This window comes from Dendrobium catenatum, unplaced genomic scaffold, assembly GCF_001605985.2.
Source record: "Dendrobium catenatum unplaced genomic scaffold, ASM160598v2 fragScaff_scaffold_989, whole genome shotgun sequence".
Taxonomy (NCBI): Eukaryota; Viridiplantae; Streptophyta; class Magnoliopsida; order Asparagales; family Orchidaceae; genus Dendrobium; species Dendrobium catenatum.
This window is the reverse complement of record NW_021319451.1, coordinates 2,656,175-2,800,353: the sequence shown is the minus strand read 5'-3', so window position 1 is coordinate 2,800,353 and position 144,179 is coordinate 2,656,175. Positions and strand designations below refer to the sequence as shown.

The window sequence follows — 144,179 nt, the reverse complement described above, 5'->3', positions numbered from 1 at the left end:
ATCGTAATCTCTACATGTAATCTATTGCCATTGCTAAATATTTCAACGTTAAATTCTTAACCAAATCTTGATCAAGCAAAGGGTTACTTATTAGCAAGATAAATTTCATCACTTTCATTAATTTAGCCAAGGCAATTCTTGTTCTTTGCATGTTCTATCACATCATATTTGGTATCAGAGCATGGCTAGCATGCTTTGTTTTTGCTAGATGCATCATAGGAGTCTAGTTTACCTTGTCATTAGTCGTTTGCATGCATATCACCATTTAGATAGCTAATTTGGTGGTTTTACTTTGCTGTCCCTTAATTTTCTGCATGCTATTTTCATTGTAATCAAGCATATTTAGTTACCTAAGTGTTGCCCTTGTCACTTGCCACCCACCCACTCACCTAAGTCACTTGCCACCTTATAAAACTTTGCTGTCCAGGACTTTTCCTGCTCTGTTTAGTGCTTTTAGGTGCCCGTAACCCTTCGTTAATTTGCTTTCCACACTCTACAACCCACCCTAAACACTTAGACAACTTTTGCCATTGTGTTAGGTTGCTGTCCCTAGTATTCCAGCAGCATATAGGAGCCTTAGGAGCTTCCTACCTTAGATGCAAGTGCTGTCCTCACCCTAGATGTTAACCTCCCACAGCTGTAATTTGCTGTCCACTCATTAACTACATCGTTTAGAGGCGTTAGAAGCTTGTTTTCTTCGAGTTTAGGTGCTGTCCTTAACTTTACCACCTTCCTAACTGCCTAGATTTATTAAACCACCTTTGTAGCTTGCTGCCCATTATTTTCCTGCACTTTATAGCAAGTCATAGTTATGTTTCCTCCTCGTAGAGTGTTGTCCCTTACACCTAATCATCCTTGAGTGTCACTTGACACTTCCCAATGGACCCGATAAGACTCCAAAAGAGTTTAGAAGACATCGTTAACCTAGTGGGCACTATGACTACAATTATAACGGAGAAACCTGTTGACTATCCCCACTCGAATTATGTGTCCCACTCTGCTTTTCAACCTAGACCCGAGTTTAAGCCACAAAGAACTCACTTTGAGCCCCATTACCATCTACCCACCTTTGATGGTTCCTCGGACCCTTACTACTTTAGGGAATGGGTTAGACAATTAGAGGACTATTTTGAATCGCATGAAATCCCTAATTCTCGCCAGTTTAGCATTGCTAGGTCACACCTGAGCGGTAGTGTTCTCCAATTTTGGATGAGGTTAGAAGATCATAAAGAGTCTCGTGGCGAATACCCCACATCCGATTGGAAAAACATGAGACGAGAACTTGGATTAAAATACCTTTCCCCTACTTACGGTCACCCATCTGTTAGTAACATCAGGGTTGCTGCCCCACCCTATAGGTGACTTCACCTAACCATGGTGGCCGACCCTCTACTGGGCCTTCTGTTAGACCAATCTCTTATGAATCCCCACTTGGACCTACTTCTAGCCGTCCCAGTCAACCTCTAGCCTCTCCATTCCTTGACCCTACAAGTGCGATTTTAATAAAGGAAAACAAAAGAAGAGGTTACTTGAACCTGAGACTGAGTGCATCCATTTCGTGGATGCTAGTGATGTCACTAATGAAGAAGACTTCTTTGAAGATGGAAAAGACATTTGACGGGATACAATGTCTCCGGATAAGAAGGTACCGTTAGCAGTTTTCTGTTGGATGGCGAGGCAGAGAGCTGGTGGATGGGCCAGCAGGAGGAGAAATTCCAAGGTAAACTGAACTCTCTGATTACTTAGGAAGAATTTTCTGAGGTATTTCGATCTTGTTTTGTATCCCCTTCTACAAGGCAACAAATGCAGGAGACTTTTCTGAGGTTGGTTCAGGAGAGCAGGACAGTTATGCAGTACGAGGCAGAGTTTACTGCTTTAGCCAGATATGCTCCACAGTTGGTTAGTACTTCTGCTGAGAAGTGCTATAGATTTCTGAAGGGACTACGAGATAGTTTGAGGCAACCCCTAGTACAATTTCATATTTCTGATTTCTCTAAGCTTGTTGAGAGAGCTCGTCTGATAGAGAATGATCTGGTGGCTACTCAGCAGCGGTGGACTGCTAGTAGGAAGAGATTCAGTGGGGATACATCTGGCAGTGATTTTTCTGGAAAGAAGAGATTTGTATATAGAGACTCCAAGAGGAGTGGACAGTCAGGATCCACTACAGTTTCTGGTAGTGGTAGTGTGACCAGTTCTAGGTCAGTTAGTGCGACACCTGTGTGCCAAACTTATAGACGACGACATTTTGGCCAGTGTTACAGGATGACTGGTCAGTGTTTCAGATGTGGTCAGCCAGGACATTGGTTAGCAGAGTGTCCACAAGCTGGATTTGATTGACGATCTGAGTCCAGATCTGAGAGTTTTGTTAGACCGGCAGGAAGGCCAAGGACAGTTCCTTCCCGTATTATTTCTGAAGGATCGTCTGGTAGAGTTGGTGGTTCAGGTTCTGTGGCAAGGAGACCACCTGGTGGTAATCAGAGGGAGCCTAGTAGTTCTGTAGCTTCAGCTCTAGTTCAGCCACGTGTGTACAGTTTGAATCAGCAAGAGGCTCGAGATGCTCCGAATGTGGTGACATGTATGATTTACATTTCTGAACACCCCTATCGTATTTTGTTTGATTCTGGAGCCAGTCATTCGTTTATTTTCAAGCGTCGTTTTGATGCTTTGCAAATGGATTCTGTTACGTTACCTGTTTTGCTTTCCGTTCTTTTGCCGGCTGGAAATAATTTGATAGCCCGAAAAGTTTGTTTCTGTGAGATTGATATTTCTGGCAAGAAGTTGAAGTCGTGTTTGATTTTGTTGCCGATTTCTTTGTATGACGTGATTTTGTGTATGAATTGGCTGAGTCTGTATGAGGCTCAGATTGATTGTTTGAAGAAACAAGTTAGCTTGTTCATGGATGATGAAAGGTGTATATTCCAAGGGTTAAGAGGTGTTTTATCATGTTTGATTTCTGTGTTAGAAGTCAGAAGAATTTGGAAGAAGGGTTGTACGGTGTTTTTGGCTTCAGTACGGGATATAAATATAGATGCGGGTTCTATTTCTGATATCCCGGGGTTATACGAAATTTTTCAGATATTTTTCCTGAGTTGATTGGTTTACCTCCGGATAGAGATGTTAAGTTATGTATTGATGTAGTTTCGGGTACAGCTCCAATATCTAAGGCTACTTATAGGATGGCACCGAAGGAACTTGCAGAGTTGAAAGTTCAACTCCAGGAGTTGGTGGATAGAGGATTTGTTCGTCCTAATGTTTCTCCTTGGAGAACACCTGTTCTGTTTGTAATGAAAAAGGACGGGACAATGCGTATGTGTGTTGATTACAGAGATTTGAATAAAGTTACAATCAAGAATAAGTATTCGTTACCACGGATAGATGATTTGTTTGATCAACTTGCTGGATCTTCTGTGTTCTCAAAAATTGATTTGAGATCAGGATACTATCAGGTGAAGGTGAAGAAAGTTGATGTGATGAAGACAGCTTTTAGTACTCGGTATGGGCACTAGGAGTTTTTGGTTATGCCATTTGGGGTAACCAATGCACATGCTGTTTTTATGGATCTGATGAACAGTCTTCAAGGAGTATCTGGATCAGTTTATGATTGTCTTTATAGATAATATTCTGGTATATTCTACTTTTGAGAAGGATCATGCCAGACATTTGAGAAGGGTGTTAGAGACTTTGAGGCAACACCAATTGTATGCAAAATTCTTCAAGTGCGAATTCTGGATAAAGAGCATTTCTTTTCTGGGGCATGTGGTGAGCGGTGAAGGTATTTCTGTTGATCCCCAAAAAATTCAGGCAGTTGCTAATTGGCCGAGGGCTACTACGGTGTTTGAGATACGTAGTTTCTTGGGTATGGCCGGATATTATAGAAAGTTTGTAAACGAATTTTCTCAGATTTCTGCACCTCTGACGAGACTGACTCAGAAGTCAGTAGCTTTTGTCTGGACACCGAAGTGTGAAGCTAGTTTTCAGAGATTGAAGGATTGTTTGACTTCTGCTCCTAGCACTTCCATCTGGTATGGAAGGATTTCAGGTATTCAGTGATGCTTCACTGAAAGGTTTGAGTTGTGTTCTGATGCAGCATGGTCAGGTAATAGCTTATGCCTCAAGACAGTTGAAACCACATGAAAAGAATTACCCAACACATGATTTGGAATTGGCTGCTGTTGTATTTGGTTTGAAGATTTGGCGTCATTACTTGTATGGCATTAGGTGTGAGATATTCACGGATCATAAGAGTTTGAAGTACATATTCACTCAGAAGGATCTGAATTTGAGGCAAAGAAGATGGCTTGAGTTGATGAAGGACTATGATCTGACGATTCAGTATCAGCCTGGTAAGGCTAATGTGGTAGCAGACGCTCTGAGCAGGAAATTCACTGTACTATTATGTGTTAAGCTCACTTCTGATAAGTATCTGATACGAGACATGGAAAGATTACAACTATAGGTGATTTTCTCTACTGGTTTAGATTCAGGTATGTTGACTTAGATGAACATTCAGTCTTCCTTGGAAGAGGAAGATTCATGAAGCTCAAAAGTCAGACTCTGAATATTTGAAGTTAATTGATCAGATCAAATCTTGTAAGAAACCTGAACTACGAATTTCTGATTATGGTATCATTTTCTGTAAGAATAGGCTGTGGGTTCCTATGTTTGGAGATCTCAGGAAAGAGATTATGCACGAATCTCATTATTCAGGCTATATCCTTCATCCAGGAAGTGGTAAGATGTACGGAGATATAAAAAGTTTGTTTTGGTGGCCTGGAATGAAAAATGACATAGTAGAATTTGTTTCGAAATGTAAAGCCTGTCAGTTAGTGAAGGCAGAGCATCAACGACCAGGAGGTCTTTTGTAGTCGTTGCCTATCCCTGAGTGGAAGTGGGAGGAGGTAACGATGGATTTTGCTATGGGTTTTTCTCGATCAAGGCAAGAGCATGATGCTATTTGGGTGATTGTTGATCGATTGACGAAGTCTGCACATTTTCTCCTGATCAGACGTACGGATCCAGTGGATAAGTTAGCTCAGCTATATGTTAAAGAAATTGTCAGATTTCATGGTGTGCGAAAAGTGATTGTATCTGATCGAGATGGACGGTTTACTTCCAGACTTTGAAAAGGTATTCAGCAAGAATTGGGTACGAAGTTGCATTTCAGTACGGCTTTTCATCCGCAGACTGATGGACAATCTGAGAGGACTATTCAGGTACTAGAAAATCTTCTAAGGTTATGTGTTTTGGATTTTGGAGGCAGTTGGGAAGATCATATATCATTGATAGAATTTGCATACAATAACAGTTATCAGTCCAGTATTGGTATGGCACCTTACGAAGCTCTGTATGGTCGAAAGTGTAGAACACCTTTGACTCTGACTGAGGTGGGAGATAGGCAAGAAATGGGTTCAACTTTTATGGATGAAACTGTTATAAAAATCAATTTGATTAAGGAAAGATTGAAAGATGCACAAGACAGGCAACAGAGCAAGTTGGGAAGTCCTAGCTTTTTAAGTAGGTCAAAGTCTCGTTGTGTGAGTCTTGTGAGTTGTGTGAGTCTTGTGAGTTGTGTAAGTCTTGTGAGTCTAAGTTTTTTAGGTTGAGTTTTTATTTGGGTCAAGTTTATCGTTGAGTCTTAAATCTGCAATTTCAGCAAGCCAACTGTATTAGCAGGTAAGTAAATAAAAATCACTCAACTCAGTTTCTCACATGCAATAGTTCAGTGCATTTATAGAAAACCATCCCACCTTCGTTGATAAAAAACTGTCGATCATAGGGACATTAATACCTTCTATTTGGACACTTTCATGAATGGAAAACAAACGAAGCACTTGAAGTGTAGTTGTAGGGAAATCTTGCTAGATGAAGGATAATCAACTATCTCAAGAACAACACAGACACAGGTGTTCAGTTTATTTAGCGCCAGTTGATTCAGACTAGTGATCTTCTTCCTAAGGTCACCCTTGGGTCAAGGATTTGCTGAGCCACGAGCTTCAAAATCATTCTATAACTAGTTCAAGAATCCACTTGGTCACACATGAAATTGAAGATTCTTTTTCAATGAATAGATGGATTCCATCAGAGTCGACAAATCCTATGTTGTATGAACTGTACAAACTTCAATCATGGATGCACTTGTGTACATAAAGGTACATGAAGAAGAAGCAGCATTTACAAGATCAATTTCTGAAAGAACGAGAAGAGATCCTGAAGAAATATGAAGAGAAGATCAAAGAGTTAGATGCTCAATCTTCACCTCCTCAGAAGAAAACAAAAGCTAACTCATCGGGAGATGAGTTCTCAAGAAGGGCAATCTGATGTAGACAGGGGGGGTCAAATCAAACCCAAAAATATTTGGTTTTGACTTCCCTTGAGCTTACTAACTCAATAAATTTTGAGCGGAAATTTAGCTCATTCTGAGCTGGTTTTTAGTTCATTTATTGAACTAAAGATCATGATTTAAAATTGCGCAATATGAGGCTCGCCTTGAGGCCCGCCTTTGCGCAATTCCAGTAAAAAACGCCTCGATGCTTACGCCTTTAATTTTTTTTTATGAGGCTTGCGCCTCAACTTGGTTGAGGCCCGCCTTGAGGCCTGCCTCGCCTCACGCTATATATATATTAAAACTTACATAAATCTTGAAGTAAATACCCGACATTGGACTCTATAGGAGAGGAGGAAGGGGAGAGAGCAGTTCATTATAATGATGATTCAAATAAAGAACCCCTTAGTGATGATAGTGTTGATGACTGATGAGTTCTTATGTGATATATTATTGCTATTTATTTTTGGAAATTTGAATTATATGTTAATAAAAAGAATACTGGGATTTGGGAAAGATAGAATTTTGAGTTGAACTATATTTCATGTTATCTTATTATTGGGATATTTTGAGTTCACTTCATATCTCATGCTTTTTTCCCGTGACGTTGGGGGGGCTTTTCCGTGGTTTGTGTTGCTTGGATTCCTGTGGGAATTCAATTATGTGGCTGTTTGGTTTCTCCTCTCATACCTATATATATGAGATGTTTTGTAATGTTTTAAAGAGAGTGATATATGAATGATTTTTGGAGATGTGAACCTGCGGGTTTCTTCTTGGAAAAGCTTGCGAGCTTTGTTCACTTCTTCTCCTTCTATCTCTTGGGGAGACTTGCGAGTTCTTTTCACCCTTCTTCTCGGCTTCTAACCTCTTTCGTCTCTCCGCAAGTACCACCTCTCGTGTATCCTTTCAAGAAGAATACAGATGAACTTATGAGCTATGTTTTTAGTTCACTTATTAATTTATTAGTAACTCATTAATTTTTGTCTCGTCCACAATAAGACTCGCAAGCTTTTCCAAAAACCCTTCTCCTCCCCTTTGCTTTAAAATTTATCCTTGTCTCATGGGATTCCGTGGCTATTTTTTGGGCTTCCTGTGCTGGTTGTTTTTCGTGCCTTGGCTCCTTGGTTTCCCTGTTGGCTGCTATTTTTCGTGCTGGGTGGCCTTTCTGTGTCTTCTGGCTCCTCGGTTCTGTGCGGGACTCTTTGGTTCCGTGGCTGCCTCTTCGGTCCCTGACTGGGCTGTTTCCCGTGAAATGATGGGGGGATTTCCATGGTTTGTGCTGATTGGATTCCTGTGGGAATTCAATAAAATGGTTGTTTGGTTTCTCCTCTCTTGCCTATAAATAAAAGATGTTTTGAGAAGGAATGGAGTTGATTATTGAAAGCAAATTTGCTATAAACATGCGGGTTCTTGGAAAAGCTTGCGAGCTTGTTCCATTCTTCTTCTCATCTCCTCTAGGAAAGACTTGCGAGTACTTTCCTCCCTTCGTCTCGGTTTCCAACCTCTTTCGTCTCTCCGCAAGTTCCACTCCATCTGTATCATTCTTCTTAAGCTTTGGTGATGTTTGTTGGTTGATTGGGAGCATTTGCTGGACGAGACAATTGGACTATCTTGCAGTGGTAGACCATCAGTTTGCTAGCCCTAAAGCACTCATTTTACTTAACCTACATTTCGATGCATGTGAGGAACCCGTTCTGACGGTTGTCTGAGGATAGCGTTGTTTTTATTTTCTTTATTTCTCTGAATTCTCTTCTAGTTTTCTTTGTCAGATTTTGGATGTTATAGATGATTGCTACTATTTGAATCGAGTTTGGTTTAGTTCTGCCCATTGTTTTCTTTGTTTCTGGCTTTTCTAACTAGTGTGCTTATATAAAATTGGTATCAGAGCAAGTTCGCTTATTTTTGGGTTGGTAGGAGTCTTTCTCTTTAGTGTTTAACAAATGGCTAATGATCATGGGGATTGGCAACAAATGATGCAACATTTGAATAATTTGCAACAACAAATCAACACAGTAGCTGAAGCAATTGCTAATCTGAATGTTAATCAAGCTGATGTTAATCCTAATATTCAAACTTCTGAAAGTGAGGAAGAACCTAGAAATCAAAATAGGAGACAAAGAAATTGAGATTACGGAATTAAAATCGATGTCCACAATTTTGAAGGAAAATTACAACCTGGACAATTCATTGAATGGGTAGAAAAAATGGGTCAATTTTTCGAATGGAAAGAAATTTCGGATAATCGTAAAGTCAAATTCGCAAGTTTAAAATTGACAGGACATGCATTAACTTGGTGGAAAAACTTACAAAACAATAGATTAAGGCGAGGCAAAGAAAAAATTCAAACTTGGGATAGGATGAAAGGAAAATTTCTGCCTTCTGATCATTCAAGAACTATCTTTCAGGAATTTAATAATTTGCGTCAAGGAAATCAAACTGTGGAAGAATACACTGAAAATTTTTATAAATTGCAAGCTAGAAATGATTTGGATGAGTCTAAGGAGAAAACCATAACAAGATATCTTAATGGGTTAAAATGGACAATTCAGAATCAACTTAACTTGCATCACGTCATTAAATTAGATAAAGCTTATCACATGGCCTTGAGAGTTGAAAAACAACATTTGCAGGGAAGCAACAAAATAACGGAAACATATAAGCGACGACAAACTAGTGGGACTAAGGCTTCGTTTGGGATGGCTGCAGTTGTCGGTAAAGCAGGTTGTGAAGTTGTTGTCCATAAAGCTATTTTATAAAGTTGTTGTACAAAAATCAATAAATTTTATTTAGGTAGTAGATCTGTCGAGTTGCTATGCTGCTGCTATATAACAATAAATTACCTTGATACCCTTCTAGATATTAGCATGAAATTTTTTTTATTAAATATAAATGTTTTTAAATTTAAATGATAACAAACAAATAATTCTAAATTCAGATCAAATATTTATTTTAATTTTTTTTAAGTTTATATATCAAAATATTATAAATTTTTAACTTAAATTTTTCTATCATACTTCAAATTAGTTTGTTCAAATTTTAGATTCTCAATTATTACTTTATAATAAACCATTTTTTTCATATATTTTTTAAAAAATTATATCAAGAAAATACTTGAATAGAATTTTTGTGCATCAAATTTTTTTTTATGAAATCTGTATAGCAGATAAAATTTATGAAATCTACTTTAAATTAAAAAATCATAAAATATTTAATGATATAAGGCTTATTTTTATTACAAATTATATACTTCGTATTTAATATTTAAAACAAAAACAAATATGTTGATTATATAATTATTTTCAACAAATCAAATGTATTGTTAAAAACTTAAATAAATATAGAGTCGTAATTAATGTCTCCAATGACTTATGAGATATATATTTGGACAAGCGAGCAGCAAAGTATATGTCTAAAAATGTTGTTTACTAAATTGATATTTCCTCTAATATCTTTTTTTTTTCAATTTCTGATATTTTAAAATACATTTTACTTGCTTATGAGAACTGAATAATAAAACCAAAACAATCAAAATCATCAAAATTTTGTAGGATATACAAGCAGGTTTTTGCAATTCAAAGAATAACCTGTTAATCAGAAAAAATAAAATAAAAAAAATTTACTGAAATTAAATACAATATAACCACAAAAAACAAATTCAACTACTATTGATATCGTTTACAGAGCTTGATTTATGTTTGGAAGCCTTGATAAAAATGAAGGAAATGAAATAAATTTCACCCAATTTTTAGTTTGATTCTTTACCTGCAGGCTACAGTAACCCCAAAAAACATCCAGTTCATCGCCTGAAAAGAACCCCTCTTTCTTGGCTTTGGCGTAAGATGTAGAGCCAAAGGCGCCTTAACATCTAAAGCTGTGAGAATGGGAAAAGATTATAGATTTTTCAATGACGTTTCACATGGTGAGGCTATCGAAAGCACGTACCAATTGGGAATGCCCTCCGACCATCACAAGAGCCGCCGATCCCCCGTCCCGAAGGCAAAACTACTGTAGGCCACAACGGTGAGGAGAGGCCGAAGGCCAAAGCATTTGGAGGGGAGGACGGGGCCACTGCATCTCAAGGTATATACCCACCATGAGGGCAACCGAGGGGAGAGAGAGAGAGAGAGAGAGAGAAACATCATGTGGAAGAAAGGTGCTAGATCCAAACCGTGTCGCAAGGATTGTCCCGTCGCAGCCACCGCCACCCATGGGACATCAGCTGCCGCGGCTTGGTCACGAGATGACAATGCTGAGAACGAGGGAGAAGCAGTCTCGCACAAATGGGGGTATTACGACATTTGTTCTCCTTCAAAACCACGGGAAGCAGAGGAAGAAGCGGACCGCGGGAGGCAGCGAAAGGTCGCGGGAAGCAGCGGCAGGCCGTAAAATGTTTTCTAACTTTGTTCTGCCGCAATGGCCCAAACGAGCATTTAATAACTTTTTATAAAGCAACGTAGCCGTGAAGCCGTTCCAAACCAAGCCTAAACCTCAATCTCAAACTTCTGCGGGAATTTCAGGTGTGAAAATTAAAGCTATTGAAAGAAACATCTTTAGGACCACCTGCACTGTTGAAGGAAAAATTTGTACCTTAATGATTGATAGTGGAAGTTCAGAAAATTTTGTGTCACAACACATGGTAAAGAAGCTTAAATTGAAAACAAAACCTCTTGTTAAGTCATATAAAATATCTTAGTTTAAAGAGATGGGTGAGGTTCCTATAACTAAACAATGCACTGTGAACTTAACAATTGGAGGAACTTACAAGGATCAAATTATCTGTGATGTTGTACCTCTTGATGTCTATCATATCCTTTTAGGTCGTCCATGCCAGTATGATCATAAAACCATTCATGATGAAGAAAAGAACACCTATACATTAATTAAAGATAATAAGGAGTTCACTCTTTTCCCACAAAAAAATATTTTTGACCCAACAACAAAAAATAAAAAGTCTGCGAAATCTTTCACTCCTGAATTGCTTTTAAACACAAATGAATTAACACAGTCTGATGTGATATATTTGGTGCTTGGAAAAGAAACTGATTTAACTCTTGAGATTTCTAAAGAAATACAATTGTTGCTTGATGAATTCTCTGATTTGATACTTGAAGAGTTACCAACTAGTTTACCCCCAATGAGAAACATTCAACATCATATTGACTTAATTCTTGGAGCTACATTGCCTAACCGTTCACATTACAGGATGAGTCCAAATAAACATCAAGAACTTTCTAAGCAAGTATCTGAACTGTTGGAAAAATGTTTAATCCAGGAAAGTCTATCTGGAGAATGTATGTGGATAACCGAGCTATAAATAAGATAACCATCAAATACAGGTTTACAATTCCTAGGTTGGATGACATGCTAGATAAGCTAAGTGGTGCCAAAGTTTTTTCTAAAATTGTTTTGAAAAGTGGGTATCATCAGATAAGAATTAGACCTGGGGATGAATGGAAAACTGCTTTTAAAACAAAAGAAGGCTTGTATGAATGGCTTGTTATGCCTTTTGGTTTGTCAAATGCTCCAAGTACTTTTATGCGAACAATGAATCATGTTTTGCGACCTTTTATTGGAAAGTATGTGATAGTATATTTTGATGATATTCTGATTTACAGCATTCGTCCATCTGAACATCTTTTTCATGTCAAACAAATTTTGCAAACTTTGAGGGAACAAAAATTGTATATCAATTTGAAGAAGTGTTCTTTTATGACTTCAAGTTTGTCATTCTTGGGTTACATTGTGTCTGCTAAGGGAATCAAAGTATATCCTATGAAAATTGAGACAATAAAGAGCTGGTCTGTTCCTAAAAATATCAGTGAGGTAAGAGGTTTTCATGGGTTAGCATCTTTTTATCGTCGATTCATTAAAAACTTTAGCTCTGTGATCGCTCTTATCACTGATTGTTTAAAAAAGTGAATCTTTAAATAGACCCCTAAGGCTGAAAAAACTTTTCAACTTATTAAAATCAAAATGAGTCAAGCTCCAATTCTTAGTCTGCCAAATTTTGAAAAAGTTTTTGAAGTTGATTGTGATGCTTCGCATGTTGGTATTGATGCTGTTTTGAGTCAGGAAGGAAAACCTATTGCATATTTTAGTGAAAAATTAAATGATGTTCGATCTCGATATTCTACTTATGACTTGGAATTTTATGCTATTGTTCAAGCTTTAAAATTCTGGAGATGCTATTTGATTCATCGGGAATTTATTTTGAATACTGACCACTAGGCTTTACGATTTTTGGGTTCACAAAAAATCTGAGCAAAAGACATGCCAAATGGGTTTCTTTCTTGCAAGAGTATTCTTTTCATATCAAGCATAAGACTGGGGTTTTGAATAAGGTTGATGATGCTTTAAGTCGAAGATCTCACTTTTTGATAACTGTTTTTCCGACTGTTACTTCTTTTGATTTTCTAAAAGATACTTATGCGAGTGATTCTGATTTTAAAAATATTTGGACTTCTTGTCTTGCTTCTGGAACTGATACTTCTGCTCAGTTTGTTATACATTAAGGTTTTTTGTTAAAGGGAACTAAACTTTGCATATCTATGAATTCTTTAAGAGAATAACTTTTGAGAGAATTACATAGTGGAAGTTTGGGAGGACATTTTGGGTAAGGGAAAAAAACTGCTTTGGTTGAAGAAAAATATTTTTAACCTTATATGAGAAAAGACATTGCTAAGCTAGTTAAACAATGTAAAATATGTCAATCTTTTAAAAGAAATGCACAAAATTCTGGTTTGTATACTCCCCTGCCTATTCCAAACAGACCTTGGGAGAATATTTCTATGGATTTCATTTTGGGTTTGCTGGTTACTTCTAAAAATATGACTCTATTTTTGTAGTTATGGATCGATTTAGCAAAATGGCGCATTTTATTCCTTGTAGGAAAACTTCATATGCTTCTTACACTGTTGAATCGTTTTTTAAAAAAATTGTTCGTCTTCATGGTATTCCTCATACTTTTACTTCTGATAGAGACACTAGATTTTTGAGTCATTTCTGGAGAACTCTTTGGGCAAAACTTGAAACTACTCTTCAATTTACTAGTGGTTATCATCCTCAAACTGATGGGCAAACTAAAGTTGTCAATAGAAGTTTAGGAAATCTGTTAAGATGCATTGCTGGAGAAAAATCATCTCAATGGGATTTAGTGTTAACTCAGGCTGAGTTTGCTTATAATAATTCTGTTAATCGTTTAACTAGCAAAACTTCTTTTGAAATAATTTATGGGCAACCTTGATGGGGACATCAGCAGTGATTTCGACACATGTACCTTCAGGAGATGCCGGAGATCGACGGCCACGATCATTATCTGTATTTTCATTATTTTATGTAGTAGTTTATTTTTATTTTATGTTTTTCCGTTTTTTCCCTCAGGGGTATTTGGTAGTTATTGTAGCACAAGGGGCATTTTAGTCTTTTGCTTTCTTTGTCATTTTGAGGCCTATTTATATGACCCTTTTCTTATGTAATGGTTAGTTTTTGATGAATGAAAATTTGTCACTTATGTTATCTTTGTGAGTTCACCCTCCTCGATCTCTTAGTGAGTTCGTAGGAGAAACTAGATCTCTTTGTGAGTTCTAGGTTTTCTTGTCTTTCATTTTTTTTCTTTCTTTAGTTCTTTTGATCATTTCGTGTTGTGTGGATTTGGATTGAAGCTTTTCGTGAGAAATTGGATTTTCACTCGCCGAATCCCTAGAAATTTTCCCTCTTCCTTCCCCTTGCATTTGCCGCCGCCTAGCCTTGAGCTGCTCAAGCCGCCGGCCACCTTAGCTGCCTCCTCCCGCCGGCCAGCCCACTCTCCAGGCTTTTGGCCTCCGGCCCAGGCTCCTCCCGTGTAGCCACTCCCCCTCCACTGTTCCCCAAGTCCACAACAGGCAGCCCAAACCGTGAGCCCAGCCCACTGAATGTTCCAGCAGCCCTTGCCGCCGGCTCTCCCTGTTTGCCCAACGCGTGAATTTCAAATTCCTAATGTTTGATTAATTGCCTAATTAATAATCCATATTAAGGCAGGCAGTTAATACCATTTAATTATATTTGAAATTCAAACTCCTATTTCCCTCTCATTTCAAATCAATTTTGGGAGGTTACTTAAACCTAAATTAAATATTGTTGAAATCCAGCCGTTCTTAGTACAAAGGATCCGACGGACACAAAGATCAATCCGTGGGATACTCTCATGGATCACGCCATAATGAGGTAACGAATTTAGGAAAGATTTTATTTTCTTATTTGTGTATTAAATCTGCAATTTATTATTTCCGCATTAGGATATCTTGTATAGATCTATAAATAGGGAAGATTGTAATGAATAAGAACAAGCTTTTCCCTCTCAAACTCCCGTTTTTAACAAATATGAAATTAAAATTTCAAATTTGATTAAGAGGATTTACTCTACCTTGGGTCCCACCTATTTAATTCCAAGCCTCTCTCTCTCTCCCATATGGCCGGCCACCTTCCTCTATTGTTTCTCTCTCTACTTGCCACCTCATCACCACTTAAACACCTCTTTAATACCCCTCTCTCTCAGGTTTAATTTCAGTTTTCCTTGATTTTAATTTCAGATTTTCAAATCTGAAATTTGAAATCAATTCCTCCCTCTTTCCCCTTAAAAAAATATGAAACTAAATTTTAGGTTTCTTCTCTCCACCAAATAACTTCACCCTCTCTACTTCAACCCGCCGCCTTCCCCTTCCCCTCTCCTTCTCGGACGCCACCTTACCTTCCAGGCGAGGATGCATGGCAGAACCCGAGTGAAACTTTGGGTTTGTGCATGACGACCAAGATCAAGTTGACATCCTACAATCACCGTTATTTGACGTGGGCTTCGATTTCGACGACACTATTAAAGATTACATCGACCTTATCCAGTACACATTAGTTGATGTGATCCACGAGCAAAGAGCAAAGGGACGTTGGATCATCATCGGACGACCATCATCGTCCACCGCTCCGGCCACCTATCCAAGAACGACGATCTTAAGTTCCTTCTTCCTCGGAGTGACCTCGATTCTAATGTGGAGACTCTTCTTCCGCTAAAGCCTAGACTAGTTGAGCGTATTGGCTCCAAAGGTGAAAGTTCTCTTTATTAAATCGTGGATTCTTGTTTATCGTCGTAGCATACACTTACTCTTTGTGTTTTCTTGAATTGTTTGGTTAATCAGTTTTGCTCTTCTTTACCTAAGCAAGTTAAAAACTAAGAACTCCAAGGATCAATCTATTGCTATAAGTGACAATATTATTTTGGATTATTTTGTTAAATGTACTCTCTTTAATTTCTTAAAGCAACTCCTACTTTGTTTCACATCAAACCTATTCCTCACATTTTAGATAGAAACTACTTGCCCTTACCTAAAAAAACTAGTGCTGAAGCTTTTGAAACATTTGACCACATAAAAACAAATGCTGTTGATAAACATCGAAAAGAAGTGAATTTCAATGTGGGTGATTTGGTTATGGCTTACTTTGGACGCCAACGATTTCTTGTTGGTACTTTTAGAAAGTTAAGCAGAAAGAAATTTGGCCCTTTTCGTATGCTTTGAAAATTATGCACTAATGCCTACTTGCTGGATCTACCAATTACAGTTGGCACTTCTCCTATTTTTAATGTTTCTGACCTGTCTTTGTATGAAGGAAATTCTCATGATTCTGTAGATATTGCAACTTTGCCACTCTCTACTCCTTTGGCAAATTCGGAAGATCAAATTGAAGATGTTGTTGATATGAAAGTCACTAAAACAAGACATGGAAAACACAAGAGGTTCTTGGTCAAATCGAGCAATCGACCATTAACTGATTGCACCTGGATTGATGCTGTTGATCTAAAAAATCGAAATTTGGAGCTTTATGAAAGAGTTGCTGAAACGTTCTCATCAGGAGATGAGAATTTTCCACCAGGGGGGAATTGATGCTATCAAAATATTATGTATTTTTATTGAACATTAGTATGTTTTTTTATGTTTTTTTCTTTTTTTAGCTATCCAACGATGGGAAAGCATCCAATGATCATGGTAGGTTGTGCTTGGGGCTTGGTAGACCTTTGGTTTGCTGGCTCGATTGGTCCTTGGCTGCTGTTGGTTCACAGGTTGGCTTATGGTCCACGGTTTTGGAGCCTATGGTGATGTGTGGAAGAGGATGGTTCATTGGAGTTGAGCTTAATTTCTAAAGTTGCTAGCTCATTAATGATGAGCTGAAGTTTAGTAGCTCATTAATGTTCTAAGGTAAACTCATAAGTTGGATTCATTTTTGGAGTAGTCTTGTCCCTTCTCCTCCCCTTTTCTTCTTTAAAAATTATCATTGTCTCATGGGATTCCGTGGCTATTTTTTGGGCTTCCTGTGTTGGTTGTTTTCCGTGTCTTAGCTCCTTGGTTTCCCCGTTGGCTGCTGTTTTTCGTGCTGGGGCAAAGGGGGGGTCAAATCAAACAAAAAAAAAAATTGGTTTTGACTTCCCATGAGCTTGCTAGCTCATTAATTTTTGAGCTAAGATTTAGCTAATTATGAGCTGATTTTTAGTTCATTTATTGAACTAAGAGTTAGCTCATTATGAGCTATATTTTTAGTTCACTTATTAATTTATTAGTTTTTGTCTCTTCTCCTTCCCCTTGTCTATTCGTTTCTCGTGGATGGCTCTTGGTTTTTCGTGCTTGGCTCATTGGCTTCCTCGGTTGGCTGTGTTACGCCTGGACCGGTCCCAGCTGGACCGGTCCGGTTCTACACCCGACGGCCCAAGGTCGGGCGGAACCAGGCGGAACGCGCGCAGGAGCGGGGCCCAAACAGCGGCTTAAACGCACGGGGGGAGGGAAATTTTTGAATGAGAGGCTGTTTTAGGAAGTCCATTACTGTCCTTTATGATGAATTTATATAATTAGGAGTTTTGGGGGGATTGGCGAGGTATCTTGAATTTGAATTGTTTTGAGATCTAGGTTTTGGTGTCTTGGGCTCTTGGCTTCGCCGGAGATCTTTTGGAGAGTTTTTCCTTCCTCTCGAATTGAAGGAAAGCTGTATCTTGCAAGTGCTTTTCGTCCGTCATCGAAATAAAAGTGTTTGCAGTGTTTTTCCTACGTTTTCTCTCAGGTTTTTGTGCAGTTGGCTGTTTTACTGCTGTGGACAGCAGTTTTTCCTTTGGATCCTCTTGGTTTTGGTGTGAAACACTTGGAAATCCAAGTGTTTCCTATCAGGCTGCTGGGTGGCCTTTCTCGTGCTTTGGTGCCTCAGTTTTGTGCGGGCCTCTTAGGTTTCCACAGCTGCCTCTTCGAGTCCCTGGCTGGGCGGTTTCCCGTGGCTGATAGGGGGCTTTTCCGTGGCTTTGGAGCTTTGTTCTTAGCATAGAATTATGTGGCTTTTATTTGCTTAGAATGTGAAAGGTTTTTGGGGCTGTTTGTATTCCCCTCTAATGCCTATATATATAGATGTTTTGGAATGTTTTTAAGTTTATGATGTGATTTTTGGAAAGAAACCTGAGGGTTTTTGAAAAAAGCTTGTGAGCTTTGTCCACTTCTTCTTCTTCTATTTCTTGGGGAGACTTGTGAGTTCTTTCCACCCTTCTTCTCGGCTTCTAACCTCTTTTGTCTCTCCGCAAGTTTACACCCCACCTGTAACCTTCTTCTTTTGGAAAGCAAGTTTAGGGTGTCTTGTTTGAGTCAAGTTTGTAAGAGTCTTTGTTTGTAAAACATTTTATTATATAAAGTTGTGGTTTATAGAATTTGTGTCTTTTTGAGTATTTTTATGTCTTTATTTTGTTCATAGAAAGAGTTATCTTTTGTGATCAAAAATTTGGGGCCCTCTCTCAATTTTTTGATTGCATCATTTATTATTACTTATAAAATAACCAAAATGATCTAAGTCAAGATAGTAATTCCCTTTATCTAGAGAGTAATCTATTATTGATTAAGAGAAAAGGAGACCAAAAGTCATAAATAATTGCCTGGTTATAGACCTGAAGTTAGAAGTATTAAGATATTAATGTATGATGGAATATTAAAATGTGTCTAGATGTTAAGAAAGTCAATTCTATTTTGCATATATTATACTTGAAAATTTTTATTGGTTTATAGGGATTGATGCTCGACAAGATGAAGACATGTTTGATGAGTAGTGCTTACACATAGATGGATGATTACATTTTTAAACTAGATTAATATTTTCTTTCCTTTAGGCCTGTTACATTGTATTGATATAGTTAAGACTATGTTTATTTAAATACATAGATGATTTGTTATTTTTATCAAATCATAACCGCAAATAATTTACCATCCCTTAGGTGAATTACATTTCATTTTACTTTGAATGGATGGAAGGAGTGTTATTTATAATAGCCACAACACAACTATGCGAGGTACTTGAATAATTTTGTTTCATCCTTATAGAAGCTTTAAATAGTTTCCTTTTATATCAGTAGTTATATATCAAGATGTATGTGAATATATTCATGATGAATAATGTTTTTTTTTTTGGTTTAGTAGCTTTTCTGTGAAATTAAAGTTTTTATAAAAATGATTTTTTTGGTTAAATTATATAGATGATATGTTGAGTTTAGAACCAATCATCTATTATGGAATAGGTCATGCTAATAGTGTTATCAGAGCAAAAAGGTTAAATTAAGAGATAACTTATTGTGACAAGAGAGATATTAGGATGATCAATGAAAGTTCTATATGAGGCTTAGTAGGTTTGGATGGGTAGTGTGTTAATATTTTTAAATGGCTTAGTAAATTTGATGTAGGACTAGAATGTTTCAATTACATGCGTTAAGAATTTGCACGGTCTTTTGAATAAAACAATTAGGATAAAAACCTTTAGCAATCAAATCGAAAGTAAAATAATAAAGGGGTGCCTATGTTTAGGCCAAGCTACTTGTCAAAAGCATGAATTATCAAAACAAGTTAGAAATTCAACAACATGCAAAGTAAATAGTTTTCAACAAAATCACTAATCTAACAATAAGATTAGAAGCATAGAAAACATGCTTAATCCTACATTTACTAAGCTTAGCAGGGATAGGCGAACAAGACCTTCATGAAGAAAATCAAACCACAAGAGTGAGGGAAACTAGGAAAATACGAGAGTAGGAAGATTGGAAATCTTCGTCACGGTTTGGATGTGATCCTCCACTGAACGGTATCAAGTTGCTCCTCTACGGCTTTGACAAGGGTATCTAGGATGCGCTCCACGTACTCCTCGACGGTGTTGTCAATATTAGGATTGACGTCGAAGAAGGTGGAATGAAGGATGTTAACAAACCCTTGTTCATCGTAGGCGATGCCATAATCAAGATCTGGATCAGCCATGCATCACATCGAAGGATGGATGTGTTATAGACGACGTCCCCTTTTCTTTTGTCTTCCTCAAGAATTTCTTCTTGAAAGAGAAAGTTCTTTCAAGCCTTCAAATGATGGAGAAAAGGTGAAGGAAATCCCTTGATAAAATTCTTTGTGGAGAATCGTGCTTAGGATGCAAAGGGGAAAGGATTTAATGTGGGGGAGAGAAATTTGAAAGAAAGAGGGGCGGTTAGGAAAGAGGGCCAGCGATATGAGGGGTGGTGGAGGCTTTAATGTATTTCCAAAAGGAGAGCTTCTCCTTTGGAAATAAATCAAATAAGCGGGGCTAGGGATTTTCGGCCAAGGAGGTGGAGAAGTTTGAATTGTTTCTAAGAAGGAGGTGGACTTTAGGAAACAAATCCAAATTTACTTCAAAGGGGGGGGGGGGAGGCTTTTAATGCTTCCTTAAGTTATGGAATTAAATTTAGGATGAAATATTTCATCCTAATTTAATTTTAATTAAATAGGCAAGGATTTGAAAAGTTTTCTAAAATATGAATGATATTTTAGGTAACTTTTTAAATTCAAATGAATTTGAATTTAACAAGTTATTGAGTTACCTAAATAACCAAACCAAATAGGAAAGGAATCAATGAAAGAAAGGATGCAGGAGAAGAGGAGGAAGGAGAAGAGGAGGAAATAGGGCCGGCGGCATGGTGGGTCTTAGTGGGAAGTTTCAGCGGAGTGAAGCGAGGAGGCTATGATGGCTAACGACTTTGGGTGGGGAAGTGGGTTAGGTGGCCGGTGGCTAAGTGATTAAGGGAAAAGGGGAAACTAGATACGAAGAAGAACCGCGAACCCGGCTGTCTCCAATGTTGGTGGGCGATCCAAATTCCCTCTCCATGGGACCTCGCACCAATCTCTCATGAGAACTCAAACAAGGGGAAGAAAATTTTCATCATTCATTCATTAACTTTAGAAGAGAACATAAGGACTATAAATAGCCTTGTACAAAAGGACTACGGCTGTCAATTTCGGGTCACGGGTCAGGTTTGAGTCGAACCCGAAATTTACACGGCACTATTCGGGTTCGGGTCAACCCGACCCTTTTCACAAACGGGTCGATTTTCCGGACCCGACCCGCTTCGGGTTCGGGTCAACTCGACTCGACCCAATTCGATTTGATTTTTCGAGCTCCTGCGCGGTGCAGAGGTAGGCCAGCAGCGGCGGCAGTGCAGCGGGCCCGATGCGACTAGCGAGCGAACGGAGCGAACCGAGAGGTCACGCGTGGCCCACGCGGCGTGGGGCTCGATGCCTCGATGCGGGCTGTCGGGCAGCCGGGGAGCGGGGCAGCCGGGTAGAGTCGGATAGAGCGGGGCAGAGTGGGGCAGCCGGGCAGAGCCGATTCCGGGTCAACCCGAACCCGACCCGATTTTGCAAACGGGTCGATTTTCCGGACCCGAACCCGACCCGCTTTGGGTTCGGGTCAACCCAAACCCGAAATTTTTGGGTCGGGTTTTCGGGTCGGGTCCAATATTGACAGCCCTAAAAAGGACTCAAAGATAAAATATGACATTGCCCTTAGGGCTTATATACGACCTCCCTTAAGGGGAAAAGCAAATACAACATAAATAACAAATAACATAATAAAACAAATATATGAAATGACTCAAAAATACATCGACTCGATCGTGGCCACAGATCGACGGCCACACCTCTAATATACTTTCCATGCTCTGATGTCCCCATCAAAATTATAGTGTCTTTCCGATTCTAATAAAAAGCACGAGCTATGCCCCATTGTGCTGGCGAGATATATATCAGCTAGAGCTTAGTTCGCTTTATAGACAATGCTCCTAAGATGAATCTATTAGGTATAGACTCAAGTTATGACATAAATAGCTCAGTACATATTTAAGCACTTAATGCCAAATAGAGTAACATGACTCCACAAATGTATATAACCCTTACTACTGAGTAATGTTTATGGTCATAATTATTCTTGAAAAAATAATTTTATGATTTACCATTTAAATTTGATGATTAGCATATATATTGCTTCTTGTTTATTTGAGTTACTATGGTTTAAAACTGAGATATACCCACTGAGTATGTATCTCTCTTGTGGGGTAAATGGATGAAAGAACGGATTTTGTTTATAATAGGAGTGAAGTAGCTAATATTAGGTGCTCGCATAATTCTGTTTTATGTATATAGAAGTTTAGATGCTTTTCTTTTAAAGGTTTATTAAAATGTCAACTATACAATATCAAGATGTCAACTATACACTTTGATGATATTGGAAATCATTTATGAAAAAAATTATTTCAGTGGTTTTAAATTATATAAATGGCATGTTCATCTTAGACTCCATTCAGAAGCTTAGACCTTTCGCTCAACCATCTATCTCATTTAATAACTCCAAGCTCCCAGGCCAAGTTCAAAAAATGTTTTGTGTTTGCAGATTAGTACATGCAAAAACAAAATAGAATGACCGTTATCCTTTTATTAAAAGAAAAGTTCATCTCTACCTCTCCATCTCTATAAGAGAATGTCTATTGTTTTCAAAAGTACTTCATTAAGTTGCAACACACTCTAGCCATGCAAAGCGTGCATGTTCTAGCACTTCACTATAAAGCAGAGCATTCAATGCACACCTTAGCTATGACCTTGAATATGCTTTAAAAAATAATCGGGTACCCTAGTGATTCAACTATTTATCAATTAATTCAATTTTTGGTTCATCCGAAGTGAATAAATGTATTTTTCATTCATGTAAATGCAAATATCACGATCAACCTATGATGCATTTATATTTTGGCTTATTTTGTTTTGATGTAATTTGAACATTATTAGTTGTGTTTTATGTTTTTTTAAGCTATCCAATGATGGAGAACATCCAATGATCATGGTAGGATGTGCTTGGGCATGGCAAGGCTTGGGTTTGCTAGCATTTGGGTCCTTTTGTCCTTTGGACTGCTTGCTATCTTTCGGTTTGGGCCTTGGCTACTCTCGGGTTGAGCTTTGACTGCTTGATTTTGAACTAAAAAAAATTGGGTTCTACTTGGTGCTAGCTCATTAATGCTTGAGCTGATGTTTAGCTCATTATGTGGTGGATTAATTGCACTTCTTAGCTAATAAATGTGAAAAGGTATGTGGAGTGGAGCTTGTTTCTTTCCCTTCTTGTGTTTCTTCGGTTTCTTCTTTGTGTTGTTCGCATGGAATAATGTTGGGTGCTGGTTGCCTTTTCGGTTTTCCCCCTGGCTGCTTTCCCGTGGCTTCTCCAACCCGGTTTCTGTGTTGGCTTTTCGGGTCCCTCCCTGGCTGTGTTTCAGTGGCTTCTCCTACCCAGTTCCTGTGCAGATTTTTTAGAGTTGTTTTGTGAAAACTGCTGCCCTTCCTCTTCCTCTTACCTGATTGGTTTGGTTGGAGGTAGAAGTTGGCTGTTTGGCTTCCCTTTCTCTCCTATAAATATGAAGTATTTTTGTCTTGAGGAGATTGTTGATTGACTTGAGATAAGTTGCTAAAACCTGAGGGTTTCTTCTCTTCTCTTGGAAAAGCTTGAGAGCTTATTCCATTTCTCTCTTCTCTCCTCTATTTCGTCTTGGGCTTCTAATCTCTGCTTCTCTCCGCAAGATCCACTCCACTTGTATCCTTCTTCTTGAGCTATTGGGAGATATTTGTTGGCTGATTTAGGAGACATTTGCTGGAGGAGTTTGGTAGGATGTTGGACCCTTTTGCTGTGGTGGACCCTCGGTTTGCAAGCCTAAGCACTTTATTATATTTTCCTACTTTCGTTGCATGTGAGGAAACCGCTTGCCGGTTGTTCTGAGGATAATATTTTTATGTTATAATTTTTGTTTCGTTTGTTCGACTCTTCGTTTGTTTTAGCATTTGTTTGGATGTTTGCATACTAGATTGAATGGAGTTTGGTTTTCATTTGTCCTAGCGTTCTTCTATCTAACTTTTCTTTCTAGTTTGCCCGCATCAACCTAGCTCCCAACTCTAAATCTTTTGATTATGCCCTTCTCAAACTCCAATATTTCCACCATTTTCCCCCCTCTCAATCATTTCCATTAACTTAGCACGACTTTAGCCTCTCAATCTCTCCCTTTTCTTCCTCTCATCTTCACAACTCTAATGCAACAAGCCTTCAATCTCATATATATCCTTGATATTTATGTATTATTTCTTAGCTTTAGTCACTATATATTTGTTTCTTCCTCCTTTAGCTTTCGAATTAGGCATATACAACATATTTCTTTTTTATTTATATAAATTTTAAGTCATTAATTAAATTCACATGCTTTATTGTCTTTATTAAAAGTATCATTATTTTGTTAAAAATTATTATATATTGTGCTTTCAATATGCACAACATAATGTGATGCACAAATATGTCATGTTTGTCTTATAAAGTATTTCCATTTTTTTTGGTGAGGCGGTTTCCCTATTGAACATGCAAAAAGATTGCGATTTGCAGCATGACTATTTTTTTTCAAAGTTCTTCAAAAGAATGAGCTTGCTAACAGAATTATTAAAAAGGTAAATAAATGGTTAGAAAAAACTGAAGAATATGAACAGTAAAAGAATTTATTCCTCTTTTTACTAAAAAATAACATCCTTCAGCACCTTTAAGTTTCTAAGCATTTTAATGATAAAAAAACAAGTACGAAAAAAAAAATCAAGAAAATGGCATCCAAAACTTTGTTCTAATCATCCTCTGAATGTTAATTAGGCCTCTCACCAGACTAGATCTCCATCGACAAAGCCAACGTCAGCATGGTCCAAGAACCACAATAACTATGGGGATATCACACTGAAGAATGTGGCATCTGATGGAAATAAAACATTTCTTAAAATCAAAGATATTTTTTTTCAATCAACCAACCAAAATAATGGATTTCAATCTTTTAATTCCTTTTCTTTTATCCCTTTTGGTTCCTTCAACTTTTAGACAATGTAAAACAAAAATGTTCTTGAGGTGGTAATATTAAGCCAAGTAATACAAGCACAGTAACTGAGGAAAACTGCAAGTAACTTTTTAGATTTTGCTACTGCGACATAAACTTAATTAGTAGAAAATCATAAATTATGCATTAAAGAAACTCTGTTATCGCAAAGATCATGAGATAGCACCTGTATTATGTCAGCATTCGCCTTAGCTACTCCTGAAGCTACGGTGCCTATCCCGGCTTCTGCTACAAGCTTCACAGATACCTTGGCCTTTGGATTAACCTGCATGCACAAAAAGAATGAGAATAGTTTTCAAGATTGCGAACCATTAAAAACAAAATCAGTAGTATCAGATAACTTCAATCTCGCAGGTCAGAAAGAGAAAAAACGTGCAAACAATAATAAATGATTTTAGTAAGATACAAGTGCCTCGCATTAAAAAAGTTACGGAGATGCCTACAAAACATAGTTACTATGTGATGTCCTGGAGTATCTATTTCTAAATGATAGTTTTAAATGGAGATATTCATGTAGAGTAAGCAACAAGATAGACCAATGAAGGTACTTTTCAAAGATAATTGCATTTACAATTACTAGACACAACCAAATACATGTTATGCAGTTTTGGCAGACTTAAGACTGACGATCATCAATTGAAATTGTTGGAAAATCAAGTCATGCAATAAACTGACATGTTTTGGTATCTGGAATATATTATAGAAAAGACAAAATATAGATCATGACCTACTTTTAATGATAAAGTATGATGGTTTAAATAAAAACAAATACTTTAGAAATTCTAGCAAAAAGAGAATGTAATAGAAATAGCAAATTCATTATACTATCATTAGACGACCTAGAATACATTGAGTATTGGGCAACAAAAAACTTTTTCATAACGGTATTGCAAGTAAAAAAAAATTGTATTAAGATAAATGCATGAAAAAACTAAGAAACATGGACTTAGAAATGACTAGTTTAGAGAGATTATAGCAGTGTAAAAAAATTGGATAATTTAGGTATGTACAATAAAGATTAGAAAAAGCAATAGTACGATGAGAGCGTAAAAATAATGAGAATATATTATAAAGTACAAAAGGCATAGAAAAATTAATGTTGCTAATAGTGCATAAAGACATGCCAAACAAAGTCAACACATCATATAACACATAATAGTATAAATTGGAATCAAAAGACAAATGATGACCATGATAACTACAACAATCATACCTGATGAAGGTCAAAAATCAACTGTGCAAGATCCTCAATTGAATAAATATCATGATGTGGAGGAGGAGATATAAGAGGAACACCAGGCTTAGAATTCCTTAATCTTGCAATGTAAGCACTAACTTTTTTCCCTGGAAGTTGACCACCTTCTCCGGGTTTTGCACCTTGAGCAATTTTGATCTCCAACTGGTCAGCATTGGCTAAAAAAGTTGGAGTGACACCAAAACGCCCTGAAGCAACCTGCAATGATATTAGAAGCAACATAGAAGTTTTCAGGTATGCAAAAAATTTTCATCTAAGAAGTTACATTTAATTTAATCATCTCAATATGCAGGAGATGCATATTTGCACAAAATTGTATACCAGTAAATACCAATAAAATAAACAAAACATATTAAAATCACTAAGAAGTCTCCATTAGGATTTTGGAATAGTTAGCAAATGAAATTGAGAAATTTAGTCCAATCTAAAGGTTGTTAAACACTGAATTTGTGGAACAATATACTTCAAGAAATATAAATTAAATATGTTAAATACATTCTGATGGAAAAACAAAAGAATTGTAAATATTCCAAAAATATTATTTTCTTTTTTACTAAATCTCATATTCAAGAGGCGCATGTTATTGGGTTTTGTATAGTGTTGGATATATTCATGTCTACACTCACTAGAAAGATCAATAAAAAAAGTGATCTAACAAGTTTATTTTAATAACTCTAATTTATTTTATTTGAATTTTTATCTTTCAATTCCAGTTATTTGTGGACATGCCTACGAAGTACCTATTAGGCTCTTTTTTTTTATTCCCTAATGAAAGGTTGATTAATGTGGTTTGACAAAAGTTCAGTCTAGTTCAATTCACAACTGATCTTTGATTCAGGTGTTAAACACTATATACTTCACGGTTGATGGTTCAGGGTAGTAGAGGGTTTTGATTCTCATGAGATTTGCCTTTACTAGTCGTTTTGTGGCTCAACTTACTTTGTTCTACAATATAAATTGCCACTAGATAAGAGTTCGCGTGGCTTTACTCATGGTTTGGGTTCTCCACTATTTGCAGCTTTATAGATAAGCTTGTCACACCGAGGACTTCTAAATAATGAAATTTTGAAGATTATCTTCTTTTCACTGCTATTTATACTTTTAATTAGAACCGAGGCCAAAATTTTGGGTTTGTTCAAACTGAATTAGGCTAATTATATGCTGCTCATATCTACCAACCAAGAAATAAAAATTTATAACAAGACATATGAGGCATGTAATTTGGGCCACTTTTTTTTTCAATAAATTTTGCAATTTTTATTTTTAATCTTTTGTTTACATATATGATGTGAGATTTCTTTTGAGTACAGTGTACGTGTGATAGACAACATCAGGAAACATATTTTTTTGTACCGGCCTACGGCCTAAAATTTCTCTTTTTTTTCTTTCATTCTTCCAATTTCTTCTCCAGGATTTTTTTATGGATAGTTCAAGCACCCTGATTATGTTCAAATTTGAAACAGGTGTGCATTGATTAGTTCTCTTTGAAAATAGATCAAGTTTATGCACATGAACCTAAAAGGGATTCCAATTACCAGGGTGTGCATTGTTTGGATAAAATAAAAAACAGAATTGAACCGATCTAATTTTGTTGGTTAGGTTTGACTGTTAAATATCAATTCAATTATTAATTGTAATTTTGACATTCTTCTGTTTTTGGTTAATGGTTTGATATTTTCTTTTAAAAACCGGACCAAACTAACAATTGAATTATACTAATTCTCTTCAAATACTAAATTAAAAAAGCCCATGAACACTAAATAAATGAGTTGATGAAAGATCAACTTAATCATTATTTATTTCATATGCATCATAAATTTAAGCGAAGATTATTTTATATGTTTTTAAAACATAATATTTAGGCTAAAAATAATTAAGTTCATTATTAAAGTTAATTACATTTTAGTTCAAACAAAACATAACCCAATTGACCAAATTAAAATTTGATTTGGTAGAATGATTTAAAAAATACTTTGGTCAGTTCAATTTTCTAAATTTTGCAACCAAAACTGATTAGTTCAGTTATTTCGTAAACCAAACTATCCAAACTGACAAAATGCATACCCTACCAATCATAACAATGAACCAATTCAAAAAATCCTTAAACTTATAGGAGAAGGATTGTAAAACCCGAAAATATCTCTTTAGATCTCGCACACTTTTCCAAGCGCCGCGACGAAATTTTTTAGTGAGATTTTCAATGTTAACGGAATTTAACGAAAATAATTTTAGAAAATCCTACGCGAAATTCTGATCATTTTGATATATATAACTCATACCTAATTTTGTCTATTTTAGGAATTAAAATTAATCAAAGTCTCTAAATGCCAACTTTGCCCCTAATCAAATGAACTATAAGAATTACTTAAGCAAGGGCATTTTGGACTCATTTCCTCTTAATAGAAACCGAACCTTCTCCCCCCATTCGCGTGAAACCGAGCGGACGAACAGGGAGAGGTGGACGGATGGGCGGCTCCGCGAGGGTGTCTTCGGCGACAATTTTCCGGCGAGAGTTTTAGGTCAAATAGAAGAGGACGACGAGAGAAATACTCCGGTATGATTATTTTCAAACGAATCCTATTAAATCTTTAGATTTTTGGAAAAGAATTTTCTATGGTTTTTCGAAAACCTAATTTTCTTTCAAAAATTTCTTTATGGAATTAATAAGGAATGATTAAGAGAACATTTTAACGGTAAAAAATGAAGAAATTGGAGGAATTTTTTGAGATTTATAAATTAGAGTTTTTAACGAAAATTTAATTCCTTCAAGATGCTTTTACAAAAATTATTCCTAAGGGTTTAGGAAATGTTTTTAATGAAAAATTTTAAGTTTTAAACTAAATTTTCATTTTCTTAATTTTTCCTAATTAATTTAATCCGAAAATTTATAACATAATTATAATTATATGTTTCGATTAAGTTTGGAGCGATAATTTGATGAAATTAGAGTTTTATGAATTTTCAAAATTTTAGTATTTATTTAATCCGAAAATTTAGGTTTATTTAATTAATTATCCTTTAAATGTCATAAGGAATGGTTAAGGGAAAATGCCGTTTAGCAATTAGACTTAGAAGATTTGATTTTTAATTATGTGACACATCTCTTTTGTAAACTGTTTAGGTTCTGACCATTAAAGTTTAAGGTGAAAGAATTTGGTCGAAGCGACGTGTCGTACTTGGTTTGAGGTAGGTGTTCAGATCCCAGTTAAGTTTATAAGTGCTTTAAAATTTTTATGCTTAATGAAATTTCATGTATTTATTTTTTATTGTTAATTAATGTTTTAAATTCATTGATTCTGCAAGTTTATGTCTTTATATTTTTTTGCATTAACTGTTGGAAAGCATATGGGCATGAAAATATATGAGGCTTATGAAAGGAAATTGAACGGAAATGAAAAGATTTAAACGGAATAAAATTTTCATGTTGCATGTTGATCCGGAAGTGTCAAAATGGTAATGGTAAAGGGGCTTATAAAAGCCAAATGGTAATGAGGCTTGTAAAAGCCAAATGATAAAGAAAATAGCCAAAATTTGACTGCATACCAGATCAGTACGAAAAAGGGTACTTTCGGGACGGGCGTATACATATGACATAAGCATTTTTGCATCTGTATTGCATATGAATAAGATGACAGAAAATAATTATGAAAGGAATAAAATGTTAATGAAATGATTAAAGAAAAATAAGATTGAAAGTTTTAAGAATTTTGACTTGTAAGATGTTATGAATTAGTTTCTAATTTTAAAATGTTTAATTTATGTATCTTATGAAATTAACTGAGCTATGAATTACCTGCTGAGTGTTGGCTCATTCCTCGTTTAAAAATCTTTTTTAGGATAGAAGTGATAACTGCTCGACGACCTTATATGTATCGTCGTAGGGGACCTCAAGATGAAAGGTTTCTTTTTGTGTTTTCAGTTTGAGTCTTTGTGTTTGTTTCATTGTAGTTCGTGAGTTTGAGTTTATGTTATGATGATGGGTTTGAAAGTTTTATTGGTTACGAGACAGTTGATCAGTTTGTAACATTTGAGTTTGAAGTTTATTAGTGGCTCTTTCATGTATTTTGGGATGATATTTATGTTCTGACCTTATGTTTTAAATGAAAATATGTTATATATTATGCTCTTCTGTACGACCGACTGTTCCCGCCCCGATATAATCGGGCTAGCCGGGCCGGGTCGTGACAAGAGTAGTATCAGAGCAAATGTTTAATAATGATCAATGAAAGAACCCATAGGATGATTGATTGAGTCTTAGAATGTGTAGGAAGTGTAATTTTATGATTATTTGTAACTTATGATTGATGTGTTTTATCTCAGGAGTATGGATCCTGAGCAGATTGTCACTGATGGCATTAATATGGAGAAAGGGAGGGAGCTACCAGAAGTAGCTGAACCTCAGAGGAATAATAGTATGGAGTCATTCACTCAGATGATGGAAGCGATGACTCAGATGATTAGAACTTCCCAAAATCAGGCCAGTGGCAGTGGAAGTGGAAGCAGTCCTATGGATAAGAGCCTGAAGCTGTTTCAGGATATGAAGCCTCCACTGTTCTCAAGTGGTGGACCTATAGAAGCTGAGAACTGACTAATGCGGATTGAGAAGATCCTTGAGGGCATATCTTGCCCAGAGGACAGGAGAGTTACACTGACTGCTTATGCTTTTGATGGCGAGGCTGAGAGGTGGTGGATGAGTCAGTTAGAAGAAACCTTTGGAGGAAGACAAAGCAGCCAAGTTTCCTGGGAGGAGTTTATAAAGGCATTCAGAGATTGGTATGTGCCTGCGACAGCCAGGAGACATATACAGGATAAGTTCAACAGATTAGATCAGGGAGACCGATCTGTTTCTCAGTATGAGGCAGAATTTACAATGTTATCCAGGTATGCCCCACACCTGATATCCAATGCTGAAGAGAAGTACAATCATTTTCTGAATGGGTTAAAGGATATGATAAGGCAGCCTCTTGTGCCTTTTGGAATTGAGGATTATCCCACTTTGGTGGAAAGAGCCAGAAGGATTGAGATGGACATGCTGACAACTCAGAAAAGGAGGGATTTTCATAAGAGAAAGATGGAGGGCAGGTCAAAGCCTTCCCAGATGGCACAGTCTTCTCAATCAGGGGTTTCTACTTGGAAGAAACCTAGATCCAGTGGTTCTGACAGTAGTGCTTCAACTGCTACCTTGTGCAGTAAGTGTGGGAGAACTCATAAGGGAGAGTGCCTCTCAGGCACTAATACTTGTTACTGGTGCCATCAGCCTGGGCACATTGCGAAGTCTTGTCCTCTTTTGGGTCAGCGATCTACTACAGAGGTGAGGTCAGGTAATATTACTCAGAAGATTACTGGTAGACCCAGAGCTGTAGAGTCTACTGCTTCTGCTCCTCAAGATCAGACTCGTCAGAATGTTCAGCCTCGAGTCTATGGATTGTCCTAGCAAGAAGCTAAGGGGTCTCCTGATGTGGTTACAGGTATGTAATTAAATTATTGCAATGAATACTCAGAGGACTGCTGGTAGACCCAGATCTGTGGAGTCTACTGCTTCTGCTCCTCAAGGTCAGACTCATCAGAATGTTCAGCCTCGAGTCTATGGACTGTCCCGGCAAGAAGCTACGGGATCTCCTGATGTGGTTACAAGTACGTAAAAATTTATTGCAATGAATATTTTTTTTATTATGAATATGAAATAAACAATGAATAAAAATGAAAGGAACAATTAATGAATGACATGTTTTGTAAATGAATTCTGTAACTTTTCATATTTACGAACAATCTTAATGTGCAATAGACCTGTTAGAATCCTGTTTGATACTGGAACTTGACACTCCTTTGTTTCAGAAGAATTTGTTAGATCTGCTAATTTGCTTCCTACCTTTATGTTGAAGTTTCTATCAGTTTTAATGCCTAATGGGAATCATATGGAAGCTAATCAGAAATGTCTAGTGAATTTGAAGATTTGTGATAAGAGTTTAGAAGCAGATCTGATTGTATTGCCTATATTTGAGTTTGATGCAATCTTAGGTATGGATTGGTTATCTTGCTATTTCGTGACTATAGATTGTAACAAGGAGGTAAAGTTCTGTATGCCAGGAGAGGAGAAATTCAAATTTCAAGGGGATAGAAGAGTAACTACAGTGATTGTGTCGTTCTTGGAGGCCTTTCAGATGTTAAAGAAAGGGTATGAAGGCTTCTTGGCCAATGTTAAGGAAGAGAAGGAGGAAAGAGAGCTGAAGGATATCCCAATTGTTCAGGAATTTCCAGAAGTGTTTGCAGATGATTTACCTGGTTTACCTCCAAGTAGAGAAATAGATTTCTCTAATGAGTTAGTGGCAGGAACTGAACCTGTTGTTAAGGCTCCTTACAGAATGGCAATTAAGGAGCTTAAAGAGTTGAAGGAGCAACTGCAAGAGTTGCTTGAGAAGGGTTTCATCAGGCCTAGTACCTCCCCTTGAGGTGCTCCTGTACTGTTTGTGAAGAAGAAGGATGGAAGCCTACGGCTTTGTATAGATTACAGAGAGCTAAACAAATTGATAGTGAAAAATAAGTACCCTCTCCCAAGAATAGATGACTTGTTTGATCAGTTGGAATGTGCTTCAGTGTTTTCCAAGATTGATTTGAGGTCAGGGTATCACCAGCTCAGGATTAGAGAGGAAGACATTTCAAAGACTGCTTTTAGTACTCGATACGGTCATTTTGAGTTTACAGTGATGCCTTTTGGCTTAACAAATGTACCTGCAGTGTTTATAGATCTCATGAATAGAATCTTTAAGCCTTCTTTAGATCTATTCGTGATTGTATTCATAGATGACATACTTGTTTACTCCCCGGATGAAAGGATGCATACAAATCATTTAAGGTCAGTATTGTATACCTTAAAAGATAATGATTTGAATGCTAAGTTCTCCAAGTGTGAATTTTGGCTGAAGAGTGTGAACTTTTTGGGGCATGTGATCACTGATAGGAAGATATCTGTGGATCAGCATAAGGTGCAAGCAATATCAGATTGGCCAAGACCTGTTACAGTGACTGAGGTTATGAGCATTTTGGGATTGGCAGGCTACTACAGGAGGTTTGTTAAGGGATTTTCACATATAGCTATGCCACTATCCAGATTGACTCAGAAAGCAGTGAACTTTGATTGGACAGCTCAGTGTGAAGAAGCTTTTCAGAGGTTGAAGCAGTGTTTGATAACTGCTCCAGTACTGACTATCTGGAGTTAGCAGCGGTAGTTTTTGCCTTGAAGATCAGGAGGCATTACTTTTATGAAGTTCGGTGTGAAGTTTTTACTGACCACCAGAGTTTAAAGTATATCTTCACCCAAAAGGAACTGAATCTAAGGCAGAGGATATGACTAGAACTCATTAGAGATTATGAGTTGGATATTTAGTATCACCCGAGCAAAGCAAATGTGGTTGCTGATGCTTTGAGCAGAAAGAATTCAGGTAGTGTAAACTGGATGATTACACAGCAGCAGGAGTTGATAAGGGATTTGGAGAAGTTGGAGATTTCAGTGGTTCAGCCTAGTGATGCAGAAATTTTAAGGTTGAATCAGACTACAATTGTATCAACCTTTCCAGAAAAGGTACGAGAAGCTTTACCACTTGATGCAGATTTTAAGAAGATACTGGATATGGTTATTGTGGGACATATTGAAGATTTTGAGCTTGATGGTGAAGGATTGCTTTGATATAAGGGCAGATTGTGCATTCCAGATGTGGATGATTTGAGGAAAGAACTCCTTCAAGAAGCTCACTACTCCAGTTACACCATTCATCCAGGCAGTAATAAGATGTATCAGGATTTGAAGGAGGTGTTTTGGTGGCCAGGGATGAAGAGAAGTGTGGCAGATACAATATCCAAATGTATTTCATGTCAGATGGTTAAGGCTGAACATCAGAAGCCAGGAGGATGTCAACAGCCCTTACCCATACCAGAGTGGAAATGGGAAGACATTGCTATGGATTTCGTGGTTGGTTTACCAAAATCCAGAAGAGGGTGTGATACTTTATGGGTGATTATTGATAGGTTGACTAAATCTGCACACTTTATACCTATCAAACAGTCTAATCTAGTAGAAAAATTGGCAAGCTTGTATGTTGATCAAATTGTTAGATTGTATGGGATACCTAAGAATATTGTATCAGATCGGGATGGAAGATTCACTTCCAGATTTTGGAAGAAAGTTCATGATGCTTTGGGTACCAGACTTACCTTTAGTACAGCTTTCCACCCAGAGATAGATGGGCAGTCAGAAAGAACAATCCAGACCTTAGAAGATTTGCTCAGATTATGTGTTCTGGATTTTGGTGGTAAGTGGGAGGCATATGTACCTTTGATTGAATTTGCCAACAACAACAGTTTCCAAGCAAGTATCAGTATGGCTTCTTATGAGGCCTTGTATGGGAGAAGGTGTAGGACACCTTTAAATTGGACTGAGATAGGAGAAAGGAAGATAATTGGTGTTGATCTGGTTGATGATGCTACAGAAAAAATCAGATTGATCAGAGATAGATTGAGGGTAGTGCAGGACAGACAGAAGAAATATTATGATGCCAAGCACCGATCAGTTGAGTTTGATGTTTGAGAGTTTATATTTCTCAAAGTCATTCCAAAAAAGAGAGTGAAGAGATTTGGCAAAGTAGGAAAGCTGAGTCCAAGATTTGTAGGTCCTTTTGAGATTTCAAAAAGGATTGGAAAGGTGGCCTACAGGTTGATTCTACCAACACACATGAGTGGAGTACATAATGTGTTTCATATTTCCTCCTTAAGGAAATATATTTCAGATGAGGCTGAGAGGATTAGTACATATGTGGTAGACATTCAACCTGACTTGACATTTGTTAATGAACCAGAGAAGATTCTTGACTTTGAGGTTAAGCAGTTGAGGAGTAGAGTGATTACTTTTATTAAGGTGCTTTGGAAGCACAATTCTGAGAAGGATGCCACCTTGGAGAAAGAGTCAGAAATGAGGGAGACCTACATACTTATGCTGACTTCGAATGGGCCTCCAATTCCATTGATCGTAGATTTATCACAGGCTATTGTTCCTTCTCAGAAAACACTTTTCTCTCTTGACATGTTAAGAAACAACCCACCATCGCAAAGTCTTCCACTAAAGCAGCATATCGTGCACTAGCTTATGCCTCCTCAAACATTATCTGGTTATGACATCTTCTCACTGACTTCGGCGCTATGATGCACCGACACTTCTCCTTAAAGAGGCGTGCAGTGTCCGACACGACACTCATCCGACACTCCTTCGACACGTGTCGGACACGCCGAAGACGTGTCTAATTAAAAAAATATTAAATACAACTTAGACACACGTGTCTGACACGCGTATCATAAATATTTTATAATTTTTTTAAATATAATTTCATGTAATTGACGGGATTTAAACAAAATTTCTTATTTCCTATCCATAACACCAAATCAATATCCGTAATTAATACCCATTCATCAAATATTCTCATTTTCATTTCTCTTTTGCAGTGAAGGTATTGTCATCTCTTCTCTTGGTGACTGATAAACGGCATTGAGGCCTGATTCTCGACATTCTGATACTAATGACAAATTCTAGTTAAATGACTTATTATTTCTAAATTATTTTTAAATTATACTTATTTAATTTTTTACACTATTTTTAAAATATAAAAACTATAATACCATGTCCAACCCGTGTCTGTGTCATATATTTTCAATAATTAACATGTCCGTGTCGTATCGTACCCGTGTCGCCATGTCCGTGTCTCTGCATCATAGCTTCAACGTCTCCTGAGCTCTCAGACAAAGCTATACTGTGATAGCATCTCCACTAGCTCACGCCAACAACTTCGTCTTTCACACCCAGAAAAAAATATTGAGATCGACTACCACTTCATCAGGGATCACATCCGCTCCAGCGAAGTCGTCGTTCATAAATTCTTTAGCACTATCACTATCTGTTATTGGAAGTGTTGGTTTAATAATGTCTGCTACAGTCATTCGCATAAACATTAGGCTTAATCTATTTGATCTTTCCCAAGTTTCATGAAAAGATCTTTGTTCAACACTGCTTGTATCAGTAAGAGCAGTAGGCTTATCATTAAATAGTGCAAAATCCAGATCCAAAACTCCTAATGAAACTGGATTTGTTCACTCCATTCAGAATAATTAAGCACATTGAACTTTATAATAGATGAAGCTTGCGAATGAAGAACTACATAATTAGATGTTGCAAAATAAAATACAAAATTCTCACATATCGATAATTTGAATATTAAATTCAAAAGCATAAAGCAGATTCAGATAACATTCAGTTAATCAGTCAAATAAATATTGAAGTTCTCCTTTGGGTGATACTACAAAATACAAAAATAATCATAATTAATGCTCAAATTAAATTATCATAATTGATAATTATACACACACCAATTAAATATATTTGTTACTGTGTTTTGGTTTTCAGTTTCTCCACTAGCTCCTGTCCCGTGGCCTTTTCCTCTCCTCGTGGCTGGATTTTAGTGTTTCCAGTGGCTGCCTTTCCCCCTTCCTCTGAGGCCCTTCAGTTTCCCCTCGGCTCCCTTTTCTCGTGTCTGGTTTCTTCCCCCTTGGTTTCCTGTTCTGATTCCCTTGGCTCCCCTGCGATGTATGTTCCTGTCCCCGTGGCTGCCTTTTCTAGTTCCATATGTGGCCCTTCGGCTCCTGCTCTTGGGCAGCCACTTGGCCTTCTATTTCCCCTGTTTTGATTAATTTAATTGGGGGTATTTTGGGCTGTTTGACTGCTCCATTTCTCCTATATATATATATATATATATATGTGTGTGTGTGTGTGTGTGTGTGTGTGTGTGTGATGTTTTTGTAAGCTTAAGAGGATGTTATGAAAACCTGAGGGTTTTTTTTTGGATAAGCTTGCGAGCTTGATCTATTTGTCTTCTCTTCTTCTAAAAAAGCTTGCTAGCTTGTCCTCTCTTTCGTCTCGGCTTCTTATCTCTTTCTTCTTTCTGCAAAAGTGGCCACCCCATTTGTATCTTTATTCTCAAAGTGACAAATGAAAGCTCCTTTAGATGTTGTTTTATGCTTGTTTTTATTTCATAAGTTTGTAAGGATCGTCTTTATCCTATAAAAGTTGTATTTTGTTTAAATGTCGTATTTTGTCTATTTTTGTGGTATTTTGTGTACTTTCTTATTTTTCTAGGAAGACTTTTGGTATGCTTGCAAAAATTAGAGTTTTTTTTAATTTTTGCTTACATCAATTTGGTATCAGAGCCTAGGTTGTTCGTTTTTTTGTGTTTAGAAAAATGGAAAAAAGATAAAAACATCAAGTTAGTGGTGGATGAAAATCAGCTAGAAGATCTTGAAGAAAATATCCCTACGAATAGATGATTTCCGTCGGAAGGAAGTTCAACCGACCCGATTCAGAACGAATTATATTTCTTATTTTAGACAGAATGCAAGTTAAGGTTACAAGTTTTGAACACATAAAAAAGGAATATGTTACTTGTAAGGATATTAGTGAGATACATCAAGACTTGCATAATATTTCATGCATGCTTATTAAAGATTTTTTAATTAAAGATGAACATTTAAAGGGAACTCATCTTTTTACTCCAGATTCATTTTTAAGGAACTTTCTGATATTAGACTTGCATGTTGGCGGTGCTTGTAAGCATTTTGAGAGAGACAAGACAATAATAATTACTAAAAGGTAGGTTTTTTTGGCATAGATTGAAAAAGAAGTGGCATATATTTTTTCACGTTATGAAAAATTTATGGAAGGAAGAAGCATAAGAAAGAGTTCAATACTGCTGCATGCAATTTTCATTTTTTTTGTTTTAGTTTTATTGTAATTTGAATGTTATAGTTATTTTTTATTTTTTTATGCTACCCTATGATGGAAGGAAACCAATGATCATGAGTAGGTTGTGCTTTGGGCTTGGCAAATTTTGGGTGTGCTAGCTATTTTGGTGCCTTGGCTCTTGGGTTGTTGATGGCTTCTCGGTTTGGGCTTGGTTGTTTGGTTTTTGCTGTGTTTTTGGGAGCTGCTATGCTCTAGCTCATAATTGCTGAGCTGCTTCTTCTTTTTTAGCTCATTACTATTGATAGTTCACCTCCTTTTCAGCTCATTATGTGGAGTGGAATTGGTTCTTTCCCCTCTCTGTGGTCCTTCGGTTCCTCCGCCTGGCTCCTGTCCCGTGGCTGGTTTCTATCCCAATGGCTGACTGTTCCGATTCCCTGTGGGCGCCCGTTCATGTCCCCCTTGTGGCTCTTCGGGTGCTGCTCCTGGACAGCCTGCTAGCCTTCCGTTTCCCTTGTCCTGATTGGTTTGGTTGGTGGTATTTTGGGCTGTTTGGCTGTCTCATTTCTCCTATATATATGTGATGTTTTGGAGCATAAAAAGGTTTTTGTTTGCTCAGCAAAGTTCTCTAAAACCTAAGGGTTCTTCTTGGGAAAGCTTGCGGGCTTGTTCCATTTCTCTCTTCCTCTCTTCGATTTCGTCTTGGGCCTCTTATCTGTTTCTTCTCTCCATTAGTTCCACTCCACTTGTATCTTTCTTCTCAAGCTATTGGAGGTGTTGGTTGGCCGGTTTGGTAGCATTTGTCGGAGGAGCTTTGGTGGACGTTGGCACAAGTAGCTGTGGTGGACCGTTGGTTTGCATGCCCTTAAGCACATCTTTTATATTGCCTACTATTTCGATTGCATGTGGGTGACCACTAGTCGGTTGTTCTGAGGGTAGTTGTTTTTATTTTTAATTTAGTTTTCGTTTGTTTAGCTTTTGTCTGTTTCGAGGTTAGTTTTATGTTGGCATTCTATGTTTTGAATCGAGAAAAGTTCAACTTGTACTAGTGTTCTCCCCTTCTGACTTTTTTCTATCTAGTTGTCTACATCAAATACAGATCTACCTATTCCATATAAACCTTGGGAGGATGTTGTTATAGAATTTTGTGCCAAGTAAACCACAAATAAATGATTCCATTACCTTCTAATATAATCAATTTTTACAATATCCTTCCTAATTTCACCACAGCTGCATCTTAACATTATATTTTTTTGTCAACTTTAACTTGACTAACAAGGATCTCTTTAATGCCCAACATTATCATTTGTATAACATAGCAAACTTTATTTTTGTGTCTTCGCTATTCTCTTATTTTATCATAATTTTGAGGCAGTTCTCCATTTTAGCCTTCAAGCTATGAGCTCTAGCAAATATGTCATCATCTACTCCCTTATTCTTTTGTTAATGACTGTAAAACTTTTTATCTTTTAATTCTTAATGAAATTATCTGATCAAATGATATCTTTGTGGCACTTCCTCAATTTAACAACACACTTTCTCATAACCACATGAGAATAGTTTTTCAACTTTAAAACCAAAATATAAAAACTTATAATTATAATTGTACACTAGTTATTACATTTATATAGATGCAATTTGGTTTTGGACCATATAATTTAATATGTAAAATATCATCATCCTTTGAAGATTTCTATATGGACGAAATCATGCGAAGCATGTGCATTTGTACAAGTATGTACCACTACAAACCTATGAACATATGCACCACATGCCCTAATTCATATTCCTAGAGTTCATGCATGCATAAGGAAATCAAGTGCCACTAGTACAAATGCATGTTTCCTTCAATTTATGTGCACTTGTTCAAATGGTCCATACATGCAAAAATTGCACATTAATAATCACCTAGAGATAATTATGGTTGCATTTCAACCGCATGCTCATCCAAATAACAATTGCAATATAAAACAAATAGAATATACCCCCATTAGTCTTAAGTTCAAAAGAGAAGCTGGAGAAATAAAGAACGTAACCTGTTTAATTGCACTTGTTGCAGTATCTCCATTCTGGAGACCTTTGAGGTGAGGAAGCGTTGAAGAATATCCATCAATAACATCTGCAAGTGGACTCCATCGGATAGGATCCTACAAGGAGTAACATACTCGCATTATGATTAATGCACATTCAAAGGCCAACAAATACATAAATTAAATGTTATCAAGAAACTTGTACATAAAAACGTGTACAATGAAAATTAGATCTACCTCACCACCCTCTCCAGAATTAGATTTTCCACCTAACCTATTCATTGCAATTGCAATAGCTTCATGTGTTTCCCTAGAAATAGCTCCCAGAGACATTCCACCAGTACAAAAACGTTGCACAATGGAAGATGCAGGTTCAACTTTGCCAACTGGAATAGGTGGACGTTTGCTCTTAAGTTCCAGAAGATCTCTAAGAACCTACAGCACATGGACACGTGTGCACAGTTAAATGTAACAAAAATCATAAAAAATTAACAAAAACTCACATTATTTATTAAGCATGCAAGGCACAATAAAGTTAAATTCAAAAGAATTTTGAAGTCATGGAGAAACAATACTAACATTTACTGGTCGGTTAGCAAGATGCTGCTGATAAATAACATAAGCACTCTCACTTTTCTCACGAACGGCTTTATGCAACAGTTTTGACATCTCAGGGTTGTTGCCATGATATTCACCTGTATAAAGCAAGAAATAATAATTAAATGCTGAAGCAAGATGTTTTTTTGAAGCTAATGGAAGGGAAATAATCTCAGGTACACTAAAAATGTTAAAAGCATGGCTTTCATCAACAAATGATGCGTTAAAACAAGGACATAAAAAAAACTTTAGTGGCTTACTCAACTAAAAAGAAATATTATTTCAAAATAATACAATATTAAGTTAAAATTTCACCAAAGACACGGCCTCACTAACCATTCTGACTTGCAATACACTTGTGCTTACCTCCTGGTCGGAATTGAATGAATCCAAAGTTTTCCAATCTCTTTGCGGTGTCCTCTGAGAAAGCCTTCACCCAAAATGATAATGTTTCCCTCGCAAGCTTTAAGAAGAAAAATGCATTAAAATTAGAAATACTGCATAGGACATGTGGATGTTCAACAAAGCAAGAAACTAATACGAAATCAGAAATAAGTGATTTTTATTCGTAAATTGTAATTAGTTATTAATAATTGATACTGACACGAAATCAGAAATAAGTGATTTTTATTTAATCAAATTAGTTAGAAAAAAAAGGCCAACCTGATAGAAACCTAAAACTCGATTACACCAGTTCAAGGAAGAGCCCTATCATGGCATTTGTTGAATAAAAACTTTTGAACTAATACATGGAAATCTATGATGCACCGACACTTCTCCTCAAAGAGGCGTGCAGTGTCCGACACGACACTCGTCCGACATGTGTCGGACACACCAAAGACGTGTCCGATTAAAAAATATTAAAACAAATTGGACACGCGTGTCCGACACGAGTATCTTAAATATTTTATAATTTTTTAAAAATATAATTTCCTATATTTGGCGAGATTTAAATTAAATTTCTTATTCCTATCCACAACACCAAATCAACGTCTGCATTTAATACCCATTCATTGAATATTCTCATTTTCATTTCTCTTTGGCAGTGAAGATATTTTCATCTCCTCTCTTTTTGCACAATTACAAATCTTTCTCTTGTTGAATCAGAGTTGAAAGCAGTGATATTCAATGATGATGATATTGAAGGCCAAAAACAAACCTCTAAAGCTAATCCTAGTAGTTGAAGCTTAAATGCTTGATGTTGTAATAAGTGATTATTTGCTTATATTTTTGTGGTTGTACTAGATATTTTGTACTAAATATTTTATATTATAAGCTAGACAAGTTATCGTGTCATTCATTTATTATTGTTTGTCATTTTTAATATGATATTACAGTAATATATATACACTATATAAAAAAAGTATTGTCGTGTCCACGCCGTACTCTTGTCCTATATTTTCAAAAAAAGACGTGTCCTGTGTCTGTGTCGTGCCGTGTCTGTGTCCGTGCATCATAGATGGAAATAGATGAAGGGGGAAATTTTTACTGAAAAAAGCTTCACAATGTTAATATGAATGGTTATATAGATACAGAAATTTATCTCCATTAACTTTCTCGCAGATGGATAGATGGATAAAGTTAATTCTGAATACAATTTTATTTTAGCTCATTTTTAATCCTGAAAACTGTCGTTGCCAGGTCCCAAGTCCTGGATGAGAAAAGTGGAGGGTTGTGTTAGGTAGTCGACAGCCAGCGTAAAACTTGTCGAACAATAAGGACATGAATCCTTTAAGAAATTGTGTTAATGCTAGGGCGTCCCCTGGAAGCGACGCGCTGTATGGCCTGAATACAGTGCCAAGTGTGCAAGGGCCGCTGCACCGGCGCCCGGGTGCAGTGTTAAATAGGCAAGGGTTCCCACATCAAGGACGGATGTGGGCAAAGAAGCTAGTCCATGAAACTAAAATTAGGATAGGAACTTGGAATATAGGTTCCCTTACAGAAAAATTAATGGAATTAATAGATATTATGATTCATAGGAAGTTAAATATATTGTGCATTCAGGAAACTAAATGGGTTGAAGATAAGGCTAAGGAAATTGATAGTTTAGGATTTAAACTTTGGTATTCTGGTAGGAGTCGTACTAGAAATGGTGTAGGTGTTATTATAGATAAGAGTTTAAAGGATAATGTTATAAAAATTAATAGGATTGGAGATAGAATTATAGCTTTAAAGATTGTTGTTGATGATAAGATTGTTAATATTATAAGTGCTTATGCTCCACAAGTAGGTTTGGATATGAGTTCTAAATTAAATTTTTGGAATGACTTAGAAGAATTAATACAAAATATACCTCTTGAAGAAAGAGTTTTTATTGGAGGAGATTTAAATGGACATGTTGGTAGAGAGGTAGATGATTTTAAAAGCATTCATGGTGGCCATGGATTCGGAACGACGAATGAAGGTGGCAAGACCATATTAGATTTTTGTTTAGCTTATGATTTTTCAATTGCTAATACCTTATTTAAGAAAAGGAATGAGCATCTCATCACTTATAAAAATGGATATAATACAACCCAGATTGACTATTTTCTTATTAGAAAATTAAATCGTTTAGATTGCAAAGATTGTAAAGTTATTCCGAGTGAAAATTTATGTACCCAACATCGATTATTAGTTTTGGACTTTAAGATAAAGGGGCATAAAATAAAAAATAAAGTAAAACAATTTTCTAGGATTAAATGGGGGCATTTAAAGAATATTAACCAAAATATTTTTGTGAGTAAGATTTTAGATCTTAAGATTTTGTCTGTGCATGAGGATGCTAATATTATGTGGGAAAAAGTGGCTAGTGATATTAAGAATATTGCAAAAGATGTGCTTGGAGTATCTAAGGGAAAAGCTCCTAATAGTAAAAATAGTTGGTGGTGGAATCCAATTGTGCAAGAAAAGATTAAAAATAAGAAGATTTGTTATAAAAATTGGTTTAATTTTAAAAATTCTGATAATTGGGAATTATATAAAGTGGCTCGTAAGGATTCTAAGAAAGCAATATGCGATGCAAAGACATTAGCTTTTAGCGATTTATATAATAGATTAAATACTAAGGAGGGAGAAAGATATATGTATAAGTTAGCCAAACAAAGAGATAGGAGTAGTAAGGATTTAGTTCAAGTGAAGTGTATTAAGGATGAAGATCAAAAAATACTTTTCTTAGAAGATGATATTTAGGTTGTGGTGTGATACTAATGTTTCTCAAAATCAATTTGGATTCATGTCGGGTAGGTCGACTATGGAAGCCATACATTTATTCAGAGGTTTGATGGAAAAATATAGAGGAAATAAGGAGGATCTACATATGATATTTATTGATTTAGAAAAAGCATATGATAAAGTTCCAAGAGAAGTGCTATGGAGAGTTCTTGAAACGAAAGGAGTTAATAATGCTTATATTCAAATCATTAAAGATATGTATGCAGGAGCTATTACTTGTGTTCAAACACAAGGTGGATTGTCCAAGTATTTCCCTATTTCGGTTGGGTTACATCAAGGATCAGCCTTAAGCCCATATCTTTTTGCTTTAGTCTTGGATGTTCTCACTAGACATTTGCAAGATGATGTACCTTGGTGTATGCTTTTTGCTGATGATATTCTTCTTGTTGATAAGACTAGAGAGGGAGTTGAAGGTAAACTTGAATTATGGAGGTCAACCTTAGAGTCTAAAGGTTTTCGCTTGAGTAGATCTAAAACGGAATATATGGAGTGTAATTTTAGCAGTAATAGTCCTAGTGAGGGGATTGTGACTTTGGGCGATCAAGTCATTAATAAGAGTACACGTTTTAGATATCTTGGATCTATTGTTCAGAGTGATGGTGAAATAGATGGGGATATTATCAGCAGAATTCAAGTTGGATGGTTGAAGTGGAGGAATGCATCGGGCTTGTTATGTGATAGAAATGTACCCCTCAAACTTAAGGGAAAATTCTATAAGATGGTAGTGAGGCCTGCAATGCTTTATGGTGCCGAATGTTGGCCTTTAAAAGAGAAGCATAATACTAAGTTAAGTGTGGCAAATATGAGGATGCTCAGGTGGATGAGTGGCTTTACCCTTAGAGATAGGATACGAAATGAGCATATACGAGAAAAGGTTGGAGTAGCTCCAGTAGAAGATAAGATTAGAGAAAGTCGCCTTAGATGGTTTGGTCACATAAAACGCCGGCCTTGTGATGACCCGGTTAGGAGAATAGAGGTATTAGATTTGACTTATGTTAAGAAAGGTAGGGGTAGACCTAAAAAAACTTGGTTAGAAAATATTAGGAATGCCCTTTCTTTATTAGATTTAAACGAGAATTTGACTTTTAATAGGACACAATGGAGAAAAAGGATTCATGTAGCCGACCCCACGTAGTGGGAAAAAGGCTTGATGTTGTTGTTGTTGTTTAATCCTGAAAACTACTTGGTGGTCAAATAAAGATTGATTGACTTGATCTAATCCCCAAAAAGTAATAGGACATCAAATTTCCAGAAATTTGAAGATAATTTAGTCATTCATTAAGCATGAAAATGCTTCAACCTAATGGAGAGTTTAGATTGTAAGATATTTCTTTTAGCATGTATAGTATCGCATTTATACATCTTCTATTGAAAATAGAGATGTTTTTTTCCTTCAATTCATCAGCTGAATACAAGAGGACCTGGAAGCTAAAATAGGACCAAATAATCACTGCCATATTCCCAGAGTTCTAGCTTGCCTACCTTATTTGATCTACCTAGAAAAGAACAGTGAATACAAGACAGAACCAGCCTCCAATTAATCAAAGCATCTCAAACATAAGAGATTGCAAAATTAAATTCTCTGGATTTTTATTTCAATCCCCGTCCATTCCATAGATGGATAGAACCAAAAATTCCACTCCCCTTACGCTGAGTTGTAAATGTCAATTATGCCCAACTTGGATACTAGATTTTTTAAACTGGTGCATAAGGGAAACTTAATAAGAATCTTATAAGTCAGAAGTCATATAGGGGTGTAAACAAGACTTGTGATTCCCTCCTCGATCTTTTCTCCGATGAAATGTCAATTCATCTCCCCGTCTTGTTCTTTCAGGGTGAAGTAGAATTTTACAAAACTTATAGCAACTTTAGTTTGACATAATAGCTTCATGGATTTTTATGTTTGAATCTTCTTTCCAAGAGTAATATACACCAATGAAACTTAACTCTGAACTCTGCTTCTGCATTGCTTCTAGGCACCACAAACTGTTTCTTGCTTCGCCAACTAAATCTTCCCACACAAAATGTGTAACATATGGTGATTAATCTTCTCTGTAACTAAGTCTGCACAATATGCATCAATAAATACTTCTGCCCCTTTTTTAAAGTTTTCTTGAAATATTTTCTTTTACGTGAATTCATGTTAGAGATAACCCATTCTTCTTACCAACTTCTGCAAAGTTGTCAAACCATGCAAGTGGAGACTGTTTGAAGTCATATAGGGATTTCCAAAGTTTGCAAACTTCTTTAAAGTTGTCCTAAATATCAAATCCAAGGGGAATATTCATGTACATGTCTACTTCAAAGTCACCATTGAAAAATATAATCTTGATATCAAGTTGATGAAGTGGCCAGTTGAGGATTGCAGCAAAAGATAGCAAGAATCAAATTTAATTAAATTTAGCAACTTGCACAAATAGTCAACCACAATTTTGATTGATCAAATCTTCTGAATTCATTTGGACTCTAACCTGTCTATTTTTCACTCAACATTGCATGACTAACACAATCATGCACATCCAATAATATTATTTGGGCAAGTCTATCAGTTCGCCAATTTTGTTTTTCTTTATAGCCTTGATTTCCTCCAAAACGGTTGCCTTCCACATGATTTGATTTAGAGCTTCTTGAATTGATGCAAAAAAAAAAAAAATACAAGTATTGCAAACTCAAAAAAAAGTCTTTCTTTTGTTAAACATAGACAAACAAAACCTTAAAATTTAAAATAAAAGGAACAACAACAACAAACAATTTAAACATGACGCAATGACACTACTCATAGATATCTTACAACTTTTCGAAGTTTGAGAAGAAATATACAGATGGAATGGCTATCATGGAGAGAAGAAAGAAGATAGAAACCCGAGACGAAGCTTAAGAAGATAGGGAGGTCGAAAAGGATAGCTCACAAGCTATTGAAAACTCAAAGGTTTCATTCCAAAAATCATCACAAAACTCTCCTTAAAACAGTAGCAAACAACCCCTTAAATAGGAAAAAGTGGAAACCAAACAACCACCCTTTCACGCAATCAAAACAAGAAAAAAAACAAAAGAACAAGGCACGGCCAGCCCAGGAACCAAGCAGCCCAATAGCTGAATAGCCAGCCCCAAGAACCGAACAGCCAGGAAACCCAACTGACACCAAAGAAAAGCACGACCAGCCCAGGAACCAAGCAATCAGCAGCCGAATAGCCATCAAGGAGAGGCACGGCCAACCAAAAACCAAGGTTGTGAACTCCCAACACAAAACAGCTAAAGATAAATGGGCCAAGCCCAATAGGAGGCAAAACAGGCCAAGGCAGCAACTTCTGTGAGGTTAATAGCAATAACCCAAAAATTATTTGATAACTTTTGGTAAAACACAAAAGTATGGGTGATGTAGCATGGATGAACTGTGTGTGTATGGGGGGGGATTTGAAAATTGAAATAAAATGAGGAAAATGGGGTAGTTAATTAAATCCTATAATTGTATATCCAATTAAAGAATTAAATAACTAAGGTGGGAGCGGCCAACATTAAGAGGGGCTTGGGAGTTTATGGAGAGGGATTTAAATGCTTGCCAAGTGGGGAACCTTAAATTATGAAGAAATATTTAAATCAAATCCTATTTGAATTTGAAATATGTTTGATTTGAATACTTTCCCAAAATAAGATAACTAAATTAGGAAAACGATTTGAAATTTAAATACATTTGAATTTAAATTCAATTGCTTTCCATATTAAAACACATCCACAACAGAAAAGAAGACTATCAAGCAAGATTGACTCCAATCAAGAGCAAAAGGGTAAGGGGCGACCGGTAGAGAGAGAAGGGGCCGATTATGGGAAAAAAGGAAAAGAAAATTAATCAAGTCTTCAATTAAGTGAGAAAGTATTTAATCAAATACAATTCCAAGTTGATTGTAATTTGATTTGAATAACTTTCAAAAATTAGATCTAGTAATTTAGGAAAGGTTTTGAATTTCAAACTAATTGGATTTGAATTCAAAATTCTTTTCAAATTACCTTCAACCTAATTTAGGAAAACGAAGGGGAATGAAGGAGGGAAGAGGCTAGGGGTGAGGTGTTCGGTCGGCTATGAAGTTGGAGGGGTTTATAGCTGGTGGTTGATATGGATAAAGTGGAGGAGGCTTGTGGCTTTGGAGGGGTTTGTGGGAGAATCCGCCGATGGCAAATGGGGGATTTTGGCCGGCGGTCAAGGGAGGAGGAGAAAAAGATTTAGGGAAAGAAAGATACAACCGTGAGCCTGGACATATCCTGCAGCTGACGGATAATACTTTGCCCTTCTACAATGGACTTCAAGCCACGAGCCCGGACCCATCCTGCGATTGGTGGAAGCTCTGATTCCCTCCCATAGAAATGTCACCCAAGTTATCTCCAATGAACACAAGTGCAAACCTTTTTTTTTATTAATAATCCATCATCCCATTACACTAGCAATGGTCTCTCTCTCTCTCTCTCTCTCTCTCTCTCTCTCTCTCTATATATATATATATATATGCCTCAGAAATAAAAGAAACTAAAATAAGACGATCATGCTCCTAGGGCTTACATAAGATTAGACCATTAAGCAAGGGTAAAAATGAAAAATGCACAATTAAAATAAAAATTACAAATAAAAATTTAAGATAACGTAGGACTATCACGGCCGTCGATCTTCAGCTCCTAGGAAAGGCATGGACGATTGGATGTCAGCATCAATGTGCATAGGGTGCTTACCATGTCATAGCACACCTTTCCTTAGAGCAATAGGAAGATGAAGATCATTTGAAGGTTCATATTTGATCTACCCAAAAAAGAAGTAACCAGACAGAATCAACCTCCAATTAACTTTCCTTCCATTTATTTTACACAAAGGAATAACCAAAAAGAGAAACAAATTGAATTAAAGTTGTTCAATTAGTTGAGAAAAATAATATAAGTTCACTGACCTATGACACAAAAGAAGTCGCACAAGCTCGACCTAATGTCAAACTCGCTCAGACCATGTGCCCTAAGATGGCTTGCATACAGGCAACGACGGTAAAGAAGATGAAGCTTGATAGAAGAATATGAAGGAAGAAGATGAAGCTCAGTAGAAGAAAATGAAGGAAGAAAACGAAGCTCTCGAACTCACTACCCCAATTCCGCTCACACAAGGATGTGCTATAATGATAGCAATTGCATGACGACGAAGGAGCTAGACTACTTGTGACAGCACGACGACGACAAGGGAAGAAGATAATAAAAGAAGATGAAGCTAGCTCTTTGCCTTTCTAACTCGATTCCACTCGAGCCTTAGTGCAATAGTTGGTCGCATAAGTGGGGTGACAATATAAAAGAATATATGTATTAATAGTAATATAAAACACCAAAAAAAGAAATATTATTCTGAATGAAGCACTCCTTCAAAACACCTCGAGGAATTTAAAAAAAAAAAAACACAAGCCTTACGGGAACCAATAAGGCTCCAATAAGGCTTAAGCATCGAGGAGCTCCTAATGCGCCTCAATTTGAGGTGCGCCTTAAGGCATGCACCTCGAATGCTTTTTTAATCCATGGGTGATACTCTTAAATTTGATAGCTATTATGTTGAAAAAAAATTAAGAGGAGAATGAACTTTTTCAAATGTTTGATGAATGATAGAAATATTAAATTTTATCAAATTCATATCATACATAATTTGCATGTCGTAAATCACAATCAATATTGCAATACCATAATATGCAATAAATGTAAAAAGGAGAACATTTATTTATCTCAAAGGAGGAGAAAAGTCCTCTTACATACACACAAAAGATTAAATTGCAAAATCGGATGTTAAGTTGTTTTATTTTTTTCACAAGTCAAGACATATATTTAAAAATAAAAGTACTAAATAAATTCAAAATAGGAAAAATAAAATACTTAGACTATTTTTAAGTCATGACATTATTAAAAGTCATACAAGCACTACTTCAATCAACATCATCGCTATCTTCTTTATCATCTTCCATCTCAATCATTTTCCACTTCCGTGACAATAAAATCTAAAACAACAACAACATCAAGCCTTTATCCCACTACGTGGGGTCGGCAACAATAAAATCTAAAAAGAATAATATTTAAAATAATGACTATATTGATTTTTTAGAATTTAAGCTACATAGTCAACTTTTTTTATTCATGCTCATTCCTCCATCAAAAAATTTCAGCATTAAGATATCTCTCATATAATTGTGATTATGAAACTCCATTTTCATTCTCCGCAAAGGTGGCACTTGATTTGATCACTATACAGTTTCAGCAATGACATTTGACATAACTTTTTTATGATCTAGGGTTTAATTTTGTTTTCTTATAATGCAATCTTACAACAAGATAATAATACAAGTACATAAAGTAGAATTGCCAAGAATCACTAAACTACAAACAAAAATACATAATGCATAAAAACAACTGATGAATCATCCAATAAAACAAGAAAAACAATAAAGGAGAGCAAAGGACTCATTTGGATCATCTTGCTTGGAGCCTTATAAAGATGAGAATGATGTAGGACTTAAAATATTTTATCGATCAAAACCATCTTCACTAATAATGCTCCAAACAAAACCATCATGATACAAAAGATCATGATCAACGTCATCTTCTATAACAAAAAGGTGAGAGAGAACTTCTAAGATCAATGAGAAAATTTCCAATGTCTCATTAAGCAAAAGGATATAGAGACCATTTCAATAGGCCTGGTATAGGCGAACACAACAATCTAATCATCTTGAGGAAAATCAATAGGTTTCAAATTCTTTGTGACGATCTACATTGATGGAGGACCAACAACTATTATAAGATTAAGAGGGGTCTAGACATTTAAATGTTCCTTTAGAACCCAAGTGATTATATTTTTAAGATCTAATGAGCCTTTTGAAACACTCAGAAAAATTATGCTCAAAAATTTTATAGAACAAACAATATAAAAGGATGCCTTTAAGACTACCATCTGTTAATAGCCACAAGAAAAGCTAATTCAAAGCTTATTTTTCAATGCAAAGTAAAATTCATTTAAAACCAAAACTCTAGCCACAAAATGCCTCAAAAGACAATAATAGCAACATCCAATTGCAAGGCTTTCCTAAAGACGGAACTCAAGACAAAAATAATGTAACTAAGGTGACGAAAACTACCCAAATGTGATGAATGGTTCCGCAAATACGTCAAAATGGGGAGTCCACTTACACATATACATGAAAAATCAACAAACATAATAGGTGCATCTTGAGAAGAGCGTGATGTAATTTGCATCGAAATAAAGTCTAATAATAATGTGATAATGATCAATAAGCCCAACTGAACAGTCATCAGCAAAGTGAAGATCTAAAAGAAATTTGCAAATGACATCAACATTTAACTACCTAATTAAATTTTCCGACAATAGGCAAAGAAGTGCACAATCGAGCTCAGAGATCTCTTTCTCAAAAAAAAAAAAAAAAAGGTGAAGATTTGCTTTGAAATGATAAAGGTTGTTCATGATTCGAACAGCAAAATCTTGTAAGTGAAGAGGAAAATAGAAAACAATATATGGATGCAAACCCATGCCCAAAGAACCACCCATAACTTTTTCATAAGAGCAATTGCAAGCGATGAAAAAAAAAATAAGGATAAAATGAAATGTGATTAACCGAAAAAGCCTTAGAGATAGGAGCTACCGGTACAGAAGGTGACGACTATAACTAGATCTATTACTATTAAAATTACATTCTATGTATTTAATTTTAGATCTACTCAAATGAAAATCTTCAGACTCTAAAGTTGACCTCCATAATTCAAGTTTTCCTTCAACTCCCTCTCTAGTCTTATCAAAAAGAAGAGTATCATCAACAAAAAGCATACCAAGGTACATCCTCTTGCAAATTTCTCGTAAGAATATGCATGACTAAAGTAAAAATATATGAGCTTAAAGCTAATCCTTAATATAATACAACAAAATTAGGAAAATACTTCGTCATCCACCTTGCACAAAAGTAAAAACTTCTCTATACATATCCTTAAGAAATTGAATATAAGTTTTATTTACTCCTTTTTTAAATATCTCCAGAGCACTTCTCATGAAACTTTATCATATGTTTTTTTTCTAAATCAATAAATATCATATGTAGATCCTCCTTACTCTCTCGATACTCCATCAAACCTCTCAACAAATGTATAGCTTTCATAGTAAACCTACCAGACATGAATCCAAACTAATTTTGAGAAACATTAGTATCACGTTATAACCTATGTTTAAAGATAATAAGCTTAAAAAAATTGTGCAAAATAGATCAAAGCTGAAAAAATTATGAAAAATGATTTACAGCAAACTATAATTAACACCATAGTGTGCACCAGCAATACTAAAAATCAACCAACAGCTAGCCTAGGCACTTAGGACAATAAGGAGAGAACATAACGCCACTCGCACCTTCCAGGTGAATGTCATCTCTAAGGCATTCCTACTGTCATATTTTTAAGGGATCATCATAAATTGAGTAAGACCAAGTTAGAGCTTTAATCATAATACCCATGACCAGAGTAAAACCAATCTGGTTGTCCTACAACATTACCAAGCTTAGTTGATAATTTAGCATTGTGGAGTGTTTTCAAATGTGCTAAACGTTGTCATGGCAATATAGTTCCCTAGTATCAATGACACTGGATTTCACCATTTGCACTAATTCGATCAAAACAGAGTGCTAAAATAGAAAAACTACATCACTTATAAAGTTATTTCAATTATAATGAATACTTTTAAGGATTATAACATCATAATCATCACACTAAATTATATTGAGCAAAATAATGAATTTCAATTATCATTGAGTTCAAAGTTAAGAAATCTTGATAAATATTCTATTTAAAATAAGTTCAACAACAACAAAATTTTGTAGCATGTATAGCTTAGGAATAGTGTAATCAATACAACTATCTACTGTATCCTCACTCTATTCTCTCTCACTAACTTTGTAGCCCTACATCTCTTCCTTTGTTTTTTTGGACACATCATCTTCATGTTCAAAATCTACTTTCCTTTAACTTGGCATCATACGCCCACTTTTAACCAGCTTGCATCCATGGGTGCATACTTATTTCTCTAACTTTTCATGCTCTTAATAACATCCCATAGAAACCAACTCATCTTTAACAATTGAAATATTAGCACCCAACTCTCAAATCAAGGCATGTTTGCCTCATTGCTTGATGCCTAAGACAAGGCCCTTATCTATGCATGCATTAGTTATAAAGCCCGCTTGAAAGATTCAGGAGGCGCTTCTGCTTCACATTGGTTTGCCTGAATTTCTAAGCAAGCACCTGGCTTTCTCTGAGCAGCATTGTCTCTACCATATTTACTTTTTTTTTTATTTGACATAATGTCTCAAAGGATAGCTCTTCCGTACAGCATTTTGTTTCTGATTTCTAAGTCATCCAGAGCATGCCATGATTCCTACTATAGCACATTAAATTGATGAAAGAAAGTGATGTAATCAAAAAATTTAGGGACCCTATATTTTTTTATCACAAAAAAGAGGCACGGACTTCTACCGACGGAAATGACTAAGGAAGAGAAAAAAGAAGAACAAACTCTTTCATTTCAATTTAAACTAAACAAAAGAAAACTTACAACAATACAAACGACTCTTGCAAACAAAATGATGACACCCTAAAGTTGTTGCACCTAGAGAAGAGGGATACAGGTGAAGTGGCACTTGCGGAGAGACGAAAGAGGTTAGAAGCCCGAGAAGAAAGGTTGGAAAGAGCCCGCAAGATTTCCGGAGGGGATGAGCAAGAAGGGTGGAAAGAGCCCGCAGGATTTCCAAGCAACCCGCAGGTTAACAGATTTTTTCCAAAAATCACATATCACATAACTATTTAAAACATTACAATACATCTCATATTTATAAGTATGAGAATATGAAAAGACACTTTACATTAACTTGACACAAGAACCTAAGCATCACAACATTAAAACACCTAAAAATAAATCCCAAACCCAAGAACCGAAGAGGTAGTCGCGGGAGCCAAGGAGGCCGAGCGGAAACCAAGGGGCCACGGCCTCGGGAAAGAGGCCAGGCACGGGAAACCAGCGGCCAGCCGGAATCCAAGGGGGAAAGGCACAAAAAGCCATGGTGGAATTCAAGGAGCCACCATGGAAAAAGCAAATTCTTGGAATTCCAAAAGCCGGTTTGGAATTTCAAGAGACCTACATAATTAAAAACATAGAAAGCATAAAAAGTACATTTAATATGAGATAAATATGAACTAAAATCATAGCTAATAATGAGCTAACCCTTAGTTCAATAAATGAACTAAAGACCAGCTCATAAATGAGCTAAAATTTCAGCTCAAATGGATTGAGCTAGTAGACTCAAGGGAAGCCAAAATTTGATTTATTTTGGATTAGTGTTGACCCCCCTTTGTCTACATCAGAAAGACGTTTCAATTTATTTTTTTCAAATTATGTAGGGCTGGGCAGTAGTGAGAAATTATGTTATGAAATGATTTAGTAGCTCGAAATCACCCCATAACCTCATGATGTCTTGTAACTTTATCAAATTATACATGTTCTAATAATCCAAAAGATTCAAATGAAAAACAAAATTAACATCCCGCGTTATAGCTAGCCTGCAACTACATTGTACCCCTTGTTCACATATTGTAAACATGAACATCTTTTATGTCTCAATGCAAGAGCGGCACTACAGCCCATTGACAAGTGTAATACCGGAAGAATCTGAACGCATGCATATCAGTTTTATATAAATTTAAATACAAATGTGCATGTTCCAGTATGTTCTTCTTGAGTTGTTTAAATCCATTAGCCCGGAAATAAAAAGCCTTTAAACCTTGTGCAAGAGTAATTCACCTAATTTAGGAGACAAACTTGTTATTGGACATAAGCGGAGGATGTTTCAAATTGGCCTCCTTACCTCATCAACAGTCAGTCCCCCAATCTTTGAAAAACTACCACAGAAAGCAATGTCAACAATGTCTTGCCCCAAGCCATATATCTCAAATATTTGCGCCCCACAGTAACTGATTTTGCAACAGGAAAAATCAGCCATAACATCACAAGTTTAGAAGAAAAGGAAACACAACTAACGAAACTTAGAATTTTCTACAATTAAAAAGCTACTTCAAAAATGAAACCACAAAAGCAGCTTGCATGTTATGCAAACCTGGACAGCAAAGAAATCCCCATCTTTGAAAGAATCTTAAGAAGACCGGATTTCACAGCCTGAATAAAAAATTTGAATAGATTACCTCGTTGAAAAAGAGAAGCAAATTGTTTAGAAAGAACATACAGTAAAAGTAAGAACTAGAAATTTATCAAAATTATAGTAAACGAACAAAATTATGTAAACAATGCGAAGGAAGCAGATGTAAAGCACCCAAACTGCATACAGGTGTGCTCAGCATTATGATAATTGTCATAATGTTTCCATGTTATTTTGACGGATCCAAGTAAAATGTACATATGAATACGCATGTTCTAATGCAGCGTTAGGAGGACATGCGTGAGAGTTACAAATACAAACCAAAATACCAACAAGATAAATATAGCACTAAACCCCTTTGTGGTTATGGGAGTGTGACTAACTATTATGCTGCCATTGCACTAAATTTGGTTTAGACAGACCAACGTTAATTGAGCAATAAGTCTATAGCTAACATTTCAGGAAAGTACATTGCTGATGTAAAGCTTTTTTTTTTTTTTTTACATTTCGACAGGTAATGGCAGAGGTGTTTATTAAGCTATAGCTTGCTTGAATTCCAATAAAAATTGTACAGCAAACAGTGATCTCTCTATCTACATTGGTAATGATCCATTGACTTACGGAATAAAACTATGGTTATAAAATATGTGGGTTTTAGAATGATTTGGACTATCAAAGAAGCACACATTGACTTCATGTCTAAATTTTCAAGAAAATTGTCTATAATCATATTATCAGATAGATCAATTTCATTGCTTTACAATTCATAATATGCAGGGACAAAATCCAAGTAAAACAGGAAGATACTAAAAATTAGCACCAAGTACAATAAGTAGAAATTTTAATAGTTTGTTAAACAACCATATAACATTATATTACAGAAACTATCCAGCCATTTTATGACCCTAAAAGCTAAATGGCAGAAGACCCATACAAAGTTTTTAATAACAATGACAAGATAACATACTCTCCAAATGGAAGGTAACAGTGGGAGTTGATTCAGGAGAAAGATCTACCAGAGAAACATTAACTGCATAGATTCAATAAAGTGCAAACCTTGCAAAAGTTCCTTTGGGCCTGCTCAATAGTCACTGTGGGCATCTTTCCATTCCTCATCATATTCACAGTTTTTGTACTCAACCTCCACTGGCGGCATGTTTCTAAAGCCAGATATGGGCATATAGCACTGCAAGGTAAGAAGAAACCAGACTGTTAGCCAGAGATTTCCTATGGGCAAGTTAAACTTAGAATACTAGAAAAAAAAAACAAAAGCTAGAAATGGAAAATTGAATTTCAAAAAGATATAAGAAAGCCAGGTTAACAGAAAAAAGAATGTGAAACGTAGACTTAAGCAAGTTTGTTAATGGCGAATGGTGCACCATAATGCAAAGTTTTTTGTGGAACTATAGCGCATAGCACACATGCATATAGTGCGGCATGAGATGTTTTAAACATGGCATACCACAAGACAATTTTAGATTAAAAATTTTTGAATATGTTATTTACAGTGGTATTAAATAGCAAAATAGAGTGAAATTTTTGTTAACTAGAAAATTTCGGGAAACAACATGAAAATAGCAAATCTACTTTGAACGCAAGAATGGATACAAGTACATTCGTTGAAGCCTTGTCAAGCCCGCCTCCTTTGTCATTTAATGAGAGCGAGAGCAGCTCATGACTACTTCAGCAAGACAGATGGAGACTAACAAAAGATGATTAAGGCAAAGATGGAGATGTTCAGCTTGTGGCATTGAGAATGCCTCTGAGTCCAAAAAGAATCAAATTGGGAAAGAGATGGAGAGATGTGTGAATCTCTCACATTTGATAACCTTAGAGTAGAAGCAACTGAGAGACGAAGGGATGTACAATTCAATGTCCTAGAATCAAACCCAAAGCAGCAAGAGGGATGGGCATTCAACACTACTCAAAGTGATAATAAACTCTAAAAAATTTTAATTGAGATAAAATAAAATTAATATTTACATGATAAAAATATCAATATTAATTTTAGATCCTAAATTATTTAAAATTAAAATAGTGTGCTATAGGGGGCTTTTAGTTATTCTCTATTGCTTGTGCATGAAGCAGATAAAGCATGCCATACCCCCCGTGCAGCACCACGACAATCAAAGGGTGCACCAAGCAAAACAAAATGGATATTTTGTTTTAACCCTTGGGCTGCTGTTGCTCTCGGGTGAGTCTTGGTTGCTTAGTACGGAGCTAAAAATGTTGGAATTCTACTTGGAGTTAGCTCATAAAGGCTTCAGCTGAAGTTTTAGCTCAACGATTGGAGATTTACTGCACTTCCTAGCTCATTAATTCAAAAAGGTATACTATTAACTCATGAATTCAATTTGGACTGGACTTGCCTCTTCTCCTCCCCTTTGTCTTCTTGTTTTCCTATGCTGAGTGATTTTCCCGTTCCTTGCCCCTTTGGTTCCGCGGCTGGCTGCTTGGTTCCTGCGGCTGGCTGCTTGGTTCATGCGGCTGTCTGCTTGGTTCCCGTGGCTTGTCTGCTTGGTTCCCATGGCTTTTCTTCTCTGTTTTGCTGTACCGTTTGGGGGATGATGTGTTATGATTGTTGGCCTTTCATTTCCCTAAATCTATTAGGTTTTAATTAATGTTTTAGGTGGTTGTTTGGCTGCCCTTTTCTTCTATAAATAGGAGATGTTTTGAGGCTTAAAAAAATATGCTATGTGTGCTAATTTTTGGATCTAAACCTGCGGGTTTCGTCGTGGAAAAGCTTGCAAGCTTGTTCCATCCCTTCTCCTTCTTCTAGGAAAGCTTGCGAGCTTCTCCTTCCTTTCGTCTTAGCTTCTAATCTATTCTTCTATCTGCAAGTTCCCCTTCCACTTGTATCCTTCTTCTCAAAGCAACGATTGGCAAACTCCTTTAGATGTCTTTAATTTGTGTTTGTGTCAAAGTTTGTAAGTGTCATGAGTTGTAAGAGTCTTTTATTATAAAAAGTCGTTTTGTGTCGTATTTTGCCTAGTTTTGAGTATTTCATGTAATCTTCTAGTTCCTAGGAAGAGTGATCTTTTGCTGTCAAAAATTAGGCTTTCTCCTAATTTTTGCTTGCATCAAATTTGGTATCAAAGCAAGTTGTGTGTGTCTTGGTGAGTCATAACAGTTGTTGTGTAAGTCTTGGTTTCTTTAGGTTGAGTCTTTCTTTCTTTGAGTCTAAGTTTCTTTTTGAGTTTTTATAAAAAATGGAAAATCACAAAAAGATTGATTCAGTCAAAGAAGAAAGCAAGCCAGAAGATCTTGAAGTCCCTCTTCCGATGGACAGATGGGTTCCAACAGAAGGTGATTCAACAGATCCGCTACAAATAGAGTTGTATAAAATTCAATATCTAATGTTCTTATGTGATAAGATATACGAGAAAAGGAAAAAAAATTTCTTTAAGAACAATTCGAGAAAGAGCAAGAAGAAATCCTGAAGAAATTCGAGGCAAAAATTCAAGAACTTGATGCGCCTTCTTCGCTTCCTCGGAAGAAAGCTAAAGACAACTCATCGGGAGATGAGTTTTTCAAGTAGGGGAGTATCTGATGCATGCAAACGGGGGGTCAAAACAAAATGGATATTTTGTTTTGACCCTTGGGCTGCTATTGTTCTCGGGTGAGTCTTGGTTGCTTGGTACGGAGTTATAAATGTTGGAATTCTACTTGGAGTTAGCTCATAAATGCTTGAGCTGAAGTTTTAGCTCAACGATTGGAGATTTATTGCACTTCCTAGCTCATTAATTCAAAAATGTATACTATTAACTCATGAATTCAATTTGGAGTGGACTTGCCTCTTCTCCTCCCCTTTGTCTTCTCGTTTTCGTGTGCTGAGTGATTTTCCCGTGCCTTGCCCCTTTGGTTCCTGTGACTGGCTGCTTGGTTCCTGTGGCTGGCTGCTTGGTTCTTGTGGCTGTCTGCTTGGTTCCCGTGGCTTGGCTGCTTGGTTCTCATGGCTTTTCTTCTCTGTTTTGCTATACCGTTTGGGGGCTGATGTGTTATGACTGTTGGCCTTTCATTTCCCTAAATCTAATAGGTTTTAATTAATATTTTAGGTGGCTATTTGGCGGCCCTTTTCTTCTATAAATAGGAGATGTTTTGAGGCTTAAAAGAAGATGCTATGTGTGCTAATTTTTTGATCTAAACCTGCGGGTTTCATGGTGGAAAAGCTTGCGAGCTTGTTCCATCCCTTCTCCTTCTTCTAGGAAAGCTTGCGAGCTTCTCCTTCCTTTCGTCTTGGCTTCTAATCTATTCTTCTATCAGCAAGTTCCCTTCCACTTGTATCATTCTTCTCAAAGCAACGATTGGCAAGCTCCTTTAGGTGTCTTTAATTTGTGTTTGTGTCAAACTTTGTAAGGGTCATGAGTTGTAAGAGTCTTTTATTATAAAAAGTCGTTTTGTTTCGTATTTTACCTAGTTTTGAGTATTTCATGTAATCTTTGTAATTTTTATTACCTAGGAAAGTCTAGTTTTTGCTTGCAAAAATTTGGGGCCCTTCCAAAATTTTTGCTTGCATCATTATGGCATGTGCTATTTTGTGTTATTGACATGTATCCATCAAAGAGAAAAAGTTGATGAAAAGAAAAATAGTTGGAACGTAACATGAAGCAAAATGATCTCAGTTGCTATAAAAAGAAAGATATTTCACTGGAATAAATGGTTTATTCGTAAAGATAATTTATATTTACTGATTGAATTCTAGTTCTTTCATAATTTGTCACACATTAGACAATGACAAGACATCCTCATAATGACCAAAACTTCTGGATGCATTGCTCAACATTTTCTCAAGTAAGGAGAGACATATTATCCAATAAGAAGATAAATTAGTCAGAGATATTGCACATGCATAATTCTTGAAGAAGCTAGACATCAAGGCAAAAGTATGTAATCACAAAGCAATGGAATAATCGATTATCTGATTTCTAATAGATATCGTAGATCATTTCAAAGTTATATGTAATTTTTATCAAAAAAAAAGTGTCATCAAGATGGTTTTTTAAGATTAGCATCAACTCATTTATGAACAGAGGGCTTATCATAATTATTTCATTAAATAATTAAGAGGCACACAATATGGTCATTTTTGGTTCAAAAGTACTAAACATGATAAGTAAGAACTCAGTAGCATGATATAATTATCAATTATCAACAAGTTATAATTTGAATTAAGGAAGCACACCTGAAACATATGAGGTTGAATGGTGCATTTCTTTCTGAATGATGTGCTTGTTTTCATTGTAGTTGGCTCAAGCTTAGTATTTCATTAGCTCATTAGCGGTCTTATAACCTTATTTAAAGGCTGGGCCTTACATACTTGGGAAGTCATAAAGTGGTTAAAGCTTCTATCCTTATTATAAGCTTGAATTAAGGTTAGGTATAACTTAAGAAGGCTCATAAGCTGGCCTTACAACCTTGGGAATACGGAAAGCCAAATAATGTGCCTTGCAGCCTTACCCTATAAGCTGATCAGATTGGTTAAATTGGTTTGCTTGGTCTTGTTAGGTTTGTGCAACCCCATTAGCTAGGATAGCATTTACTTATATTGGAAGGCTTAGGAATTATCTATTTTAGATGGGCTCATTTACTTTATGCTATCGCAAATTAATTGGGATGGCACTTGCATCTATTGGAAGACCCATAAATAGACATTCAACCACAAATATAAGAAAAGCACAACAATGGGTCTATGGCCTTACCCAGTGAGTCAAGTGATCTTATATATTAAATCGATTGAATTAGCCTTACATTAGTTTATTTCTTTTATTATTTAAGTTGCAGATTCTTCCTAGCTTTGAATGACTTTTTGTACTCTTCCTAGATGAGTTTATTTCTTTTAATTTCAAATTAACATGATCAAACATGAGAGATAGGATAATTACATAAATCAACCCTAATGGACTTCTTCAAAAAACTAAAATAGATTAGACAAATTGATGAGGTACAATCACATATAATCATTATTTATTAATGTAGATAAGAAGATGCTGTCAAAATGAGAAACCAAATCACCTGGCACCGTATCCAATCAGGCATGCAAACTGGTGGGTACTGAAACACTGAGCTGTATCAACAACAATTGAAGCTGACATCCGCAAGCCAATCTGAATCAGATGCTGGTGGACCGCACCAACAGCCAAAAGAATGGGAATGGCAGGACGAGTTGGTTCCTGGCCAAGCAAATTAGCAAAAAAATGACCCCACATTAAAATGCTCCAAAGAACATAACTAAAATAATTTATAACAAAATGAAGCATGGTTAACTTGAGGAAGTATGATAATGAAGCTTCTACAGGCTAATATTAGTAATTTAATCATTATAGCCAAATGGTAAAAAAATGATTAATTGGAAATATAAATGCATATCTAGCATAGAACCAAATACTACAAGCTTCAGCTGGCAACAAAGTCTGCACTAATTTGACTACTAACATGTTTAAAAGGAGAAAATAACCAAAATGGCCCCTTGATTTTTAATGAAAGATTAAAATAGTTTCCAACTATATTAAAGAACCATTTTGGTCCCTTAACTCCTTCAAAAGAAACAAAAATAGTCCTACAATGAAACTATTTTAATTCTTTTTTAAAGACTTGAGCGACCAAAATAGTCTTTTAATATAATTGGGGACCATTTTGGTCCTTTATAAAGTTAAAGGACCATTTTAGTCTTTTCCCCTGTTTAAAAGTTAAATCCAGAAGACAAAAATTTGATTCTTAAATGAATATAACAAGCAGACCAACTCAGAAAGAGAAAACTGCATACATATACAGATTTAAATATGGCGTGAATGTTTTCTTACAATTTTGGCACAAATATATCTCTGGCCAAATATGTACTCCTTAAACAATAGCACACAACTCCTTAACATAAACAAGCATTAAAAATATTAAAAGACGTATAAATATGCTTTAGAAACTTGCAATCACGTAGAATGATAAAGTTGATCAGCAAAAGTAAAACACACTTGCACATAACAGATAAAAAAAACCAAAACATAGTGCAGCCACTAGAACAGTAATCAGGACTGTATTTTTGACATTCACTGAATAAAGAAATGTTTGACAAATAGACTTCATCATTTAGAACTACAGAGAGTGTAAAGAGATTTCAAGAGGCAATCTGATCACATTAAAGAAAGTAGTAGTTACAGATGCATGCCTTGAAAGAATAAATAAATAAATAAATAAAAGAAATTAACCAAAGGTTCTCTTATTGGCCACTACTTACTTTTTAGACATTTGACTTGTATCAATCTTCAATCCTACTAAATTCTATTTTTAGATCAAATATTTATTTTTTTATACCAAATGTCCTTATCCCACCTCACATGAGCGCCTGAGCTTTACCTGCTATCCACCAACTGCCGTCCTCTCTCAATATGGTTATTTTGCATCCTTGCATATGATTATTATTATTGTATGTCTAGCAATAGCAAAATATTTTTATCAAAAAACATATGATATTAGAAATGTCTAATAATAACAAATTCTAATTTTTTAGTGACCATATGGTAACTAAAAATAACCAGATTAAACAAAAAAAAAAAGGAAACAATTATAGGACTAAGAAATAATTTTTTTTTCTTTAAAAACGACTAACTAATTGACATTATTTTTAAATATGGGACTAAATTATAAATGTTGTTAAACCATAGAGAAAATAAAAAGGATTAACCAACATATGATGTTAGAGCTTAAAAGAGAATATCTCTCAACATAAACCGTTCATAGGTAAATTGGAATTTAAAGAGAATGAAAAGTTACACAAGGCTATTTAGGCAAAAAATGAGCTTTTAAAGGGTGACAATAAAAATAATACACGAATATACAAAAATTTAAAGAATCTATAAGTTTTGCAAGGAGTATAGCCATTGTAATCAAAGTTATAGCACTTGAATGATTTCCCAAGATAATAAAGCATAAGTGAGATATACAATAGTCAAGACACGATAGATTAGGATTAAAGACTTTTATTAAGTTATGTGTTTTTAAAGCTAAGAAAATAAAAAGCCTAGTTAAAGATAGTTAAAAAACGAAAAGAAAACTGAGAAAACTCTTTCGAAAAATTACTAGATAATTATTTTAAGAAAGAAATTGCTTGACAAAGCATAATAAAGACAATTGAAATATACAATATAATTATCCCAAAATAATGTAACATTGTGTTAGCTTTAAAGATGATGCATATAGGTTAGGCTTGTGGTCCAGAAAAGATTTTTTAGATTTGCTGAACTAGAAGCCATTAAATTGGTTTGATAATCCAATCTTTCAACATAATTCCAAAGATTGATAGTCAAATGCCCAATGGTTAGGGAACTCGCATTTGTGTACTACATTTCGAAAGCAAAAAATATCTTAAAGATTGAGCCAAGCTTATATGAATCAATCTTACAAGCCATAAAATAAAAATGTGGAAGAAGAAAATTGAACATGTCTTTATTAAAAAAGTTGATAGAAGAACAACAAAATTTGATGAGAAAAAATATATTATAAGGTGTATTTTTGCACTAAGAGAACCAATATTAAAGTATCAATGGTAGAAACATGATATTCATATGGTTCTTATCAATTTTAAAAAGGCCCATGATCAAATGGCACAAAAATTCTTTTCAAGGGCTTAAAAAAAAAAAAAGATGCATGTCAAAAAATGTTGAAACTATTAAAGAATGCTAAAAGCTTACTAACAGCCGTGTGGAGCAACCAAAAAGTTGCTAATCATAATAAAATTAAATTAAGGATCAGCACTAACTCCATTTATTCACACGTGCACACAGTAGGGCTAATTTATTTCAAAGTGCTGGGAAGTAATTACAATTGAGTTCGAGTATTTGTTTCGATGAGAAAGAGAATGAAAGTGAATTATTCATTATTGGAACTCACCTATATAATGGAGAGAAACAAATTTTATTTATTAGGGCTAGGAAACCAGCCTCGCCTCTTTTTTGCATAAAATAATAATACAACAATATATCACTAAAAGATGAATAAGTTTGAATGCTACTTTTATTCTAAATGATAATAAAATAATATAAATTTAATTAGAAGGCAAGCAGCGTGTCGAGATCTCATGCAAGATCTATGGAGAGATGAAGTGCATAATCTTAACCCTACCGTTGTAAAGAGATTGTTTCTATGACTCAAACCTAAGACCTCTAGTTTTCATGAAGGGACATTTAATCACTGCTCCAAACATACCATTTATTACTAAATCAAGATATTGAATAAAAAGAAAGTTGTTGCAATCTAAAATAACACTAGAATTGAATTCATTATAAGTTCATTCATACAAAACAAACAAACACAAATGAAACTTACTTCAAATAAGATCATTTCTAAAACTCATTTCTAAAACTCAACTCCAACCACATCCAAACACTTAAACCAAAACAAATTGGCCCTTGGTGAAACTTGGACTTGTGGGAAGTACAAACTCATAGGCTATGCATGAATTTTATTAAATTCTTTCGAAGATGGCAACTAGTCATATTTCTCATTTTCCAAATTTCTAATTCATTTAATTTAATATCATGATTTTGAAATGTTAAGCAGATCAAATAAAATTGAACTTAAATTGAAAATCCAAAAGGGGTAAAATAATAATTGGCTATAATGATTGTTCCGTAGTGTTCATCACATTGAAACCACTCACAAAATTTCATGATTTTAGAAATTTATTTATAATTATTTTCAATTTTCAAAACTCATATTTATAGCTCCAAAACTATAATTTTCATATATAAAATACTTTGCATATCTCCTAGAGTTAGCATACAAATGGAGAAACTGTAATTATATTTTGCTAAAACTATAACTATGATGTGTTCATTATTAAGGACTAAGCTTTGTTAGCGATCACATTTATGGATAAAAAAATTTTAATTATGTTACTATTGGTTAAACATAATTATGATTCAACAAAAAACCCTTTTATGTTAAGCTTAAAAATTTTGTAATGCCTGGATTTTCACTTTAATGAATAGTTAACCTAATAAAGGAAAAATGAGGTCGTGGATAGTAGACAATGGTGCTTCAGATCACATGACAGGAGATATTGCCATTATCCAAAATTACAACGAAAGTAGTGATCACTTATCCATTCATATTGTTGAGGGTTCAAAATTCTAAAATCGTTGGAATAGGTTCCATTCAACTAACTAAGGAATTGTATCTCAAGTCTATCCCTCCATGTTCCAAATTTAGATTATAATCTTTTATTCATTAGCAAATTGGCTTGTGACCTTCAATGTATTACTAAATTATATTCAAACTTGTTTGTTTTTAAAGACTTGAAATCAAGGAAGATGATTGACAATGTTGAACTGTGCTCCGGGCTCTATCTCCGCCCATGTGACAGATCCTCAAACCAATTTTCTCAAACAAGTTGCATCCAATCTGAGAGCCTATTGGAATCTTTCAATTATATATTCAATTCCAATATCAATGAAGATAGTGAAATTATATTATTATACTATCGTCTTGATCATCCCAGCTTTATGTACTTGTAAAATTGTTTTCCAAATTATTTATCAATAAAAGTCCAACATCTTTTTCTTGTAATACTTGTCAGATTATAAAGCATACTCAAACAGTATATCCTCAAATGTCATACAAACCTTCAATTGCCTTTTCGATCTATAGTGATATGTGGGGTCCCTTAAGAATAAAAAATTTGTCTAGCACTAAATGTTTTCTAACATTTGTTGATGATCATACAAGGGTAATTAGAGCTTTCCTTATGATAGAAAAGTATGAGGTCGGGCAAATTTTTCAAACTTTCAATCTTATGAATCAAAATAAATTCAACTCTAAAATTCATATACTCACATCAGAGTTCAGACAATACTAAGGACTACTTCACACTATAGCCTCAATACCTACCTTTAGAACCATAAGATCATCAACATATGTTTGTGTGTTGACACATCAACAAAATGGGAAAACTAAATGCAAGAATAAACATTTTGAAGGTTACCCGTAATCTTATGCTTTCCTCTAATGTTTCAAATTATTTATTGGGGGAAGTTATTCTCATGGCTACATATTTAAAAAAAACGTATGTCATCCAGAGTACTTAATTTTCAATCTCCACATCAGATTTTTCTGGAAAATTTTCCTCACATACATGTAGCGCCATCCGATTTACCATTCAAGGTATTTAGTTGCATGCCATTTGTTCATGTGTAATCTCAACACCGTAGAAAATTTGATTATAAAGCCAATAAGTGTATTTTTCTAAGGAACTCTCCAACTCAAAAAGGTACAAATAGTATTCTCCAACCAATAAAAGATTTCATACCACCATGGATGCTTGTTTCTTTGAGCATGTGTCCTTATATCCTAAATCTCACGTTCAAAGGGAGAGCATGAATGAACATCAAGTTTGGGAGTTCTTTCTTGAGTCTGTGCCCCTTGCCCACTCAGAGTCACCAAGTTCTTCTCAATCTGTGCTTGTGCCCAAAGACAATACGCAAGACTTGTCCACAACCATGCATGTTCGTTCAGTCATTAGCCCAGCCCACAAATGCTTATTCTTTGATGCCTGCTCAATCTGTGGCTCCACAACTTGCTAATGAGAATTTTCAAGTTTACATCAGGAGGTAAAAAAGACAGGAGCTAGAGTACAAATCACAACCAGCATGTGACCAATATATTGAGTCAATTTCAACTCCACTTGAAGAAAACATATGTATGGATTAGGCTGGAGATGTGCCAATTCCCAACATCAATGACTCTACCATGCTGATTGCATTGAAGAAAGGTGTTAGGAAATGTACAGGTCATCGAATTGGGAATTATGTTACTTATGAAAGGCAATTGCCATCTTATAAAACATTTGCTACTTCTCTTGATGATATTCAAGTTCCTAGCACAACACAAGAGGCATTACAAAATTCAAAGTTGAAAAAGGCAGTACAAGATGAGATTGATGGACTTGAGAAGAGTGGAATATAAACTAATATTTCACAATACCTATATAAATAGCTGTAAGGTATTACTAAGCTAAGAAGGCAGTTAACCAGGTATGATTTTATCATTCTTCTTCCCCAATCGTAAACCCCTCAACTCCTACTTAGAGAGGAGATCATGAGCTGGTTTCATGCTAGAAGACATTAGATCTTCCCAGTCATTTCGGTAAATGAAATATAGGGAGGCACTTGATGGTATGGACTAATTTCCCGAACACAAGATGTTCAACCACCACTCTGGTCTTTCTTTTTTCTTTCTTTCTTTGTATGCTAATGAATAAAAAGGGATTCGTTGCTACCATAGGCCTCGTGTTGATTTGTTAGCTGGGAAAAGCCATGTAGGGTGCAACTGGATTTTCACTATAAAGTACAAAGCAGATGAATCAGTTGAGAGATTCAATGCTTGGTAGATAGCTAGAAGATTTATAATATTTTATGGGATAGGCTACTAAAAAATTCTTCTTTCATTAGTTGTCAACCAAGATTGATACTTGCAATAACCAGACATAAAATAAAGCCTTTCTAAATGGTGACCTAGAAGAGGAAGTCTACATGGAATTCTCACCTGATTTTGAAAAAAGTATGGCAAAGGATCAGGTTTGCATCTATGATCTCGACCTCCTCAATCACACTAACACTAACCCCACCTCTATTACCATCAACTCAGCCAAACTGACCTCTCCAACAACGTCGATATGTACCCGCCTACACTATCCCCACATAGACAACGCACACTTCCTTGATCACGTTGATGCCAACCCCAACCTCCCCAATCACATAATCATTGGTGCCAACTTCACCCAAAACAACCTAATTTTCCCCACCTATCCCATTAAAGATTAGACAGTATTTTATGCATTTGAAATATAGATTAACACCCAAAAACAATTTATTTCAATGTATTTTATTTGCATGGAATCAAACAGTTCCTTAAATTCAAAATATATTACATTTTCATTACTTTGCACTGCTATATACATTAATTTTAAATATATCCAATCAAATAGCCCTTAGGTTTAACTTTTAAACAACCCCCAAGTTGTCCCCTATACCTTCCTGGGATGTGTCATACCTTTTAATTGTATAATGGTAGTAGCGTTGCTGGACAGTAACAATCTCAAATCACATATGAAAACACTCAACATGAGCCATTCATAGGTTCAAGAACTCCAAAACGTGCTGATTAAGGATATGCTTGGTAATGTGTTTCAGTTAGGTTTCTTTTCAGAACTTACCAAATCACCAATTTGATTTGTATATAAAACTTCCAACCCCATACGTGCAACCCCATTAAGAACAGCATGTTATTCATTTTCTGTAAGAATAGCAATTATTTTAATTGCACCATATAGTGCAGCACGCCAAAACACAATATACGAAATAGCATCCGTGTACATGAATTTAGAAGGAATTGCACAGCTGGATAATTGATCCACAAGTTATGTTCCAAACAAAAACATTTATACTACTATAAAATCCTAACACACAAATCTCAAACATTTTTGGGCAATCAATTTCACTAGCAAATCACTAGCTCAACAACAGAACCTATTATTTTTGCTTCCCCTTTCATATTGGCAGCTTCAAATCAAATTTCATACATCATGCACGATAGTATAGAGACAAAAATGCAATCCTTACTGATGTAGAACGAAATGGGGGTGATAAAAAAAATTAAAGATATAAAATTCCATCTCAGATTTCCCTTAATTAATGGATTTGAATTTGAAATTCAAACAAGAAAAGAAGAGAGGGAAGAGAGGAATTAATTATCTCCTTAATTGGGGCATTTAACTAAGGAGGAAATAATTAGGATAGAGGAGAGAGAGGGTCCGGCCAATGAGGGAGAGAAGGGGGGTGTCCAGATTCGATGTATATGGACCCTTGCATTGAATGCGATTGGAAAAAATTAAATCTGAATTTAAAATTCAGAATCGGAGAGATTGAGGGGGGTTTTCCAAAATAGGTTAACTAATCCGAAAAGATTTTGAAATTCAAATTTATTTGAATTCAAAATAAAAGACTTTCCAAATTAATCATTTGCTAGATTAGGAAAATAATTATGAAGCAATTTGAATTTGGAAATCAATGAGTTGTGGAGGAGAAGTCAGCGGCATGATGGAGTGAACTAGGGCTTACGGAAAGTGATGTAGACAAAGGGGGGGTCAACAAATGTCAAAAATAATATGATTTTTGGCTTCCCTTGAGTCTACTAGCTCAAATAAATTTGAGCTGGAATTTTAGCTCATTTATGAGCTGGTCTTTAGTTCATTTATTGAACAAAGGGTTAGCTCATTATTAGCTAACATTTTAGTTCATTTATTATCTTACTTTTTATTAAATGTTATTTAGAGTTTTAAAGTCTTATTTTATGATGTCTCTTGGGGTTCCAAAAAGGGCTTTTGGAATCCCAAGAAAGGTGTTTTGTATTCCCATGCATGACTCCTTGGTTTCCTCCATGGTTTCATTGCATTTGCCCCCTTGGATTCCGGCCGGCTGCTGGTTTCCCGTGCCTGGGCTCTTTCCCGTGACCGTGCCCCCTTAGTTTCCATTCGGCCTCCTTGGCTCCCGTGGTTGCCACTTCGGTTGTTGGGTTGGGATGTGTTTTTTCGTGCAAAGTAATTATGTGTTAATGTTGTGGTGTTTAGAATTCCTATGGGAATTTAATGTTAGTGTCTTTTGGTCTTCCCCTTTCATACCTATATATATATATATATATATGGGGGGGGTATTGTAATAATTTAGATAGTTGAATGAAAATGTTATTTTTGGAAAAGTTATAACCTGCGGGTTTGCTTTGGAAATCCTGCGGGCTCTTTCCACCCTTCTTTTCTCATCCCCTCCGGAAATCCTGCGGGCTCTTTCCAACCTTTCTTCTCGGGCTTCTAACCTCTTTCGTCTCTCCGCAAGTGCCACTCCACCTGTATCCCTCTTCTCTAAGTGCAGCAACTTTAGGGTGTCTTTGAGCGTCGTTTGTAGTCTTTTAATTTCATCTTTTTATTTTATTTGAAATGTAAGAGTTTGTTCATCATTTTTTCTCGTCTTTAGTCATTTTCATCGGTGTCGTTTCGTTTCTTTTTTGTGATCAAAAAATATAGGCTCCCTATATTTTTTGATCGCATCATTTTGGTATCAGAGCAAGTTAATAAGTCCTAGATTTGTGGTTTGTCAAGTTGTAGTTTGTCAAATTTTATTTTGATTGTCAAATTTTGTTGTCAAGTCTGAGTTTGTCAAGTTTGTCGAGAGTTTTGTGAGTCTTGAGTCGTAAAAGAATTGTGAGTCTAAGTTTAGGTTGAGTATTTCTGTGAGTCTTGTAATTTTTGAGTCTTTTTTGAGTCTGTCAAAAATTGAAAAAAAAGACAAAAAAATTGAAGAAAGCAAGGCAGAAGACATTGAAGAATCTATGGATAGATGGATCCCGCAAAATCAAAAAATCCACTGGAGTATGAATTATACAAGCTTCAATCATGGATGCACATACGGACAGAAAGATACTTCAAGAAAAAGCAGCGCTTACAAGACAAATTCTTGAAAGAGAGAGATGAGATCATGCAGAAGTATGAAGATCTGATCAATGAATTAGATGCGCCGTCTTCAACTCCTCAAGAACAACCAGAAGCGAACTCATCGGGAGATGAGTTTCTCAAGAAGGGGAGTCTGATGTAGACAAAGGGGGGGGTCAACACATGTCAAAAATAATATGATTTTTGGCTTCTCTTGAGTCTACTAGCTCAAATAAATTTGAGCTGGAATTTTAGCTCATTTATGAGCTGGTCTTTAGTTCATATATTGAACTAAGGGTTAGCTCATTATTAGCAAATATTTTAGTTCATTTATTATCTTACTATTTATTAAATGTTATTTAGAGTTTTAAAGTCTTCTTTTATGATGTCTCTTGGGGTTCCAAAAAGGACTTTTAGAATCCCAAGAAAGGTGTTTTGTATTCCCATGCATGACTCCTTGGTTTCCTCCATGATTTCATTGCATTTGCCCCCTTGGATTCCGGCCGGCTGCTGGTTTCCCGTGCCTGGGCTCTTTCCCGTGACCCTTAGTTTCCGTGCGGCCTCCATGGCTCCCGCGGTTGCCACTTCGGTTGTTGGGTTGGGATGTGTTTTTTCATACAAAGTAATTATGTGTTAATGTTGTGGTGTTTAGAATTCCTATGGGAATTTAATGTTAGTGTCTTTTGGTCTTCCCCTTTCATACCTATATATATATGGGGGGGGTATTGTAATATTTTAGATAGTTGAATGAAAATGTTATTTTTGGAAAAGTTATAACCTGCGGGTTTGGTTTGGAAATCCTGCGGGCTCTTTCCACCCTTCTTTTCTCATCCCCTCCGGAAATCCTGCGGGCTCTTTCCAACCTTTCTTCTCGGGCTTCTAACCTCTTTCGTCTCTCCGTAAGTGCCACTCCACCTGTATCCCTCTTCTCTAAGTGCAGCAACTTTAGGGTGTCTTTGAGCGTCGTTTGTAGTCTTTTAATTTCGTCTTTTTATTTTATTTGAAATGTAAGAGTTTGTTCGTCCTTTTTTCTCGTCTTTAGTCATTTTCATCGGTGTCGTTTCATTTCTTTTTTGTGACAAAAAAATATAGGCTCCCTATATTTTTTAATCGCATCAGAAAGGGATTTAGAGATTGCCTTATTTAGGATCTTAATCTAGGAAGAAATAATTTAAATCAAATCCAATTATAAATTTAATTGGATATAATTTAAATAACTTTCCTAAAATGGAGAAAACCTAATTTATGAAACAAATTCAAATTCAAATTTAACTTTTGAATTCAAATATGGTACTAAAATTGGGGAGGCTAAAGTAGGAAGGTCATAAATGAAAGGGGGAATTGAGGATCCTATAGGGAAAGGTTGGATAGGCCGATGGTGTCGAGGTGATGAGGTGGAGGTGATGGGGCTAAAGTAGGAAGGTCATAATTATGGTGAAATGAAATTGGAATCAAGAGAACTTGAAGGTGGGCCGACAGTGGGGTGTAGGGGAAACAAGGCCGGCGATGGGGGGTTTTGAGGAGGGTGTAGCCGACGAATTGGGTGGGGGAAAATGCTTGGCCGGTGGGTTGTGGGGTAGCAGCCAACGGTTGGAGATGGGGGAAAGAAAGGTTGGTGGTTTTGGAAAATAAGGAAAAACAAAACAAAGAAAAAAGAGATAAAACCGCGAGCATTTGACTCTTCCAAAAACTGACGGGTATTGCGTTGCCCTTCATCAAGGGACTTCAAGCCACGAGCCCGAACCCATCCTGCGGCTGGTGGAAACTCTGATCTCGGTCGTCGATCTTCGTCTCTTCCTTTGATTAACGTCCAACGTCGGATGTCCGCATCAGTTCATACAACTTTGCCTTAATAGAAAACTCGCATTCTTTACTATTGAAATTGCTTTATCATTTGCATTTAGAGTTTAAAGAGGAATGGAAGTTCGGTAATTCATGTTCTATATATTTTTTTTTTCAAGGGAAAATTAAGGTTATCATACAAAAAATACACAAATTCTACTGTCATTAGATAGGAATTTTTTATGACCAGAAGTTTTCACAACCAGATATACTGTTGTTTCATCAATCTCTATTCGTTTTGATGTTGTTAAAAAAAAATAAAGATTGATGCAAGAAAAGTATCTAGATGAAATACAAGAGAAATTAGCCTAGCACAATCTAAACTCTAATTTTAATTAGATAATGATGCATTCTAGAGAAAGCAAGCAAAAGAAACGAACAAGTCCTATCAACTAAGAAAATATCATCAAGGTAATTCACATCACAGAGAAAAAGTAATCCAAAAAAAAAGATGGTGATTTCCTTAATTGGTAAGTATGTGCAAAAAAATCATACTATCACAATCCGAACATTTTACTGACTAGATTTTGATGCATGCAACAAAAATTTGCAAGGTCAAAGAGAGACGAAAAGAGAATAGAGGAAATTTAATGGAAAAAAAAATGACAAAGGATTAATGTTGCATACTCTTAACACCTAAAATGTTGCATGAGCAAAATCTAATATTCAGAAGCTCACCGTTATTAACTGATTTACGCAATAGAAAACAAAACTACTACTAATAAAGCCAAGTGAAGAGGGTACAAATTGCATAAAAGGATGCAAGTTCTTACAAGCTCCTCGCAACGATCAGAAAGGACAAGCAATTGGGAACCACTGAGAACGGCTTCATCAGCTGCCTCACAGAGGTTCTTCAAAGCCTTTTCCAACGAGCCATCCAAACCTTTACCAATATCAAAAAAGGCTGGCAATACTTGAGGTTTTAAATAAGGATCCTTCATCAATGCCTCAAGTTCCCCCTCATTCAAAACAGGACTAGATAAAATAACCTGTACAAAAAGTAATACTGAATTCAGTTAAACGATAATGCAGATCTTGCAGAGACACCAATAAAAAGGCATAAAGTTTACATAAATATATCTAGAAAGCAAACCAGTAGTCGCAAACCTGCGAAGCATTTTGTGGTCCAACTCCTAAAATATTTCCACGTTTGCCAATATTCACCTCTAGTGACATGACCAAACCTTCTCTGAGGGGGTCAATAGCAGGATTCGTGACCTAAAACACAAGAAAAAACATATATCGCAATTTGAATATCAATATCGCAAGTGATAGTGAAATAGATGGAGAGATTATTAGTAGAATTCAAGTTGGATGGTTGAAGTCAAGTAATGCATCGGGCCTATTGTGTGACAATAAAATACCACTCAAACTTTAAGGAAAATTATATAAGATGGTGATGAGACCTACAATATTTTATGGTGCAAAATATTGGCTATTAAAAGAGAACCATAAATTTATGTTAAGTGTTGAAGAGATGAGGATGCTCAAGTGAATGAGTGACTTTACTCTTAAAGATAAAATGCAAAACAAGTATATATTTAAAAAGGTTGGAGTAGCTCCAGTGGAAAATAAGATCAAAGAGCCTTAGATGGTTTGGCCACATAAAGTGTCAGCCTTTTGATGAATTAATAGGGAGAGTAGATGTATTAGATTTTGACTCAAGTTAAGACATGTAGAGGTTGACCCAAAAAAAAAACTTGGTTAGAAAGTATTAGAAATGACTTTTTTAATTAGATTTAAATGAGAATTCAACTCTTAATAGGACACAATGGAGAAAAAGGATTCACGTAGCTGACCCCACATATTGTCATTAAAGCTTGATGTTGTTATTGTTGTTGTTATTGTAAGCTCAAAAGTACACATCCAGGCTAACCAAAATAGCTGAAGTCAAATAAGATGAATTACTATAACGAAGAAAAAAAATCATTTGACTTCATCCAACTTAGGGCTATAAGTATGATTTCATGAATAAAGGCTGTCCTTAGCTGCCCATGCAAGCCAATTCAAAGAAGGAAACAGCTATAATGTTTTGATTAATGAATAGGATGGTCAAGAACTAGCTCATCATACTACAGTGAGAGTACAATTGCCAAAATAAGAACCAGCAGCAATAACTAAAACAATGGTTAACCTGCGTCTTTAGGTCTTTATTTACATACAGCAAACTATTTCCGCTTGAAACAAAAACATAATCTAAGAAATTTCAGTAAGATATATCTGCTAAGAAGCTTGTGAACAGAAACACACAAAACAAATAATGGTCAAATCCTTAAATTTTAAAAGAAAGGACTGTAGTTTGTTGAGATTTATCTGAATTAATTCGGCTAGTTAAATAGATTACAGAGGTTGAAAATAAGGATATAAGATTTTACAGACTTGGACTACAAAACATAATATATTCTAACGCTGATAGAGAGGAGAGAGAACAAAAACTCTTCTGATTCATGTACACAACTAGCATCCTAAGATCATTCAAATGGTCTCATAAATAATTAGATCTTACTCATTCATCAATCCCTCAATTCTCAATTTAATTCCAAGCCATGCAAAGATAAGGCCAAATTTTAAATAACATCTAATATATTCATATCTTGAAATCAAATTCAAACCTAATTTATCCAAAAGAAGATAATTGAACATGTTGAAATCTAGTCGTTTACAGTACAGAGGATCCGACGGACACAAAGATCAATCCGTGGGATGCTCTCATGGATCACGCCTTATGAAGGAACGAATTTAGGAAAGATTTTATTAGAAAATTTTATGTATTTTATTATTTCCTCATTAGGATATCTTGTATAGATCTATAAATAGGGAAGATTGTAATGAATAAAGACAAGCTTTTCCCTCTCAAGTTCCAGATTTCAACATGGTATCAGAGCCATCGACCTTTATTGCCGTGGAAGAAAGATCCTAGATCACCAAAGGAGAACAGGAGGAAGAAGAAGCCACCAGAAGACAAAGTCGGAAGCTGAAGGAGAAAAAGAAAGAGGAAGAAGGGATCCGAAGAGAAGCCAAACCATGCGAAACATGTTGCGACTACCTTACCCACTGTCGACACGAAGAAGTAGACTGGATCTGAGCCCCGCGACTCGCTCTCGCCGCGTCCGCTACCGATCCGAGCGGAACGAACCACTCTCGCCACGTCTAAATCGCTGTCGATCTGAGCCGAACGACCCACTCTCACCGCACAGACGCCGAAGCCGCCACCAACCGAGCACCCGCTGCCCGTGCGTGACTCCCGCGTGCAGCTGGAGAGGCTGAACCGTGTGTGCCTTGGTATCCAACCCGAGTCCTTTAAAAACTCGGCCTGACCCGGTCTAAAAAAAATCCTTATCAACCTTTATTGTCGAACAAGGGAAATTTATTTCCGGGAAGCCTTCATTGCTAACCAAGGTAGATAGTTTTAATCACTATCACAATGTCAGAAATCAATTCCTCCGAAAGTATTGGCCAAACGAAGGTGTCGATAGTGCACCAAGGATGAGGTGATCTTCAAAGCATGCAGCCTTCCTATCGTCTAAATGGGAAGAACCACCTGAAGTGGTCTCAATTTGTGAAGACCTACTTGAAGGGGAAAGGTAAAATACATCACCTCCTTGGAGGAGGACCAAAAGAAGGAGATCCCAAATTTGGTGCATGGGATGAAGCAGACTCCATGATTATGTCATGGATGTGGAATTCCATGACTCCAGAAATTAGTGATACATTTATGTTCCCTTCGACTGCAAAGGACATATGGGATGTTGCCAGACAAACCTTCTCCAAAGCTCGTGATGCGGCTCAAATCTTTGAAGTTAAAGTCAAAGTTGGGAGCACGAAGCAGGGGAGTAAGACAGTGACGGAGTATGCCACCATTCTACAAAATCTGTGGCAGGAACTTGATCACTATAGGTGCATTGAAACCAGATGTCCAGAGGATGCTGCGATCCTAAAGAACTTTATTGAAAAAGATAGAGTTTATGATTTCTTGCAGGACTCAATGCAGAATTTGACCAAGTTAGAGTTCAGATCCTCGGCAAAGAGGATACACCATCACTCAATGAAACTATTTCTCTCATCCAAGGAGAAGAAAGTCGACGAGAAGTGATGTTAGAACCAAAGGTCGTTGAAAGCTCAGCAATGGTGATGAACAAAGAATCATCATGGAAGGAGAAAGGTAAAGATTCTTCAAAATTCAAAGATAAAGACTCACTTTGGTGCAGCTATTGCAAAAAGTCAAGACAAACAAAAGAAACATGTTGAAAGATACATGGAAAACCCCCCAACAAGGAGTGGAATCAAAAGAGTGAAACAAGGAGCACATCACATGCCAACAACACTACAAGTAAGCTAGAAGCACAGTTCAGGCTTGGATAATTCAATACAAAAGATATTGATAAATTGAAACGACTCCTGGTATCTCTTGAAAAACCAAATGCTTCTTCTTCACTTGCACTCTCAAGTAAAACTTCAATCTCTATTAGTTTAAGTGCTTCCAGAAATCATCTAAAGGAATTATGGATCATTGATTCAGGAGCCACAGATCACATGACCCACTCACCTACCTGCCTCATAAACTATACTCCTTGCCCAAACAACAAGAAAATCATCACTGCTGATGGTTCTCTTACCACGGTAGCTGGCCAAGGAGACATAATATTGTCTCCATCACTCATCCTGAAAAATGTCCTCCACGTACCACAATTATCCACAAATCTAATATCAATACAAAAACTTACCAATGATCATAATTGTCAAGCATTATTTAACCCTACTTATTGCTTATTTCAGGATCAGAGATTTTTGGGAAAGAAGATTGGACTTGCTAAGGAGAGAGCAGGATTGTACTACCTGGAAGAACCAAACCAATCTAATAATAGTTGCTCTATATTATCCCTAGTCGATAGGAATTCCATTATTTAGCTTCATCATTATAGATTAGGACACCCATCATTTGATGTCCTAAGACATGTATCCACACATCTTTTTCAGAAATTAAAAAATAAAAATTTTCATTGTGAAACATGTGAGTTAGCTAAACATAAAAGAACTTCATTCCCAAACAAAAGTGAGAGATGTGACACTCATTTCTACCTTATTCATAGTGATATATGGAACCCTCAAAAACTCCCAATATCTCTAGGGCACGCTGGTTTGTGTCATTTATTGATGATTGCACTAGAGTCTCTTGGATCTATCTCCTTAAAAATAAATCTGATGTTAGCGCCATTCTTTCCATCTTTCATACCATGATCAAAAATCAATTCAGGGTAAAAAAAAGAAGATTCCGCTCCGATAATGCAAAAGATTATTTTAACCAAACCTTTTCCAAAATACTTCCAGAGTAAAGGGATCATCCATGAGTCCTCATGTGTTCACACCCCACAATAAAATGAGGTTGCAGAGAGGAAAAATGGTCACCTTCTAGCCTCCACCCGAGCCTTCCTATTTCACTACAATACACCCAAATCCTATTGGGGGGAAGCTCTTTTAACTGCAGCCTATCTCATAAACCGATTACCTTCAACAGCCTTAGGACTCAAAACTCCAATGGAGATTTTGTCCTCTTTTTATCCAGAGTTTCGAACCCATCAGAATCTTGCGCCCAAAATCTTTGGATGCACTACCTATGTTCATATTCACAGCCAGGAGAGAGGAAAGTAAGATCCAAGAGCACTCAAATGCATCTTTATTGGCTATTCAGCTACCCAAAAAGGTTATACGTGTTATCAATCACCCACAAGAAAAATTCTTGTCTCTATTGATGTTACATTTTATGAGCAAAAATCTTATTTTTTCAAACCTCATCTTCAGGGGGAGATTAAATTTGAGGAAGATGAGGAAACTGAACTAGCACCTCTTGACCTTTCTCCACCACCTCAAAACAATCCACCTGAAACCCAAGATGGGAAAACAAATGACAAAGCTATCATTAGATTTGAAAAGGTTTACTCCCGACGTACAAGCTCAAGCTGTACTCCAAAGCAGATCCAAGAATCTGAACCATCTCCTGAAAATAAGGTAAGCTCACCACCTCCCTTATACCCTATAAACAACTCTATATCCTTCAACAACTTCTCATCGTCACACAAAAAATTCCTTGTTACATTAGAAGATATCCATATTCCTAAAGATATTTCTGAAGCCTTATCTGATAAGAATTGGAAAAATGCCATGAAAGATGAAATGCGGGCCTTGGAAAAGAACAAAATATGGGAGATCGTCAATCTACCGATAGGTAAAAAACCGGCTGGCTGCAAATGGGTGTTCTCAGTAAAATACAAAGCTGATGGCACACAAGAGAGATATAAGGCAAGATTGGTGGCAAAAGGGTTCACTCAAATATATGGCATTGACTATCAAGAAACGTTTGCACCTGTAGCCAAAATGAATAATCTTCGAATACTACTCTCACTAGCAGCCAAGTACAACTGGCATCTGGAACAATTGGATGTGAAAAATGCATTCCTGCATGGGGATTTAGAGGAAGAGATATTTATGGAGATACCACTAGGGTTTAAAGAAAAATCTGAAGGTAACAGGGTGCGCAGACTGAAAAATGCTCTATATGGGCTCAAACAATCACATAGGGCCTGGTTCGGAAGATTCTCTAAATTCATGCTCCTGAATGGATATCCACAGAGTCAAGGTGATCAAAAATTATTCTTTAAACACTTAGACTCAGGGGGAGTCACAATATTATTAGTGTTAGTTGATGACATTATTTTGACTGGAGATAATGAAGAGGAGAAAGTCAGTTTAAGGAAAAATCTTATTAAGAAATTTGACATCAAAGAACTTGATAGAATAAAATACTTTCTCAGAATTGAAGTAGCTCACTCCAGCAAAGGAATCTTCATTTCAAAACAGAAATATATCAAAGATCTTCTAAAAGAAATAGGTAAACTAGCTTGTAAACCAGCACTGACACCAGTAGAACCTAATCTTAAACTGGGGGAAGCTAGAGAAGATCCAGATGTATATAAAGGGGCCTACCAGAGACTTGTAGGGAAATTGATCTACCTCTCCCACACTAGACCAGACATAGCATTTGTTGTAAGCATGGTCAGTCAGTTTATGCATAATCCAAAGCAGATTCAAATGCAAGCGGTAGACCGGATATTGCACTACCTTAAAGGAAGACCGGGAAAAGGGATTCTCTTTAAGAGAGATTGAGGAATAATCCTAGAAGAATACACGGATGCGGACTACGCAGGATCACCAGTTGATAGAAGATCTACCTCTGGATATTGCACATTTCTTGGAGGTAACCTAGTTACATGGAGGAGCAAGAAACAGAATGTGGTGGCAAGATCCAGTGGAGAAGCAGAATATCGAGCTATAGCCTTGGGAATATGTGAGCTACTATGGATCAAAATAATCCTAGAAGACTTAAAAGTTAAGTGGGATGAGCCTATGAAGCTACATTGTGACAACAAATCAACAATCAGCATAGCCCACAATCAAGTCCAGCACGATAGAACCAACCACATAAAAGTGGACAGACATTTTATTAAAGAAAAACTAGACAGTGGTTTAGTAAGTGTCGACCATGTGTCATCAAAGGATCAACTTGCAAATATCCTTACTAAAGGATTGGACAATTCTACCTTTCTCAGAATGATTGACAAGCTGGGAATGATAGATCCATATACCCCAGCTTAAGGGGGAGTGTTGAAATCTAGCCGTTTACAGTACAGAGGATTCGACGGACACAAAGATCAATCTGCGGGATGCTCTCATGGATCACGCCTTAATGAAGGAACGAATTTAGGAAAGATTTTATTAGAAAATTTTATGTATTTTATTATTTCCTCATTAGGATATCTTGTATAGATCTATAAATAGGGAAGATTGTAATGAATAAAGACAAGCTTTTCCCTCTCAAGTTCTAGATTTCAACAGAACATAATCAAATAAATCAAATAAAAATAACAAAAATTTGGGGCCATATTTAGATATGGTTCTTAAAAAGATTACTAAACCAATCCACTTTAGCTCCTTTGTAGATAGATTCTCCTCCCTTTGATTGACCTATAAAATTTCATCTTTTCAGACCTACCCAAGCTAATTCGTATTGTAACAATTCACCCTACAAACAAAGAACACTTCTCCTAAAGACTTCGGTAGAAAATATGGAGGACGAAGCAGCATCATTGGATCATCTAATAGAAGAAGTATCTATGTAATATAGAAAACAATAGGAGGGAGAAATCTAACATAAAAAGGTTTAGAGGCTTGGGCATCGGTGTAAACCCCGAAAATGACAACCGTAGGTCGGCGCACTCATTTCAATGTGTCGTGACGAAACTTAAGTGAAAATTCAAGATTAACGGATTTCGACGAAAATAATTTTATAAAATTCTACGTAAAATTCTGATTGGTTTGATATATAAAACTTGTATCAAATTTATCCTAAATATGGAGTTAAAAATTTTAGAAGCCTAAAAATTCCCAAACTACCCCTAATCATATTTAAAGCCGAGATTGTTTAAGAAAGAGTATATAAGTCTTTTAGCAATCCTTTTCTCCCTATTATAGCAAACTGAAACCCCTACTCACCCCATTCGCAATTTTTGGCAGAGAAAAAATGTGAGGGACGGACGGGCTAGGAGCGGACGGATGGGCGACGGGCACCACTCCGGAGACAATTTTCCGGCAAAGAATCTAGTGGAAATTGAAGAGGAACTCAAGGGAAGAAGAAGGTATGTCTCAGAAACTTGATTCCTCTTCTCAATCTCAAGTTATTTAGAAAAACAAAATCTAGGGTTTTACAAAAAGTTTCGTTTTCATCCAAATTTTCTTTACGAAATCGATAGGAAGGATTTAGGGGAATGATTTAACGATAGAATTGAAGTTTTTGGAGAAATATTTGGAACACGAAAATTTAGAGCTTTTACCTAAAATCTAATTTCCTTAAAGTGCTTTTACAAATATTGTTTCTAAGGACCTTAGGAATATTTTTAAAACAAAAAAATTAAGTTTTTGTAATAAATTTTATTTTTCTTAATTTTCCTAAATAATTAAATACGAAAATAATTAAGGTCATTATTAAAATATGTTTAAGGACAATTTTGGAGCGTTAATTTTATAAAATTGAGGATTTAGGATTTTCAAAAAATTAAGGATTTTATTAAATCCAAAAATTAAGATTAATTTATTTAAATTTCATTAAGTGTCGTAGGGAATAGTTAAGGGCAAACTAAGGGCTTAGATAATTAGGAATTAGATTAACCTTAAGGAAGATTGATTTGTGACACGTTTTTTTATGTGATTATTTTATGTTGTGATCATTAAGGTGATCGAGGTGTGTCAAAGCGACACTTTAAGGAAGTACGGTGCTTAAGTGAAGGTAGGTACTCATATTATTCGTAAAAATTTCATAATTATGTTTTATTCTTTTATGCAATGTAAATAGTTGATACTTTCAAGTTAAATGGTTTCCAAGTTTTTTTTGTGGCAAATAGCATGTTCAAGTCTTTTATTTTATGATGTTAGTGAGTTTTCATACTATGCTTCGATTTCATATTTTTATGTTTTAAACGGATGATTTTTTATTCACAATTGTTCTCCCTACGCATATGATTGACTGAACATTAAATATAAATTATAATATGAGAATGTGAATGCTGATGCGGAGTGCCCAAATGATAAAGGAACTCAAAAGAGTCAAATGGTAAAGGGACTCGAAAGAGTTAAAAGGTAAAGGGGCTCGTTAAAGCCAATGATAAAGGAATGGCCAATTGATAAAATGTGTAAATTATCAGTACAAAATTTATGGGCACATCCAAGACGGGTGATATAATAGACATTATGCATAATATGTTTTATATATGTTTCTACACAAGTAAAAGTTGATGTTTAAGGAAAAAGGAAAATGAAAGGTTTATAATTGAGGAAAAATTCATGAAAAGATTTTTTATATGTAATGTTTTGAATTTAAGCAAGTTTGACCGTCATCAATGTTTAAAATTGCGTATTCGGGTATTGAGGCGGTTTTCATTCGTGAGGCGAGACGTAAGCCTCAAGGCGTTTTGAGGCGTAAGCCTCACAATCAAAAGATTACGTAAACATAAAATAATAAATTTTTTATATACTTATGAGTGAATAATATAAAACATAAAAAAGCATAAGATATGAAGTAAAATCAAAATATCCCAATATTAAGACAACATGAAATATAGTTCAACTCAAAATTCTATCTTTCTCAAATCCCAGTATTTTTTCATTAACATGTAATTCAAATTTTCAAAAATAAATAGCAATGACATATCACATAAGAACTCAAAAGTCATCAGCACTGTCATCACTAAGGGGTTCTTCATTTGAATCATCATTATGATGAATTGCTCTCTCCCCTTCCCCTCTCTTATAGAGTCCAATGTCGAGCATTTACTTTAAGATTTATGTAAGTTTTAATATATATAGCATGAGGCGTAAGCCTCACGCCAGTGAGGCGAGGCGGGCCTCAATGCGGGCCTCAACCAAGTTAAGGCGCAAGCATCATAAAAAAAACTCGAGGCGTAAGCATCGAGGAATTTTTTACTGGAATTGCGCAAAGGCGGGCCTCAAGGCGAGCCTCATATTGCGCAATTTTAAACCATGATCGTCATTTAATGTTTTATTATGAAATGATGCTTTATTTTTTTATTTTATGCAAATTTTTATGAAAAATATGAATTATTTGTTGAGCGAGTAAGCTCACCCCTGCTTGTGGGAATCTTTTCCAGGAGAACCATCTGGAAAGTAATGGCATCGAGACGACAGTACACCTACTGTCGTAGAGGACCTCAGGAAGAAAGGTTTTTATGTTTTCTGTTGAGTTTGAGTTAATGGTTTGTACCTGTTAAGTCTGTTGGAGTTTATGTAATTATTGATGTTTATGTTTTTAGTGGTTTGAGGATATTATTGGAACTTTCAAATTGATGTTTTTAGTGGTTCTTTCTTAATGTATATGGATGATAAAGTTTGTCTTATTGTTGCAAGAAATGAATTTGATGTTTATGATTTATGTCTTTTCCGTACGACCCACTGTTCTCGCCCCGTTATTTCGGTCTAGCCGGGCCGGGTCGTGACAGTCGGACAGCTACAACCTTCAAACTCCTATAAGGTCTTTGAAATAAGGGCTATAACAATAGATTAGGTAACATAAGACAACTGCAACAAAATTTTACTCTCTAACATATGTAATTAAAGCATATTATAATCATCTGAAGCTACATGAATCTCCTAAAAGAAAGGAAGGTGAATTTGTTGACATAATCCTAGATCGGTCGTCAGCAGATTTCCATCTTAAAAAACTCTAGCAATATGTGGACATCAACTTTCTATTTCTATTGGCAATTAATTTTTTATTAAAGAATTAAAAATTGGTTTCTAACTTTATTTTTCTAAATGGTTGTTTCCTTACATATTTATGCATAGCTTTAACTCATTTTTTTATACAGAATAAGAGAATAAATTCAATAATAAAATCTCCTATTTTTACTAAACACTCTCATTATTCCAATTTTCAAGAGAATTGGAGCTAGATCTGCAACTAACCTCTCAATAAACAATGTTTCATAATAAGCAACAATGGCAAGCTCAAGCACTTTGACAACCATAGCTCTATTTTATCTTCCAATAATAATTTTAAATCAACCTCAAGTAAAACTGCATTTATGAGTTTGGATTGACAGATGGGGTAACCAATCGAAAGCTTCACTATTATAGATCCGAGGATTTCTTAAGATCCATCATCATGATAATAAGATTGTAGTCATTATTATAGGTGTGGGATGAGAAGATCTAAAACAATAAGATTGACATCCACAAATATTATTTTCATGGGATACAAAAGTGTTCACCATCATAATATGTTGGTGCCCTTTGCCTATGATAATATGATGAGATATTAAATTTGACTATCAGTTCATCAGTGAAGCAACCTTATCAAATAAGATCATCACTCCTCACATCTTTAAATAAGTAGTACATGAGATGCATTTCATGCACCATAATTATGGTGTGGCACACGACTCCAAAATAGCATGTGTTATTTAATTATGGAGCACATTATGGCATCGACCACATGCCATATGTGTCATTTGAAGGTTATTAAAAACCTCACACTTAACTAATACTTATTAATATAAATTTACATATTAAAATAAAATAAACTATACGTTTAAAAATTGCTCAAAAAAATCCAAAAGGCTACATCCCAAGTTGTAATTGCTAGTTCTCATCCCATACAAGTCCAATTAAAACCTACTATGCCACAAGCCTTGTCCAATAAAGTCACTTGAAAAACTTCTGCATCATTAATTTGATATGGAGATATTAATTCTATAAGCCTGAAAGCTTGCAATGAAAATAGTTGATTGGTGGCGAGCATATGCTTCAGACATTCCTATTTTACGTGATTTTTGCAATTGAAGTGTTGAATCTCGCAAGTAATCCATCTAGGAGTGAATATAATTTAATCTTCATAACAAAAAAAAAAAAAAATCAAGATGGATCATGATTGCCTCAAGTAAATTTGACAATCAGAATAACCTTAATATATTTTTTTGTCCATCCATAACAAAAGAAGAAACAGGTTAGAGCATGATTGCCTCAATAATCTGGTGTTCATGAAATATGAAAGCTTTAAACCAACACTAAAACTATCGTAACACTATTGAACCAGTTTCTCTATATGATATTAATGATGCCAATTAACTGTTGACTAGGAAATTGATATGACATTATTGAAGATCATGAGTTCATATTTCCTAACAAAGATCCAACTTTGGGAATGATTCCTGGCGTGGTGGTCCTTGAGAAGTGAGATATCAAATTTGAAATTACTCCATGACAAAAAAAATAAAGAACGAAAGTATGTATCTGCCTGTGATGACAATAATGATAAAGATATGATGAGGTTTGACTAGTTCAGCCTTTGTGCATTTAAAACTTAATACTTCTCTCCTTTGGATGAACTACATTCATTTGTCATTCAAAACTTGTTAGTTGATTAGGAGAGGCATTCACTCTAATGTATTGGATGAAGGGCATGTTATGCCATCTAAACTCTTCAATTATTAGAATATTCTTCATTTTTATGCAAGTTTAATGTCATTTTAAAATGTTGAGGATTGCCATGCATCATGCATGATGGCTCTAGGGAATCCATGTGCCATGATTTTTCATTCATTGTTAACTATGCACTATATTTTTATTTTTATTTTTGGAAAACTACATGAGAGTTTCTGACTATGCACTAGAATTTATTGATACATACAACTTCAGTTTAAGAGGGAGTGATATTATAGGAAATTTACTAGATTGAAAAGTGTTATCTTTAGAAAATACCATATTAGAGAGACACACTATTATTACGTTTCATTTCCTCTTAATTGAGGATACTTATAACTTTATTTCCTTTGTACTTGCTTTATATGCTATATAAAGGCAATTGATATCAAACAAAAACAACAACAGCAACATCAAGTCTTTATCCCACTGCGTAGGATCAGCTACAAGATATCAAACAATGATACTAAAAAAAATTCTCTTCCAACACTGATAATATATCGTAAACAATCCCGAGCACATTAGTAAACTCAAGTGTTGATAACTTATTATTATCTAGTTGAACAAAAATAGGTGATATCTTAAATATCTACATAATGCATATGCAGTTAAATTGGGAAAGGTTAATATGTGTGAGTTTTAAAGAATTTTTTGGCATATATAATGTAAAATCAGCAAAAGTTCATATTTGAGTTGTATTGTCACAATGTAATCCATCAAAGGATTCAATAAAACATATCCAAGGATTTTCACAAGAGGCATCATCAAAAGTATTTAATCAATATAAATCATAATCATCAAATGAGTAAAGTCGAGGAGAACTAAAAGTAATAGATTGACGTACATAAGAATAATCTTCACGAGGTACAATGTAGAGTTAATCTTTATAATATGTATATGCTCTTTGTCTACGACAACAAGATAACAATGAAACTGAAGAAGTTGGTGGAGAAGAGAACTATATAAGTATGATAAACAATAGCAATGCCCAATGATACTAAGGTTAATAGATTTCTAGTGGAAGTCATAGTTAGATGTGCAACCATCAACACGAAAGACCAAGGGTGATTGTGGGACAACTGCAGTTGTGAGATGGCAACATTTGTGTTTAGGCTATAAGCATGGTGAAAAGAGCTCCAATGAATCATGGGGATAAATGCAATAGATTAAGCAAAGAAGGGTAGTTGGTAGAATTTGTATGTGGTTCACCTTTCACATAGTGTAGATGGTTCCCAAGGGAACCAGTTCACTCAAAAGTTGCTAATGGGCTACTATAACAGGGTGCAAAGTAAGGCAACAAGACACATTGCAAGCCAGCATGAATGGGCCATAGGTAATTTAACATTCAATATAGCATGAAATCAATGTGTAGGATAACAAGCGAGAAGGAAACACAGGCAAAAGACCTATAATGCACTAGGTGAGTGCACAAATGAGCAAGTGTGTGCATGACCAGAAGGTTGCAAGTGAGAACACCTGCAGAGAGGTGATCTCAATCGTGGATGCGAGTAAGTGAACTCAATGTGGGATGCACACCAGTAGTCAGGGGAGAGGAAGCAGTTAAGCAAGCAATCCTTATCGGATTATAGACTTGCACATTAACAATAGGATGTGCTATATAAGGACAAAGGCCTATGAGCGGTTTGTGCTATTTCCAAAAGATGGGTTGGCTACATAATGATCAATTTAACTAAAGAAATATTACATTTGATTATATCTCATCTCTAGGGGTGCCAATTCGGGTCAACGGGTCGGGTTCGGGTCAAACCCGGAACTGACCCGGCAATATTCGGGTCAACCCGAACCCGACCCATTTTTAAAAACGGGTCAGATTTCCGGACCCAAACCCGACCCGACACGAACGACCCAAAGTTGACCTAAAATTGCTAGTTTTCTTATCAAAATCGGTCAATCTTTGATTTTCGGGTCAAAACGGGTCAATCTCGGGTTTTTGGGTCCAATAGGAGTTTTCGTGTCAATTTCGGGTTGCTAGGTCAACCCGAACCAGACCCGATTTTTAAAACGGGTTGATTTGTTGAACTCGAACCCAACCCGTTTCTAGTCCGAGTTGACCCTAACCCGAATTTTTCCGGGTCAGGTTTCGGGTCGTGCCAAAAATTGACACCCCTACTCATCTCTACTACCAAAATTGAGAGAGAGAGAGAGAGAGAGAGAGAGAGAGAAAATCTACATATAGCTCATATAGTGGTCAACACAACTTGGATCTTATAAGCACTTAATTTACTCACAAATAATCAAATTTAATTTATCATCAATCAATAATTAAATTATAAATAATGGGTCCCTATTCATAAAAATAAGATTATAATGGCAAGCCAAAATATTTAAAAGTCAATCTAATTCAAATAAATATTCAAATTTTAATCAAATCTTTTCCAAAAGAAGAAGCATGACCTAACAAATTAAATTAAATTAAAATAATAGAAAGTGATACATAATCACATATGATTCTAAAAAAAGGATAAAAAAATAAGGTGTGGCCAATTCAACTCCTTTTAATTGGCATATGAAATCTAATCTTTTTATGGGCTAAGATAGCTAGCTTGTATTGCATCAAAAGAAATATTAAACCCAAGGTAATATGGATATCAGCTGCATAAGACACCCTGAGGTAATATGGATAAAAATTATACATTGCCTATAAGTTTAAAAAAATAATAATAATAAACCTAAGGTAAGTTACACATTGACTAGAAGTTTAAAAATAATAATAATAAGCCTTAGATAATATGGATATAAGTTGCACAAAAACCTTCCAACATGTCGGCTTTGATATCAAAAGTCTGCAAGCAGAACAAACTGCAAAATTAATAGTTGATAAGACAATGGGTGTTACTGCTGTGAGGCCCAGACAAGAATTGACATGGACAATATGTGATGTTATGTTGCACCGATACACCTATTTATTAAGGTGTCTTGTATCTGATACATTGATACACGGATATGCCTTCGATACGGCACCGATACGTGTCGGATACGGCTTTGTCGTATCTAATTAAAATACTATTTAATTTCAAAAGGACGCGCATATTCAATACGTGTGTCCATTGAAAAACAAAAAAAAAATATCCGGAAAAAAAAAAAAACCAATCGTATTAACTTTTGCGGCTACGAGTGAGGTTCTCTCATTTCTTAGATGGATTTGAGTCTCTTGGTGATATGGAAATATTAGAAATTGCTAATCTTTCACTTGATGAGCCTGGATTAGAAGCTATGATATTTATTGAAGATGATATATAAGTTCAAAGACAAACCACTGAAGAAGCTAATCATATCATTCCTTCTACTGAATAGTTGAAACTTCATGTGCTAGAAAATTTATGTTTATGCTTTTGTTGCTGTACTAGGCATTTAATGCTTACTTTTACTTTGATATTATAAGCTACAAGGCTACAAATAATGTTACTTTCTTTTCTTTTTTTTTGTAATTTCAAATATTATGCTTTTATTGCTTTCTTAACTTTTATGTATGATTTATAAATTATAATGACATCTCTGCGTCGTACCCGTATCCTATATTTTTAAGAATTGATGTGTCCCGTATCAGTATTGTGTCGTATCCGTGTCGTCATATCCGTATCGGTGCAACATAGATGTGATGTATATAAGACATACAATCGTTGCATAAAATAAGCAAAAACTTGGAACAAAATTCCCAAAATAAAATAATGTACAAACTCAAAATTCCTCATAGCAAAGGAAAAAAAAAAAAGACAGACCACCCTGATTGAATAAAAGTATGACTATAATAAAACCTCATCTATCCAATAGATTTGCTTTATGTTTAATAATGAAAACAATTGAAATGCCATGATGAGGACATTCAATAATGTAGGGTTTATCAGAGACGGAGCCAAAAATCGACAGCCATGATTGCATCCCTTTATTTTTGAAGTTGTTATTTGCATTTTTATTTATTATTGTATTGTTTCCGATTTTACCCTCACTTGAGGAAGTAGGCTTTTCTGACACCTGAGGGGAACTTTTATCTTTTGATGTTTACTATTGTACTTGGCTATTTATACCCATTTTCTCTTCTTGAGAGGGGTTGATTATTATGAAATAATTTTCACCACTTGTGTCTTGGTGAGTCGTGAGAGTTCTTGAGAGAGTTGAAATCCCTATGTGAGGGCAATATATCACCCATCAGCCGCAATAAGCGTCCGGGCTCATGGTCCATCTCCTCCATCCTCCTCAAATCGCAGGCCACCCTTCTTTTCCCTCCAAGCCGCTGGCGATCTTCCCCCCTCCCCTCCAAACCGCCGGCTACCACCATCCTCCTCCCTCCAAACCGCCGGCTCTGAGCCCCAACACTGCCGGCCCTAGCCCCACCTAGCCCAAGCCCCACCATCTCCCATAGCCGCCGACCTTCCCCTCCAAACCCTAGCCACGGGCCACCCCTTTCCCTCCTAGATTTACTACTTTCCTAAAATATTTCGTTATTAACTTGGAAGGTTTTTTAATTCAAATTCAAATTTTTTCCTAAATGATATAACTTATTTTCGGAAAGCCTCCCAATTATTGCAAATGTGAAATTAAATAGAAGTTGATTTAAATTCACATTCAACGTATGTGGACGCATTCAATGTATGTGGACTCCTTCCCTTTTTCCCTCCTTTTGGTCAGCCCCCTTTCTCCCTCTCTTTAATTGCTTCCTTCCCAATTTGGAGCTCCAATTAATGAGACAATTAGCCACCCCCTCCCCTTATTTCGTTTTTCTCTCTTTCATTTTAGGAAAATTAAAATCAAGTTCCCTAATTATCTCCTCCCTTAAATCTGAATTTAATTTCAGATTTTTCCCTCCTTGATTCAAATACAAGTTCTACAACTAAATCCTCCCTTTCCCTCCTCTATGGCCTGCCCCTAACTCCACCCCTCCACTTTGAATTAGCCTCCCCAACCTCCATCCCACATGTACATCAATTATTACATGTTTTCTTCTTCACCAAGACTGTTGTCCTGCATCCGGAAATCATCGAAGTTGCTGTCCAGAATTTCCTGCACGTAATAGTTTGTTGCCTTGCTGTCCAAGACTTCCTAGCTCATTGTCTAGAGCTCCCAACACGTGACAGATTGTTGTCCTGTCATCCAGAGCTTGTCTAGTTTGTTGTCCTGATTTTCGGGAACTGTTCGATCATCATCCAAACATCCAGAATTGTTGTACTGCTACCTAAAGCATGTGGGAAGGGTTGCGTAACCATTTCTCTGCATAAGCAACCAAACTACTTTGCCAAAGCTTCAAATCTTCTTCCTTGTTGGTAAAATCTTTCCCTTGTACCTTTTAAATCCCCCTCAATTGTGGCATCATAAAGATTGCGTAAACTTTTTCAGCAAGCCAATTTATTAAAAGTGTAAGTGAGTGGACCCAACTAGTGACTAGTATAAATGTTAATTTAGGGATTCTTTTGAAAATCCCACATGTTATGCTAAGCTTGATTAAATTGGTTAATGTTATGATCCTAAACGATTATCGTGTAATTCGGCTTGAGCTACATCATCTCTCTTATTGTATTTAATCTATGTTTAATTTACTAAAAGTTAGAATAATTATTATTGCTCTAATCTAAGGCGTTTAATTTCAACATTTGATATTTACATACGCATCAAGTTCTACATCATTTTGGTATCAAAGCATGGTTGCATTTAGGTGCCTATTAGGATTTTCTTCTTACGTATCTTAGCATCTAAATCGCATCCTACACGCATCAAAATAGCTTGCTTGTTATCATATTAGTTTTCTTTAAATTTGCATAAGTCTGAGTTACCTTTAGACATAGGAATGGACCCAGAACAAATTCGCAGAACTTTATATCTGTTGGTAGGTTAAATGAACATTATCAGTCAACAACTTAGGGAAAACGAAACTGATTTAGTCGAGCACCCCCGTCAAACAACCGAACAATTTGATATCTTAGACCGAGGTAGGAACCATCCCATACCTTACGCACCATCCAGACCTCCTTCCATGTATGGGGATGACACCGTACCGGATGAGTGACACCCTCGTGCCCCTTATTGAGCTCCACAGTACGGTCTCGACTTTCATAACAACCCTAATACACCTTTGTTGAAAAACAACAAGGTCGATGCCCCAACCTTTGACAAAACTCTCGATCCCCAGCTCTTTCTGGACTGGATCAAGGGCATGAATAGTTTCTTTAAGTGCTATAATATTTCTGAAGCTAGGAAGGTTAGGTTTGTTGAAATCACGGGTAGAGCTAGCTAGTATTGGGCCAACTTAGAAAGCCTTAGAGAATCCCTCAACGAATACCCCATCACTGATTGGCCTTCAATGAAGTGCGAGCTCAAACAAAAATACTTACCTCCTTCGTACTTCCCTAGGTTCCTAGATAGGTGGAATAGGTTAACACAAGGCAACAAATCGGTGAAGGAATACATTGCAGCTTTTGATGATTACCTGATTCATTGCAAGGGGGAGACCTCTACTACCCCCAATCAAATTCTGTTCATGTTCTATACATGGTTGCGCGAGAACCTGCGCAACGAACTATTTGCCCGGAACGTTACTACTCTTGAAAATGCTTACAACCTAGTGTTAGACCTTGAGGAAACCCGTCCCCAACACTCTAGTTGACACCAAGACTCTAGACCTTCCTATCGACCCTCCAGTGGTTCGGCCCCTCACCACTCCACTGCCCGACCGACCCCTGGAAACACTACTCGACCACCTTCTAGTCCTCCCACACCCCGTCCTAACTTTAGAAGTAAGCCTCCCACCCCGGATACCCCTAGGTCCCACCCATGGACCAAGTGCTTTCGATGCCAGGGGTATGAGCATATCTCCTCTTAGTATTCTAGTTCTTACAAAGTCACTATTATTGAGGAGATCACCGAAGAAGAACCTAAGCCCGAGGCTGACTAGATTCACTAGGTGGAAGATGATGGTAAATTCTTTGAGGATAACAATGATATTGATGTCATCCACTATATACAGAAAATAGACACCTCTCCCATCTGAGTGGTGAAATATGCATTGTCACAACATGATGCAGACAACTAAATAGAAAAAATGCGACAAGGGGAGAACACCAGGACAAGTAAAACTTTTCTTGTTTCAAACTTAGAATGCCAACATCAAACAAACTTCAAAACAAACAAAAGCCAAACAAACCAAAACTAAATTAAAAATAAAAACAACTACCCTCAGAACAATCGAATAGCGGTCACCTCACATGCAACGAAAATAGTAGGCAATATAAAAGATGTGCTTAAGGGCATGCAAACCAGGGGTCCACCACAGCTACTTGGGCCAACGTCCACCCAAACTCCTCTGGCAAATGTTACCAAACCAGCCAACCAACACCTCCAATAGCTCAAGAAGAAAAATACAAGTGGAGTGGAACCTGCAGGGATAAGAAGCCCAAGACGAAATTGTAGAGAGGGGAAGAGAATTGGTACAAGCTGGCAAGCTTTCCAAAGAAGAAACCCTCAGGTTTTTAGAGAACTTAGCTCAACAATCAACAACCTTTTCATGCAACAAAACATCTCAAATATATAGGAGAAATGGGGCAACCAAACAGACCAAAATATCACAAATCGAACCAATCAGGACAAGGGAAACAGAAGGCCAGTAGCCAGTCCAGGAGCAACACATGATGGGCCACAAGGGGGACAGGAACGGACGTCCACAGGGAACCGGAACAGGCAGCCATGGGAGAAGAACTAGCCACAGAACAGGAGCCAGGCGGGGGAAAACGAAGGGCCACAGAAAGGGGGAAATAATTAAATCCACTCCACTTAATGAGCTAAAAAGGAGGTGAACTATCAATAGTAATAAGCTGAAAAAACAGCAGCTCAACAATCATGAGCTGGAGCATAGCAGCTCCCAAAAACAGAGCAAAAACGGGACAGCCAAAGCCCAAACCAAACCCATCAGCAGCCCAAGAGCCAAGGCACTAAAACAGCTAGCACACCCAAAGTTTGTCAAGCTCAAGCACAACCTACTCATGATCATTTGTTGCCTTCCATCATAGGGTAGCATTAAAAAAATCAAAAATAACTATAGCATTCAAATTACAATAAAACTGAAATTTGCATGCATCACAACATATTTCCACTAATGACTGGCATAAGACTTCAATCTTTCTCACCTACACCAAAATTAAGGATAAAAACAATAAAGTCGCATTGGATAGTGGTCGTTGCATCAATGTTGTCTCCTTCAGCATGGTATTTAAACTTAGTATGTCTGTTGTTCCTCACCCTAACCCCTACAAGGTAGTCTAGGTCAACTCCACTGCCTTAAAGGTGAAGGAACAAAGCCTCATACCCATCTCTTTCACTGACTATAAGGAGAATGTGTGGTGTGACATTCTGGTGATGGATGTTAGACAACTCACCCTAGGGCATCCCTAGCTCTTTGACAATGATGTCCACATCTATGGGCGTTCAAACACCTGTATGTTTGAATATGCCGGCAAGAAATCAATCTTTTGCCTATGTAGCCCATGGTTAGAGATGACCCCAAGCCTAAGAAAGGGTTGAACCTTGTGATAGCTAAGGTCTTGAATTCTAAGATTGCCCAAGGCGCACCCATGTACGCCTTGGTTGGCCATGAGACTCCCATTGAAACTGATGAGCCTATTCCTTAGGAGGTCCAACCCACACTGAGAGACTATGCTGATGTCTTCTCTAATCATCTCCCTGATCAATTACCCCTGCTTAGAGACATCCAGCACGCTATAGATCTTGTCCCTAAAACCTCCCTTCCCAACCTGCCCCATTATCGGATGAACCCCACGGAACATGTTGAGCTTAAGAAGCAAGTGGATGAGTTACAACAGCGGGGCTATATCAAGGAAAGCATCAGCCCTGTGTTGTACCAGCTCTTCTTACACGAAGAAGGATGGTACTTGGAGAATGTACGTTTATAGCCATGTCATCAACAAAATAACTATTACATATCTTTTTTCCTATCCCGAGATTAGACGATATGCTTGACATGATGACAGGAACCACTTTTTTCCAAGATTGACCTTAAGAGTAGGTACCATCAGATTTTGAAGATTGACTTTAAGACCAAGGATGGTCTATATAAGTGGATGGTTATGCCTTTCGGGTTGAGAAATGCCCCTAGTACATTCATGAGAGTCATGACACAAGTATTGTGCCCTTTCATAGGCAAGTTAAATGTTGTCTACTTCAATGACATTCTTATCTATAGCCGGTCCGTGCGTCAACACTTAGACCACTTAAGGCAATTTTGTGAAGTCTTAAGGAATGAACAACTTTATGTTAATCCTAAGAAATGCACCTTCCTTTTTGACGCATTAATTTTTCTAGGCTTTATCGTGTCTGTCCAAGGGTTCTCTGCAATCCCGAGAAGGTGAAAGCCATTGTAGAATGACCAGACATCCAGAAAGTCGGCAGCTTCCATTGTTTGGCCACCTTATATAGGAGATTCATTAGAAACTTTAGCGCCATTGTGTCTCCTATCACTGATTGTCGTAAGAAATGTGATTTTCACTAGACCCCGGCTGCCACCAAAACCTTCAAGAAAATTAAGAAAAGAATGGTGGAAGCTTCAGTGATGAGACTTCATGACTTCTCCAAAGTCTTCGAAGTTACCTGTGATGCTTCGGGGGTCGGAATTGGAGGAGTCCTGTACCAGGAAGGTCACCATGTTGCCTACTTTAGCGAAAATCTAAATGACATCTGGCAGTGTTATTCCAAGTACGACAAAAAGTTCTATGTTGTGATCCAATCCCTTCGACATTGGTGACATTACATGCTCCCGCAAGAGTTCATCTTTTCGAATCACGAGGTTTCATTACATCAACTCCCAGAAGAAGTTGAATGCACGCCATGAACATTGGGTATAGTTCTTACAGGAATACACTTATACCCTAAGGCACAATGTAGGAGTTGAAAATAAGATTGTTGATGCTCTCAATCGTCGAATGATGATTGCCACCAAAATGAGAGCAAAAGTCATAGAGTTCAAGCGAGACAAAGAGGATTACTTCGAATGCCCCGATTTCAAGTAGACTTACTCTCTTTTGTCCACAGGCAGCACGTGCCTTATGGATGATTTTCTGCTTGAAGACGGATACCTTTTTAAAGCTCAGAAGCTTTGTATCCCAAGCACTTCCCTACGGTAATTCCTCGTTTGAAAAATTCACGCCGGAGGCCTCGCTAGATACTTCGGTCGTGATAAGACTATTGAAGTCGTAGAGTACCGCTTCTTATGGCCTAGCCTGAAGAAGGATGTGGGTAAAATGATTAGTAGGTGACACACTTGCCAACTAGCCAAACACGTAAGCAAAACACTGGTCTCTACACTCCTTTACCAGTTCTCAGCTGCCCGTGACAAGATGTCAGCATGGACTTCATCCTTGGCTTGCCAAAAACTTTTTGCAGGAATGATGCCATCTGTGTCATAGTCGGTCAATTCTCCAAAATGACACATTTTCTACCCTGTTATAAGACATCTGATACAACCATATTGCCAAATTATACTTTAATGAGGTCGTCAGATTACATAGTTTACCCAAGACCATTGTATCTGACAAGAATGTTAAATGCACGAACTATTTCTGAAAAACTCTTTGAATGAAAATGCGCACCAAACTTCAATTCTCCACAATCTTTCACCATCAAACCAGCGGTCAAACAAAAGTAGTTAATAGAAGCCTAGGAAATTTATTAGGTCCTTAGTAGGTGAACACATTAAGGATTGGGATTCCAAACTCCCCATGACTGAATTTGCCTACAACAATTATGTAAATCGCACCACTGGTTTAAGTCCTACTATAATTATATATAAGTACAAACCTAGACATCCTTTAGATCTCATACACATGTATCTTAAGTATAGGATTTCTAAGTCTGCATCCTCATTTGCATCGCATCTGCATGAATTGCATAAAGAAAGAACATGCCGAATTGAATAGAGCAACATTAATTATAAACTCCATGCTTATCTTAAAAGAAGATTTAAGATATTTGAGGTTGGTGATTCAGTGATGGTGCGGATTCATCAGGAACGGTTTCCACAATGTGTCATTAAGAAATTACATGCTAAAAGTGCAAGACCATTCAAAATAATCAAGAAAATTAATGATAATGATTACGTGGTGGATCTGCCTGCAGAATTCAATATTAATTCCTCTTTTAACATTGAAAATTTAGAAGCCTTTGAGTGTCCAGAGTTTAACCCACCAAATCCACTACAAACTGAGCCTGGTATGACCCCACCCCGTGAGAACCAAAGCCCTCCACTTCCAAATATTTCCAAAACATCCATAGCAGAGAAAGTTGACAGGATTTTAAGTGATGATATCATTTCCAGAAAAAGAGGGTGGACAAAGGTATTTGGTAAGGTTGAGAGGTAAGCTAGAGTCAGAGGACACTTGGCTAGAGCACGAGGAGCTTCAGCAGATTGATCCAGATGCACTGGAGATTTATAAGAGCACCCGAGATTCATACTTGACGGAGTTGTGCACTTTTCTACCTCGGGAGAATGATGAGGACATCCGACAGTGGAGAGTTTATTAGAGACGGGGCTGGAAATTGACGGCCACAATTGCATCCCTTTATTTCTGAAGTTATTATTTGTATTTTTATTTATTATTTTATTATTTTCGATTTTACCCTCTAGGTTTTTGTGACCCTTGAGAGGCACTTTTGTCTTTTGATGTTTACTATTGTACTTGGCTATTTATACCCATTTTCTCTTCTTGAGAGAGGATGATGAATATTATGAAATTATTTTCTCCAATTGCACCAACACCGCTGACCCTAGCCCCACCATCTCAAACCCTAGCCACCGGCCACCCCTTTCCCTCCTAGATTTATTACTTTCCTAAAATATTTCATTATTAACTTAGAAGTTTTTTTAATTCAAATTCAAATAAATTTGAAATTCAATTTTTTTCCAAAATGATATAACTTATTTTAGGAAAGCCCCCCAATTATTGCAAATCTGAAATTAAATAGGATTTGATTTTAAATCCACATTCAACGTATGCGGACGCATTCAACGTATGAAGACTCCTTCCCTTTTCCCTCCTTTTGGCCGGTCCTCTCTCTCTCTCTCTCTCTCTCTCTCTCTCTCTCTCGCTCTCTCTCTCTCTCTTTTTAATTGTTTCCTTCCCAATTGGGATCTCTAATTAAGGAGACAATTAGCCACCCCCTCCCCTTATTCCCTCTTTCTCTCTTTCATTTTAGAGAAATTAAAATCAAGTTCCCTAATAATCTCCTCCCTTAAATCTGAATTTAATTTCAGATTTTTTCCTCCTTGATTCAAATACAAGTTCTACAAGACTACAACTAAATCCTTCCTTTCCCTCCTCTATGGTCGGCCCCTACCACCACCCCTCCACTTTGAATTAGCCTCCCTAACCTCCCTCCCACATGTACATCGATCATTACAGGTTTTCTCCTACACCAAGATTGCTGTCTTGCATCTGGAAATCATCCTAGTTGCTGTCCAGAATTTCCTGCACGCCATAGTTTGCTTCCTTGCTGTCCAGGACCTCCTAGCTCGCTGTCCAAAGCTTCCAACATGTGACAACTTGCTGTCCTAACATCCAGAGCTTGTCTAGTTCGCTGTTCCAACTTTCAGGAACTGTTCGATCATCATCCAAACATCCAGAATTATTGTACTGCTGCCTAAAGCATATGGGAAGAGTTCTGTAGCCATTTCTCCACATAAGCAACCAAACAACTTCGCCAAAGCTTCAAATCTTCTTCCTTGTTGGTAAACTCTTTCTCTTCCTTGTACCTTTTAAATCCCCTTCAATTGTGGCATCATAAAGATTGTGTAAACTATCTCCGCAAGGCAATTTATTAAGAGTATGAGTGAGTGGACCCAAATAGTAACTAGTCTAAATGTTAATTTAGGGATTTCCTTTGAAAATCCCCCATGTTATGTTAAGCTTGATTGAATTGGTTAATGATTATCGTGTAATTTGTCCTAAGCTACATCATCCCTCTTATTGTATTTAATCTCTGTTTAATTCGCTAAAAGTTAGAATAATTATTGTTGCTCTAATCTAAGGCGTTTAATTTCAACATTGGATATTTACATACGCATCTAGTTCTACATCATGCCAGTGTTATATGCCAAGGAAAAAAAGCAGAACATTATAAAAAAAAATTCAATATTTATGTCATCCTCAGAAGCTGCACTCCCTAGCATAATAACCAATTATGATATTTCAATTGCCAATACTCACAAAACAAAATAGAAAAATTCAGAGAGCTAGGGAGAGATTACAGAAACATTGATTCATAAATATCTGCACGCAAGGAAAAATGGAGACAATAGCTCCAATGCACGAAAGTGCATCCACAAATTCAACATGCTTTTTTTTTCATTTTGAAAGTGGACATGCTAGCATTGCAGCACAATTAACAAACTTATATTTTGCAAAAGTGCACAACCTACCTGTGCAAAGCGCTGCTTGAAATAGTCAAAGATCATATGTGGTTTCAGAGACAATACAGCTAGTGGAATATCATCACCCATGCAAAATGTTGGCTCTTTTCCTTGTGCAGCCATTGTTTCAATTACCATCTGAACATCTTCACTGGAGTAGCCAAATGCCCTGATCCAACAAACTCGAAAATTTAGAAAGGAATAAATTCAGTGATAAACATAGTTGTGCAAATATAACATCTGACTAAATCAATTACATCAAATAATGTGAAATGTTCCACATAAAAGTAATAGTTTCTCAACATCTAATGATGATGGTGAAGATATGAAACTACAATCATGCTAACAGAAAGAACTTAGGTAAGTACTGATATGGGAGAGTAGGCACATATGCCTTTATGAACACAAACAAAGTTAAGGTTTGTGGTGATTAACGCATGGAACAAAAAATGGATATGAGAGCACCACAATAAAATGGCCAAATTTTAGTAACTATAATTGAATAATTTAATAAACATTGTAACATAATAAATTAGATATTTCAAAGAATTAAACTAATATACAACCAACAGCAACATAAAATAGGCCAGAATCAGAACCCAAGTATTAGATGAGCGATTGAACAAGTGATCCTTACTGTTGCTGCCTCAGTATTGTATCATTATCCAGGACAAGTGATGACAGAAAGTTGACGGGCTTCAATGTCCTCATGTTCTCAGTCAGCCACTTCCTGTAGGGATAAAGTGATGCTATGCTCTTCTTAACATCTGTATTTTCATAAACCTGCAAATAACGGAAATGGATTATGAATTATAAGCAACAATTGCTGCATGATTCTGATAAGAAACTCCCTACACAGGAAGCCAAAAAAAAATTTCATTAGAACTTTACGAAATAAATGTGCCATTCATTAAATATGAAACCTAAGAGCAGTAATGTATCTAGGAAGCTACGTTTTAACAATCATCCGTTTAATTAAATTTTTAATGTCTCCATATTTTCTAGCAATGTTCTGATACGAAACAGAATGACAAGCTCAAATAGGCTGAATTCAGAATGAAAATTTGCACTTAAGATTTGTCTGACAACCAAATATGGAAATATTACTGCCTTTGAAAACATTGTGGTAGAACAAAAATAATATGCTTCAGTAGATCTTATGATAAAATAATCTCCTATTTATCACTTTCTTGCTCATAATCCTTGATGTAGTGCTGAGCTTTCTTACTATAAATTCAAGCCATAAAACGTTGAATATCAACTTAGAAGCCAAATCATGACCAACTAAAACATACCTTCAGGTCAAATTGATTAGCACATTCAGAATAAATGGTAAATATGACTGTAAATAACTAAGAAGGAATTTGCTCATTAGTAGCAAGTTTTCAACAATAATAATGAAATGAAAACAAGCAAAAGTACTAGACCTGTCCACTCTGTAGATCAACAGTTATCATCATTCCCGGACCCAATCTACCTTTCATGATGACCTTTGATTCATCCATTGGGAGAACACCCACCTGGATCACTAGTAATTGTGAGTCACATAGTAATTATGCTCACATGTGGAGTATCTTACAAACATTTCTTTAATGGCAAATTATGGAAAAACAAAATGGTAAGCACAGGATAAAGAAAGTCTGAAAATGCTCGACTGCATCCTCAACAAAGATACATCCTGCTTGTGGCTGCTCCAAGTTAAGACTGTAGCAGCCAAAATTGTGTACAACCACCAAAGAAAACATTGAATTAACATGAGTTTGCACTTTTTATTTCTTCAGACTACCCTTGAAAGCAATACCTTTATACAGAGATAACGACATTTTACCCTACCAGTCATATAAGAAAACCTATCTCTATCCCCAGTCGTACAACACTACAAAGAAATGACAAATGTATTTGTCCTCTTCTGTCATGCTACTAGGAATTGGCAGAGGTTTCATATCTGAAAAATGATTAACCTTTAGAAAAATGCTCCAATGCCTACTGCTACCATGGTCATCTGCATTAACGAACCCTTTTGCATTGTAAGAAGCACATTCAACTTTCAGAATTAGAATATAACGGAGCAAACTGTCAAGAATGCTTCTTAAAATCTATTGTACCCATTGTTCAAGAAAGAAAGAAGAATAAGAAAAACAAAAATATACATTTGACTTCATCACAATTGCCATGAAAACTAATAAACATAATGCCAACACTGTCCACAGATGTTTGGCATACAAACTATTACAAAATTTAATGAAAATTACATCGTAACCATGGGCCACTCAAGGAGTTGCAAGTATGAAAGCATTAAATCCTACAACATGATCACTCCAACCCCTTGAGAATGTTATCATTCATAATTGCTACTTGGCCTCAGTTGCAACATCAACTTGCTATGTAATTTGTCATATCACAGGACGAAGCAACATAGGATAGGTAGGTACAACTAACGTGGCTAGATTAGGAAAGAAAAGCAACATACCAAAGTGTGGGCTCCGAAAATTTGGCCCCGGCCTCCCCGCCGCGCGATCTTCATTTTATTTATTATTCGGCGAGGGGAGTTTTAACTGATAAGTTCCGAGGTAAATTTTGGAAGGCTACAATTGCGGAACCTAAAATCCAACGTCAAGCTCCTCATGATCGTCTCGCGGCAATCTCCCGACCCGGCTTCTCCAATCAATCTTCTTCACTTTCCAGTTCCCGTCCCATCTCGCCGATGCTGCCGTCTCCCAATCTTCCGCCTCTTATCTTCTCCGCCAACTCAACACCTCCTCGCTTATCGTAGCAACCGGTGGCCGCATAACTTTCAAAGAACGGGACGGAAGCCTCCCCTGTTTCACTGGAAACAGAGCAAGCATGGAAAAACAGAGGCCGCTTCTGTGTTCCATTTTCAAAATTTTGGGGTCGGAGAGTAGAGAGGACCTGCCTAGAAGAGAAGAATGACCGGCGACTTCGCCGGCGACAGCCATGTTTTGAGAGACTTTGGAGATCTTCGAATGTAGAGGGCAGAGAAAAGAGGGAACCTCTGTAGGATCTGCTGGATTTTTCTAATATCTTGTATGCGATCTTAAAGAAGATAAAGAAACCTGTAATAGCATATGATTATTCTTCATGTAGTTTCGTTATTCTTGAAGTTGAAATATTTGTTGAGGATATATAATTACATACTTATTTAATCTTTTAATTGAATAAAAAAATTTAAAAATATTTTGATATTTAAGCAATTTTCTTTCATCACAATATATATAAGTTATAACCGTAATTTGTTCTCATACAGCTGCAGCACAGCAGCTCGACAATTATACTTCCCAAACAAAATATACTGCTTTCTATACAGCAACTTCACAACTGAACTTTTTGTACATCAGCTTCACAACCTGCTTTACCGACAGCTGCAGCCCTCCCAAACGAAGCCTAAGTCATGCAAGCATGGACTAAAATTATATTAATACAGGATATTCAAATTGATTTTCAATTCACTTACAACCAAGCAGAGTATGAAGACTTAGTCATAAGATTAAAGTTTGATGCGTTATGCAAAAACTATCTTGATCGGGCACGAATCTCGAGGCAAAAATCAAGTTTGAAACTTCAAAAATTAAATCCAGGAGCACCTGAACTCCGATTTCAGTAAACTTATAGTAAAACTGAGCGTCTCAAAAATACAAACCCAACGACACCAAATTTGACTCAATCCGAGCCCAAATGAGTCCAAATCAAGGACTCAAAGCAATGTTGTAAGGTTCAAACCACAATTTGAGTTACGAAACAGTCTTCGATTTTGAGGAGCTTATAGTCGAATCGAACGTCTCGACGAGAAAAATCCAACAAGCCCAAGATCGCCGGATTCCGACATCACTAATGCCTTCAAATGGCTTACGAACGGTGTATAATCAAAGGATTCAATATCAGCCGTCCATTCAACCACTCCCTGTTCGCCCCTAATCTCACACCTATTTACAAGCCATATCACTCATGAAAAACTATAAATAGAGCCATCATTCTTCACAAGAGGACTCAAGTAAGAAGGGAGAAGACGCAAGAAGAAGAAGTGAAGAAGAAGAGAAGGGGAAGGAGAATCAGCTCCTCCTCGACCACCGCTGGAGTTCTTCCCGCCGCCCGAACACGCCGGGATTCTGCTAGATATTCGAGAAAACGCCAAAATTCTGCCCAACTTCCACGGGACGCCAAAATTCTACCCAAGTTCCACGGATTTCTGAAATTCTTTCCAATTAACAACAGAGTTCCCTCCTGACGCCGAAACTCCGCTAGAATGATGCCGGAGTTCTCCTCTGCCACCAAAAGACGTCCTGTCACGACCCAACCCGACCGGGATGGGTCCCGCTCGCATCAGGTCGTGAGGCCTGAAACATTCAGACTGACTGAACTGATTCTAGGATCTGGCTTTGGAATTTGTTTCAGAACTTTCTTCCAAACATTACACACAGAAACAGACAGACAGAGCTACTATAAACATCAATAGACAGCGGAACAGATCATCTATCTTTTTTTTTCTTCCTCAAAAGAATCATATACAAATACAGCTCATGGCTTTCAGACAGAAAGAAAGACAGAACAGAAAAGCCATGACTGTACAAAAATCAAAAGGACAAAATACCTATAACAGATCGGACTCTGAACTTCTATTCCTGAACTTCCTTCCCCTTTCCAGAACCTAAAAACCACGTAGAAAATAAGGATGAGCTACAACAGCTCAGCAAGACAACAAACCTCCAATCAAAATCCTCAGAGTCCACATCAAACACATCAGACAGAAATCCATACAGAAATCGGGACAGAATTGTATATCAAATCAGAACAGAATCAGAATCGTACAGATCAGATCAAATCAGAATAGAGTAGAAATACATCACATCAGAACTGACAGAACGTACGGAAATCAAAAATCAGAAATCATATCATAATAGAAGTCATATCAGAACAGACATAATCAGAATCAAAATACAGATCAGGAATCAGAAATCATATCAATTCAGTGCATATCAGAAATCAGAACAGATCAAAGCAGAACAGATTCCCTAACACTAACAGAATCTCAACGGATTCTGGCCCCTTATGCCTCCCTTCCCAGACACTGACAGAATCTCTTGGATTCTGGCCCCTTATGCCTCCCTTTGTGCTCAAGGCACCAAAACAGATGTGCTTATAGCACCAGAACAGAACTTATCATCGGATCCGAAACTTGTATTCAGAAACAGATTTCAGAGCTCATTTCAGATTTTCCTTGACACAGATAGAATCTCACAGGATCCTGACCCCTTATAACTCCCTTTTTATAGCACACAATCATATCAATTCATTTCAGAACAAATCCGGACAAATTTCAGAAATCATACGAAAATCCGGCAGCGTAACGGTAGTATACGGAATTTACACAAAATTTCCTAAAAAATCACAAATTACAAAATTATCACAGAATGTTCACAACGACATTGCAAGACTTTTATTCTACTACCACAATATTTTTAGACATCGTCAAAAATTACAGTCGAAAGAAAATACCGCGAAATCAAAAAATTAGTAATTATAATTATCCTTAAATAATTATGTTTATTTAAAATTATCTATAATTAATTAAAGTAATTAATTATAATTATTATAATTAATTAAGATAATTAATTATATTTAATTTCAATTAATTAAACTAATTAATATTAATTAATCACAATTAATAATAAACAAGTAATAATATAATTAATTAATATTATTTTTAATTAAAGTAATTATAATTAATTAATATTAATTATAATTATTTAATTAAAATTAATTAAAATTAACTATAATAACTAAAATTAATTAGGATAAATATAATTAAAATTAATTAAAATTAATTTTAATTATAAAAAAATTAAACTCTCCCTCTCTCTGGCTTTGGCAAGTTCACGGGATTTGGCCGACAAAGTGCTCGATAGGGAGAATGTTACCTTCACAGCCAACGAGCTCTTGGTATTTCCGATCAAAATGTCCAAACTTCTGGTCCGGCAGGCAAGGCAGTCGTCGAACAAGTGAAATCGGGCAGCCACGCGGGAGTAGGAGCGGAAGGGAGAAAGTTACTGCCGCAGCAAGCTAGCTCCGGATGTTGCTTCCGATCTGGCAGACAGGTAAAGTCGTCGGAGGCAGCGAAGTTGAATAGCAAAGGAGCCGGCGAAGCGCTCGACGGGGAGAGAGTTATCTTCACAGCCGGCGGGATCCCGTCGTTGCTTGCGATCAAATGTCGTAACTTCCGATCCGACTGGAAGGGAAGGTCGTCGATTTGAGCGAAGTCGAACAGCAGGGAGGAGTCGGGGGAGAGATCAGAGCGGGGGAATGAGAGAAAGAGGCCTTCGGCCTCTTTTCCTTGGCTCTTTAACGACACGAGGTCGTGCGTGAGGCGACTTCGACGTGCGAAGTGCGGGATGTGCGCGATTTGGGCGGCGACGACGTGCTGAATTCGGCGCTCGAACGTGGCCGGACAGTTATGAGATTACTTTATTTTTTTTTCTTTTTGTTTTATACAGCAGGTCAACACAAAGGTAACATGACTAGAAATTTACAAAATCATGCATAATTAGAAGTTACATTTATAGCACATAATATGATGCGGACATCCGACAGTGGACGTTAATCAAAGGAAGAGACGAAGATCAAAGCCGAGATCCCTCCATTTTATCTTAGTTTATTAATTATATTTTTTTATTTAATTATGCATTTTTCATTTTTACCCTTACTTAAGGGTCTTGTCTTATGTAAGCCCAAGAGGCAAAGTTGTCTTTTAGTTTCTTTTAAGGCCTCTATATAGAGGCCCTTGCTCTTTTATTAGACAATGATGGATTAATAAAAAAAATTGTTTCTACACATTGTTATTGAGAGCTATGGGAGTTCTTACGAGAGTGGAAGTCCCTATATAAGGCAATAAAATACCCACTAGCCGTAAGATGTGTCCGCGCTCGTGGTTGAAGTCCCTAGGTGAGGGCATCGCATCACCCGTCAGCCATAGGATGTGTTCGAGCTCACGGTTTATCTTATTTCCCTATCTCCTTCCCTCTCTCTTTTCTCCCCTTATTCCAACTCTCCGCCGCCACCTCCCCCTTCTCCTACCGCCGGCTCCAATCCCCTCTCCACTACAAATTTTCATTTCTCCTCCCCACACCCCCACCCAAACCGCCGGCTAGCTCAGCCTTGAACCGCACCGCCACCTAACCTTAAGCTAGATCCTAGTCACCAACCTCCCTAGCCTTGTTTCCAAAATTTGCCCTAGCCCTTACTCCTTTCCTAATATAGTTTGTGTTAGATTTGGAAGGATTATTAATCCAAGTTTGAACTCAAATTCAAATTTGAAATCTTTCCTAACTTGCTATAAGTTATATTTGGAAAGTTTTTTAATTCTTCAATCAATCTCCTATTAGAATTAAATTAAAAACATATTGTTAAATCTCATCTTTAATTTAATTGGTTCTATTTAGAACCCATTTGAATTATTTTCCCTCCCACTCTCTCCTTGAAACTGTCGGCCCCCCTCTTCATGCACAAGTTTGAATTTTCAAATTCAAAATAGCCTCTTCATTACTTTCCTAAATTAATCTTTTGTTAACTTGGAGCCAATCTCTCCAAATATGAAATTAATTTCAGATTTAATTATCCCATAACATCTAATGATATGGACCACATACATCGAATGTGGACATTTTTCCTCCCTCCTCCTTTGCCCCCCCCCACCCCCCCCCCCCCCTTTCATGCACAAGTTTGAATTTTAAAATTCAAAATAGCCTCTTCATAATTTTCCTAAATTAATCTTTTTATTAACTTGGAGCCAATCTCTCCAAATCTGAAATTAATTTCAAATTTAATTATCCCATAACATTTAATGTTATGGTCCACATACATCGAATGTGGACATCTTTCCTCCCTCCTCCTTTGCCCCCCCCTATCCTAATGATTTCCTTCCTAATTAAAGGCCCCAATTAAACAGATAATTAATTCCTCTCTTCCCTCCATTCTTTTCTTATTTGAATTTCAAATTCAAATCCACTAATTAAGGGAAATCTGATATGGAATATTAGAACTTTAATTTTTATTACACCCTCAACCTCCGTTCTACATCAGTCTGGTATCAGAGCTTGATTACCCGGGATGCGGACTCGACGGAGTCGAGCTCTTTTCCACTCCGGCAGAATGATGCTTACATCTGACGGTGTATGTTAATCAAAGGAAGAGACGAAGATTGACGACCGATATCCCTCCATTTTATCTTATTTTATTAATTGTATTTTTATTTAATTATGTATTTTTTGTTTTTACCCTTACTTAATGGTCTTGTCTTATGTAAGCCAAAGAGACAAAGTTGTCTATTAGTTTCTTTTAAGGTTTATATATAGAAGTCTTTGCTCTTGTATTAGACAATAATGAATTAATAAAAAAAAAAACTCTACACTTTATTCTTGAGAGCTATGAGAGTTCTTAGAATAGTGAAAGTCCTTATGTGAGGGCAATAAAATACCCACCAGCCGCAAAATGTGTTTGGGTTCGTGATTGAAGTTTCTAGATGAGGGCATCGCATCACCCGTAAGCCACAGGATGTGTCCGGACTCACGGTTTATCTTCTTTCCCTATCTCCTTCCTTCTCTCTTTTCTCCCCTTATTCCAACTCTCGACCACCACCTCCCCCCTTCTCTCTACCATCGGCTCCAATCCCCTCTCCACTACAAATTTTAGTTTCTCCTCCCCATACCCCCACCACAACAACCGGCTAGCTCAGCCTTGAACCCAAGCCCCACCTAACCTTAACCTAGATCCTAGCTGCCGGCCTCCCCTAGCCTTGTTTACAAAAATTGCCCTAGCCCATACTCCTTTCCTAATATAGTGTGTTAGATTTGGAAGGATTATTAATCCAAGTTTGAAATCAAATTTGATGCAAGCACACTAGTTAGAAAAGCCAAACAAGGAGAACAATGGGCAAAACTATAATCAAACTCGATTCAAATAGTAGCAATCATCTATTAGCACAAAAACCGACAGATAAAAACTAGAAGAAAGATCAAAAGAAACAAAAGAAATAATAAAAGCCGCTCTCATCAGAACAACCAACAGAACGGTTTCCTCACATGCATCGAAATGTAGGTTAAGTAAAGTATGTGCTTAGGGCTAGCAAACCGATGGTCCACCACAGCAAGAAGGTCCAAACATCCAACCAAACTCCTCCAGCAAATGCTCCCAAATCAGCCAACAAACACGAAGGATACAAATGGAGAGGAACTTGCGTAGAGAAGAAAGAGGTAAGAAGCCCAGACGAAATAGAAGAGAAGAAGAAGTGGACAAAGCTCTCAAGCTTTCCAAGAAGAAGAAAACCCTCAGGTTTTAAAAGAGACAATGCTCAATAATTTTCAACAACCTTTCCCCACAAAAATCATCTTCTATATATAGGCAAGAGTGGGGAACCAAATAGCCATAAACCTCCAAATAAGCCAATTAGATTTTAGTAAATGAAATGCCAACAGCCACAGCAACAAATCCCAAACGGCACAGCAGAACAAAGAAGGGGATTTACTGAACCAAGCAGAAAACCGCAGAACCGAGCAGCCATCCGCAGAAACCAAAGGGGCAAAGGCACGGAAAAACCACCCAGCACAGGAAACCAACAGCTAGCCACGGAAACCCAAGGGACAAAGCACGGGAAATCACCTAGCTCAGGGAAGTGAGAAGAAAGAGGGGATGAGAAGAGACAAGTCCACTCCAAATTGAATCCAAAATTTAAGAGCATACCTTTTTAGATTAATGAGCTAGATAGTTCAATAAATCCCTCAATAAATGAACTAAACTTCAGCTCAACATTAATGAGCTAGCAACTTAGAAAAATAAAGCTCAACTCCAATAAACCACCACCTCCTATCATCATTTTCAGCTCAAACCGAGAACCATATGCCAAACCGAGAACCAGCAGCAGCCCAAAGGACCCATCAAGCTAGCAAACTAAAGGTCTACCAAAGCCCAAGCACAACCTACCATGATCATTGGATGCTTTCCCATCATTGGATAGCTAAAAAAAATATAAAACTAAATTAAAAACTAATGTTCAATATTTGATAATGAAAATACACAAATTATGATTGCATCAAAATTCAAATTTGAAATCTTTCCTAATTTAGTATAAGTTATATTTGAAAAGTTTTCAATTCTTCAATCAATCTCCTATTAGAATTAAACTAAAAATAGATTGTTAAATCACATCTTTAATTTAATTGGTTCTATTTAGGAAACCCCATTGAATTATTTCCCCTCCCTCTCTCCTTGAAATCGTCGACCCCCCTCTTCATGCACAAATTTGAATTTTCAAATTCAAAATAGTCTCTTCATTACCTTCCTAAATTAATCTTTTGTTAACTCGAAAAGTTACTAATTTGAATCCAAATTAATTTGTATTTTATCCCTTTCCTAATAAATAGATCAAATTTAGGAATACCCTTTAATCCCTAAAAATCTGAAACTAATTTCAATTTTAATTACCCCATCACATTTAATGCTATGGTTTACATACATCGAATGTGGACATCTTTCCCTCCCCTCTATCCTAATAATTTCCTTCCTAATTAAAGGCCCCAATTAAGGAGATAATTAATTCCTATCTTCTCTCCCTTCTTTTCTTATTTAAATTTCAAATTCAAATCCATTACTTAAGGGAAATCTAAGATGGAATATTAGATCTTTAATTTTTATTACAACCCCCTCCATTCTACATCACAATAAGAACAAATGGGAAAGGAGACTTCATAAAGACAAACAAAATAGCTTGAGTAACGCTACTCATAATGACAGGAAGATCATGTTTCAACAGTTCAGTTTATAATTTCTCATACATGGTATCATCCCAGGTTATCAAAGCTTTTTTTTCATGGAAAGCGAATCTATTCTATGTTACCTACAGAAAATTCTTTTGTATCTTCCCCTCTATCATAGATTTTGATGTAGGACTATCATGTGAAGACTTGCATTATGAAATTAAACATAAGTTAAATTTAAAATCAGCAAGCTATTAATCATGAGGATGCTTAAAACAAGCTTCAAACAAGTTAAAAAGGCAATCCACAAATAGCAATTAACCATAACCAAAATTCTAGAATTCAAGAAGTATAAATCAAATCAACAACTTAGCTAACATCGGTTGGCAAAAAGATCCAACATTTAACATAGATCAGTCACTATGATAACCATGCACTCAATGATTTAAGAAGCTGGTAAATTTAATTAACATGAAAGTAGTGATGCCACAGAGAATTAGACATCAAAGCTATCTACTTAAATGTATGAAGTGAGAGTAGAAATACATAGGTATTTGCGCCGCAGGGAAGCTTCTATAAGAGGTGGTGGGGCCCCGACCGATTGATCTTCAAATGGTTGCTCCGTAATGTCTTCCTTGTGTCTTGCTTTACAGTGGAGAAGACGAAATGTTGGCCGAAATTTGAAAGGAGGGAAGCCACGATTTTTGCTATTTGAGGGAGATTAGGAATGGTATGAGGATAATTAGAGTGGTGGGGCTTAGGGGAATGGGAGAGAGTGGGATTGAAAAAAGGAAAAATTATTTTGGGAAAAAGAAATGATAAAGTTAACTTTGCAATTAATGGGTTAACTTCCCATTAATTAACTTGAAGAGTTCCAAGAGAGGGCCAACCATGGTGAAAGGGAAGGGGTTGTGGCTTTTCCAATTCCCAACTAGTTTTCAAAATGAAAATAAGGAGAGGCAATTAATGGATCAACTTCCCATTAATTAACATGAAGAGTTCCAAGGGACAAGTGAGGTCCAATTGGAATCCCAAAGGTTAAAATTTCCTATTTGGAAAAATTTGGAATGGGAACTTGAATGGGGAAGTGATGGTGGTGGGCTTGCCGTGAGCGGTGGAAGGGGAAGGGTGTTGACCGGCAGTTAGGGAGGAAGAAGGAGGGAAAGGGGAAGAGATACAAGGAAAAAACCAAGAGCTCACCTTAATAGACTGTTGGGTACTTCATTCGCCTTCTCCTAAAGAATCACCACTCTACTACACTCACTCTCACACAAGAGAAGAGAGATAAAATCAGAATTCATTCAAAATAATCATCATCACCTTACAAAGGGGGAGAGAGTCATATATATAAGCTCCACCACATGATAAGACAAAAGACACAAATGCCTTGAGCTTATAACATAACATTAAGGAAAAGCTCACAAACTAAATTAAATCACATACAACACACATAACAACTAATAATATAACGACTCAATCGTGGTTGTCGATCTACAGCCCCTTCTATGATAAACTTTCCATGCATTGATGCCCCCATCATTCTCCCAGGGTGGGAAAGCTCCCGAACTCGTCGAGTAGGCGTCATGTGAACTCTCGTACAACTCCAATATATCTAGATTAATCTTCTGCAGCTCCTCATGATCTAGCCAAGTATTCTCATTCTCGGGATTTCCTCTCTACTTAACTAGATATCTTCTCTGTATGCCTTCCTTTGTGGAAATGATTTCTTCACTTAAGATCATGTCAATCTTATCTGCATTGGGTGATTTGGGTAGATTGCGAAGTAGAGGTAGGCTAGGGTGCTCACAAGGTGGGATCACATATTGGGTGGGTTAAAATTTGGTCCCTCGTAGGCTACTAAATCCTAAATGTTAAAGGAGGCACTACCGCCAAAATCTGCAAGCAGATCTAACACGTGAGCATTATCATTGATTTTCTTTATCACCTTAAAAGGCCCAGCACTTTTGGCATGCAATTTCTTAACCGTTCTTTTTCGAAACCGCTCCGGACAAATTCGAACCATCACAGAAACACCCACCTCAAATGTTTTATATATTTTTTAAGATCCGCATGAAATTTGTGGCTTTCATTATTTTGTTCAATTCAGGTTGTAATTTCTTTATGTAAGTCATGCAAATGAGACGCAAATGTATGATACATACTCATATACTCTATACCTAGGACACATAGGGATAAGATATAATGTTTGCTTAAGCTTGTATAGGCCAGTGGTGCGGTTAATAGAGTTATTGTAGGCAAATTCAACAATATAAAGTTTGGAAGCCCAATCTCTAACATGCTCACTCCTCAAAATATTTCTTAAACACCTATTGACTACATCAATTTGGACATCAGTTTGGGGGTGAAAAGCTATGAAGAATTGAAATATTGTACCCATTTTCAGCCATAAGGTTTTCCAGAAATAACTTGTGAATTTGACATCCCAAGTAGACACAATGGTTTTGGGTAGGATTGCAAACGAACCGTGCCAAGCCGAGTATGTGAGTGTTCATGTTTGTGTTCATTTAATATCAGCTTGTTCAAGTTTGGTTCATGTTTGTTCGAGCTTTAGCGTTTGTGTTCATGTTTGGTTCATTTAAATTAAGGAGTGTTCATGTTTGGTTCATATTCAGTTCATGTTCGTTCGTTTAGTGTTTATCGAGCTTGTTCGCGAACATATTTAATGAATTTTTTTAACTATCAAACAAATATGTTCATGAACATATCTATGAACAAATACATTTATAATAGAAGCAATTGTCTATGTAACAAAGATAATTATTATTTATATTTATTAATTATATAGTCAAATATTAATTATTTTTATCGAGCTTATTCACGAGTTCAAAATCGAACATGAATCGAGCTTTTATCGAGCTTAATGTCGAGCTTGTTCACGAACTTCAAATGATGTTGTTCGCGAACATAAATGAGCCGAACGCATTAGTGTTCAAGTTTGTTTATTTAAGAATCGAGTATTTAAAATATTGTTCAAGTTTGTTTGTTTAGTTAATTAAACGATCGCAAATGAGCTTTAATCGAACCGAACAACGAGTAGCTCGCCGAACGTTTGGTTCGCTTGCAGCCCTAGTTTTGGGTAACCCATGTAGTTTAACCACCTCATTGAAATAAAGCTTGGCAACACCTGAGGCATCGGATGTCCTAGAACAGGGTAAGAAGTGAGCCATCTAAGAGAATCTACCTACTATGACACAAATGGCATCATTCCTATGAATAGTCTTTGGTAAGCCTAAGACAAAATCCATACTAACATCCTGCCAAGGACAATTAGGGACGAGTAGAGGTGTATACAGGCCAGTATTTTGCTTCCTTTGCTTGGCCAGTTGGCAGGTTTGGCACCTACTAACCAACCTAGCGACATCTCTCTTCAGGCTAGGCTAGAAGAAACGATACTCTACAGCTTTTATGGACTTATCACAACCAAAGTGGCCAGCAAGACTCCTCGCATGAAGCTCTCAAACAAAAAATTCCCTAAGGGAGGTGCACGGGATACAAAGCTTTTGGGATTTAAATAGATACCCATCCTCAATGAGATAATCATTAATAGTGCGCTTAGGGCTTGAGGAGAGCATGGAGTAAATTTCCTTGAAGTCAGGACACTCTAAATATTCTTCCTTCAACTATTCAAATACAGTGACTTTTGCCCTCATCTCGACATTAGTCATCATATGATGACTAAGGGCATCAATAACTTTGTTCTCAACTCCAACCTTATGCCTAAGGTTATAGGTGTATTCCTGGAGGAATTCAACCCATCTGCCTTGGCAAGCATTCAGTTTCTTCTGGGAGGTTATGTAACGAAGAGCTTCATGATCAGAGAAGATGACGAACTCTTGTGGGAGAAAATAGTGTCGCCAATATCGCAGAGACTGAACCACAACATAAAACTCCTTGTCACATGTGGAGTACTGTTGGCGAATTTCATTCAGCTTCTCACTAAAATAGGCCACGGGATGACTCTCTTGGGATAGGACTCCTCCAATACTAACTCCTGAAGCATAACATAGCACTTCAAATACTTTGAAAAAGTCAGGAAGTCTCAACACACATCATTTGTTTAATCTCATCAAAGGCTCTGGTGGCAGTTATAAAACACTGGAATTCTCCTTTCTTCAGACAATCGGTGATAGGGGAGAGAGACAATGGAGCTGAAGTTCCAAATGAACCTCATATAAAAAGTAACTAAGCCATGGAAGCTCCTAACTTCCCGAATATTTCTGGGAACAGGCCATTCAGCCATGGCTTTTACCTTCTCTGGGTTAGAAGAGACCACACTGGTTGAAACTATGAAGCCCAAAAACACAACCTGGTCAGTGAGGAGAATGCACTTATTAGGATTAGCATATAGCTACTCCTTCCTTACAACCTCACATACCTGGCTGATATAATCAAGTGTTGATCGACAGATCGACTATAGATAAGAATGTCATCAAAATAAATGACAACAAACTTACCCATGAAGGGTTTCAGCACCTGGGTCATGACTCTCATGAAAGTACTAAGGGCATTACTCAACACGAATAGCATGAACAACTACTCATAGAGACCATCCTTAGTCTTGAAAGCTGCCTTCTACTCATCCCCAGGACAAATTCTAATCTGGTGGCATCCACTCTTAAGATTGATTTTGGAGAATATAGTGGCTCCAGACATCATATCCAACATGTCATCCAGTCTAGCGATAGGGAAACGTACTTGACAGTGATTTTGTTGATAGCACAGCTATCAACACACATTCTTCATGTATCATCCCTCTTTAGAGGTAACAAGGGCTGGTATAGCACAAGAACTCAAACTCTCCTTAATGAACCCCACTGTAGGAGTTCATCCACCTGCCTCTTGAGCTTAGCATACTCAGTGGGATTTATACAGTAATGAGGCAAGTTGGGGAGGGAAGCATCGAGGATAAGGTCAATGGCATGTTGTATATCCCTCAAAGGTGGTAATTAGTTAGGAAGATCCTCCAGAAAAATATCAAAAAATCCTTAAGGATGAGTTGTACCTCCTGAGGAATGGGCATCTCAAGCTCCACAGTAACCTCACGACCCACTAAGGCATAAAGGGGTGCTCCTTGGGCCACACAAGAATCGATAATTTTGATAAATACATGGTTGAGCCCTTTACTTCGTTTCACAGGATTAGATTTAAGTTCATCCTTAGATTTTGGCTGAGTATACAAGAGCTTGATCTTCTTGCCACCATGTTCAAACATTGTAATATCCAAGTTTCAGAGCATGTAAATATAATTTATTTTAGTGGAATTGTGATTTTTAATAATTAGATTATTATTATGTAATTATTAGCAAGGTTTAAAATTGCGTATTCGGGTATTGACGCGTTTTTCGTTCGTGAGGCGAAGCGTAAGCCTCAAGGCGATTTGAGGCGTAAGCCTCAAAATCAAAAAATTGCGTAAACATAAAATAATAAATTTTGTATATACTAATGAGTAAATAATATATAAAACATAAAAATGCACAAGATAAATAGCAATGACATTAACATATCACAAAAGAAGTTAGGAACTCACTAGTCATTAGCATTATCATCACTCATCAGTCATCACTAAGGGGGTCTTCATTTGAATCATCATTATGATGAGCTGCTCTCTCCTCTTCCCCCTCTCCTATAGAGTCCAATATCTCCCAATCAGCTTCTTCTTCCTCATTATTAGTTATCTTCCTCTTCCCTAAATAGTAAAAATTTTTGAACAATATCATAATGAATAATAGTGTAATACATTAATAAAAGTTTAAGAAAAGAAAACTATATTATTTATATACCTTTTTTGATTTGTTCTTGAGTTGTGGTGGATGTGGATGCTTTAAGACCATCAAAGAAATCAACATTTAAATCTTCATCTTATAATTCAGACGGCATCACTTCAACTTCATCATCTACAAACCACTCATCATCAGATGCCACATCATCGCAAAGCAAAGGATCTTCATCATCCATTAATCCTTTTTTCTTCAAATTTTTATCTCTGAGTCTCCTATTATACATAATGTACACCAGTGAGTTCATCCTCAATGTCGACAAGCGATTTCTCCTCTTTGTATACACTTGGTTGTAGGTACTCCAATTCCTTTCACAGCCAGATGAAGAGCATGTCAAGCCCAAAACTTTCACAGCAAAACGTTGTAATTCTGGAGTCCCATCACCAAATTGAATCCACCACTCAACTGGAGATCGTTTGGCAATTGTATCTTTTGCTTGTTGTAATCCAAAAAAACCTTCTTTGTTCCTAAAAGGTACCAATTGCAAGTCAGCATTTGATCTTTCAGTTGCATCACTTATTAGACGATCCATGCAATGATATAATCCCAACTTTATTTCAGGGTTTGTAGACTTGTTCTCTGCATATTGATACTGAGGGTTTAGGTAGTAGCCAGCGGCATGCAAGTGTCGGTGAAGCTGTAGTTCCCACCTATCATCAATAATATTCCAAATTTCCCTAAAGCTTCCCTCACTGCCTCCTAAGTTGGAGGCAATCATCTCTTTGGCTTCATCCATAGCATTGTAGATGAAACCCATTGCAGGCTTCTTCTCAGCATCCACCATCCTTAAAACATGAACCAAAGGTCTAGTGGTTGTAATGGCATATAAGACACTTTGCCAAAATCTGTCATTTAAAACAATCTTTCTAATCTCTTTTCCCTCAGCCTTCTTCGCCCAAGCACAACTCAACCACTGTGTAGATGTGAACATAGCCTCTAAAGGTTGTCTGGCATCCAGCATGCTCTCTAAGGTCAAGTATGCGGTGGCAAATCTTGTTGCGGCTGGCCTTAGAATTTCTTTCTTCGAAAACTTTCTCATAAGAGCTAGAATCCAAGAGTGGTTGTAAATAAACTTGGTTATTTTTTTGGCTTTAGTGAGTGCATTTTTATGTTGAGGTAGATCCCCAAGCTTCTCAAGAATCAGATCTATGCAATGTGCAGCACATGGAGTCCAATACAAATGTTTCCTCTTCTCCATAAGTTTATTACCTGCAGCCTTATAAGAACTTGCATTATCTGTCACAATTTGTGCTAGGCCCCGTGGTTTTTCCCCCTTTTTCAGGAGTTTTCCACGTAAAAATCTTGGTGTCTCAAAAATGCTAGACCCTCTCTCTTGTCTGATTGCGTGCCAAATTTTCGTACAACGCCAATACGATAAACTTTATATTTCTCTACCGCCGCGAATACTCCTGGACGCAACAAAGTTGTATAGAGATATATTCTTAAAGAGATTGAGTGATTCAACAACTTATAGATAATACAAATACCAATGAGTAAAATTTACAAATTAGCTTACTATCAAAATTTGGAATTCATGGGTGAGCATCTTCGAGGTTATCTTGACCCAGTACCAAAAAGGTTAGGTGGCACAAATTAAGGTTGATTTTTGAGTGAGTTAGGTTACTCCTTATGAAGAGTATTGAAATGAAGGGAACATCTTTCCTAACCTAACAGAGCCACGATGATTCAAAATCAAAGCTAATCAATAACTTCTAATTATAGTGGACTTGTTTAGAAGATTGGTTATCTCATTAATTTTTCAATGTAACAGAGAGAGAAATTGAGAAAGTTCTAAAGGAAGTGCATAGGTGAGTATAGTGCCACTTAAGAAAAAGGAATTTATCCTTTCAATCCTCAAATTAAACAAGGGTGTTTAGCCATGTGTCAAGATTATGAAGTGATGATAACTTGGAAAAAAATTTACCTAAATGATTGTTAATAAAATAATATTTTTCATGTTTTTATGTCCAAAGAGTCCACTTTAAATTAAACTAATAATAAAATACTAACTCAAGGAACTTACCCCCTCCCATTATACGTTCAAGTAATCAAACATTATCGAGGCATGGGAAAAATTTTCTTACAAATTCAAACAGATTGGGAAACTCGCTTATTGATGTGATCCAAAGTAGAATGATAATGTTATATATTAGGTTTTTCCTTAACCTACTTACTTTGAAGTTAGCCAAATTTGAACCCCTAAAAAGTGATGAGATTCATTAAAAAAAAAATCCAAGTTACTTGGATATATAGGTAAAAATAAAAAAAGTTAACTAACTTGGTCGAAGTTACAATCTAGTTAAGTCAAAGGGAAATAATAGTACTCCCTATAGGCAAGCTAAATGCTCCATTAGCCAACCAAAAGAAGCATATTTTATGCTTCGAGATGTCACCTCCTTATCTAAGCTGAGTCAAACTAGTAAGTTTAAAAATTCTAACAACTTATAAAGACCATCACTCTATGATCTTGCTAGATCCTAAGGAAAGATGAGAAACTATAAGAAAAATTACACTTAATCATTAATTTAACTTGTCATATATTTCCCTCTACGTTTTAAGAAACCATGTGGGAAGCTGAGTGAGAAGCAGCTAAAAACTAGCACTTGCAAGAGTCAAACCTTTAAAGGTTGGTCCACCCATTATGGAAGATCGCTTTGAGTGGCACATGAGCCCCTTCTAACTAGTGAGTCTAAATAGCTACCCACAAGAAGATGAATTATTTAGCAAAAAGCAAGGCCCGTCCAAGGCAATGATGAGCTAAGAAAGTTTCTTCCCTGAAAGCTAGGTGACTTCCCCACCGCCTTTTGTGATAAGATTTACATTGGTAGCACACTATTTCCTTCTACTTAGTAAGTCAAAGTAGTTACTTGCAAAGGCCATAGTATAGTTAATGGAGTGGCTCATCTAAGTTGATATCATGTATGTGTTATTTAGTCCCCTTTCTCATTGATTACATTGCGTCTTCAAGAGGGTGTTTTTATTTAATAACTCATCCTATAAAGCAACCTATTTCTTTGATAAGTTAGCTTTCAAGGTTTGACATCCTTCTTAAAACTCTATTAAAGTGTGAAATCTTCTTTGAGGCAAGCCTTTACTTCTAGGTGTCCTTTTATATAAACTATCAAGTTTCCTATTGACCTTCCTATATGATTATGAGCCAATGTGTATGTACTGTAATAGTTAATTTAGTGGTAAGAATCCATGGTGGCAATGGCAAAGCTAAGTGATAAAGATAGCAATTAACTCCTTATCTACTTTGGTTGAGTAAACCAATGACCCACGTTGAATGTTTTTCTTCTGGGATGGATGTGTAAAAACCTTAAAATATGAAAAGTATTTTGAAAAATCTACTAGTAGTAAGTAGTAAGTGGCATTTACTCTGTATCTATTTTCAATTATTTAAGTCTAATATATTTTCTACATTTAAACATGATAAGAAGCCTATATATCTCGTTGAAGTGAACTTTCACTATATAACTTTTGGTATGTAATAGATGTCGTCAATATGAGCATTTTGATTAAAATATTTTGGAATTTCACTGAGTAAAATGTTAATTATGAATTTTTGAAGATATTACATATTTTGTAGAATTTTTTATATTTTTTATGTTATTGCATTTATAGTTGAAATGATACTATTGCTACTTAATGAATGAGACATTTACATTCAAACAAGGAAGTTGGCTATTAATAATGTAATTAATATGTGTTGGCTTTTAACATTTGCAAGAGATTGCACCCTGGTGTATGCTTTTTGTTGATGATATTCTTCTTGTTGATAAGACTAAAGAGGGAGTTGAAGGTAAACTTGAATTATGGAGATCAATCTTAGAGTCTATATGATTTCGTTTGAGTATATCTAAAATTGAATATATGGAGTGTAATTTTAGTAATAATTAATAGATCTAGTGGGGGTATTATAATCACTTTGGGTGATCAAGTCATTAATAAGAGTACACATTTTAGATATCTTGGGTCTATTGTTTAGAATGATGGTGAAATAGATGGAGATTTTATTAGTTGAATTCAAGTTGGATGGTTGAAGTGGAGGAATGCATAGGGCTTGTTGTGTGATAGAAAAGTCCCTCTCCAACTTAAGGAAAAAATTCGATAAGACGGTAGTGAGACCTGCAATGCTTTATGGTGCAGATTGAATTGGTCATTAAAAGAGAAGCATGCATAATAGTAAGTTAAGTGTTGCAGAGATGAGGATGCTCATGTGGATGAGTGGCTTTGCTCTTAGAGACAGGATACAAAATGAGCATATACGTAAAAAATGTTGGAGTAGCTCCAGCGAAAGATAATATTAGATAGAGTCGTTTTAGATGGTTTGGTCACATAAAACGATGGCCTTCCGTTGACCCGGTTAGGAAAGTTGATGTATTAGGTTTGACTTATGTTTAAAAAAATATTATATAAAAAAATTTTTACTTTTGTTTGTAGAGGCAGACCTAAAAATACATGATTAGAAATAACCTTTCTTTATTAGATTTACATGAGAATTTGACTTTTATTATGACACGATGGAGAAAAATGATTCATGTAGCCCACCCCACATAGTGGGATAAATGCTTTTTGTTGCTAATGTTGTTGTTCAAATTTCAATTGATTATAAATTTTTTATTCATTTAAAGGATTATAATAAGTATAAAAAATTCAAAAAATTTATTATTTTAGTTTTTAATTATTTTCATAACTTAATTTGAAATAATGAAATTATTTTTTAAAAAAATAATTTAAAAACTTTAGTTATTTTTGAACTTTTCAAAATAATGAAATTATTTTTGAAAACAAACCACATTATAAATATTTTTACCATCATTAAATTTTGATTGTTTCAAAATATTATAAAACAAGGAAATTTAAAAAATATTTGTTTTATTATTTTTTAATCTCCTTGATGTTATGAACCAACAAAGTTAAATTGTTTGATCATATTTGAGGACAATATCAACACTAACAATTATGAAAGATTTATCGGACTATTTTAAAGCCATTAAAAAATGAAGATAATAGTATATTTTCATATGTTGATATATTAGTGTTTTCATTATATTCTACGTAAAGAACTCATGATACAAACTCTTATTATATTCTTAATGAGCCAAAGATGTTGAAATATTTATGAATGTAAACCAATATATGTATTAAAAAACGTGTGTGTCATATAATACTTCTTGTTGGCATTCTAGTTTAGAATAGCTTTATTATTATTTTCTAAAACAAACTATATGAAATGAAGCCAAAATATACTATGTTTTTCAAATATGCTAATAGTTAAAGAAGCTTTCTCCATATATTTTTACATTGAAAAAGTACATTAGACAATTTTAGTAGTAGAAAATGTGGAAACACCTAGTTTCCAATATAACTAGCTATATTGTTACAAGTTATTATCAAAAAGGACCCTATTAATTAAGAATTTATGAAGAAAAAGTCGTTGAGATTTTCTTTTCTTTTTAAAGGCATCCTGTTTTCTATCTGAGATTTATCTCCGCAAAGCCAACAAGATGGATAAAGCTTCCTCATCACCGGCTCCTTCCACCAGTGAAATTACCGGCGGCCACACAATCGACATAAGCCAATATTTAAATAAAGGCACCGTAATTAGCTCCATCGATGAAGTCGTTGAACGCTACATGACCGCGGCCGCCGGCAACCTCCTCTTCCCCTTTTTGGCCTGCCTCACCTTGATATTTGACTCCCAACAGGCCTTCATCAATGTCTTCTCTGATAAACCACCGCCGTGGCACTGTACCTCCTCTACTTGCGATTTCAGCAGACCTTGTAACCTCCCATCCAACTCCTCCTGGTCCTACTCCCAACCCCGCAAAATCTCCACCATTTCTGACTTCTCCCTCGAGTGCTCGTCGCCGATTCGTTTCGCCCTTCCTGGCTCTTCCTTCTACGTTGGATGTCTTGCCGGCGGCCTCTCCCTTGGCACCCTCGCCGACTCCCGCCTCGGCCGCAAAAAAACCCTCGTTCTATCCACTTTAATCATGTCTATAGCTGCCGCCCTTACTACATTCTCTCCCAACCTAGCCGTGCCAACGTCGGAACCTCTGCTTACGTCCTTTCCACCGAACTCGTCTCCCGGCGCCAGCGCAAGCACGTCAACATTATCACCTTTATTTTTTCCACTACAGGTTTCCTCTCCCTTCCCGCCATTGCCTTCTTAAACAAAGCAAACTCCTGGCGACTACTCTATGTCTACACCTCAATCCCCTCACTTTTTTATTGCATTTTTCTCCATTTCTTCATGAAAGAATCTCCTCGTTGGCTTCTTTTGAAAGACAAGAGAAAAGAAGCCATTTAAACACTAAAAAAGCTCTCATCTTTAGAAAAAACAGAGAGCTTCTCAGACTTGGCATTGACTTACTCTGAAAAAACTAAGCCAGGAGGTTTATACTCTGTGGCAAGGATATTATGGGAGAAGCCATGGGCATTGCAGCGATTAGTAGTGATTTTGATTGGGAGCTTTGGCATCGGATTAATGTACCACGGAATGCTGCTCAATCTCTGGAACCTCAACGCCAACCTCTATATAAGTGCGGCGCTGAATGCGGTGGCTGAGCTTCCGTCGGCGCTTATTATCTTCTTCAGCTCTAATGTGATTAGCCGCCGCAGAACTTTGGTGCAGTTAACGATTGTGAGCGGTGGATGTAGCCTTGCCTGTGCGGCCATGGGCGGGTGGTCGGCGGTGGTATTCGAGTTGGTGGCATTCTTTGGGGCTTGTACAGCGTTATACATTGAGAGAATTTATGCTGTGGAACTGTTTCCAACATATGTAAGGAACTCGGCCATGGCGTTGCAGAGGCAAGCAGTGGTGCTCGGCGGGGTGGCAGCGCCAGCGATGGTGGCGCTGGGGAGGAGAGGAAAAGTTCTTTCTTTTGGGATGTTTGGGATAGTTATCATTTTTTGTGGGTTATTTATTATGTTCTTGCCAGAAACAAGGGGGCGCGCAATCAGCGATACAATGGAGGAGGAGGAGAGCAAGATGATGGAGGGTAAAATTATCAATAACTAATCACTATAATCACCATTTCTTCTATTATACTAAATAAAAAAAGGGTTATTGACACTGTACAAGAGTCGTGGACAACTCGTTGATGATCCGAGGCCGAGCAGGATCCCAAAAATTCTTTGGAAAAAGAATTCATCATTTAGAAATCAATCTCAAAATACATGAATATAATTACTCAACTCTTATTCATCTCAAAAAATCTCCCTTATTACAGGATTGGTTATGTATTTATAGACAAATGTAGCAACATATTAGACTACACCCAGTAGAAGAAAGCTCTAATCTTATACAATCATACTAACAATTAAATGGAATTAAACTAGTCTGAAGTTTAACAAGATTAATCAGCTTAGCTCCGGCATCGTGATTTAAATGCATATCACATAAAACTTCTATATTTAGAATATCACACACAAAATCTAACTTTAATTTCCTTATATTACACAAAAAAAAGCCTCAACATCTCAATAATAACATCTCAATGAAGCTATGGGAGAGAAAACTAGGAGTTAGAATGTGGTGATGGAGTGATAATTTTCATTTTTCACTTCAAAATACAGTAATATTCATCTCAAATAATAATTTATCTCCAACTAAATTCCATTTCTAACACCGAAATATATATATATATATATATATATAGGCCAAGGAGAGTTGTTGAGCTTCTTGTTTAGTCAAGCATAAATTATTTACAAATGATTGGCTTTTTCTACCACCCTACATAGAACCCAAATTACATAAAGTTTAATGCTTGTGTTACTATAATTATTTTAGTTTTAATATTTAAAATATTTTATATTAAAAAAAAAGAAAACTAACAATTTTATTTATGGGATATTAAAATTTATTTATATTTAATTAGTATGTCAAGAATAATTATCTAAATATTATATTTAAATATTGAATATAATTTTTATAATAAAGCGCATATATTATAATTTTCACATCATATCATAGTTGAACCTTCCATTGCCCAAATCCACTGCTATGACTCAAAACTATGTGCCCCGTTCAATAAGATCTATGCTACATTTTTATCCAATTAGTAAAAAAAGAAGATCACCCACAAAACCAAGCACCAATGTGATATCCCAATCTTAAGACACATTTACCATATGAACATGAAATGCGAAAAATTAGAAGGTCTAATTGTTAGGTTTCACAAAGGGTTTGAGTTCTTCTAAACGTGAAAACATAAACCTTTAATGATGGCTATTATATTCATCATCCATATGTTGAAATATATTGATATAGATCATACACTACAGGAAAATCGCTCATTACCAGCGACTTTCCGACGGCTTTCCAACATATTTCTAGCATAATATGTCCGACTAAATTTTATTTTCCGGCGGCATTATTCAGACGGAAATTGGCCCCCGGTATCGTTTCCTACGCGGTTTTTACTGGCGGAAAAATATCTGCCGAAAAGCTGCCGAAAATCTTAATTTTCATAGGAAATTCGCCAATTTTCGCCGGAAAAATCCGTCGGTAATAAACAATTTTACCGTAGTGCTATATATTATAGTGTATAAGATACATTGTACCTTGGGTATTGAGTTTGCCTAAACCAACTTTATCTTTACCTATTTTTCAAAAATACAATGCTCACATAATTCTATCTTGTCACTTTGTTCTTTTCAAAATCCCTTGATTATGTAAAACATATGAATCCTTTTGATTAATATGTCTAAGAATAAGATGTCAAAGTCTTATGCTATCAATTTCATTTTCATATAATACATCAATAAGTTGCGTTGACATTATTCCTGATAATGACTATAGACCATTATATCTTCTTCCTTTTGTATTGATCATAAAACATAGTATCATCTTTATCTTTGCCCCATTCTTGTATTTATAATTATATATCCAAACTTTCCTAGAGCAATTATCTATGAAAGAGAAAGTATCTTCCTCTTCCATATGTTGGAATAATTATAATTCTTTATATATAAAGAAAGAATAATAATAAAATTACAACACGAGTATAAAAAATTATTAGGACTACTCAGCCTCAGATCAAAAGAATATCGTCAGTCTACATGAGAACTCACCTCAAGCAAGCAACTACAACCTATGAGTTCATCGCAATGAAGCAAGTATGACCTATCAGCGGACATTGGCTTTATTAGCTATTCAAGTGGATGAATTTTTTAAGTTGGCCCATTAGATGACATCTTCAAGGTAACATTTATATTAAACTACTTTTTTGTGGTCAATTCTATAATGCTTAAGCCTGAACACAAACCTATAAACATGGGATCAAGGTTTGAGCTCAATTTATGAAATTTTTAGCACTCATGCTCATCTAAAAGAAATCTCATAGCTTCTCAATCTAAAGTTCTTATTTTTGTCTCTATTTTTTTCTCCACTTTTACTTAGTATTCTCAATATAGTTGGGTGTGATTTATAGACAATTTTAAATTTAACAAAGACACTCACACTTAGTTATAAATGATATAATATATGATATTATTGATTAAAAAAAAAACTTTATTAATAGGGTCACTAATGTCCACTCATATCAACCCACATCTAGCTAGGTGAACCAAGCAAGGGGCTAACCCTTTTAGCTCCATGGACTTCAAGGTTCATTATTTAATTTTAATGATAACAAATAAATGATTTGATATTCTAATATTTTCTAAAGATTACCCGGGCCTGTCGGCCAAGGCTATATACTCGTTGAATACATCAGTGTAGCGCGCGTGCGGCCCAGAACATCTAAGAGCAACACAGACCTGTTATTGCCTCAAACTTCCGTGGCCTAAACGGTCATAGTCCCTCTAAGAAGCTGACCGCGAAGGTTGAACTCCGCATAGCTAGTTAGCAGGGTGAGGTCTCGTTCGTTAACGAAATTAACCAAACAAATCGCTCCACCAACTAAGAACAGCCATGCACCACCACCCATAGAATCAAGAAAGAGCTCTCATTTTGATAATTCAACATATTCACAACTTATACATTGCACCTATCTACTTGATGAAAAAAGTAGCTATTAAATTAACTTTAGACTGATCAAGTCAAGTGCAACAGAGCTTTGGATACATATCTCAAAAAATTAGCTAAAGTCAATTGTGTCAAGTTCATAGAATATTTATTACACATTTTGATAATACTCTCACAAACAAATAATATTCCTTAAAAAAATTAAAATGCATAATTTTTAAAATACATTCATGATTTGATTTTAATTTTATTAAAAAATATATATGATTTTGATTGATATGGACATGGACGGCATAGATTCATAGATTCATTGATACCATTGATTCGGCATTGATTTGACTTGCTTCAATTGATTTATTGATATGAGAGATTAAGATTTATCGTATCGCTTTTCCGATTGATTTGATCGACTCGCTAGACTGGATTTGATTGATTGATTAATTTGACGGATTTATTGATTTTATTGATTTACCATATTGCTTTTCCGATTGATTTTCTCGATTTGATTGATTCGTAGATACCGGCACCGATATTGATATGGATTCTGCGTATTGATTCATAGATATTGGCACTGATAGATGTTGTAATGATTTATAGATATTTCTCTGATATTGGTATAGATGGTATCGATTGATAGAGACCGATATAGACATTGCTATAGATATGATATTGACATATGGATATTATTGATACGACAGATCCTGATAGGTTATTGATTTATCGTAGAATAGATTTCTTTAAGAAGCTGATTGTGTTGATTTCAATTGACCTGATGATTTCATTGTATAGAGGTTGATTTATTGAGTTGATTCGATTGTTCGATGGATTTCCTTGCTGATAAATAATTGACTGGAAGAATTAATGGATAAGATTGCACGATAGATTGATCTGCAAGTAGACGATCTGATATGATTCCTTTATATTGATGTGATTGATGTTATAGATGGATACGCTAAGTAAGACGACTAGATGACCGTATTGATGTTATCGATAGCAATAGATAGAGACTGTAGAGCTTTATTTGAGGTATTGATTTTGAGCTTTATGGATTTCTTTATTGATTCGACAGATGATATAGATTTATATTGATTGAATAGATGATATAGATTCAATGAATTGATTAGACGACTCGGTTGATTGACCTGATAGTATAGATAGTATAGATTGACCTGATAGTATAGATAGTATAGATTGATAGACACTACTACGTTGATTGGACATTGACTGACATTGACTAGGAGTATTTATTGATTTGATTGCTGAGACGTATTGATGTATCAATGTTTTTACTGCTGATTTGATTTATGCTGTATAGATTTGATTTCATTGACGATGGATTTCAACATTGCATAGACTCATTGACCATTGATTGACTTGATTTTATTGACCTGCATATTGATAGCATCGCCGTGCTTTGATTTCAGTTGTAGGCTTTGTGACCTGCTGGGCTTTGTAAGCTCATTATATGTGGTTTAAATTTTCAGGTCCGAGTAAGGCAACTGGAATGGAGTTCGATCAGAATGTCAGACGAATCCTTTCACTATTTGATTCTGGGGCATCACAGGAATGATCATGTCCAATATCCCACTCCTGCTCCCTCGTGCTTTGGAAATGATCAAAAAATGTGAAAACGATCAAAAATGTGGAGGAAGCACTAGGAATGTACGTAGAATGAAATGCTAGAGCGACTAGAGAGTGAGTGTATTGAGAGTTTGGTCATGATGAATTTCTCTCATACTTTGGCCCAAATTTAGGGCTTATTTGGATGGCCCAATCAATCAGGGATATTGCTTGGATGCATGTCAATAATCCCAAGTCGTTAGGATGAAGAGAGAGTGGCTTACATAAGTGAAAATGATGGGGTATTATTTTCAGGTAGAGGTGACCACCTAGGCTAGTTTGGGTTGAACCAGAGATTGGGCTAGGTTGGATCAACATCCAGAAAGCTTCTAGAGTGCACTGAAGAGGTTGGATGAACCTAGGTTCGACTAAGCAAGGTGGTTAGACGGGTTGACCACTAAGAAAGTTTGATCCTTAAGGTGACTAGTTTGACCAGTCATCTGGTCAAGGATTACTTAGGTGGAGCCTAGGTGTTGTCTGGGTGGTGGTGGGATGGTTTGCAAAGAGTTTAGAGGGATGGATTAAATATATAAGTGAAGGAGTTAATGTATGTAAGGTTTGACCACCTATAGTGGTTTGATCAAGTCAATCCCACCATGAGTTTATCCATGAAAGACTTGAGGTTAATACTTTGTCATGGAGTGGTCTTGAGGGTTTGGGATGCTTGCCTTGAATGCATGGTCTAGGTTGACCTTGCTTGGCCTAGTTTGACCAATCATAGGTCTAGTTGACCAAGTCGATCAATTGTTATTTGGGTCAAAGTGACTAGTCAAGTCCCATTCACTAAGGGTGATGTTCAGAGCAATTTAGTGAAATTCAATTGTGATCTGGAGTTTAGAGGTGGGATATAGAATAAATTGGGATCAATTAATTCATTAAACTTTTTTTTAAAAAAAAAATACACAAAGGATTACAATTTATATAAATTTGGGATATAAATAAAGATACCACTTTGTCTTCTAACTAAGATAAAATGCAGCCACCTAGTATAAAGATAAGGGATACATATAGAGAAGAATATGTTGATGTTACTCTAGCTACTCTCTTCCCCTCTCCATCATAAGTCCAAATAAATCATTTCTTACAATGACCAAGAGTTTCTTCTCTTGTTAGAGCAACAATCCTTCCTTTTGAAGAAGTTGAAGAACCCCTTAAAAGCACAAAAAAAAAAACCTATTTTCCAAAAGAAAATGTTGTGACCTATTATAAAGATATCACTTTGTCTAGCTAAGAGAAAATGTTGTGAGCTATTATAAAGATGGGGCTATACATAGAGAAAGATATATTATTATTTTTCCTATTGCTCCCTTTGCCTCTTTATATTATGAGCCCAAATGAAAATTATTCCTAGCTATAACCAAAACTTTCTTCTCTTGTTAGAGCAACACTTTTTTTTCCTTTTACAGAAGTCAAACAACTTCCATACAAGCACCAAAAAAACTTCATCATTTCTTTCTATCCATCTCCTCTCTTTCTATTTTCTCTCCCATCTTTGTTGCTTCTTATTGTTGATGCATTGACACGAAGGCTACCATTTCCTTATATAGTACTTAGATGTGGTATATAATAAATTTGAATATGTTAGGTAGATGGTGGTAAGTAGCTTCATGTTGATGTTAAGTTAAGTGCAATAGAGGGTGGTAGGTATAAATTTATTTGAGTAGGAGAAAAAAAAATTATTCATATCTTAACATATAAGCTATGTTTACTCTACTTGAGGAGGTAATTAGCTTAACTAGTTAACTTTATTTTTTCGTATGTAGATTACAGTCTTCCAATGATTACAATTTAAACCATATCAACTCTACTTTTCATATATAGAGATTCACCCTCATATATAAAGGATTAGTATATGAAATTGAACTAAAGTTCTAGTGTTGGAGAAGACAACGGTTCAGACTTTTGGAGAAGACAAACGTTCAGACTTACAACCCTATCCTATAAAAAGGGTGGCTCATTGTGATTGCCCTCATAATTATTTTATTTTATTTTATAATTCTATGCCGTTTACAAATTGGTTAAACATCCAAATCTAAGCCTTAAAAATTTTTCGATTAGGTCATGGAATAATCTATATTTTTTGTATTTATTTTTATTTTTTTATTTACAAATAATTAAAATGGTTTGAGCCCAAGTTCAATGTTCATTGTGCAAGTAGAAACAAAATTTTCTTATTGCTTAAAAGGGTTTATAATAAAGCCGGTGCAAAGGTTTGCAAAATGAGATAGGTGCAGTACCATAATTTGAAATTGCATAATTCGTTTTTTTATTAAAATCAAAATTATAATGTGGAAAAGTGCAAAATGTAGTGCTTCATCTAAAAAAATTGAACTTATGATATTCAAAGAATAAAAATGGCGCTAGAATATTATAATACAGATTATATTACGATTGGCTTAAAAATCATTGGAATTGCTTTGAGATTTGTACAATACAAAATTTTATATGCAAAATAAATCTAATGATCTTTCATATTCATGCTAATTGATTTATATTAGGATGCCAATGTTGTTGAAGTTAGAACTAACGTAGTTAGAGCAAAAATAGCATGAATAGAAGTGGTGAAAAATTTGCTAATAATAAATATAACGCCTTAAATAACACTCAATAATGAAAATTTTTGGGATAATTATTATTTATAAAGCATACCTTTAAGTGGTATGGATATAGCAAATGATGATAAAATAAAGGGGGGTTTACATATGGAGCGCTCAAAATTTTCTCATGTATATATTTAACATCTAAAGTTTATTGTTCATATTGTATACCACTCTGTCAACTTCTATTAATGACCTTCATGCAACCCCCTCAACAACGAAAAGAAAATTGTGATGGGTTGCAACGGGTTCTCGTCAGACAATGAAAAAGAGATAAGGAAGTCATAGCAGGATCTCAACGACACAAGTTGCAACGAGATATGGTTGGGAAGGTGCTTCACATGACCGATGGCATGCGCACCGGCGAAGGGCGACAGGATCTTGCTAGTGTAGAGTGACAAGACCAATAACATGCGAAAGATGACGAGTTCCATAATGGAATCCTAATGATGAGGTTTAAGAAGTATTATTTTTTATGTTATTTAAAGTTTTGTTTATTATGTGAGTAAAAAATAGTTGAAAACAAATTTCATTAAAATTTCTTCTGAATTTCCTCTCATTCAATTCTTCAAATCAAACAGTTAGAAGTTCATGAAAACAGAATGTGTTGTCCAAAAATTCCCTTTAAAATTTATTAAAATAATAAAAGTAATATGAATGGAGAAGAACAAACTAGGAAATGCAACCTTATCTAAATTCAAAATTTAAATTAAAATAAACATAAAAGCTAGACCAAAAATATAAAAAATAAAAAAAAATATTGATGGGTACTTCAGTCAATTAAAAGTAACCTTTCAAGGATAAAGCAATTCCCCTCCCACAACCCCTACCTCTATATTTTGCCTCCATACTTTCCTCCCACATCCCTACACTCATTCCCATCTTTTTCTCCATTATACCACTTAAACAACAGCTATGAAACCCCTCTTCATCTTCCTCTCCTTCCTCATTCTCTACCTCTTCTTCTCCTTTACTCTCTTAGAAGCCTCACAACACCAAGGTCTCTCTTTTCTCCCAATCAAATCTTCTTTTTGTAGTCTTTCTCTTTACCTTAGCTTGAATTTTACAGTATTTTCATTCTAATTTGCAGCTCTTGCTGTGGATGCGCTTCAACTTCAACCAGAGGTTAATTGACTTCAGTAGATATTTTTTTCTTTCTTTCTTTCTTTTATGTTTACTAGTGTATGATTTCATAGGATACAAGAAGAGAAAGGAGTAGTTGGGAACTGAAGGAGAAGAGCAGTGGTGGTGCAAGAAGGCTTCTGATAGGTTCCATAGCTCCACACTGTACTTACAATGAGTGCAGAGGCTGCAGGTTCAAATGCCAGGCAGAGCAGGTGCCCGTCGACGCGAATGATCCCATGAACACTTCTTACAGGTACCTCTGTGTCTGCCATAGGTGAGCTTAACAAGGTTCATGAAAGAAAGTAGAGTGGAAGAGAGATAAAGGAAAGTTAAGAGAGAGAGTAGTGAGTTTTTGAGAGAGAGAAAGAGGGAGATGTTCGTAATTTAATGAGAGTGATTAAGTTGTAGTTTTGCACTGATGTTTTGTTAGATTGTTTAGTTGTTTGAGAAGGTTTTGCAATCATATAAACATATATGGTTTTTCAAAATTATATATGTTCTTGTTTCCTTTTTGGTGCTTTGCTCGTCACTGATAGATTGATAAAAGCTTTATATAAATCTTATCATTAAGGTTTCGTTTGAGACGATTTTCTTCCTGCTTCTTAAAGCGATTTTCTAGTACAAAAATTTTAGCCGCTTTAAGAAGCATGAAGAAAGCTGTCCCAAACGAAGCTTTGTAGAATTTTCCTTTATCTGTTTTTCAGCTCTTTCCCACCTCTCTTTCTCCATCTCTATTTATCTCTTATATTTATCTTTAATTTTAATACAATGGATATTACAAAAATAGATAAATTTTTTGCTAATTTTGAGAAAATTTTATACTGAAAAACTATCTTTATAATCAGATATACTAACGTACGATAATTTTCAAAATTTTATTGTTCAACTTCTCAAGACTAAAATATTTATAATATTCATCAAAGTTTTCAAAAAAATTATTTTATCCTTCTATTTTTTTAGGATATTTAAGTCAATTAAGACAGACTCACACACACAACGCATACACAAGGCTCGAATTCAAGACCTCTTGGTTGGGAGGCCTAAGCTCCCAACCAAGCTCCCAACCAGCAGACCAAAATGAGCTGCGTATTTTCTCATTGTGTGGGAAATTAGCTAAAAAGTTTAAGAAATTTATGACTCTCTTTCACTATTCTCTCAACATACATACACATTGCTCCAAAAGGATTTACTACTATGAAATAGTGCCGTTAGTCAAAGGGGTTATAAAGATAAAACTGAAAACTTGTCTGGTCCTTATTGTATGCAGTGGCAATCTTCTTTAGTTTACAGAGCTGCTGTTCTATCCTGCAGATTCGATTCCTTGTGCCATTGGCAGTAATTTTTATTTTTTTTTTTATATTTTGAGGGCAGAAATATGAATTCCATATAAATACGAATGGATTCAATTTTTTTTTCAATAGTAATGCATAACATTCAAAATTTTAACATTTACATGTTTAACATCTAAACTTTAATACGAAATCATAACAGAGACGGATATGTCGCAACCTGGATCGTATCAAACGATAAAGACATGAGGAAGTCGCAGAAGAATTTCGATGGAATCAACGATGAGTGAAAGAGGAAAAAGAGAAATCAAATGCAACAATGAGATCTCGCTCATTATGGGTGTCGAGACAGGCAGCGAGTAAATATAAAGAAATGAAGAGTTGAGGTCGGAGATCTACATTAATAACAATGCAACAAGTGCTGCAACATATTTATATTCTGCATTTCAAAGTTCATCACATGGGACCGTCGGCACATCAAGGAAGACTCATATTGGCGAAAGGGTAGGGGGTCAGTGGCGATCGGTAGCATGTAAAGTGCAACGGCAAAAGGCGATGAGACCGACGATATGCTTATGGGACTATATCAAGAAGTTTTTTTTTTTTTTTTTTTTTTTGAATGGATAGAAATAGGGGTGTCAAAGCGGGTCGACAGATCGGGTTCAGGTCAAATCCGAGTTGACCCGGGTCTAAACAGGTCAGGTATTTCTACCCGAACTCGACACGCACGAGTTACCGGCGCGACCCGACATGACCCGCAGGCCGGTTTGATTCAAAAAACGGGAGTGCAATGCGATGTCGGTGTCGTTGCAAAGTCTGCCTGCGAGTGCGTGTCGTGCGTCCGTGAGGCACGGCAGCGATGGCCGATGGAGTCCACCAGACTAGACGACGAACAGAGTGACGGTATCGTGACTAGACGGCAAATGTAGCGACGGTCTCGTCCGAGACTGACAGTTGACACAGTGATGGGTGCGCTTGACGCTGCAGATCGCAGACAGCGACGTGACAGGCCGACAAATGCGGGACGACAAGAAATCGAATTTCAAAAGTCAAATCGAGTTGATTTCGGGTTTCCAAATCAACTAAAATCCGACCCGTATAGTAAATGGATTGACCCGAACCCGAAATTTTTCGGATCGGATCCGAATCAAGTTTAGGTCTTATCAGATTTTGACATCACCAAGTAGAAACCATCTTATATTGTACTTGAAACATTAAGATCGATCATAGTTCTTTACAATCAATACACACTGAAATCTGCAGCAACTCCAACTAAACATAGCCATCAATTCACAATGAAACCTACAGCAGCTCCAAAATTTACACCAATTGTCTGCAATATTTAATGCATTCCTGCCTTTCATTTACTTGACAAAGCGATTGCAGAAGTTTCATCGAAGGAGCAATCAATGGCATGTATCAATGGAGCAAAGCTCTGTCTATTTCTGACTGTATCAGTTTTCTCGATTAATGAAAATCACTTTATGATAAGTCTGATGTAATTATTAGTAAATTTGATAAATTATTTTTTTTTTCTATTTAGTAAAAAAAAGTAAAGAAAAAATTTTGAAGTCATTATTTTCACATAATATACTCACAGAAAATAATAATTCAATTTATCATTGATTGAATAAAATAAAAGTAATTTTGCATTTAATTTTTTATAGGTGAAATAAATGGGTGATAATTCATTTCTATTTAATTATTTTATCATTTTATTTTTTTTAATTTTAATTATTTCATTATTTTAATTTCAATTTAATTAATTTATGAGACCCCAAAAGGGCTTGAGCATAATTAGTAACTATAAATATGAAACCCTAAGCATTTTCTACTCGATCGATCTAGTCAATAGGAATGGAAGATAGATCGACGACGATGAACCTAGGTATTATGGTGGTGGGCGCAATAAACAAAATATTTGATAAGAAAACTTAATATGCCTCTTCAAAGTTTTCAAAACCATGAGTTCTTCATGGATGATTGATTAAGATTCTTAACGAATTATTATCATCAAGTCTAAAAAACAAATTTATAGTCAATTAAAAATGTTAGTGATTAGGTGTGTCAATTTGGGTCGACGGGTAGGGTTCGGGTCGAACCCGACTTGACCCGGATATAAACGAGTCAACCCGAACTCAACCCTTATGTTTAGCTAAGTGGGTCAGAAAATTAAACCCGGACCCGACCCGCACAGATTCTCGGGTTGACCCGACCTGACCCGCGGACCCGTTTGATTAAAAAACGTGGCGAGACGACGACTGTGAGGTGGTGCCGGAGATGCTGGCTGCACGGAGGTAGGCGATCGTCGGTCGGTGCGGCAGCTGCCAGCGCGAGCGCCTATGCAGTGAGTCCGTCTCCGTCCGTGACGAGATGTTGAATGGATTGCACGCCGGACGGCAGACGCAGCCCGCACTCCGTAGGAACTGCCTGCGAGAGTCACGCGACTGCGCCTGGGTTGACCGGCTCACTGGCTAAGCCGCTGAGGGCCTGAGGCAGTGCGGCGAGGAGTCGAGGACCGCGATCCGCGAGGTGTTGACGCGTCCAAAGTGTCAGACGACGTGACCAGGCGACTAGACCAGGCGACGTGACCGACTAAGCCATGCGACGACGCGACGTGACCGACTAGCCCAATCTGAAGCGGGAAAAGCTAAAAATGAGCGGGTTAACGGGTCAATTCCGGGTCAATTTCGAGTTACCGGGTTGACCCGGACCCGACCCGTTTTTTAAACGGGTCAAAAGTTGAGACCCGGACCCGACCCGTTTGTTAAACGGGTCGACCCAAACCCAGATTTTTCGGATCAGGTTCGGGTCGAGTTATCGGGTCGGGTCAATAATTGACACCCCTATTAGTGATAGCACAATCTTCATATCCATGTGAGCAATTTAGTGCCATAACATAGAACCAAACTTTGTAGAAGCAAAATAAAATTTAAAGAGATGTAAGGATCAAATTTAGGGTTTCCATAAAACAATGATGATATGTTCTCATTTTTGTGTCAATATTCATTTTCTCAAGAGCAAACAATATCACAAATATTTTGTATATCAAAGGTCTATAGAAGTCATAGGAACCCAAATCAAGCACTTAAATCACAATTGGAAGTTTCAGGACATTAACTGAGGGATCAAATAGTCTTCAAATATTGTATGTTTATAATCAAATTTAGCATCTAGATAAGATAACTTCAATGAACTCAAGATCCTTTGATTATGACATAATTAAAGCACTCCAATATGATCCATTTGATAGATATTTTAGACTTGGCCAAAATTATCAAAGTATTCCTCTCAAAAAAGCTATAAAAGAACTCATTTTCTAAGTGAAAGAGGTTTGGGAACTAAGAAAGCTAAAAAATTCTATTATATTCGATTGTCATCATCACCAACGACCACCATCAACAATCATCATCACCATAGCCTGACTACTATTATCCGATTATTATCGCCACACTAATAACATTCAACCCCATTATTAAATTTTTATCTCCACCGGTAGAAATCGAACCTATGTACTAATACCTATAATGGGAGACATATATAATTATTCTCAATCATATAATCACTAAGTTTTTATTTGTGGAAAAGAGCGAATTCTTGTATTTACAATTATATAGTAGTGATATATCATCAAAAAATTATCTTGATCGGGCACGAATCTAGAGGCAAAAATCAAGCCGGAAACTTTAAAAATTAAATCTAGTATCTCCTGAACTCCGATTTAAGTAAACTTATAGTCAAACTAAGTGTCTCGGAAATACAAACCCAACGAAAGCAAATTCGACTCAATCCGAGCCCAAATGAGTCCAAATCAAGGACCCGAAGCATTGTTGGAAAGTTTTTCACGTAAAAAACTCCGTTATAACTTAAAACATCAATTTTTACATGTTAGATTTTTATATAAAGCTAAAATATTACGCGCTCTCTCTACTTTGAAATTTTCTAACACATATAGAGACAGAAGAGAGAGAGAGAGAGAGAGTTAAAAATAAATTTAACTTTGTTCATTGTTAATTTGACTTTATCACATGTTTCACAATGTGATGAAGAAGATGTACTATAGTGTTGGAGAGCCTTACTAAGACCAAATAAGACAAAAATATAAACTCTAATCTTTTACTAGAAAAAATTATAATTGATTATTTTCAAAATATCACCAATATAAATACCTATTTTACATTGTGGACCACAAGCTCTCCCGAATCTATCTACAGCAAGCAATTGTATATTTTGTCCTCTAGTGAATCAATTTTATCACCAGGCTTTATTATCAAATAAATCTCCAAAAATAAAAGAAGATAATAATTGAAATTTGATAGCCATGTGATTTATAGGGAAGTAGGGGTATTAGTGGGAGATCAAGCAAACTCGTGAGCCAGTTCGGGCTCAACTCGATCAAGAACTCGTGAATCAGGCTCAATGAGCTAAGTTTGAGCTAATCTCGACTCGTCTCATTAGTTCGTGAGCTGACTCATTTAAAACATTGATGTAAAATACACTTAAAATATATTATCATACAGGAGTTTAAGTACAAATATTTAAAAACTATAGCAGGCTTCCTTATATCAAATAATCAATTTTCTCTCTTTAATAAAAAAATTGAGTCGGCTCATGATCGAGCTAGCTTGAGCTCAAACCAGGGGTGACGACTCAAGCTCGACTGGACTCGTTTGCACCCCTAATGGGAAGCATGCCTCAAAATTAAAACTTATAGAAATATGAAATATTTTACAAGTAGAAGATTAGAGTTTATATTTTTATAATTATAAATGAAATTATTTAATAAATATATTTTCCAATTATTAAATTTACATTTTATTTTTCTATATGAGACTGAAAGGGGCCATAATGTGATGAAAAATCAATATTATAAAAAAAATTGAATACAGCACAACTACCTCAAAACCAGACAAAATTTCCAGGCAAGAATGAGAAAGCTGAACCACAAAAGCCTCTCTTAGTACTCTGATAGAGAGAGATCATGCAATTAAGAAGAAGGGAATTAATAGGTTGTGAAGAAGGATCACATGAGGGGATAGTGGTCCTTAGCTTTGGACTCAACAAGGCTACAATCACATGCTAAGCTTCTGCCTTGTATTTGTTTGGACATCTATGATAAAAGATAGATGCCCTAGAAGATGGGTCCCATGCCATGTTAAAGGCACTAGAGATTTATTTTTGGGAATATTTTAGTATTAAAAATATCAACTTTTTTATTTGATAAATTCAAATTATAGAATCAGCTACATGCATGGCTATACATAAAATAAAAAAATATAATAGTTGTGTAGCCTAATTAGAATGTCTGACTTGATAAAGTTGTCGGTGGAGGGCATAAGAAGTCACTGCTTGGCTTGCATAGGTGGACAAATAGCTAAATAGCTGATAAATAATCATCTACTGAAGTAGTCGCTAAGATCGACTGGCTTGATAAGTCATACTGATCACCAACTTGGTATGAGTTCATAGAGCGTAGTCGCCTATATAGGACGAGATCATTTTTAGAATTGACGAATTTCTTATAAGAATATAACAAACAAAAGAAAGTATAATTTGCCTTCAAACTATAATAATAATAATAAATGAATGATTCATAAAGAATTCTTGTAATTGGTGTTGATGATGATAGTTATTATGTATTATTTTTGTGTTCTATAAATATTTTAAATTATCCTGCCCAATCGTGTCGACGCCAAACTGCATGCCTGATCTAATACAACCTCATTTATATTTCCCAATCGCATCTTCGTTCCATAAGATCATCCAACAATCCCAAATCTAGCCTCTATCTACGCCGATCGCAGATCTTATTGAACTCATCATGGCTCTCGCAATTCCTGAATCTAAGGATCCGAGGAAGCGCATGGATGAGTTCAATAAGTTCATACTAGATCTTAAGAACGTGGATGAGAAGATTAAAGAGGAAGACCAAGGAATCATTCTACTAAGCTCTTTGCCGAAGTCTTACGAACATATAGGGGACATGATGTTGTATGGAAAGAAGACCTTAATGATGATTGAGGTGAAAACGGTGTTGATTTCAAAACAAATTTAGTGCAAATTGAAAACCAAGGAGGACAAGAATAGATATATCTTGTTGGCTAGAGGAAGAGCTAAGTTAAGAGATGCCAAATTGAGTAATAACTATCATAGAAGATCAAGATTGTAATCCAAGAACCCAAGAAAGTGTTTCCATTGTCACAACAAATGACACTTCAAGAAGGATTGTCCATAGAGGAAGATTTGGCTTAGAAAGATATCAAAAGATGAAGGCAAAGCAACTGCTGCAGTTGAATCAAATGGATATGAATCCTTTAAGGTGGTGATTTTTTCAGCAAAATGCTCAAAAGATGAATGGATAATTGATTCCAACTGTACTTTTCACAAGATACCAAATGAAGGTTGGTTTCAAAACCTCAAGAAGGAAGATGGTGAAATGCTTTTGTTAGGAGACAACAAAGGTTGCAAAGTCATGGGAGAAGGGGTTGTTGCAATCAGCATGTTTGATGGTTATCTAGGGGTGTCAATATTTGACACGACTCGAAAATCCGACTCAAACTCGACCCAAAAATTTCAGGCTTGGATCAACCCACATCCAAAATGTGTTGGGTTTGGATTTAGCAAATCGACTTGTTTCAAAAATCGAGTCAAGTTTGAGTTGGCCCAATAACCCAAATTGACCCAATGTTGACCTGTTTTTGACCCAAAAATCCTTTTTTGACCTGGAAACATGCGATTGACCCGATTTTGACTAAAAAATCGGAGATTGACCAATTTTTAGACTCGAAAACCAACAATTTCTGGTCGGTCCTAGGTCACTCGGGTCATGTCAGGTTAACTCGGACCCGAAGCGGGTCAAGTTCGGGTTCGAAAATGGGTTAGTTTTTTGTTGACACGAATAGTGCCGAGTCAGTTCCGGGTTAAACCCGAACCCGACCTGTGACCCGAAATTGACACCCCTAGTTATATCAGATATTTGCAAGGATTGAGATTTGTTCCTAAGCTGAAAAGGAATTTAGTATTGGTTTGGCTGTTGGATACTCTTGGATGTAATATAAAGATTGATAAAGGATTGGTTTAAGTAAGCAAGGGAGCAATGGTTGTAATGAAGGGGTCATTGGTTAATGGTTTGTACTCATTGCATGGAAAAACCATGACCAAACAAATTAAACAACTTATGTTGTGACAGATGATGCCAACCAAATTAAACTCTGGCATCTAAGATTAGGCCACATCAATAAGCGTGATTTGGATGAGCTAAGAAAACAAAATCTACTCTGTGGTGATGAGATATGCAAATTGGAATTCTATGAAAGCTGTATTTGGGCAAAAGCAACATAGTAAGGTTTCAAACAATAAGAGATATCACCAAGAGTGTCTTGGATTATATGTGTAGTGATCTTTGGGGGCCATCAAGGATTGCAATTATGGGTAGAGCAAGGTATTTTATGTTAATCATTGACGATTACTCAAGGAAGGTTTGGGTCAATTGTTTGAAAACTAAAGATCAAGCTATTGAGACTTTCATTCAGTGGAAAGTAGTTACAGAGAATGAAATATAAAGGAGAGTAAAGAAGCTATGTACTGATAATGGGTTTGAATTCTGTTCCAATGCATTTGATCATTATTATAAGATAGAAGTAATTTCTAGACATATGAAGGTTGTTTGCATGCCACAACAAAATTGGCTTGTTGAACGAATAAACAAGACCTAACTTGAAAGAGTTAGGTGCATGTTGAATAATGCTGGTCTAAAGGGAGTTTTGGGGAGAAACTATTAAGTAGGGGTGTCAATTTTGGGTCACGGGTCGAGTTTGGGTCAAATCCGGAACTGACCCGATAATATTTGGGTCAGTTAGAACCCGACCCATTTTTGCAAATGAATGAATTTTTCAGACCCGAACCCGATGCCTTCGGGTCTGGGTCAACCCAACACAACCCGAATGACCCGGGGCCAACCAAAAATTGCTAGTTTTTTGGTTAAAAAATTGATTGTTCTTGAATTTTTGGGCCAGAAATGGGTCAATCTCGGGTGTTTGGGTCAAAAATGGGTTTACGAGTCAATTTTCAAATGGGTCGATTTGTTAAACCTGAACCCAACCCGTTTTGGGTCTAGGTTGACCCTAACTTGAAATTTTTGGGTCCGGTTCGAGTTAGGTTTTTTCGAGTCGTGTCAAATATTGACTTAGATCACCTCATCAACAATAAAATTCATAACCCCCATGGAATAGTGGACTGGACATGCTCCAAATTAAAACAGATTGAGGCTTTTAGATGTGCTACTTATGCATATATAAATCAAGATAAATTTCAACAAAGGGAAGTTAAGTGTTTATATTCCTTGGATACCCTAAAGGTGTTAAAGGTTTCAGAGTTGAGATTATATGTTGATAGCAAGCAAATCCAGAGTTGAAATTGATTGGTTGAATGATCAATTTTCATCCTAGTTTGAGATGAAGGACATGGGGATGGCTAGCATAATTCTGGGAATTCAAATTACAAGAAATAGGTATGACTGTAAACTCTTTCTTTCATAAGCTGCATACATGAAGATCATGATGCACAAGTTTGGACTGGCTGATGCTAAAAATCCTATTTTTCATGAAAGATCTAAGCATATAAATATAAAGCTATACTTCATTAGAGATATCATTTCAGTTTGAGAAGTTCAAGTGGAGAAAATTGCATCAGAAGAAATGCAATTTCTTCTGATGCAATTTGACAAAATGCTTGCTCAATAACTGTTTGAATTTAGTTAATTGTGTAGATTTGAATCATTCATCAAATTTGAATCAAGGTGAAGATTTTTAGCTTTTGTGGTCCAACTTAATTGAGTTTTAAAGCTGTGAGTTTAATTTTTTGCTTTAGGATAAAAAACTGAAATGGTTATATGTGTACTTTCTTGAGACTTTTCTTGTGTAGCCTAGAATAGCCATTAGTACCTTTTTTTCTGTAATTTATGTAAAAATAGTGGTTAAAAAGATGTAACAATAAGACTTGACAAGTGAATAATACATCTACTTCATCCTCTACATGCTTGTGTTAAGAGTTTCTTGTTTTGTTTATGTTTTCTAACTTTTGCTTGATGTATGATTCATTCTCTATTACTCGGCTTCAGCCACACGTAGAGTGCGATTTCGTTCTTGGCTTCTTCTATACGCCAAGGATGTATTTTTCCCATTAACTGGTGATGATGTGTCTAGCTTGTAGAACACGTGAGACTTCATACTACTGAAATAGCCAAGAAATCCCAAGCTCTTCAGTAGTATGAATTTTCACATGTTTGGTTTCTCATTTTGTAATCTTAATCAACAATACTCATCATAGCCAAATAAAGCTCCTGCAACAACTAATTTGTTTCAAGACACTTAAAACATATATGTGAAACTAGCCCTAATCCAATTTTTGAGTTCCATACATTGTGAAGCAAATCCCAATCCTAAGAAAATCAAACTATTGAATTCCTTCTCTTGATGCTCTTATCCGTCTTGATCCATTAGATCGAGAAAAAACCCTCCAATCAACTCTGATTGAAGTGAAATACATTGATGGCTTATATTGCACGCTGTCATCTAATCCCACATGTATTGATTGGACGATAAAGATTGAGTCAGACTATCATCTTAACAATCTAATGAGAATAATACATTTTATATATATCTAAGACATTTGATTTTTAGACGTTTCATGTATATATTTATCATTTATAAATCATTATTTGAAGATGCCAATAAACCAAATAATTAATATCTCCTAATAATATAATATATCATTATATATATTAGCTAATCAAATACTAAATAATATCTATAGTTATTTTTGCTATTTGAACTAAAGGTGATTTAGAAAAAGTAATAACTTTATGTCATTCACAATTGCAATGTTAAACTTTTACAATTAGATTTGTGACTAAAACTTCGTTTGGGACGACTTTCTTATTATTTTTTAAAGCAGCTTTTTAGTATACTAAAAAATTGTTTTAAGAAGCAGTAAGAAAGTCGTCCCAAACGAAGTCTAAATGTTGTTATCAATCTTAAAAGTCTTATAATTGTTATTAAGGATTTGGGAGTTAGCATTAAGTGATAACTCTAAATTATGATTATTAAATTTGTTAAAACATAAAAATTTAAAAAAATTAAAAGAAAAAAATCCCAAGGAAGGGCTTATCTATCTCTTCGCACTCTACATGGCAAGGATCTGACCGTTGGCTGTGAACCGATTGGACGGTGTCTGATGCCCTAATCGTGTCACCACTTCCTGAGTTATATATATTCTGCAAACCCTAAAGAACATTCTTCGACACCGGCGCGCGGTTGGAGCAGCCGTAAGGATATACTTCCATCTTCTGCTCTATCGCTTTACTAGGGTTTGAAGGCCTCAATCTTATTTATTTCTTCTTCTATGCTTGCAGTTATTCACTTTTTCACGGATTTTTCTTAATCCTTTGAAGGTATCCTTTTGGTTGTACAAATAAGAGGGTTCTTTCGTTTTTCCGAAGCGCAAATCGTTTGTTTAGTTTTTCCTGATGCTTCATTACTTGATTTTTGTTCAGAAATGGCGGTTCCGCTGCTCAACAGGAAGATCGTGAAGAAGCGTGTGAAGAAGTTTAAGAGGCCCCAGAGCGATCGCAAGATCTGCGTGAAGGTGAAATTTTTATTCATATTTTTCTTTATTTAGTTTGAATAAGTTGATTTTGTTGCTTCAGATGGATGCGTTTCACTTTACTGATCAGTTAATCTATTTTTGAAAAGTTAGAGCAATGGGGAGTCTTTTGTGATTATTAGTGGATCATTTTTTGTCTACTTATATTTTTGGATTCGCAATTTCTTATCATGGTCTTGGAAAGCCCTTTCGGTTCACATGCAACATATTGAGTTCATTGTTCTAGTTTTAATCTTCCAGCTCAAAAAGTACCTTGCAGATTCTCTTTTTTCTCTTTTGATTAGTTGTTCTTACAATAACATACTTGTTTGATGAGCGTAGATAATAAAGAGTTGAACTCGATTGATTCTAAGCCCTTTTTCATGCATTCTCCAACAAAATGCTGAAAGATTTTGCTTCTGCACTTCATTGAAAAGGGATGATTAACAATGAAAAAATATGCCTTTTTAGATGAATTTTAGTTAGGACACATTCATCATAAGATTCTGAGTATGCTAGTTTGGAAGTAAGTAATACACATAGGTCACCTTGGTCTATTGGTTGGGAATTTAGGCTGCCTTAGTTGGTCTGAAAGGCCCCCCTCCCCCCCCCCTCTCCACACACACACACAAGTAAGTAATGCACCACGTTTCATTTGGAAAGCCCTTTAAGATGACCTATTTGTCTCTTGAATGCCCTTTTATAAGCAATTCAAATGTGTGACCTGATTTTCCGTTCCTAACATGGAGCGTTTATGAGGATTTATAATGGGAATTTTTATATTGATATTGATATAACTTTTGTAATGTGTTTTATGATGGGATTTGCTAGATATGCATGACAAATTAAACATATTTAGGTATGAGTTTTGGTCAGTTTTTTGCTAACAGGTTAGAAATAGATGCCTATATATTTATAAAAATAAAAAAACTAACATAAAGATAAGTGAATTTTTATTCAATAATAATCGCTTGTAGTTAGCTTGGGGGGACTTTTTTCCCTGGCAGATATTTTATAATTTTGAAAGGATATGACCATATATAGATTTAATGATATTTGTGGAATGAACTCTATTCATGAGCTTGCACATAGTTTTTAATCCAAGTTATATCTTTTACACCATTCTATCTAATGCCTTACTTAAACTTTAATTTTATACATTCATAATGTTGGTTCACCTTCTATTTCTGTAGTACATTTGCAACGTACCTAAGTATATTTCTCAATATCTTGATTTCAATAATTGTTGTTTCCATCGCCTCTTCGATGTAATGATCCCTCAATCTATTTTTCTTGGTTTTATTAATGTTTATACATCTTTACTTAGTTCTTTCGAGATTAACTTGTATATCTATGACTTAGTTATCGTCCAATGTTGGGATAAATACAACATTCATTGTGAAAATTACAATGGTCGGGGGTGCTTTTTTCTACTAGCAAAAATTTTTTTATATTGAAATGATATGAACCTCTATGAATTCAATGAAATTTTGTATTAAATCAATTGATTATCATCATTCTTATCCCTACCAGACAATCAACTTTATAAATCTTTATTCTCCATTTTCCTTGTTTAGTGCCGCATGAGGAGTCAATTATTTTACACAAATTTTTTTCACAATTTTTTTAATCTTAGTTTCTCATTTAAGTCAATTGTAATTTTATTCACTCATAATATTAGTACATCTTCTAACTTTGTTGTTCATTACCAAATCACCCGTCCATCACCTTGTGGATGTAATCTTCCATTAGTATTGCCTTGCTAGTTTTGCTCATGCATATCTATCTTAAATTCTTAATTTTCTTAGCTCTTTCATGATTATCTTGTTTGTCAATAACTTTATTGCCCAACAATTAGATCCATATATCATAATGATCTTAATTATATTTTTAAATATTATTCAAATTAAAGATAAATAAATTCATCATTTCATCATTAAATTTAATTATATCTTGAGTCTTTCAA

The 144,179-nt window shown here is 36.1% G+C and overlaps 4 protein-coding genes across 5 annotated transcripts in view; 3 read left to right on the top strand and 1 right to left on the bottom strand.

The window, feature by feature from the left end:
• Positions 1-24,651: 24,651 nt before the first annotated feature.
• Positions 24,652-99,971, bottom strand: LOC110101016 (ferredoxin-dependent glutamate synthase, chloroplastic-like). The gene is made up of 15 exons (XM_028697654.1): positions 99,835-99,971; positions 99,045-99,190; positions 98,417-98,576; positions 73,048-73,158; positions 72,714-72,929; positions 60,642-60,799; positions 55,686-55,815; positions 54,591-54,649; positions 54,342-54,447; positions 40,576-40,672; positions 40,192-40,307; positions 39,850-40,047; positions 39,619-39,729; positions 25,768-26,007; positions 24,652-24,819 (listed from the first exon to the last, which is right to left on the bottom strand). Exons 1-15 carry the CDS (start codon positions 99,910-99,912, stop codon positions 24,667-24,669), a joined length of 2,079 nt encoding a protein of 692 aa, XP_028553487.1. The 5' UTR covers positions 99,913-99,971; the 3' UTR covers positions 24,652-24,666.
• A 20,504-nt stretch (positions 99,972-120,475) lies between these two features.
• Positions 120,476-121,992, top strand: LOC110101015 (organic cation/carnitine transporter 2-like). Its single transcript, XM_020828780.1, has 2 exons — positions 120,476-121,111; positions 121,360-121,992. The coding sequence occupies exons 1-2, from the start codon at positions 120,476-120,478 to the stop codon at positions 121,990-121,992; spliced, it is 1,269 nt and encodes a 422-aa protein (XP_020684439.1).
• Positions 121,993-129,969: 7,977 nt separating this feature from the next.
• On the top strand, positions 129,970-130,791 carry LOC110101028 (EPIDERMAL PATTERNING FACTOR-like protein 9). Its single transcript, XM_020828794.2, has 3 exons — positions 129,970-130,158; positions 130,249-130,283; positions 130,355-130,791. The coding sequence occupies exons 1-3, from the start codon at positions 130,074-130,076 to the stop codon at positions 130,559-130,561; spliced, it is 327 nt and encodes a 108-aa protein (XP_020684453.1). The 5' UTR covers positions 129,970-130,073; the 3' UTR covers positions 130,562-130,791.
• A 10,992-nt stretch (positions 130,792-141,783) lies between these two features.
• LOC110101001 (60S ribosomal protein L32-1) overlaps positions 141,784-144,179 on the top strand; it is a 5,668-nt gene continuing 3,272 nt past the window's right edge. Inside the window, exons 1-3 of one of the 2 annotated variants that reach the window (XM_020828736.2) lie at positions 141,784-141,896; positions 141,984-142,022; positions 142,125-142,216. In XM_020828736.2, the coding sequence (XP_020684395.1) occupies positions 142,127-142,216 (90 nt within the window). In that variant the 5' untranslated portion in view covers positions 141,784-141,896; positions 141,984-142,022; positions 142,125-142,126. The other variant, XM_020828737.2, reaches the window with a different exon arrangement.

Coding starts and splice junctions, on each gene's coding strand:
- LOC110101028 (XM_020828794.2), top strand. CDS start 130,074: ATGAAACCCCTCTTCATCTTCCTCTCCTTCCTCATTCTCTACCTCTTC. Junction 130,159..130,248: donor AGAAGCCTCACAACACCAAG/GTCTCTCTTTTC, acceptor TCTAATTTGCAG/CTCTTGCTGTGGATGCGCTT. Junction 130,284..130,354: donor CGCTTCAACTTCAACCAGAG/GTTAATTGACTT, acceptor ATGATTTCATAG/GATACAAGAAGAGAAAGGAG.
- LOC110101016 (XM_028697654.1), bottom strand. CDS start 99,912: ATGGATGAATCAAAGGTCATCATGAAAGGTAGATTGGGTCCGGGAATG. Junction 99,191..99,834: donor TTGATCTACAGAGTGGACAG/GTCTAGTACTTT, acceptor CGTTATTTGCAG/GTTTATGAAAATACAGATGT. Junction 26,008..39,618: donor CAACAAGTGCAATTAAACAG/GTTACGTTCTTT, acceptor ATATCATTGCAG/GTTGCTTCAGGGCGTTTTGG.
- LOC110101015 (XM_020828780.1), top strand. CDS start 120,476: ATGGATAAAGCTTCCTCATCACCGGCTCCTTCCACCAGTGAAATTACC. Junction 121,112..121,359: donor CTTTATTTTTTCCACTACAG/GTTTCCTCTCCC, acceptor GAAAAAACTAAG/CCAGGAGGTTTATACTCTGT.